The sequence below is a fragment of the Macrobrachium rosenbergii genome, chromosome 33, assembly GCF_040412425.1.
Source record: "Macrobrachium rosenbergii isolate ZJJX-2024 chromosome 33, ASM4041242v1, whole genome shotgun sequence".
NCBI classification, from domain to species: Eukaryota; Metazoa; Arthropoda; class Malacostraca; order Decapoda; family Palaemonidae; genus Macrobrachium; species Macrobrachium rosenbergii.
Genome location: NC_089773.1, coordinates 4,550,001 through 4,690,000, shown reverse-complemented (window position 1 = coordinate 4,690,000; position 140,000 = coordinate 4,550,001). Strand labels below are relative to the sequence as shown.

Below are 140,000 nucleotides of genomic sequence, written 5' to 3'. Positions count from 1 at the left end.
CCACTCCCCGAATAGGCCTACATGCCTTCGCGGGCATCATGGGCTTCTTTGCCCAAATGTTCTATGTTATCTTTGTCGCATCCCAGTTCTCATCAGGGTCCCATATTCCCAAGTTGTTGCCCCATATATATATATATATATATATATATATATATATATATATATATATATATATATATATATATATATTATATATGTATATATATATATATATATATATATACGTATATATATATATATATATATATATATGATTCAATATATATATATATATTTGTATATATATATATACATATATCATGAATACTGAAAATATATATATATATATATATATATATATATATATATATATATAAATATATATATATATATATATATATATATATATATATATATACGAGATAGATTCAACTACCATGAAAGATGAGAGAAGAGAGAGAGAGAGAGAGAGAGAGACCCCACTAATATATTAGAGGACCACACGAGCGCGTGCACGCGCGCGTCGGTAATGAATTAACCCCCCCCTCCCTAATATTTACTAAGGCGGGTCACGTGACCCGTACGAGTCCAGTACGCGTCCTGAGGCCATGGCGCGTGTCCTTCTCATTACGTTTTGCAAATGATGCTCTTTTATTTTCACTTTCTCCTCCTTTTCGTCATTCATCCTTTTCCTGCAAAGTCTTCCGACGCTTGCTGCTTCAACTCTTAACTATTTTAAGCTATTTTAATCGTTTATTGATGGCTTTTATCATTTGGGGTTGCCACAGTTACGCAAGAATGAGTTATAGGCCTAATACTGTGTTCCAGCATGCCACTGCGTCTAGTCTTTGCGATCTCTGGATATCTCGATGTTCCCTCTTCGGTACGAGGCGCGTAGATTACTCTTGGCTAAATGCGTAATCGCGTATTTAGCGGTGGGCAGATTACGTTTCATCATTCGGGCTGATTATCGAAACCCGATGCCTTTTTGGCGGGTGCAATCACCCGGTTAAGGCGCGCTTTTGATGATACGGCCGGCCATTTCGACGAGAACGCGTCCAAGAAAAATTTAAAACACGCGTTTTGAAAGATTAATATTTTGCTGCAACTCGATTGCAGAATGAATTAGGAGTTTAAAATGATCAGAAAAATATAACTTGAGGCATTTGAAATTTAAGATAGATATATATATATATATATATATATATATATATATATATATATATATATATATATATATATATATATACTATATCGGTTAGGGTATAGAAAGCGTCCACTCGGTGAAATGCCTTTTGCCTTGATGACGTTAGAAGCCTTTTCGACGATCCTCAACACATAAATCACCCAAGAAAAATATTGATAACCGTATTGCAAGTAAATGTTAGCATTGTATGTAGAACTAAAACTACAAAAAAACAGAACGATAACATTTATGATTTATTCCTCATATATTCAGCAAGGATTTAGTTTTTCCCGACCCTGCGCGATCGGCGAAATGGCCAATGTGGGACTTCGATGTACTTATTCACTCAAAAGAGATTTGAAAGACTTATGTCCTTGTTGCCCGGGAGAGACGGTAATGAAAAATATAAATATGAAAAAACTGGAAGAAGATGGGAAGAATTAATAATAATAATAATAATAATAATAATAATAATAATAATAATAATAATAATAATAATCAATACAATAAATCACGTTAATAACAAAATAAATTTCTAATAATAATTAATAATAATAATAATAATAATAATAATAATAATAATAATAATAATAATCTTACTTTTTTTTAAGTTCAAATTCCACAAACGTTGATGATATTATTATTATTATTAAATTATTATTATTATTATTAATATTATTATTATTATTATTATTCATTTTCTCCTTTAATTACCATCCTGAAACTCGCATCCTGGAAATATCCTCCTTACATACTAACCGCAAACATCCTCTCTCTCTCTCTCTCTCTCTCTCTCTCTCAACTTCCTCCCCCTATTTACATGCAAAGCGGGGGAGGAGGGAGAGGCTGAGAAGGTAACCTCCCGCCACCAGCCCTCTCTCTCTCTCTCTCTCTCTCTCTCTCTCTCTCTCTCTCTCTCTCTCTCTCCCCTCCCAAATTGATCTCAGGTAAGCCGGGAACCTGAAACTAATAAACTTGGGAGAAAATCAACTTTCATTTTCCAGCGCCACACCTGGGCAGATACAGAGGCTAGGTACCTGCAGGACCGTCCTACCCTCCCCCCACCCCATGGCCGTGGGCCAAAAAGTGGCCCGTTTGATTTTGAAAGTGGCCCGTGAGAGAAAAAGAAGTCAAAGTATATTTCTCTTTTTTTTATATACTTACATACACACAGGTGACCCGCGTGAATTTTTCAATTTTTCGAGAGTGGTACAAGTGGCCTGCTTGAACTTTTCATTTTTTCGAGAGTGGTACAAGTGGCCCGCTTGAACTTTTCATTTTTTCGAGAGTGGTACAAGTGGCCCACTTGAATTTTTCATTTTTTCGAAAGTGGTACAAGTGGCCAGCTTGAATTTTTCATTTTTTCGAGGGTGGTACAAGTGGCCCACTTGAATTTTTTAGTTTTTCGAGAGTGGTACAAGTGGCCCGCTTGAATTTTTCATTTTTTCGAGAGTGGTACAAGTGGCCCGCTTGAATTTTTCAATTTTTCGGGAGTGGCCCCTCAGACTAAAGGTTGGGCGGCCCTGCATCGGATAGAGGAATAGAATAATAGATTCAGCCGGGCAGTCCAATCCCCCATGCCCGTGGGTCAAAAATTTCCCATTTGATTTTGACAGTGGCCCTGGACGGCCCTGATCTGAGGCAAAACTCCACAAAGAAGCTACTGAAGAGAAAGTCCCATACAGTTGCGGCAGACATTACCAAACGCACTCCTAAGGTCTCCTAAGGTACCTGCTGAGGATGAGAAGCAACTCTTTTTGACAAGGATTTATTTTGCATTATTTTGCCCTCAGAGTTTTGGTTAATTCATTTATTTGTAGAGATAATAAATCTCCATTCTTTTTTTAACTTCAGAAGTTCAGGCGGAGGTACAATGCGTCACTGCCCTAAGACGATTCTCCTTGCATTTTAATACATTTTTATCTATTTTTGTAATTTGTTATTTTATTTTCTTCTTTAATAAGTGGGATGCCTTCTTTCTGTATTTTCCTTTACTTCCTCTTACTTCTTCTTAATGAACACCTTAATATTCTTTGGTAAGCTTCAAGAATTTCAAGTCAGTGGCCCCTTTGGTGGGCTTGTTCCATATGAATAGGTTTCATCTACTGAATATTATAATAATAATAATAATAATAATAATAATAATAATAATAATAATAATAATAATAATAATAATAATAATAATAATAATAATAATAATAATTAATAATAATGTTCTTTGGAAGCTTGTTCCATGTGAATAGGTTTCATCTGCTAAATAATAATAATAATAACATTGAAGATCATAATAATAATTCCCCTCTAACCCACCCCCTAATAATCTCTAATAATAATAATTATTGTGAGTTTCATTGTCTTAAAAGAACTAATAATAATAATAATAATACACGGATATCAATTAGAAAATGTTGAAACAGGTTACCATGAAAAAATACATCTCTCTCTCTCTCTCTCTCTCTCTCTCTCTCTCTCTCTCTCTCTCTCCACGAACTACAAAAGTCTGCAATACAGAATTTTCCCAAAAAGGTTGTGTGGGACTAATGAACGTGAAAAAGCGAGCGTATATGTGAATCAATAAATATTAGAGAAAGGAATGATTATAAATTGTGTATGCATATGCATAATACGTATGTATATATATATATATATATATATATATATTTATATATATAGATAATATATGTTTGTATGTATATATATGTATATATATATATATATATATATATATATATATATATATATATATATATATATATATATATATATATAAAAAAAACAAAATAACAGAGAGAAAGGGAAGAGAAGAGAGAATCAAAGCAAAAAGACATGAGAGGAAAAAGAAGGGTTTTGGAATACGATGTAACATCAAACTCCATTTTCAGAGCACAATGATTCCACAGATAAAAAAAAAATGTATAGAAAATTCTATAAGGCGCCGCGGAAAAATGAAAACGAAAGCCTTTATAGTGCTAAAGTCAAATGCAAAACTTAAAAATTGCGCCGAAGTTTCTTCGGCGCAATCGAGTTTTCTGTACAGCGTATGATCAAAGCCAACGAAAATAGATCTATCGTTTGGTGGTCTCGGTGTAATTCTGTATGAGTCACGGCCCATTTAACTTTAACCACGGGCCGTAGGTGGTCTGTCCTATATCGTTGCCAGACGCACGATTATGGCCAACTTTAAGTTTAAATAAAATAAAAAATATTGAGGAGGCTAGAGGGCTGCAATTTGGTATGTTTGATGATTGGAGGGTGGATGATCGACACACCAATTTGCAGCCCTCTAGCCTCAGTAGTTTTTAAGGTCTGAGGGCGGACAGAAAAAAGTGCGCACGGACGGACAAATAGCAGCCATCTCAATAGCGTATTTTTGCAGCCAATTAAAAAATACAAAGCTTTATTATAAGTCATATCAGATAATATAAAAAAAAAATTTTTAAATGATATCCAAAAAAAAAAAAAATTCGCCCAATTTTGGGTAACCCGATCGAGGAGGAACCACCGTCGATAAAGATCGCGGGACATTATCATCATTTTATATTTTGTGAACTTCAGTTTAGGCCGGCCCGCCCGCCGCCCGAAAAATTCGGAGGACGCGGGCGTTGGGGAGGAAGACATCTGTTGGGCGGGGAGCGAGATCACCTTACACCCATCACTTCCCTTTATTGGGGTGGGGGCGGGGGGAGGCGGCGGGGCGTAGTCTGCTGCTGCTGTTGCTTCTTCAGGGACTGTCCGGTGACCCCCACCCCACTTGCCTTACTCCCCTACCTTCGTCTTCGTGTATGTATGCCTGTGTGTATCCATGCACACACATACACACACACATACTCACACGCGTACACATACACACATAAACATACTGTATATATATATATATATATGTATGTATGTATGTATGTATACACCCATAAACATACTGTATATATATGCATATATGTATGTATGTATGTATGTATAATACATTTAACGTGTTCAATATATTTGTGAATCAGTAATACATATATGTATGAAGGTATATACAAATATATATATATATATATATATATATATATATATATATATATAGATATACATATATATTATATATATATATATATATATATATATATATATATATATATATATATATATTTATATATATATATATATATGTATATATACAATATATATATATATATATATATATATATATATTTCTATATATATACTCGTAAATATATATACATATTATACATATATATACAACAGTTACTGCACAAACCCCGTGCAGCATTGCAAAAGCTGAAACGGGTCGAAATGCTGTTAGCAAAATAGAACAGAATATAGAAATTAATCCAAAGACCAAGCGCTGAGACCAATAAGGTCATTCAGCGCTGAAAGGGCAATTGACAATAATAGGGTTTGAGAGGTGTAACAGGAGGAAAACCTTTTGCAGTTGCACTATGAAACAATTGTTAGAGAGGATGGAAAGTCAGAAGAAAGAATATAAACGGAGGTACAGTAAAAGGAATGAAAGAGGCTGCGGCTATGGGCCTAAGGAACGAACGTTGCAAAGACCTTTAAGTAATGCCTACAGTGCGCCTCATGCACTACCCCCTACCTTAACAACGGGCCGTATGCGGCCTGTCCTGTATCGTTGCCAGACGCATGATCTTGGCTAAATTTAACCTGAAATAAAATAAAAACTACTGAGGAGGCTAGAGGGCTGCAATTTGGTATGTTTGATGACTGGAGGGTGGATGATCAACATACCAACTTGCAGCCCTCTAGCCTCACTAGTTTTTAAGATCTGAGGGCGGACAGACAAATAGCCATTTCAGTAGTGTTCTTTTACAGAAAACTAAAAAATAACCTGTTCAGGCGCTTTCTAACAACACTCAGTTCTCTTTCGATTATGTACCTGTGAGGGCAGTCAACTGCGGTGGGGCGCAGGCACGGGTTGGAGAAGAGCAAGGAGTATAAGGTGCTGTTTTAATAATATAATAATAATAATAATAATAATAATAATAATAATAATAATAATAAATAATAATAATAATAATAATACTGTCTTCGCCTGAATGGCATTTCGTAGCGCATATCCTGCGTCAGCCTGCGAGCGTAGGGAGAGAGAGAGAGAGAGAGAGAGAGAGAGAGAGAGAGAGAGAGAGAGAGAGAGATCGGGTTACCGCCCTCCGAAAGACTTTCCGGGCATGTCCGGTTGAGGGGTTCCGGTCTGGCGTTATCCGGACACTTGAGCTGATCTCCGTCGCTTCCTTTTTCCCAGCGCTCTGCGAGAGAGAGAGAGAGAGAGAGAGAGAGAGAAGGTTGTCTACAGAAGGGGCTATCCTTCTTGTACCAAGCGAATATTTTTGGGATGAGGTTGCTGGCCACATGCCCCCTCCCCGCAGATCATGCGGGAGTTCATGCGCCAACAGTCAGGAACCTCTCGGTAGTCACCCATCCAACCACTGACCATTCCCAGCGGTATAGCTAACTGGAGACAGTGATTTAGAAGAAAACACAGTATTTTCCAATGCAAAGGCCGATGGGACGGGAAATGCAATAACCTTCAACAAGCCAAGACCAGAAGGAGTCAGGAAAGTGAATCAGGGAGGAAACAACGAGGTAAGAATTAAATTCCAAAACTTTCAAGTACGTGGAAATAAAAAAAATATTTATCACGTCCTATCATCTTAAGTCTCTCTTATATAAAGCACGACGTTTAGCCATATTTTGTGTGTGTGTGTGTGTAACATTGCAATATATATGTGTATATGTATATGTATATATATATATATATATATATATATATATATATATATATATATATATATATATATATATATATACACATATATATAATATATATACATATAATGTATATATATGTATATAATATATATATACATACATACATACATCTGAATATCGCTTATTAATATAATTTGTCGACCTTGCAATATAGAAATGTGTGTATATAACACTTTGAGCCCCAATGGGCTAGTACTAAACATGGCAGAAGTTCAATGGGACGCCATGTTTAGCACTAGCCCCTCGGGGTTCGAAGACATCGTCTATTAACGTATATAAAAATATATAGAAATTGGTTCTATATAATACTTTGTATTGTTGCAACTACTGCAGTCTTGCATTTAAGGGCAGTATGGAGACCGGGCTAATAATACCCACCAGGTGATCTCTGAGTCCAGGCGAATGTAAATAAACCACCGCCCTCGCCCGGGGGGGCTGTGGCCCGGGGGGAGGCGGCAGGGGAATTAACTCTGTTATTTATCAGGTGAGAAATCGAACAGGCAAATGGGCGTCAGGTGATTAATTCGGATTATGGCGAGAAATGGATGATTGGTGACCAGCCTCTCTCTCTCTCTCTCTCTCTCTCTCTCTCTCTCTCTCTCTCTCTCTCTCTCTCCCCAGCGAGTGGGGACTCAAACAGCGGCCAGGTGGCATGGCCAAGTTGGGGTGGTGGGATGAGAGAGTGGGTGGGAGGAGGTTGGGTTTGGGAGTGAGGCGGTTAATGCTAATGCAGGGAGAGAGAGAGAGAGAGAGTGTGTGTGACTGAAAATCACGTAAGAAAATTAACTTTGCTATCGTTGCTTAATAATAATAATAATAATAATAATAATAATAATAATAATAATAATAATAATAATAATAATAATAAAAAAGGAGCAAATCTCTAAATCAATGTAAATAACAATATTCAATATTTGGGCAAAGTGAGAAAATAGAATTGGCAAAGATTTCCCCGTCAAAAAATTGGCTCTCTCTCTCTCTCTCTCTCTCTCTCTCTCTCTCTCTCTCTCTCTCTCTCTCTCTCTCTCTCTTGGTTTTCGGATCTCACCGTGACCGCAGCAATAGTTAGTTACTTCATGCCCCTAATCAGGATGCCCATTTTATGGGCACATTCTCTGTGCACTCCTGTAATAATAATAATAATAATAATAATAATAATAATAATAATAATAATAATAATAATAATAATAATAATATTATTATTATTATTATTATTATTATTATTATTATTATTATTATTATTATTATTATTATTATTATTACTATTTTATTTTATTTTCCAGAAAAAACATGCTTATATATAGATATATTTTGCTTTAATTATTCATAGGCATCTCCGCACCCCTTAGAATCGGCTTCGCACCCCGTGGGGGTGCGAGCACCCCTGGGTCAAGAACCACCGGCCTAAAGCTTCTATTGAAGTTGGAGTTAATGGCGAATAACCAGTACCATCTTTTTAGTAAAAATATGACTTAACTGACCTCAACATGGCGGCTTAACTTCATTGGGATTCTGGTTGACAGAATCAGTCCCTTTGAGAAGAATCTCTTTCAGTGTGAAAACTTCATATAGACCAGCTCAGAGTTCTGTTACATTCAAGAAGGTTTTTTTTCCAGCCTTGAATGATGTCATTCATTCCTCCCTAAAACTAGAGAGAATCTAAAAAAAAAAACACTTTCGGTAATCCTACTGTTTAGGGGTCCAAATTCAGGTGATCCTACAGTTCAGGGGTCCAAATTCAGGTAATCATACGGTTTAAGGGTCCAAATTCAGGTGATCCTACAGTTTAGGGGTCCAAATTCAGGTAATCATACGGTTTAAGGGTCCAAATTCAGGTGATCCTACAGTTTAGGGGTCCAAATTCAGGTAATCATACGGTTTAAGGGTCCAAATTCAGGTGATCCTACAGTTTAGGGGTCCAAATTCAGGTAATCATACGGTTTAAGGGTCCAAATTCAGGTGATCCTACAGTTTAGGGGTCCAAATTCAGGTAATCATACGGTTTAAGGGTCCAAATTCAGGTGATCCTACAGTTTAGGGGTCCAAATTCAGGTAATCATACGGTTTCAGGGTCCAAATTCAGGTGATCCTACAGTTTAGGGGTCCAAATTCAGATAATCATACGGTTTAAGGGTCCAAATTCAGGTGATCCTACAGTTTAGGGGTCCAAATTCAGGTAATCATACGGTTTAAGGGTCCAAATTGGTGATCCTACAGTTTAGGGGTCCAAATTCACTGCTGTCTTGTGTGTATTTTGTTTAAATTTTCTTTCCTTTTTTCAGTTTCTTCTTTCTATACATCTGCAAGCAGAAGTATATTTGCTAAAAAATAAATAATAAATGAACAGTTTATCTGCTTGTAGAAGCAGAGATTTACGATCTTCTCAAAATTCTGTGGGTCAGTATCCCCTAAGACATGTTTTTGTTTGTTTACCTTCCCCCTTTATTCCCCCCTTTTTTCACAATCCCTGCTTCTGCAATGAGATAAATAAACCGCTTATATTTTCATTGTCTTCCACTGTTCAACAAATCTTTGATAAAATCTGTATGCTGATCTTGACTTTACTTAATGCAGTGAGTTTGAACCCCTAAACTGTAGGATTACAGATTGAAAGATCCACGTTCATCACGAATCACATCTTTCATGTGCATCTGAATGGAAGATATCTCATCCACATCACACACACACACTTTCTCCCTGAATCCAGTCATCAATACTTGCTCCACCACTTAATAGCATTAACGCAAATCAATCAGTCTGGGATCTACTACACCACACCTGTACGACGCCAGGGGAGTGGTTTGGGGCCAGGTCAATCAAGCGCATGATTGGATATCACTTGTACAACGCAGGTGCACAAACAAATCGCTGATTGGTTGATTGCTTTCGCCGCAAAATAAGCTGTAGGGTCCGATGTCCCCTTGTGACCAAATACGATCATCCGGAAATTTCAACTTCGATAAATTAAATAAAAAAGGGACTTGCCTCTGTTGTATATATGCATAATATGTTCCTTTAGCTGAACAAAGTATTATTATTATTATTATTATTATTATTATTATTATTATTATTATTATTATTATTATTATTATTATTATTCAATCTCTCATATTGCTTGGAATCAGGGGTAAGGAAAGATGGATGATGACCTTCTGTGATACCAGTCCTCTCAGGGAGTTCTGAAAGAAGTAGTCTACTCTCAAGTTCTTAGTTTTGCTTTGAACCCTTTGTTCTCCTAACATCTTTTTGTCTTAGCGCTGGGACCTATGAGATCCTAAACTGTAGGATTACATGAATTTGGACTCCTGAACTGTAGGATCACCTGACTTTGGACACCTGAACCGTAGGATCACCTGAATTTGGACCCCTAAACCGTAAGATCACCTGAATTTGGACCCATAAACTGTAGGATCACCTGAATTTAGACCCATAAACTGTAGAATCACTTGAATTTGGACCCCTAAACTGTAGGATCACCTGAATTTGGACCCCTGAAATGTAGAATCACCTGAATTTGGACCCCTAAACTGTAGGATCTCCTGAATTTGGACCCCCAAACTGTATGATCACCTGAATTTGGACCCATAAACTATATGATCACCTGAATTTGGACCCCTAAACAATATGATCACCTGAATTTGGACCCCTAAACAATATGATCACCTGAATTTGGACCCATAAACTGTAGGATCACATGAATTTGGACCCCCACACTGTAGGATCATCTGAATTTGGACCCCTAAACTGTAGGATCACCTGAATTTGGACTCATGAACTGTAAGATCACCTGAATTTTGACCCATAAACTGTAGGATCACTTGAATTTGGACCCCTAAACTGTAGGATCACCTGAATTTTGACCCATAAACTGTAGGATTACCTGAATTTGGACTCATGAACTGTAAGATCACCTGAATTTTGACCCCTAAACTGTAGGATTACCTGAATTTGGACTCATGAACTGTAAGATCACCTGAAGTTTGACCCCTAAACTGTAGGATTACCTGAATTTGGACTCATGAACTGTAAGATCACCTGAATTTTGACCCATAAACTGTAGGAACACTTGAATTTGGACCCCTAAACTGTAGGATCACCTGAATTTGGACCCCTAAACTGTAGGATTACCTGAATTTGGACCCCTAAACTGTATGATCACCTGAATTTTGACCCCTAAAATGTAGGATTACCTGAATTTTGACCCCTAAACTGTAGGATCACCTGAATTTGAACCCATAAACTGTAGGATCATCTGAATTTGTACTCCTAAACTGTAGGATCACCTGAATTTTGACCCCTAAACTGTAGGATTACCTGAATTTTGACCCATAAACTGTAGGATCACCTGGATTTGGACCCGTAAACCGGATTACCACCTGAATTTTGACCCCTAAACTGTAGGATTACCTGAATTTTGACCACTAAACTGTAGGATTACCTGAATTTTAATCCATAAACTGTAGGATCACCTGAATTTGGACCCCTAAACCGGATTACCACCTGAATTTTGACCCCTAAACTGTAGGATTACCTGAATTTGGACCCCTAAACTTTAGGATTACCTGAATTTTGACCAATAAACTGTAGGATCACCTGAATTTGGACCCCTAGCCGGATTACCACCTGAATTTTGACCCATAAACTGTAGGATTACCTGAATTTGGACCCCATAAACCGTAGGATTACCTGAATTTAGACCCATAAACTGCAAGATTACCTGAATTCGGACCCCATAAACTGTAGGATTACCTGAATTTGGACCCCATAAACTGTAGGATTACCTGAATTTGGACTCCATAAACTGTAGGATTACCTGAATTTTGACCCCATAAACTGTAGGATTACCTGAATTTGGACTCCATAAACTGTAGGATTACCTGAATTTGGACCCCACAAACTGTAGGATTACCTGTTCGCACACCGATCGACCTGACGGTAGATTGCTGCAGTTTCCCACTTCAAAAAAAACAAAGGAAACGATACGAATTATTTGAAAAGAAAATGAAAATATCGATCCATGGTAAACTATAACATATAGATACTCGCTTCTAACCGTTCAGAAATTGAACTCTGATTCATTTTTGGATTTTTATTTTTATTTTACTTGCACCCAGCCAAATTTTTATTATCATTTTAGTAATTATTTTCTTTGGAGAATTCTGCTGCTGTTGATTAAAGGCATAGATAAAAAGAAAACTGCCCTTAATTTCAGGAACAATGCTATAGGCCTAGAGTTTAATGGTGTTCGCGTTATATAAAGAAATACAATGGATATTTTAACGTGAAAATTATACTATTGAGATATATATATATATATATATATATATATATATATATATATATATATATATATATATATATACATATATATATATATATACATATATACATATATATATATATACATATATACATATATATATATATATATACATATATATATATATATATATATATATATATATATATATATATATATATATATATATATATATATATATATATATATATATATATATATATATATATATATATATATATATATATATATATATATATATATATATATATATATATATATATATATATATATATATATATATATATATATATATATATATATATATATATATATATATATATATATATATATATATATATATATATATATATATACATATATATATATATATATATATATATATATATATATATATATATATATATATATATATATATATATATATATATATATATATATATATATATATGAAGACTGGGAGTATTCCTGGGAATCGTGATGAAATTGTAAATGAAAAAACACCTTTATGAAAAAAAGCTCAGCTCGGAGAATGTGTAGAGCTTATTAGAAATGACGTGAACAAAAACCCAAATCTTACCATTTCGGGACGGATGAGTGAGTTGAACTGAATATAGAATTTAGGCCAAAGGCCAAGCACTGGGACCCACGAGGTCATTCAGCGCTGAAACGGAAATTTTGGGGGAATACTGACACATTCAAGAATTAGATCTGACTCTGAATATTTGAATGAAAAAGCAAGAGATTTTTATTTTCTGACGCAAAACAACCGTTTCTTCTTTCAAATATAAAATTCTGGAAATATTAATTACATAGTTAGGTTTTTTAAACTGGCCACTTCGTGCTGCTCTGAAATGTAGAAGACTGCAGTTTCTGCAAAAATACAGAACTGAGAAAAATGGTAGATAGTACTCCCTACTCCCTTGCCTTACTAATGATTTTGCAGATACTGCAAATGGGACCCCCTAAATCCTCGTGGAAAGCATTGAAGAAGAATCATTCTGAAACTGCAGTAACTTGTGTATTAGTGTTTCACGAGCCCAGTAGGTGGCATGTCTCAATTTCGAAAATTTTGCAGATACTGAATAGATTTCATACGGTGAAATGTGAACTTAATGAGAATTTAGAGGCTGAAAGTTAACCTTTATTATGCCAGTATCTTGTAATGCAATAAATTTAATATTGAGTACAAAAGGCGCCGAAGTTTTTTCGGCGCAATCGAGTTTTCTGTACAGCGTATAATCAAGGCTGCCGGAAATAGATCTACTTTTCGGTGGTCTCGGTATAATGCTGTATGACCCGTGGTCCATGAAACTTTAACCACGGCCCAGTAGTGGCCTATCCTATATCGTTGCCAGAAGCAACGATATAGGATAGGCACGATTTCGGCTAACTTAAAAAATGATGGAACTGAAATTGGCTACTACGAAATTACCCAAATAACTATAGCTTGTTTTAGCATTGTATCAGATCCCATAAAGTGAAGCTTTCATTCGAAATATATTTCCAAAATTATAATAATTCGTTTTTTTTTTTGTTATTCCCATCACTTCAGCTCATTTCCTGACAAAACTTTTGGAACAATAGATATTACCACATATTTCCACCATCTGTCAATGCCCTCCGGAGCTGTGTAGGTTTGGCTAATCCCCTCACCGATCGGGTATCTGATAACACTGGGACCTGTGTTGTCATTCAGCGCTGAACAGGAAATTGACAGTAAAAAGTCTGAAAGGTGTAACAGGAGGAAAACTGTCTCAGTTGCACTATGAATCAATTGTTAGGAGAGGGTTGAGCGAAGTAAGATGGAAGAAAGAGAATATGAAAGGAGGTACAGTAAAAGGAACGAAAGGGGTTATAGCAGCTAGAGGCCCTAGGAAGGGACGCTGCAAAGAACCTTAAGTAATGTCTACAGTGCATTGCATGAGGTGCACTGGCGGCACTACCCACCTAAGGAGTCAAGAGCATGAAGGCTTTGATATTTAGGTAATAAGTTAATAACACGTTGTCATATATCAAATGGGATCTATTTACCAAAACCTCGATTTAGAATCTTCTCTTCTTAACCCAGTACAAAACCATATTACTAAGGAAATGTTAGTGCATATTCCTACAGTGTTAAAAATCAAGGAATGAGGAGGACTGTTCAGTCTTAACTAGACAATATTACTGTTCTTATATTCTTATAATATCCAAGTTAAGCGAAGGCTGTAAGCTTATCTATTTTGATGCACATGTTATCTACAGAAATCATTAATCTTTACAACTGTAAACATCACCCAGGCGTAGATGAAAAAAGGCAAAAGATAACCTATCTCGTTTGACAGGAAACATTTACCTTGTACTCAAAAACCAACACATTTCTGATTATCAAAATATTGGAGAAAAATCCACAGTTGTGTATTCGTACATAAATATTTAAAGGTGTAGCTATACAATTTTCGGGAAACTGTTAGATTTCCCTTTGCAATCTGAGATCGAAAAGGGGGAATCTAGCAGTTTCCCCGAAAGCTTTCTGTACAGATTTATATCTTTAAATATGTACATATGCATAACTGTGGATTGGTTTCTCAATTTCAAGACTCGTGCTACTATGAGCATTTTTTAATCAGAATATTTTCATTTTTACTATCTCAAAAAAAAAAAAAATCATTTATACAAGATATATTCACCATCAGTCATGGCAGCATTATCGGTTCAAGAAACTGTACTTCTGAAAATACTGAACTTTACATCTTTTCGTAATCCAAGATCATTCTATAATGACATTTCTTAGAAGTTCGAAGGCCTATATAAATTTCTAGAGTGAAGAAAGCTCCTTATTAAACATTTAAGAGAAATCTTCTCCAATGTTCATTCAGTTTCAATCTACCAATCTCACGTACTTCTGAATCAAACCTTAGCGTAGGTCTAGTGTATTTGTGTCAGATCGCCACGCATAGAATTAGGAAACCAGGGAATGTAAATCAATATTTCAAGATATATAATGCCCTAGGAGAGGTGAAGCCTTCCTTTTGTATAGTGTGGTACTCAAAACGAGAATAGTGAGGACTACAAACCTTGTATTTCACTATATAGTTGCTTAAAAAAAAAAAAACTAATTTACAAATGAGCTGGACATCGTACCCGCGATCAAAGTTAACAGACAACTGCTCAGTATAAAAACCATCTCTTTAAAAGCTAGATTCACAGAATTCTCCTCCGTATGGAAATGCATTGCCACAGATTGTCTACTCTAGGTCTAGAGTGTGGATGAAGTCTCCTTAAGTTATGGTTAGCCTGTTTGATATGAAGGCTTCTGGAGTGCCTTGTTTTGACTGCCATTTATGGGCCCCTCAGGATTTCATTCAGCAACTTTTAATCCACCACAGGGATACTCGAAGATCATTTGCTTGGTTGATTTAAGTTTTGCCCCACAAAGCATTTGTAAGCTCCCATTTACTGGCTTTCTGAAAATCATTCAGGAAGTCTTAATCCATCAGACAGATTCTCGAAGATTCTAGTTATTTGCTTAGGTGATTTTCCATGAGTTTTATAAGACAAAACTCTCATTATAAAAACTTTAGGTATTCAAAAGCAAAAATTATTTCCTTAGATAATATTACCAACTGATGGAAGATAAGCCTAGACCTATGGGCTAGGTTAGGCCTACATGAAGCCACTTTATATCTAAAACCCTGTGGATTTTAAGACTCCACCCGGTCAAGGTAAACTACTTCTAAGTTCTGTACATAATTCACTTTGGAACTGACGGCAAGAAAACCTGAGTGTGCAATTTCTATCAGTGTAGGGAAGAAGTTCATATTTCAATGTGAAATTTATTGAAAAATAAAGTTTAACTATTTACACCTTTTAATCAGCAAGACAACTTTTGGCGTCAAGTGCAGCATATCAGTGACACCAGGCTCCCCCTGTCTCACCTCATTAAAATATATTTTGTAAAAGCAACGAACGCTGGAGTTCTTGAACAACAGCTCCCAAATATTCCAGTCCACAGCCTGCCAAAAAAAAAAACCTACGTCAGAAATCTTTGTACTTGATACAAAAAAATTACATCCAAGTCTCGTCAGTAAAATTTAAATTACAAAGAAGGTTCTTTGGCCCAGAAATTAAAAGAAGGTTCTTTGGCCCAGAAATTAAAAGAAGGTTCTTTGGCCCAGAAATTAAAAGAAGGTTCTTTGGCCCAGAAATTAAAAGAAGGTTCTTTGGCCCAGAAATTAAAAGAAGGTTCTTTGGCCCAGAAATTAAAAGAAGGTTCTTTGGCCCAGAAATTAAAAGAAGGTTCTTTGGCCCAGAAATTAAAAAAGAAGGTTCTTTGGCCCAGAAATTAAAAGAAGGTTCTTTGGCCCAGAAATTAAAAGAAGGTTCTTTGGCCCAGAAATTAAAAGAAGGTTCTTTTGCCCAGAAATTAAAAGAAGGTTCTTTTGCCCAGAAATTAAAAGAAGGTTCTTTTGCCCAGAAATTAAAAGCCTTTTGCCCAGAAATTAAAAGAAGGTTCTTTTGCCCAGAAATTAAAAGAAGGTTCTTTTGCCCAGAAATTAAAAGAAGGTTCTTTTGCCCAGAAATTAAAAGAAGGTTCTTTTGCCCAGAAATTAAAAGAAGGTTCTTTTGCCCAGAAATTAAAAGGTTCTTTTGGACAGAAATTAAAATAAGGTTCTTTTGGACAGAAATTAAAATAAGGTTCTTTTGGACAAATTAAAATAAATAAGGTTCTTTTGGACAAATGAAAAAGGTTTTGGACAAATTAAAATTACAAATAAGGTTCTTTTGGACAAATTAAAATTACAAATACGGTTCATTTGGACAGAATTAAAATTACACAAGGTTCTTTTGGACAGGTTCTTTTGGACAAATTAAAATTACAAATAAGGCTCTTCTGGACAGAAATTAAAATTACAAATAAGGTTCTTTCGTACAAATTGAAATTAAATACCGGTAAGTTTCCTTTGGTCAGTAAAATCTAAATTACAAAAGGTTTTTTTGGTCAGTAAAACAGGTTAAACTTGAAATGAACTGAAGCCTTCACCATAGATTCACTTCTGTACAGGCAAACCAACCACTCAAAAAATGCCTTTGTCCAAAGCAAAAAGATTAAAAAAAAAAAAGTAAAAAACCAAGAACTGGAGGCAACAAAGCACTAACGATTGAATGACCAACTACAGAAACTGCTTCATCAACCTTCACGCCATTTAGAGCCGCCTGGCAAACTGAGCTTTAGTCATTTGCCATGTGTCAAGAATTGAACTGATTATAGAATTTAGGCCAAAGGCCAATTACTGGGACCTATGAGGTCATTCAGCGCTGAAACCTTATCTGACAGTTACTGTCTACTGTACTCAAGTGAAGAAGGCCTGTCTATTGTATGATTAGTGAGTTTCGCTTAAAAGAACTACAGTATTACCAGCAGCTATAACGGAATTTTTTAATTAAAATAGGCCTACGTTACTAAAAACGAATTTTTTGCTGAAAACAGCAAAACTGAACACCTTACGTACAGATGCAAAAGTAAAATGAACGCTTGCCGAGTTTGGAAATTGTGATCTTAAAAGGACAAATATATGAACTAAAATCTTAAAATATTCATTAGGTTACGTTAACTATTGCAATATTATAAAACTGCATTGCAAAACATACTATAGGTCTTCACTGATAACAGCAAAATTCTATGATTCTTACGTTACTTTAAATCCCTTAAATCCCTAAAAAGCAAAAAATTTAAGTCAGATTCGTTACACTAAAATAGACTGGTGGATTTCATACCTGAAAAGGAAAAACTAGTACCACCCATGCACCTGCCGACTACCGATAGGTCTAACGACCTATCAGACAGGGCATGAGAGCCTCCACCCCTACAGGGGCACCGCCCCTGCAGGGGTGGAGGTAAAAAAAAAATAATTCACTTTGAAAACTTTTGTGTACACTATACTTCACCTGGTTCTGACGAGGCCAAACCTGGCGAGAGTGTCTGAGTAGTTTGAGAAACTTCCTGGCTGGAGAATTTTGAAATCTACCACACAATAGTTTTCATGAAAAGTTGTAGAAGTCACGAATCTGGAAGTATTTTAAAATTAGGATTGTAGCAGGATATGGATTTGTTTTGACTAGATACCAGGTAGGTATAAAGCTTTAAAAAAAGGGAGGGGGGAGGCTTTGCATGAAAGTCAAGACTTACAAGCTTCAAAGAAAAAAAAAGGCGGGGTGAAGGATTTGCACTAAAGCCACAAGAATTTAAGCTTTACAAAAACGGAAGGCTTTACACGAAACTAAGATTAAGAGGCACTTACTTACAAGTACGTTGTAAACTGCTAGACTTCGCCAACCATCGATCTCGAGGCCCAAAAGGCTGTATCTGTACTGCAGAAGTAAAATGCAACCCACTACAGGTTCAGTCTATTGTCTAGAAGCAAAAAATAAAGTAACACTATATAAGGAGCTTCAAGATAAACTAAAATTCCTGACCAAATTGCAGTAATATTTAATCTTCTGTACAGCAACATTTCAAGTTAAAAACATGGAATTTAAGAAGCTTTCTTCAATAACTGGCTTATTGTTGCAACAAGCTAAAACATCAAGTAACTAAACTAAATTCATCAAGTCACGAAAATCTTAAAAAATGTTAAAAGTATTACAACACGGAAGTAATGAAACCTACCCTTTGCAGAGTCTTGGAGAGTCGACACATCTAAAATTAGACCCATCTATCAAGCGACCAAACTCCGATAGCAAGAACAACCGATACGGAACTGCTATAATACTTCCGGCTGCACGGGTAGAGAGGAACCGACCGAAGGGACGAATAGGATAACACTAAAATATATTTAACTAAACGAGAGTTGACGGTTAAGCAACTAGAGCCTACAGGATTTGCCTGCCGTCACCCCATCAAGGACCATGGATTCTCCCGTCTCGAAACTTGGACGATTTTTTGCGGAAGAGTACTACACCGTCCTTGATTTAGTTTTCCGGGAAACTTAAAATAAAAGAATTCGTTGATGCTTTCTCGCTAATGGACTGATTCTTCGTTCTATGATTTCTGGGCTCTTGATCAAATCAGCCTCTGTGCATCGTGACAAAAGCTTTTACAGATAATTGACCGAACGAGAGAACGAACATGCTTCGGTGTGTCACGTATTGCGGCAGATTTCAAGTTTCTAAAGCCTATACTCTCGAATTGCATTTTGGCTCAAATTACTTGGGTCCATCTGGACTTATTCTTGTGTTGACTTCATGCATTGTTTGTATTATGTATGCAGCAAGTCATTCAGATATTTTGGACACCCTGCAGTCATGACAACTTGATGAATCATTTCACGTATTTTACAAATTATTCTAACTTTGATGGGGAACCAGTGCAGCTCAAACAATGCAGGCTGAGTCCTGCCCAGCGGTGCAACACCTTTATTGGTCTTGGCGCTCAATTTAGTATTTAGTTGAACCGAATTGAATTTATTATATAATTTATCCCAAAGGCCAAGCACTGGGACTTAGGAAGTCATTCAGCGTTGAAACGGAAATTGACAGTAAAAGGTTTGAAAGGTGTAACAGGAGGAAAATCGTTTGCAGTTGCACTACGAATCAATTGCTATAGGAGAGGGTTGAGGAAAGTAAGGTGGCAGAAAGAGAATATGAAAAGAGGTACAGTGAAAGGAAGGAAATGGGTTGCAGCTAGGGGCCGAAGGCACGCCACAAAGAACCTTAAGCAATGCCTAATTCTCTGCAGTTGTTTTAGCTTGTTGCAACAGTAAGCCAGTTTACTGAAGAAAGTTTCTTAAATTTTGATTAGACTAAATTGACATTGTAAAGTATTCGAACATTCTCCAGTATATATATTTTTTTAACAAAGGAAATATTTCTAAGATGATGTGCAGTAACCCTGACACCATTTTTGGTTTGAGCCATAAGGGACAAACAACAGCCTAGTGATACTCCAGAGTCACGTAGGCCTACTTTGTCAGCGATAGAAACCAGATTTCTATTTATATTAAGCCGAAAACTTCTTACTTCATTTTTTCCTTCCTAACAACATAAACACGGTTTTAGTTTCATTTAATTTCATCAGCTTAAATGTTGAACTGAACTGAACTGAATATAGAAGTGCACTGACTCCGCTGAGGTCGAGCAGCGCCAAAATACCACACTTGCTCTGTTTATCGTTCGAATAAATCTTTTTCAGCAGAACTTACAGAGGTTTCTATATGACGTAAGCGTCTATAAGCCGGCTGACTATATCCAGTAGGGCAGAGTTGGCCTTTCCAGATAACTCAGGAAATAATTCTTCAAACATTCTGGGCACAGATGAATTCGAAAGAGGCCTGTACGAAGTTCAGCTTAGATGATCGAGTTGTCTTTCTCAGCTGTAGGGAAGACATTTATTATAACATTCACTGGTATATTGGGCTTGTAAATTGTTTAACCCCAATCAGTTCAGATTTGGCCTCGGAGCAGTTGTGCAATTTATTTTCTTTGTCGTGTTAATAATAATAATAACACCATCCTTAAAAAAAAAACTCACAGTAGCATGAGTCTTGAAAAGGAGAAACAAATCCACAGTTATGTATAGGCCTATGTACATATATTTAAAGATAAATCGAACAGTTTCCCGAAAGCTTTCTGTATAGATTTATCTTTAAATATATTGACTGAGTTGAATATAGAATTTAGGCCAAAGGCCAAGCGCTGGGACCTCTGATAAGGTCATTCAGCGCTGAAACGGAAATTGACAGTCAAAGGTTTGAAAGGTGTAACAGGAGGAAAACCTTTTGCAGTTACACTCTGAATCAATTGTTAGGAGAGGGTTGAGGAAAGTAAGATGGAAGAGGGAATATGAAAGTAAAAGGAACGAAAGGGTACAGTAAAAAGATTAAAAAAAGTTGATAAAACAGGAAACGAATACAAAAACCAATACGCATATATATATATATATATATATATATATATATATATATATATATATATATATATATATATATATATATATATATATATATATATTATTATATATATTTTAAATTGGTTTAAAGCTCTTGCTAGATCAATGGGGTATATTAGGATAATACGCAACTTACCTTAACTACCACAAAAACCTGGACTCTGGCCCTGATGTCAGCTAAAACTACAAAACACAAAACACGGCTGAAGGCCCACTTCAAGAGTGGAGCGATTAGGTAAACTCTGGGTTTAACTTAATTATATTTACGAAAGAAAACACATCATGTATTTCTACACCTCACCAGGGCTCAGGTGTACAAGCGCCAAGGAGTCATGACAAGACTTCGCGGCAAGAGGAACAATTTCCTTTGATTCTGTCCAATGAATACTATGATTACTATTATTCATGTGCATATACTGTAGATAGACTTATAGATTTAGGCATACATGCCAAGCACTGGGGCAACTAAGGCCATTCAGCGCTGAAACGGAAATTGACAGCGAAAATGTCTGAAAAGCGTAACAGGAGGAAAATCTCAAAGCAGTTGCACTATGAATCAATAATGTTTGGAGAGGGTGGACAGTAAGATGGAAGAAAGATAATATGAACGGAGGTACAGTAAAAGGAATGAAAGCAGTTGCAGCTACGGGCCCGAAGAGAAGCCGCAAAGAACCTTGAGTATTGCCTACATTGCACCGCATGAGGTGCACTGGCGGCACTACCCCCCTACGGTGTCATGTGTATACACAAATAACGCATTTGACATGTTGCCAGTTCTTCCCACTTTGTCCCACGTAAGTTTTATAACATTGTTCACACGGAGTCTTTTAAATACATCCTGTTCCATTTCCCAGTGAATTTCTAATCAGCAAGTTCCTAATCGTTTCTAGAGTTTTAAGCTCAACACTGATACCCAGTGGCTTGATTTGTCTGTAGCCCTTTGTTGGCTGAGTCGGTAGAGCTTTGGACTGTCACTCGATGGGCCGGAGTTCAATTCCCCCGGCTGGCTGATGAAGAGTTAGAGGAATTTATTTCTGATGATAGAAATTCATTTCTCGCTATAATGTGGTTCGGATTCCACAATAAGCTGTAGGTTCTGTTGCTAAGTAACCAATTGGTTCTTAACCACGTAAAATAAGTCTAATCCTTCGGGCCATGTTATTAAGAAAAGTGTAAAAAGGAAGCACAAAAACATTTTTGTTTTCGAACTTTTTAGTTTTCATCAATTCATAAAACGTTTTTCGAGCTTTATATATATATATATGTATATAAACAAAATCCACAAAGGAAAGAGAAACAATGGAGTGCTGCTAGGCCTTTCGACTTATAGCCCTTTACTTAGCTAAATAAAGGACTATAAGTCGAAAATCCTTGCGGCACTCCATTGTTTCTCTTCCTTGTGGGTTTTGTATTTATATATATTTTCATCGTTCAATATTTTTGTGATTCAGTTATATCTATGCACACACACACACACACATATATATATATATATATATATATATATATATATATATATATATATATATATATATATATATATATATATATATATATATATATATATATATATATATATATATATATATATATATATATATATATGTGTGTGTGTGTATATTATTATCATGAAGTGTTCCAAGTACCTGGTTATTACACTTAGCCTACCAATCATAGAATTCATAGCTTACCTCACCTACAGCCAGGTACCTGAACTCTCATAACAAAAAAACAAAAACGAAAAAATACGACCGAATACTCTAAAGGTACCAGTGATCCCTAAAAGGCTTTATCAACAAAGTGAGGTGTCAATGTTTAAACATAAATTATACTAAAGTATATTAAAGGGCATCACTCTATGAAAGATTTATATCTTAACTTTCCCTCAGAATGTGTGGTATATGTAATGTAAAGGAGAAAGCTAGGGAAGCTCGTCTGGGACACTATGGCCATGTAATAAGAAGAGAGGAGGTGGAAACAATCAAGAGAACTAAGAACACACCAGTGATCGGGAGGCGGAGGAGGAGTGTGGGGTGTCAGTGGATCAGATGTGGTGGGGAGGGATATGGGTGAGGTGGAACTGGGGGAAGAAGATGCAAGGAGAAAGTCGACTTCTTCGAAGGAAGACGACGACTCCTCGATTGGAGTCAGTCCAACACGTAAATGAAGGAACAAATATATCTCTTTGATTCACTTACAATAAAGATCATTAATCCTACCACTGGTGGTCAATAAATGAAACGCTACTGTAAAAATTTTAAACACAAAAATTTATTCTTAATAATTCACAATTACTCAGAAAGTAAATTACTATAATCTGGAAACACAATCATAATTAATTCTTGAACTTTGATATGAAACAAAATTAAATCACTAAGATGAGAAAGAATGATGCTATGAACATATAAACTAAAAAAAAATTTAAAAGTAAATGTATTAAATTCTCTAAAGCATTTTATCGTAAGCTTTTACTTTTAACTGATTGGTCTATCAATCTCAAATTCCTTACAAAAGATAAATTGGTTTCAATAAGTCACAAAATTAATAAATCAATTTAATTAAACCATGGATTTTTGATAAAGACAAATACCTTATTAGCCGCAGCTGTCATACAAAAAAAAATACCTTACATACTTGTAGAGGTGCCTTTTCACAATCTTACACAAATGTAATGCCTACTAGATTTCACACTCTAAACGCTTAAGAGTGACCAAGGACAACAATTATATTACTTTAAAATTTCACGAAGAGAGAGAGAGAGAGATAGACGAATTACTAATAATGCAACAGCCACGGCGCCCCGTCTCTGAATGAAAAATCTCTTTCTTGGTCTTGCTAAATTAAAAATCAATAGAACGTTCTGGACTTTTGCTCATACGTAACGCGTTCATGGATGATGTAATTATCACGTAACTCAACGCAGTCATTTCTCCCAGCAAATCACCTATGAAATCCTTGGAACGGCGTACGTGACTTGAGATGATCAATACATGTTCAAGACGATGCAAGACTACCCTACCTGTCTCGTATGAGGTCGTGTGATAAACGCCCCGAACAAAGTTAATCAAATCCGTACGTGTTTAATACAAACGACGGCATGATTGCCCAGAATCTCTATGAATTGTGAGATCTAACAGACACTTACAAACTAATATTAATGATTTCTACATTATTACTATTACACAGAATATTCCTTCATTATTATTACATGCATTATTTCTTGTATATAGAAAAATCATACTACAATCAGAAATGCAAAAAAACACTGAAAAAATACTTTACACTTGAAACAGAGGGGAACTTCGTGAGTATATAAATCATTTTTCCCCAATGGATGTTGTTACAGATGGTACTAGCCGTCCAGTTCTCAACCAAAAATTCTGGGATGAGGTTGCTGGCTAACCCCATCCTTTTCACCCTTGCTGTAACCGACCACAGTCAATAACTGATAGACATCTACTTTGCTGCTTTAGTTAACAGAGGCAAATGGGATAAAACAAAAAAAAGCTTCAGCACTTTGCATCACCCAGGAGTCAATCCCTGGCCCTTTCACTAGTAAATATGTTAAAGAAGTACATGTTAATCATCATATCAAAGTTGATTATGATGTGGAATTTTTCCTTTTTTCCCCTCTATTTTTTCAGTTTTTCTAAAGCTTTCTTTAGTTCCAAAACCCAGTCAGCCAGCATGTTATTCCCCTTATGAGGAACCAGTGCCCTGAGCATAGACTGAACTTGCCTTCTGACTTTCTCGAAAAGATCACGGTTTCCTCCTTTCTTAAGCCAAATACGAAGGGCATTTTCATCAACAAAATAGTCTCCTGCAATGAATTCCTCTACTACCTCACTCATGTATATTTCCATCTCTGTCAGGCCTGGAGGATCTGGGAGGATGTATAGCCTTTCCATGTAAGCAACAGCAGCATTTCTTAATCTCTCAACCATCCGTCCAAAGGCTTCCGCATTGTTATCGAAAAACGAGTGTTCTGCATGGACAACCAGTATATTACCAATCAGTTCCCTAATTGGGGGAGGAACTGGATCTCTTATATTTCGAAGAACACTAGAATCTTCACTTAGCTCATTTTCCAGCTCTTGCCAGTCTTTGTGAAGAACTTCCCCAACAAACCTTCTTGCAATGTCCCTGTAAATATTCAGGACACTGTTGTTGATGATGTGCTCCCCTCGTCTGGAGGGACTCTTCTCCCTGCCAGGTTTCTCAGGTTTTTTCCTCTCATACCTCTGTCGATAAATTTCTTGCCAAGATATTTCAGTCCTGTACGTATCTCTGGAGTCCTCGTTATCTTCAGATGTTTTCCTTGATCGTTGATACGATTGGCGTGGAGCCTGTCCTCGTCCTAAACAGCCACGACCTAAGACATTCACTGCTACTACTCCTGTGACCAGATGAGCAGCTGCTTCTTTTGCAGCCAGCTTACCTGTCTCCTTTGCAACGCCTTTTAAAGTAGCTTTTGCGATCGTGCCGCCGACACCAACTGTGACAACATCAAGAACTCCTCCAACCAGTGCTTGGGCTCCATTACACAATGCACCTTCCACATCCCCGTCAGCAGCGCACGCAATGCATTCAGCTGTTTTCTTAATTGTCCCAACGACTGGTATGAAATCAACAATATCCCAAAGACCCATCTTTCTCTCTGAAAAAGAAAACACATGAGGCTTTTTTCATCTGGGAGATATTTAGAGAAAACAGGTTAGCTTAGATTAGGTTAGGTTAGGTCATTAGTTTCAACAGTATATCGCAGACATAAAATCACTCTTTACCCCTTATCGGTATGCACAAAAGAACCCAAACTGATTTGCTATTCCATTTTGCAATAAAGAAAAGAAAGTGCCGGCCAGTTGCAGAACTTTTACATACAGTGAACCAATGGAAATGTGAATGCGTGGCTAAAACAGCTTTGAGGAATAGTGAAGAAATGTCTTGCAGTTCCTGTTTCATGGTTCTTAACCAAACCAGAAGACGTTTGACAATTTCTTGTGAAAATAAAAGTAAAACCTATCCCTGTAAAAGGGATAGCTCTTGCATTTTTTTAATTATTTATTTCTTTTTAGATTTTCTGACATTTTTAATTGAAATAGGACACTAAACCCAACTATAATCACCTTCAGGGCCCCGAGTTCTAGTCCACCTCATGGCTTAATATATTTCACTTGCAGCAGCAACTTACCATCACTGTGAACTCAGGATGGGGAGGTCAGGGGAAAAGCTACGGATGTCCCCCACAGGTTACCTGGTGGGCTTCCAGGGAGCAGAGTAACCCTCTAGGACATGGTCAGACAGCATGAACTTGCCTTTGCTACTCCTAAGTGCCCTTCAAACCATTTAATTTAACAAGGCAGTGCTCAGTTCAAATCGTTCAAGAATAAATTCAAGGCAATTGCCAAAGTTGAAGTGTCTACATTCAAGAGAAGTATATAAGACCTTTCTTTCTATTTGATTTAGTCTATGATTGTTATCAACACTCCATGGAACAGTTACAGTATTACTGTGCATCAAAAAAAATTACAAAGGGTATAACTATAAAAGTACCGAGTTCTAACATATTCTTATAAGTCTGTGTGTGTGTGTGTGTGTGTGTGTGTGTGTGTGAAGGGAAAGGGGCCTGGGTCTTAATATTTACGCCTACTTGGAAATAAATTTTTCTTAAATTGAATTATTGGAATAGCAAGACGCTACAATGCCAGTAAATAGATACAATCCTGCATTGCACAACTTCATATGCTTGTATGGCAACAATTAATAATTACATTTTGATGAAGAATAGTTTTTTAAAGCCCTCCTTTTCAAAATCAAGCCCTTGGCCCTGGCTGCATATTCTCAAATAAATTTTCACACACCTCAGTCGTCGGTGACTGTCTATGACCTACCGCTCAGTTAAAAAGACAAAATAAGGATATGGGTATCTACTTGAAAATATGGTGCAAAGGTCAATTCATGTGCAGGATGCCCTCAGTACAATTATTTATCGTTGAGATCTGATCCATTTTGATAAAGCATGCTGATAGAAAAGTTGGCGCTACTTTGGCTCGTTACCTACGTGTCACCTACTCCGAGGTGCTAGTACTACACACCACATGGTAAATGTATAGTAGACGGCCGCACGAAAATATCATTTATTAATATAATTTGTCGATCACATAATATAGAAATGGGTGTACATAATACTTTGATCCCCAAGGGGTTAGTACTAAACATGGCGTCCCAAGGAGTTTCTGCTATGTTTGGTACTAGCACATCAAAGTAGGTGACATGTAGATGACATGCCAAAGTAGCAATGAAAAGTGCTTACATTGACAGTACTCTGGGTGACCCAGACCACGTGGTTCAGGTGAAGTCAGGACTCACGACCAACAGCAGCAGCGAGGGTGCTTGGTGATGGCTGCCAACCTTGATGGCTAAACTGAGGAGCAGCAATGGAGCGTGGGCTGCAATAACAAAAGACAAAGAAAAAAATTAAAAATGGATTACTGTACATGTGTGTTATGACACGTGTCTCTACAGCATAATGAAATGTATCAGAATATGTAGGATATACATAATAATAACAGTGATAATCATACATATGTAAATGTTCCATATTTTTTTTAGATGGATATCGGTATAATTAACAGAAGTGCTAAGTCATAAAACGGATAAAAGAAGAAATCTGTGTTGTTTTGACAACGTGCAACAATTCCACACCGTTACAGCGTTCTTGGTGCAGATTACGGTCAAGGTCATGAGAGACGATAGCAAAACCAAAGGATGTCTATATACCCTGAAAAAAGGCTGAAAAGATAGCTGCAAGAGCACTTCTTCCTTTTCCCCGGAGAATTCTTGTTCGCCTTCAGCCCTACAGGATCAGTCAGGGGTAGGATGGCAGACATCAGAGCACCTGCAGAATCGGCTCCCTACAATAGGCAAAGCAGCCAAGGGAAATGCAGAAACATGAGCAACTAGTTTGTCCTTCTCCCTTCTTCACCAGGGAGTCAAGAAAGGAGGCCGGCAATGTACTGACTGGAATGTTAGTGGTAGGCTAAATTTTATGCCGATATTCATAAGAAGTCATCTCCTTTGTCCAAAGGAAAGTGATGAACAGCTTTGTGAACACTTCTTGTCCTTTCACCTCCTACCATTCTTCTCTCAGTGAGGAGAGGGTAAAGACACTGGGCAAGGATAGAATGCGATCCCCGACCCTAAAGTGAAAACAAAATTTGTGGGTCCACCAACAGGGAGACATGAAACGAACACGTGCTGGTCATGCTTTTTTGCCATCGAAGAGAAAGGCAAATCAAGGGGCAAAAAACCTACAGAAATAAAGTCCGAGTGGATCTAGTTTGTCCGCCCCAGGTGGGGACGGGGTAGGTAGGGATCGGGAGGGTAGGGGGGACATGACCCATCCACCCTCCTCCTGCAAGCCTGTTTTATCTGTCCCAGGTGGGGGCAGGGTAGGTAGGGGATCAGAAGGGTAGGGGAGACATGATACATCCACCCTCTTCCTGCAAACCTGTTTGTCTGCCCCAGGTGGGGGCAGGGTAGGAAGGGGATCAGGAGGGAAGGGGAGACATGAGGGGCAAGTTCCGGGTTCCAGTGCAGCGTAGCGCACGCAATCAAGCTCATAAAAATACAGGGAAAGGACACACAAATCTATAGTAAAATAATCTGCAGCAAGCTACCAATCCCGAATGTGCACACAAGGTAGAGGCAGTGGAAGAATCCACCCCAGTCTGACAGGCATTACTAAAGGTTGTTCGTAGCGTTCCTTCCACTCCTTGCTGCACCAACTCTTCGTCCTTTAACTTTACCTCCGTTCCTACACCCTTTCTTCCACCATACTGCCCAACCACTCCAATTCTATCATTTCCCCTTAAGCAATGAATGGCTGAAAGTTCCCCAGTGCTTAGCCTTTTAGCCAAATTTTCAAGAATCAATGAAGATTCAACAATGGGAAAGGTCTTTTTCTCTGCATCTTTTCCCACTTCAGGGTGGGTCGATGTTTCTGACAGCTTTCCTCCTCCACCTGATTCGGTCAAACACATCGTCCTCTGACAATTCTTTGTCTCTCAGATCTTCTTTAACTTCGCTTCGGTCTTCCTCTTGCTCTCCCACCAGGCACCTCCATCTGCACCACTCTCCTCCCTACATATTAAGTCTCATCCCTTTTCATCACATGGCCATACCACTGCGGTCTTCTTTCCTGGCCCTTCTTTTATATTTCTACCATCTTATTCTTTCGTTTTTTTCCAGTCCATTTTTGTTACTCCACACATCCACCTGAGCATTTTCATTTCTGCCACATCCAATTTCTTCTCTTGCACTCTCTTTACCGGCCATGTTTCTGCTCCATACATCAAAGCTGGTCTCACTACTGTCTTATACACTCATCCTTTAACCTTATGTTGATCCTGCGGTCTCACAAGACGCCTGACATCTTTTTCCCATCCAGCCTGTAGTCTGTGTGTTATTTCTACATCCAAATTTCCATCATTAGCTACTGTTCAACCAAGATACCTAAATTTTCCTACTCGGTTCAACCTTGTCCCTTCCATACTAATATCGGAGTCTTGATCTTCATTAAAACTTGGGTACTCAGTCTTCTTTCTACTGATCTTTAATCCTCTGTCTTCCAGTACCTTCCGCCGTTGCTCTAGTTTTGACTCCACTGCCCCTCTGTTGGTGGAGTGGTGCTGCATAACACGATGTCATCAGCAAACAACGAGCACCAGGGCGATTGATCTCTTATTCCTTGAGATTGCACACCCACAATCAGGTCAAATATCGAGAAAAGGTTTTACGGTAAAATGATGCCAAAATTTTCCTCGAGTTCTTCTCTTAGCAAACTACTTTGTTCCCACTCCCCGAGTATTAGGCGTGGTACTGTAAAGATTCTAATTCCTCCTGAATATTCCCCCGATTCTTGGCTTTCCAACTTAGCCTTGGCTAACGCGAATTTTTCCTCGTTACTTCTCGTTTTGATCAATATCAGCCCTGGTCCTCATCTATCGATTTTGTTCGTTTGGGTTAGGCTTCGGGGTCCTTCTGGTTCCCCTGACCTACTGGTTTCTAATTCAGTACCTGTTACAAAAAGGTTTTCTTTAGAAAACCATTTACACACAGTCCTTTCCCTCCTAACACTTCTCTGATATCTTCTGCTTCACCGAAAATGTTACGATCTTTGATAGTCTTTCGCGCCGTCATTTCTTTCCTCAATTCAAGTTCGCCTTGTTCTAGCCGAATTTTACCTTCGTATTTTTTGTATGTACCCTTGCATCGTCTGTTCTGCAACACTTTGTAATTCTGGGCTTAATTTTGGCACCTTCAGTACGATGCTAGGACTCGCAGTAATTACAAGTAAATGAAATGATTCTGCGCAGTATGACGCGTGCGATTCCTATCCAAACTTTGTACCTATTTCCTTATTTTCTAATTATTTCCTCGTACCTACCTTTTCTCTGTTGCCCATTTCCAATTCTTATAGATAAGTTATGCTAAAAAATGTGCGTTAGAATCTACTTTTCTTATTTGCTCACCAAAACTCTCACCTTGTGACTACCAACTGTTTCGTTGCCGGTCGACTGCGAACTGCGCAGCCGCAGTGTATAAATACTATAAGCGCCGAACGTTCTGCCGGTTCCATCCTGTTCCGATCTTAATCATTCTTCTATATTATCAAAAAATTTTGAGCTTTTGGTTGTGTGCCTACTTATTCTATGTTTTTTTTTTATTTCCTATTCAATACTTATGCAAAAAAAATATGCACGTTACATATTTTACACCACAACAATCGGTGACTCAACTGGTTGACTGCTTGGTGGGGTAGGGGGTGACCGCCGTTTTCTAAGATCGTCAGTTCATGCTCTGTGAGACGTCGACTTCATGTCAGATTACAATCTTAAAAAAGATACGTTTTAACCTTACATTATATTAAAAAACCACTACGTATTAATTTTATTCAGTATGAATTACCAAAAAGAGAAGAAAAACTCCCAATGATTCGGCATATTACAGGGCATTAGACAGGCTATTGCATCACCATCGAACGTCCCAGAACGTCCTGTAACAGGATTTTGAGCGAGCCGGTTCGTTCGTTCAGGTAGGCTATTATTTACCTGCACGTATTCATTTTGTTCAGTAAGAATAACCAAAAAAAAAAGAGGAAAAACTCCCGATGATTCTCCATATTACAGGACACTGCATCATTGAACGTCGTAGAAACAGGATTATATTATACTAAAAAACCAGTACGTATTTATTTTATTCAGCACCAAACTAAAAAAAAGAAAAAACTCCCAATGATTCGGCATATTACAGGATATTTTACAGGGTATTGCATCATCATCGAACGTCCCTGAGCGTCCTGGAAAAGGATTATATTTTATATAAAAACCAGCACGTATTTATTTTATTCATTATGAATAACTAAAAAGAGAAGAAAAACTCCCGATGATTCGTCATTTTACAGGGCATTGCATCGTCATCGAACCTCCCAGAACCTCCTGGAACAGGAAATTGAATTACACAATCTTCTCTAGGTATTATTCATCTCTATGGCGTGACGTCACTATATAAACAGCTGACAGTGACAGTGACTAAACACTCGGGTTTCCGACGCAGAGTCTAAAGGAAGGTGGACGTTGTTTGCAGCTCGTTTCAAGTGTTTTTTTTAAGTGTTTTTCGCCGCACTTTTGGTCGTGAAAAGTGTAAAAAAGTAAACTTAACCTCTCAATAATGGAGCTGCCGCATTTAGGGAAGCATTGCGCAGAGCCGACGTGTTGCCAGTTGGGTGAGTTTTGTCAAGGACACTGTCACAGAGTGTGAAGTCCTACAAGGAAGTGTCCTGACGACGAGACAATTTTGGTCGATTTTCTGCCCAATTTGTATGTTATCGGTTATACCGAGTCTTCAAATGCGTGTATATTTGTATGTTCTCAGTTCTGCAACGTTTAAGCTAGGCTGGCCAACCGAAAGGCTGTACTAACCTAGCACCTACTAGATAGGGCTGAAATCGTAGTCATTATTATATATAAAACAACTTTGCACAGAATTAAACTAGCCTGAAGAACAGACTTAGTTGTCAGTGGGTTAAACATGAGTCCTAAATAGCCTCTGTAAAATAGGCTGGTAATGCTACAGTTTTGGGATCCCAATTCACTGCATTACGTAAATTCAAGATCGGCACACACATTTATCAAATATTTATTGAATTATGGAAAACAATGAAAAAAATGAGCAGTTTCTTTGCTTACAGGAGCAGAGATTGTAATAAAAAAAGTGGGGGTGGAGTAAAGGGGGAAGGTAAATAAACAAAAACATGTCTACGGGGATACAGACACATGGGATTTTGATTAGAGCGTAAATCTCTGCTTCTATAAGCAGATGAACTGCTCATTGTTAAGCAAATATACTACTGCTTGCAGATCTGTCGAAAGAGGAAATTGAAAATAGAAGAGAAAACTTAAATAAATGCACACACAAGGGAGCAGTGAATTTGGACCCCTAAACTGGAGGATTACCCAACTTGCACAAACTTCAACTAGCCTGGAAAACAGACTTAATTGTCAATGGTTTAAACATGAATGAGTCATAAATAGCCCATGTAAAATAGGCTGTTAGTTATTGGGCATCCCCCAAAAATGGCTGTACTCAATATGCTTTTGATGGGCATTCATTCTGTCCTGCTTGCCATAGCCAGTTGGGCAACACTTGACAACTTAGTAGTCTAGCCTAAATGTTTTGAAGACTGCAAAAAGCCCTTTCTTTTAATTTAATGGAATTTATTTTTACGTTACATCCACAGAGTTCTGCTATAGCTAAACCATTCCTAACAAATTTGGCCACAGATTATTGCCATTCCCTCTATACAATTAGCTAATGTGCTTTTATTGTTTTGTAGTTGGAGGAGAAAAAGTGCATTTTGTAAAAAAGAAATTTGTATCTGAAAATTGGAAAAGTACAAAAAAAGGGTGGTACAGAAGTAAACGATGTAGCAATATTCAGCTCATTTGTTTTCCAATTTCTTTGGTACTAGTTTGTTTTATTAATTTCAGGCTTTCTTTTATTATTATGCAACTCATTAAAGTCTTAAGGTTATATATTGTTAATTTAATCAATTTTTCAGTAAGAGTGAGATAATGCATTTTAAATTTACAAATGCATGTTTTTATATATTTTTTTTAAGTAAAAAAGAAATGGCATCTATTACCAAAACAGATCACCCAATATTGTCAGCCTGGGCTTATTACACGCATAAAAGAAAATATGGGCTCCAATATGAAACACTTTACCTCAAAAGTTCATAAAAATTGTTCATTTCTGTAACTGAGTGAAATCACTGGCTTCAGTTTTGCTATTAGTATTGACATTTTCAGCAAAATTTACTGATGAAGATGGTAAGGGTCCAAGGAAGTATACGTGTTTTAACTCCTTGATTACTTGTATTCCTGTCTAACAGTTAATGTTCCTCTGACAGATGAAAAGTTTGTTTTTTTAAGTGATTGTTAATACGTTAATGAAAAGTAACGGCTTAAAATTCTCCGTGTTTATAGAACACTTCTCTTACTGTACTGAATTACCATAATTTATAGAATGTGATTATACTCATTTGAAGTGAACTGAAACCAGGTATTAACTCAGTATGTGTCCACCCATGGCGTAAGCTCCTTGGGACGCTGTGTTTAGTACTAGCCCCCAGGGGATCAAAGTATCATATACACCGATTTCTATAGTATGTGGCTGACAAATTTTATTAATAAAAGAAATGGGTGTATATCCCCAAGGGGCTAGTACTAAACTTGGCACCTCATGGAGCTTCTGCCATGGGTGGATATAGTTATAATACCCTGAAATCATTGCATTTTAAACCGTAGCAGCTTTTGAGAACAAAATGCCTTAAACGTAGCCTAACTGCAGTATAAAAAGTAGTACAGTATACACTTTATTGTGTAGATAATCACAATTTTTTTTTATTTTGTATTGTGAGACTCCAACATTTTGACCATCACTCTCACATTATTTTACTTTGAGAACTCAACAGATGGTAGTAAAGGGTGGTTTTGTCAGTGGTCCTATAGAATCATTCCAAAGGTTCTTTGTAACTGGATTTTACACAGAAAGTAAGAGTACACAGTATACAAGTCACTGTCACTGTCACTGAACAACGGTAGTGATGTTTTCTGTTTTGTTTTTATAGCCGTGCAGTTTAGGAGTCATTAAAGAATGTGGTAATATAATTTCTACAAACAAAGCCTGTCTTCTATATTATAGTTTTTTTGTGTACAATTTAATGAACGCGCTTCATTATCATACTAATCAGCCAGAAGGTTAAGGCATACATTATGTAAATGGTACTGGTATGATACAAGGTTAATGCTTCCACACTGTGTAGCTTAAATGAAACCACGTGACAGTACAGGCAGTCCCCGACCTACGGTGGGGTTCTGTTCCAGCGGCACGTAAGTTGGTGCGTATTAATAAATAGGCGCCGTAACTAGATACCTGTTCTTGTTGTAAGCACTAGGGTGCCATTGACTGGCCTTTGATGGTGCTTTAATGGCACTTATGGTGCCATAACTACAGTAGATACCTATTCTTGATAAATGTATTTGAAAAAGCTCTGTAAGATCAGAATGCCGTAAATTGCTGCCGCCGTAACTTGGGGACACCCTGTATAGGTACTGTACTGTAGTTTCAAAATGAGTCAAAGTCCATACTCAACATGGTGGGATAAACCCAATATTTGTTTCTCTAGAGGAAATTTTAACTCAGTTGGGAACTGTTTTACTAATTCTGTAATTCAATTCTCTTCCAGATTTCTTGCCGTTCACATGTAACCTCTGCAAAAAGGAATTTTGGTAAGGCTTGGCTGTATTTTCAACCTTTAACTGACAAAATCTTGTGTCAGTATTCACTTATTGCTTAAGTACAGGCAGTCCCCGGTTTACGGCGTGGGTTCCATTCCCGGCGGCGCGCCGTAACCAGAAACCACCATAAAACAGAACACTATAAAAATAATACGAATAAATGGTGCTTACTACGCTGTGAGCCAAGCACTGTAAAGTCAGAACCCCATAACCCAGGGATTGCCTGTATAAAGTCTATATGTAGCATGGGTTAATGTGAAAACATTAGTTGGACACTAATTACAAAATCAGTGTCATAAATCTGTATACAGTATGTGGGACACATCAAATGAAAATACTGTATTGCAATTTTCATTCCAGTGTTGATCATCACACGTATACTGCCCACGGCTGCACAGAAAGTTACCGTGCAGATGTACAAGTTCCTATCTGCCCTCTCTGTAATCAGCCAGTGCCAAGTAAAAGAGACCAACCACCAGATTTAGCAGTCAACGATCATATGGAAAACAACTGCAAAAATAAAGCCAAGAAGAAGGTAAGTTTATATAGTTTAGATTTTTAATCACACTGGTTGATGTTAAATATCAAGGGTCTTTCATAGATAGTGACCCCCCACCGGTTTTAACCCGGTATGTATCCATCTTTGCAGCGTGTTTAGTACAAGACTGTAACTGTCATAAAGGTGATGACCCCAAGAAATATTAGTCTTACATAACGACCCCCGAAAACCCTTGGGGTCACTGTCTAGGAAAGATTCAATATAAATTACTTCCGGTATTAAAAATAACCTCACTCAAAAAGCTTCAGACTTTGCTCTCTGCATTTGTCTATCTTGAATGCTCATATTCATAAGTTAGTTTGACTGTGAAACTTATGTTCTGGTAAAAAGTCCTAGAAAAACCTTCCTTTTAATATAATGGAATTTATTTTTACGTTACATCACACAGATTTGGAATTCAGTCCCAAGAGATACAAGTATAGCTAAACCATTCCTAACAGCATTTGGCCACAGGTTATTGCCACTCCCTCTAGACGATTAGCTGATGTGCTTTTGTTTGTTTGATAGTTGAAGAAAAGAAGTGCATTTGGTAAAGAAGAAATTTATATCCCAAAGACAGAAAGTACCAAATAAAGAGTGGTACAGAAGTCAACAATACATCAATATTCAGCTCATTTGTTTTCCAATTTCTTTGTTGCTAGTTTTAGGAGACCACATTAGTTATTTCCACACGGAACTGACGCTTCCTTTTTAAAATGGGTCTAAGAAACTCGGTGTCTGAAGAGCTTTGTCCCTGTAGGAGGGTAGTGCCATCAGCACACCTCATGCGGTGCACTGTAGGCATTACCAAAGGTTCTTTGCAGCGTCCCTTCGGCCCCGAGCTGCAACCCCTTTCATTCCATCTCGCCATCCACCTTCTCTTAATAAATATTTCATAGTGCAACTGCAAGGTTTTCCTCCTGTTACACCTCTCAGACCTATCTACTCTCAATTTCCTTTCCAGCACTGAATGACCTCATAGGTCCCAGTGCTTGGCCTTTGGCCTAAACTGTATATTCAATGCAGTTCAAATCTGATGAGTTTTGAGACTTCATATTTGAATTTGTGAGGGCACATGTAGTTAGGCTATGATCTCACTGAATTGACTCATTATTCATATAAAAATTTTACCAACTTAAGATATGCAAATTCAACTCTTCTTTATCTTTCAGATTTACACAAACAAGTGTTCTGCACCAGGTTGTAAGGGTAAAGAGATGGTAAAAGTATCGTGCGACTCCTGTGGCCAGGACTTTTGTCTGCGACACAGACATACTTTGGACCACGACTGCAAAGGACCAGTAAATCCTCGCGATCGAGCAGTGTAAGATTTTTATATTATGGAGTTTTTACAAGTACAATACTGATCATTCCAACAGTGACTGCTCAAGAAATCATTTTATTATGATCATGCAATGTAAGATTTTTTAACTATGCTATAAGAGGCTACTACACGCTAGTTATTTTAAACTCTACTCCAGCGCACTCACACATACAGACTCTCAGTTTTCTGGTGTGATACTGTGCTAAATCACCGTTCTGGTGTGTAATGCACCACCTAACTTTTATATAGAGTTTCCCAAGTTAGTTCAGTTAGATCGCATACATATTAATTCCAAGAGAAGTCAGTTCATTTTTATAACTACAGTGTGCTGTATTGATAAAAATGGCTTTGGTTGTGAATGACTACTTTGCCAGTACACCTTTGTAGTGTAGACAGCTGCAAAAGTGGTGATTTTGTGTTAGGGTTACAGACGTTTTTCTGATGGCTTGTAAACGATGCACGGTATTGTCATTTTCTCAGTTTATTGTAATGAATATACAGTCAGTCAGTTCACGTAGCATCCAAGGGGATGCATAGGGCCTCAGTGAATTTATGCTTTAGAAATGTGACTTAGGGCCATACCTAGCAGCAACTCTGTGAGGCATAATGTTTTCCATCGCTGCTTTGGAGCCTCATGTTATGCTCTGAAAATGTGTTGTTTTGGGTTAGGAAAATAGAACAACATAAGGTTTAATTAGGTGTAAGGTAATGGAAGAAACCAGAGGGAATAAGTAAAAGTAAATTTATTGTGGAGAAATGTCTTGAAATGCCTAAGAAGTTAATCTTCTACAAAGGGTTAACAGGGATCGTTGGAGCAATCTGGCAGGGGCCCTATTGTGTCTCATGGCATTTGAGGCACTGTATTAGTTTGGGGCACACTGGCTCAACCAGTTTCTCCAAGTTTTGAATAAGTAAGGCTATATATGTAATTTGAGGGTCTCATTAAGCTATAATAAAAGTACGCTGGAGCATTTTCTCAAGTTATCAGGTGCAGTGGAATCCAGCCTTTTGGTAGGTAAGAAAGACCCTCAGTATAGCTTATACTCGAATGCAGTGTTCACAACAGCCCACAGCCAACTAAAATCTATTTTACATTCATTATTTGTTTTAAGAGATTTATCACCAAAATGCCAAACAAAAGCTGCCAAAATGACGAAGCTTTAAAGCGGAGGGGTTATAGTCCGAAAATAAATGCTTCCAGGATAAATGTTAAAACAAGAAATGTTGGTAAGCTTTATATGATGCAGAGACCCTCCATGATTTTTGTCAGAAGGAGAAAAAACTCATTACACGTACGTTTTCATTATGTGAAATAATAACGTAAACAGTATAACTGCATTGGACGTGAACCCATTTAAACTTGCACTTTTTTTTTTCATCTTTTTTTCTTTGCCCTTTGAGGCCAGAACTAGAGAACGGTGTCCGGTTGTCATCTGGTCAATCTCTGCATAAAAAGAAAGTACAAGCACTTACAGCATCAGAAAGCCATTTGAGCACCCAAATACTATTCAGGGCAAATTTTAAAACTGAGTAATAACCAATCTAATATGCCACTATAAAAGAAATCCTTTACAATGTGGATTGTTTGCTAAACTGCATAATATACTGAGAAGGTAAGGAATGTAGATATTAAGGTAGATTTCATCTTCAGTCCTGTGCATTCATACCCTTTAACAAGTTAAAAAGTTAATAGATTAGGTTGACAATAATACTGAACCATATAGTGCACCTCAAAGTTCCGTTTGGCTACCATAGTGTGAATTAGTTGTTGTTATTTTGTCTTGGTTAGTTATCTTTGTTCTTGAAATTAATTGCAACAGAATCCTTACTTACTTGTCCTCTCTTACAGGGCAGCTGCAACATCCAGAATGTCGGATAAGAACAAAAGCAAAAAACAAGCAAGCAGTGGCAGCAATGGTATTTTAAAGTACCTGAACCATCCTCCAGGGGGTCCAAGACCTACGGGGCACACGCCACCTAGCAGGGGTGCCAGCGTGTCTTCGTTTCAGGGTGGTTTGGTGAGTATATTTTCTTAGATTTTCTGTTCTTCTAAACATCACATATTTTCTTTGCAAGTTTTTCAGGTATATCAACAGAGTATAAGGCAGTCGGTATTCTGTTTCTTGTTACTGCGTAGCTGCTTTTTTATGGTGTACTGTTATATTGTGATATACAGTAATATGATATCAATATTTGCACTAGGTTTTGAATGATGCATTGTTCCGACACCTTGATTTTTAATAGTTTATATTTCTCTTGTAATTTTCAAGGTGGCTTGTAATTATCATAGACATCATGGTCAATAGTAAGAATTTCTTGAAACTTTTAAGTCTTTGTAGAAAAAAAAATAATGAAAATAATGCCTGTTACGACATTTATTTTTGTGTGTGTTATTCAGTGTAAGATCTTGAATACAACAAGAGGTTTTTAAGTGCTCTATCAGTACCTTATGTTGTGTAATTCATTTGGAATATAATTTTGTATTCATAATGTGTTGGGTCACACATTCGCTTGATTTTTCGTCTTACTGTACATCTTTTTGAGATATGTTCATTTTCTCTTGTAGTCTGAGGACGAGGCCTTAGCCCGTGCTTTAGCAGCTTCGATGCAGGACTCAAACGGGTCCACTAGTCAGCAGCAACAGTCCCAGCCTTCCAGTGCTGATAACGAAGATGAACTCCTTGCCCAAGCTATTGCTGCCAGTCTTGAACAGCGTCAGGAGCATAACAGTGCTAGTCGAAACAGCTGTAACGTCTGCTAACAGTCTTATGGCACTTAGTCAGTGACTTCAAGAATAGATGTATTGTTTACCTACATCCATAAAGTTTTTTGAGCTTGCGGTATCTGTATCCGATATACGTTAACTGTGATTGGCCACTGGTTACAGTGACATAGGCTGCAGATATTGACTGTCGGCTCAAAAACATGTACAATACATTTATGTAAATGATGCATTTGAGGATGTTATTGTTATATATATCACTATTTTTGCACCTAAAAAGTACGAGATTTTAATATATAAACATTATACCATAATTTATGAATATTTCTATTTTCATAATGTACCACAGGTTTTCTCAGGTCTAGTATGTTTTATTTAATGAACTGATGTTTTACGGAAAGCGTAACATTATTTTTAGGGGCTCTGTGACATTAATTTCACCACAGATATTAATGAAAATTCGTGCCCTATTTTTGTAGTGTCTCCAGAATTCACTTGTGAAGAAGTGTCAAGGAGCTATTTTTTCAATTGATGGTAAAGATTGTCACTTACTGATTGTAGATGTCACCCTAGAAGTAATCATTCTCATATTACACCTTGTGTTTTATTTTTGCGGAATTTGATGAAATGTGATTTGTGATTTTACTGTCATTGTGTACTTAGTGGTTCAATATAGTTGCTGTGAGGTCATATTGACTTGATATTTATCTTTGTGAAGCAAATTGCAGTGATTTTGGTGTAGCAAAATCTGCAGTTGATTATAGGGTATTGTTTATATGTCAGCTTAGACATTCTATAAGGTTGCAGACAAGTATTCAGTTCCTTGTAAATGGTAACCATTTTTCTTAAAGGCCTTGCTGTCAGTAGAGGGATCAGTATTAAGAAGCCGAACCTTCATGACTCCACACTGCCAAGGATAAAAGTCAGGCCATCAATTTAATGTTCGTGAATACAGGAAGTAAACGCTTTGAATTCTTCCCGTGTTGTAACTGGTTGAAGAGTCAGTCTTACAACCTTTATTTTTTGGAAAAATTAATCGTTAATAAAAGAATTAAGAAGAGGCTAGTTTTATTTATAAAATAGTCAAGGAAATTTATGAAACTCATTTTCAGCATTGTATGAAATTGTTGTTCGTCATACTACATATAGTTTAACCAGACTCTACTGTGTACATTCAGACTTCCATGAAGAAACTGTTTAAATTAGATAAGTATAAAGCAAAACAAGGTAAAGTTGAAGCTATTGTACAAGTAAGTAAAGTAAGATCAGTGGAGATGGATGAGAAATTAGAAAAGGAGTGTGTTTGGATGATGAAAGTAGCCTATGCTACCATCTATGCTGTGCCAATGAGAGAGAGCAGCCATGAGCCATTGCATTTGTGACTTGCTAAGGCTGACATCCAAAAAAATACAGAGATGCTCATCCATTTTGTTGTTGCAATGTCACGTTTTTCTTGGGTACCTTATTTCTCACAGAAATCTTTGCAGTTACAGCTTTTTTTTTTTTAACCTGTTACCAAGAATGCGGAAGTAGGGAATCCAGTCGTCACTGTGAAATCTATGCGGACATTTTTGATGTGCGATCCTAAGATAGAATATATCAGAATGTTCTCTCCAGATGTTCATGCCATTCACAAATATTCAAAATTGTTCTTTGATATTTTGTCTTTATATATATGACAACAAAATGAAGGTTGCTTGAAATGAATTCTTTGCAAGTTTTGCAACTTCCCAACTTATTTCGAGTGCTAGGGAAGGTACTGGGAGTGTCAGGATATTTATAGAAGCGACAAGATTCCATACTGTATTTATGTTTCCAGATTCCTCGTAGATATGCTCACCGATTTTGATTTTTTTTTTTTTACCACTTTTTACTCAGAATAATGTTCTCCCTATCTTTTTTTCCCAGTCTATCTTTCCTTCTTTGGGATGCCTCTTGCCAATAGTTCATCTCTGCCGCCCTTTGAACCTCACCTCTCAACTGCCCCGTATCTACTTTCATTCTTTTGAGTGAAATTTAAAGTTTAGTTCTTTACTGACAAAAGCCTTCAGGCCAGCCTTGTAAGAGTTAAGTATTACTGTATAATTGGTGCTTGGGTTAAACTACCTATTTATGATAACAGTCTTCCATCAGTAATTATCTTGGGAAGAGAAACAAAAAATGTAAAACTTAAGTGTGTCTAATGTACCTTTTTACCTTCATGCCATTCAGTTGAGATAATGAGATATGGCTTCTTCTTTTAAGTGTTCTTGGTTGATGAGATCATTCTGTAATATCATGTAGGCTTGAAGAAAATCAGAATTGTTTTGATGTCAGTTCTTTTTAGTTTTCTGTAAAAGAAAACTATGGTGCTGGCTCTGTCTGTCCGTCTGCACCTTTTTCTGTCTGCCCTCAGATCTTAAAAACTACTGAGGCTAGAGGGCAGCAAATTGGTATGTTGATCATCCACCCTCCAATCATCAAACAAACCAAATTGTAGCCCTCTAGCCTCAGAAGTTTTTATTATATTTAGGGTTAAAGTTAGCCATAATCGTGCTTCTGGCAACGACATAGGATAGGCCACCACCAGGCCATGGTTAAAGTTTAATGGGCCACGGCTCATACAGCATTATACCAAACCACCGAAAGATAGACCTATTTTTGGTGACTGATTATGTACTGTAGTGGCTGTGCAGAAAACTCGATTGTGCCGAAGTTACATTTTTTACTTGACACATGGCCGGTTTTAAGCCTATTTAACCGGCTTGATCAAATTGGGCCCAGAGTTACCGTTTGAACCCTCATCTGTATTCTAAGAGGAATAAACCGCTACCGAAAACATGAAATGAAAAATGAGGAAGTATTATTCCTCGCATTGTTATGAATACTATATTAACAGAAAATGTTCACTTGGAAAATCATTTTTATATTGGATGTTGAAAAATTCTCTAACTGGGCCCCACAATTCCTAGCGCCGGTCCTAAACACACACACTGAAAATTTCCTCGATCTTAAGCATAGTCATATTCTACAAGTATATTAAGCTCTTCCTCTCAAGTAAGTTGTACATGCCTACTTCCGAATTACGTACACTCCAATCATACTACATTCTGTCCAAATGACAACCATCTCAAAACTGTCTTATTCATCCTTTCATCTACGTTAATCTTTTGACTACTTCGGTGTATATCCATCATACGTCATACGTTAATTCCTCATCTTGATTTAAGTTAACCTCGTAATCTTACAGATTCTGAGTTCTCCCACAACATTCAAACAATTTCAAACTCATAAATCATTGCAGTTTCTCGCGGGATCCCCATTCTGTACTGTGACGTCTGTAAACATCAGCCATCTACCATCGCGGTGCGCTTCTGCTTCGACGAGTCCCCACCCTGCACTTCCTTCTCCATAGCATTCCTTCCAATATGGTCTTCCTCCCTTCTCAGTAGGTGTCCTCGCCATCTCAGTCTCCTCTCCCCCGCCCCTCTGCACTTTCTTTGATATTTCAACCACCTTTGTGGACCCTCTGATATACTCATTCCTAATCCTACCCTCCCTCGTTACACCAGACATCCATTTTAACATTCTCATCTCTGCTACGTCCATTTTCTTCTCTTTCTTTGTCCTAATTGCTGATTCTGTACAATATAGTAACACACACACACATATATATATATATATATATATATATATATATATATATATATATATATATATATATATATATATATATATAAAGATAGATATAATGTATATATATACATATATATGTGTGCGTGTGTATAACTGAACCACTAGAATATGGAACATAATAAATATAGCCTACAAATAAAGACAAAATCCACGAAGGAAAGAGAAACAATGGAGTGCTGCCAGGCCTTTCGACTGTCGTCCTTTACTTAGCGGACTGAAGAAATATAAAAATAAGTTTACAAAGAAAGCTCATATAAATGGGGATTACGAAGGGATTCCAGGTGCATATTTTTTTCTTTTGTAATCCCCATCTGTCATTTAAATGAGCTTTCTTTGTAAACTTATCTTTATATTTCTTCAGTCTGTTAAGTAAAGACGACAGTCGAAAGGCCTCCATTGTTTCTCTTTCCTTCGTGGGTTTTATTTATTTATATATATATATATATATATATATATATATATATATAGAGAGAGAGAGAGAGAGAGAGAGAGAGAGAGAGAGAGAGAGAGAGAGAGAGAGAGAGAGAGAGAGAGAGATATTATGACACCACAGATGAAATTGACATAGTTCTTGTTAAATGTGATGAGGATCCCATCGAAAACTAAAGCAAAAAGACCCAGGTTGGTAGCAGACGAAAAGTACAAGTCAGAAAGCAATGGACTGGTTCACCCTGTCAAGGAAAATGCAAATGTTTGACGTTAGAACTGCTGACTTCCAAGAAGTAAATAAACACAAATATGTTGGCTTTTACTGCTGCGGTTCTTAAAATATAGAATCCAGTTATTCTTGCAGTGTTAATTAAACTGTAAGTATTCGTGATGCTCTTTTCGTATTTCTCCGGGGAACCTATTTGCTTGCGTAGGCCTACTGTTACATACTTGCATTTACTCTGCCTCAAAAAACAAGCTTTGTAGTTTTACAAAGAGTTTTTTTTCTCTCTGGTCTAAAAAACTAATAAAAAACATTCTTCTTAATCTATGCGTAGTGAATTTATTTATGTGGTTTATATGATACCTTTAACATGAACCAAGCATTCTTACGTAAACTAGATATATGTGTATCTAATATGATATATATACTAATAATAGTTTAGAATTTACGTAAGAAAGTTTTCCCAGTCTATGGGTGGGACATTTATTTATGTTATCTCTAAGATACCTTTATCACCAACCAAGCTTTCTTACGTAAACTAGATATGTGTATCTAATAATAAATAATATATATAATAATGATTATTTAGAATTTACATAAGAGAGTTTTCCCAGTCTATGCGCGGTACATTTATTTGTATCATCTCTATGGTGCCTTTAACACCAACCAAGCTTTCTTACGTAAACTAGATATAAGTGTATCTAATAATAACAATAACAATAATTTAGACTTTATCTAAATTTCAAGTTTCGATAAATGAAAACAATTTACCAATTACAATTTTTCGGAAAAACTCTAAAAAAGAACCAACGAGACATCGGCTGCTGGAGTAGACGGAGGAAAGGTTTACATGTGAGATCAACACTGTTCCGAGTTGATACCCAAACATTACCATGGCTGACAAAGTAAATGACCTTTTTGGACGTTTTGGGAAGGGCCCGCGGGGTCTGGGGACCGGCATGAAGCTGCTGGCAGTCGCTGGTGCCGCTGCCTATGGAATTTCACAGTCTATGTACACAGGTTGGTCCTCCTTCGTTCGAAATGTTCGTCGATTCTGAACGGTCACTTTCAGTACCAATGATGCTTTTATTTTACGTTATTTTGCTTTCTGCCGAGTTACGAATGCCTGGGATTTCGGTATAATATAGGTGTTTGAGATTAGAGTGACGTAAAATACAATTCTTACGTTTGTTTTGCGTTGTCATTTTCCATTTTAACTGAGTCATGGATGCTTGTGATTGCAGTGTATTGTATATTATGTAGATGGTTCAGATAAGAGTGACGTAAACGGTAATTCTACACGGTATCATTTTCCCTTTTAACAAACAAATTCTTAAGTTTATTTTATGGTATATCATTCCTTTTAACGTAAACTAATTCGTACGTTTATTTTACGGTGTCATTTTACCTTCAACCGAGTCATGGATACTTGTGATTTCAGTGTATTATATAGATGGTTCAGATTAGATTGACGCAAACTATAATTGTTACGTTTAATTTACGGTATATCCTTTTCCTTTTAACGTAAATTAGCCCAATTCTTACGTTTATTTTAGGATATTTCATCTTACTCTTGACCGAGTCGTGGTTGCTTGTGATTTCAGTGTATTATGTAGAAGTTTCAGATTAGAGTGACGTGAACTAATCCTGTTTCAAAGGCTAATCCAAAATTTAAAAAAGCTTAGGCAATGACAGGCGGTGTAGCCTGTACTCCTCAGGGCCTGCAGGTAATGAGACCTGCATAGCGAGGATGCCAACCATTGCCTTCAGATTTGGAAGGGCGTGGGCATCGGATTTCAACCAGTCACCAAACTAGATAGCAGAATTATTGACAGCTCGGCTGTTGCCAGATTAATTTCCAGAGCCACTTAGTATCCTGTGTCACAGTTGGGGCTCTTCCTAAATTATTATTATTATTATTATTATTATTATTATTATTATTATTATTATTCAGTAGATGAATCTTATTTATATGGAACAGGCCCACCAAAGGGGCCGTTGACTTGAAATTCAAGCTTCCAAAGAATATTAAGGAGTTTATTAGGAAGAAGCAAAAGGAAGTAAAGGGAGAAACAGAAAGAAGAGGTCCCACTTATTAAAAAAAAAAAATAAGTAGATAAAAATGTATATTAGAATGCAAGAAGAATAGTATTAGGGTAGTGATGCATTGCATTTTCAGTTGAACTGCTGAGGTCCCAACTGCATAACATCCTCTGGAAAATGGGATAGTGTTGAGCTAAGCACTGATTAAAGACAGATCGTGGCAAGTGCAGAACGACGAGACAAGTTCCGCAGACGTAAACAAATGTAACCTTTTCTAAAATTCCAGGTCTTGACCTAACCAGAACTTACCTAACCTCACTTACGGCACTGTGCCCTGACCTGGCCAGGTGGCGGTTTTGCTCCCCCTGGACCCCCCCCAAAGTAACACTAATTATCGGAGACAATAGACTTAGCTTCCGTTTGGAGGTTGTCCCGTTGCTCTGCAAACTACCTTGGTTAGTTTGCAGAACGATGTGACTACCTCCGAACGGAAGCTAAGTCCATTGTCTCCGATGTTTAGTGTTACTTGGGAGGGTTCAGGGAGAGCAAAGCCCCTCCCCCTGGCCAGGTCAGGGCACGGCACCCCAAGTGAGGTTAGGTAGGTAAGTTCTGGTTAGGTCAGGACCTGGCATTCTAGAAAAGGATAGGTTTATATACGTCTGTGGAACCTGTCCCATCAAGATCTCCCCAACACTCACCTCCTGCTTCCCACCTCATTCTCCTCAACCACATCTCGTATGGCCTACCTCTACCTCTTCTATCAAGGACAACCCACCCTGGTGTATCTCACACTATTCCCTGTCTTATATACAGGTTTTAATATCTGGGAAAAATGCAAATTACTTTGAACTTGCAGTATTCGTGATGTGAGTTTAGGCAGAATGAGCACAAGAGAGAACTATTCTAACGCCATAAAGGGAAAAGCCAACATAAATACATTGATGGTGATGGTTGCAGAAAAGAAAAAAAACCTTGTATTGAATGTCCTTCACATATTCCCCTGTGACTGTCGATATCTGGGTTTAAGAGGAATGTAAAAATAATGGCTGGCAGAACTTGGAATGGAATATAAAATTTAGGCTAAAGGCCAGGCTTTACGACCGATGAGGCCATTGAGAACTTGACGCTGTGTTTTACTGCCTATGACCAGACAATAGAATTAGTAAAAATGTAAAGGTTTTTTTATCAGCAAGCAATATATCTGTCAACTGTGTGTGTAACTCCAAATGGCATGTCATGATTTTTGTAATTCCCTACTTAACAGTTGATGGTGGTCACCGAGCAATCATCTTCAGCCGCATTGGGGGCATACAAAATGAAGTATATAGTGAAGGCCTACACTTCAGAATCCCTTGGTTCCATTATCCAATCATCTATGACATCAGGTTAGTTTTACTTTTTCTCATAGTTGTAGCAGTAGTAGTGGTAGAAGTGAGTGATCTTTTGCAAATTTACCAAGGCTTCAACGTTAATAATGCATATACTGTACTTATATTTCTATTCTTATTGTGTTCTTGCCATATTTCAGAGCTCGCCCAAGGAAAATCAGTTCTCCTACTGGTAGCAAAGACCTTCAGATGGTGAATATATCCTTACGAGTTTTATCAAGACCTATAGGAGATGCTATCCCTTATATACATCAGACCTTGGGACCTGATTTTGATGAAAAGGTTAGGAATATACGAGTGCAGTATTATGTTTCTTTTTTCATTGTCGTGGTTTTACTTTCTTGGGCACTAATGCTGATTATGTCGAGAGGGACCAGCAGTCCAGTACAGCAATTTTTCGGGGAGCAAATCACACAGTTGTTATGCGACCTAAATTTATTATCTAATTGTCTTATATGCACAGGTTTCCTCTTAATTCCTGTGAAAAGTACTTTATTGGATACCCTGCCTAACAGTTCTCACTACCTACAATCAATCGAGAGGACAAATCATAAACATATACACATGATGATAGTCAGTACACCAACATTTTTCCCCTTACCCAGAAACCATTCCACAAAGAGAGTAGAAAAAAAAAAAAACACACCAACAAATTTCCAGTATATGTATGCAGTAAAACTGTTTTAATTATTTCTAATTAAAATTTGATTACCGACAGGTGAGTCAAGGCACAGTGGTTGAATAATGCACTTGACTCACTGGTGATACAAAACACAGAGTGTGTGTTAAGGTATTAATGATTTAGTATACTTCTAAGGAGTTATGCACAAAAGGCTAGATGGAGAAATAATTATTGAGGTCAAGTCTTTCAGATATTAAGGAAAGACCAAGGGTTTGTGTATGTACAGGAACAAATGACAAACTTTTAAAGTAGTTTGTATTTTTCCTAACATACAAAAATGGCCGACCTCTAGGTACCCCTCATTCTGCTACCAGGGCCATGGCTTAGTTTCCTCCCCTACTGTCAGTAGCCAACTACAACCAATAATCACCTTTTACTTCTTTTAATGTGCTTGTTTTCCAATTTGTATGGGGTAAGCATCATGTTTTTAGTTGAACAGCCGGTGCCAGCTTGTGCTGAAAGCAAATCCCATATTAAAGACGGAGGGTTTGCATGTTAGGAAAAATACAAATTACCTAAGAAAAAATTTGCCATATTTTGTAGTCTTGATTGCTGCATAAACAGTAACCATAGTATGACAAGGAAAATGTATCAAATAGATTTTGTGGATTTGAGAAGTAAACTTTAGGAAGAATGATAGGAGTCATATGGCAGGGCAGTGAGAATTGATACTACAAGAGAAATGATAGATACATGTAGAAGAGATATTGAAAGAAAAATGAAGATGGCTTGTATGCTGGTCTTTTGAGGGCACCCAAAGAGACAACGACTTTGAGACAGGAGGCTGGAGACTTGTGGAAGGGAAAGCATAGGAAGATGTGAATTGTGAAATTTCAAAGAGGCTCTTTAAGTCATGCGGCATTGGAAGCGATGATGGTTATATATAACTTGTAAATTTCTTAGTAAAAAGTGAATATTAGAGTTTTGAGCTGAAAATATTGTTCATGCAGTTGTTATAGGTGAATTTTTAAAATTTAGCTTATTAATTAAAATTTTTGGGTATTTAATATTGTTATTTTTTCAGGTTCTTCCCTCTATTTGCAATGAAGTCCTGAAATCGGTTGTAGCCAAATTCAATGCAGCACAGTTAATCACAATGAGACAACAGGTAAGTTGATGTTTACTCGTATTAAGGATGTAAAGAGTAGTTCATTTGAGTGTTGAAAGTGAAACTTCTAGAAACCTATCAAAGATGTTCTTGATTTCATGTAAAACCGATAATTTGATGAGACCTAATTTTAAAACTGTCCTTTCCAACTGTGTCCAATATCAGTGCATACTATAGTTATTATCTGAACCAGCTGTTAGTATAGCAGTTGTTCCACAAGGGCAAATCACAGGCTCAGTTCTTATTATCGTAAGTGACATACATTAGTGCTGTTAATTTCTTGTATCAGTGGCATCAGTCTCCGAAAAAGCATGGGCAAGCAATTTAGGTGAATATTGTTATTGCTGGCCATAACAAGAATGCCTGTGCAGACATTTTCAGAGCCATACACTTGGTTAGGAAGTCATGAAATATGTTCTGTGCGGTATCATGTCATTGATGGAAATAGGATTGCAGAAGAGACTCGAAGGCAAAGATATAAGGGCTGTTATCTCTTGAGATTTACTGTGGCCAGCTCATAAGCAGTCATATCATACTGTTGCAGCCCATTGGCTGGATACTAAGGTTATTCTTGAAAATACCTGAATGGCATACACAATTTGTTGTCATTGGTCTGATTAATTATTCATAGACTGTTGCTTGCAAGTATGGTCTTATCATCCTGAAGGCAACTCAAGGGAGTTTTCTTTACTGTATATGACAGACTTTAATCCATTAAACTGTAGTTTGTTGGACATGAATTGCTGTAAGATATGACAAAATCAAGGAAGACAGCATAACATAGTACCAAAGCTTCTAAGAGAGTTTTACCCGTAGCACAATCAGAATTATTTTTTATGGCAAAAATGTATACATTTCAGATTCAAGATGGCATAACCAAAGAACTACAGTTATCTGTGGGTTGCAACTACAGTTGCCCTTGAACACTGAATGAGTAATTAGAACAAAATGCTGATACATTCCAGATCTGTTTCCTTATTTGTAAACAGTATAAATCCATCTTATCAATAAGGGGGAATTGTTGAATTTACATCCTCTCAGATCACATCTAGAAGGACACCAATAAATTAATTATCATGCTCCAAATTCTTAGACATATTTAGGATGCTTTCTGCACTTACGCTTAAATTCTGCAGAGGCTTCTTATGCTTCATCTGCCTCCAAACAGAACATTTTCTTCTTTGATATAGTGTATATCAACCATCACAAATTAGCCAGTACACATACCCTCTATTTGGAGTAGTGCAACTTCATAGATCTCTTTAAAGGTTAAGTGAGATTTTAAGGTACAGTATTGGCTATTTTTGGCATTTTAAGTCTTTACAGCTTCAGACTGCGGCCTATTCTCAATTCAGATGTCAAAGCGGACAGAACTTTCAGTGACTAATTAAAACACCCAAGGCAATCCATCAGAGAGATGAGGTCGGGAGTCTCCAGTGGGTGATCCTCTTGGATTTCTCCAGAGTGTTTCTTTTCGTGAAGGAAGAGCACCAGTCTTGCTCCTCTTACTACTATTTTTCCAGCCCACAAAGAGCCCTAAAAGAGTTCAGAGGTCTGGTTAAACAAATCATTTATAACTGACTAACTTACTATTATTATTCAGAAGATGAACCCTATTCATATGGAACAAGCCCACAGGGGGCCATTGACTTGGAATTCAAGCTTCCAAAGAATGTGGTGTTCATTAGAAAGAAGTAACTGAAGGTAATGGGAAATATAGAAAGAAGAGTGAACTCATTAAAAAAGAATGAACTAACAAATTCATTAGTGAATAGATAAAAATGCAAGTAAATTATTAAAATACTAGGAGAATTGCGTTAAGGTAGTAATGCATAGCATCTTCGCTTGAAATTTGAAGCTCCAGTTGCATTCTCAGGGAGACTGTTCCATAGGCCAATGGTGTGAGAAGTAAAATACCTCTGGAACCGAGAAGTTCGACAGCTAGGCATATTTACTGCATTTTAGTGCTGCTGTTCAGCAAATATGGTTGCCTTTGGCAGGCAAGGGGGATCAGGGATCAATTGTGAATGTGGAAGCTCTCTGTTAAAATATGTTAAAATACAACCTATGAAAAATTGACAGACGAGACCATCTGTCGATGATCCAAGTCATATAACTGGTAATATTAGGAAACAAACCTACCACCACAAACCACTCTGTCTAAATAGATAAATCTCTGGTAGAAGCAGACATCCACACCAGAGAATAGCATTCTAGCAAAGGAAGGACAATGACCTAAAACAGGTTACATTGATTTTATCACGTTTAAAAATATGAGGCCTTAAGTACAATACCAAACTTTCGTGCACTGTTTGCTGATACTTTCATTACATGTTTCTTAAAAGTAAGGTGCGAGTCAGAAGTTACACCAACAATATTTAAAGCTTGAGACTCATTCATCTACACCATTCACTAATCCACTTCATGTCACAACTGAGACAAAGGGCAACTTCATTTGTGAATTCCATTATGGTTTCGTAGGGGACCGAATGGTAACACAATAAGATGGAATAGGAAATATTGTTTCTACCTTATCCCTTCCTCCTGTCCTCTGGCTCTTCCCTCTGTTTTATCTATTGCCTTCTGTCTCAGTCCACAGATCCCTATAAAAGGGATGCTGGGGAGTCTCTCCCCCTGCAGTCCTCCAGAATTTTGTGGAATGACCCTTCTGTAGGAGTAACACTTGCCTTCTTGCCTTTGGAAGTTAGCTCTAGGAGATTTGGTCAGATTAGTCATGATTCCCTCTGTATGTCAGTCTCCAAGGCTCCTTTCCCAAAGGTTATATCTGTGATGGATTTCACCAATGATTTCTGCTATGAGTCCAGACCCCACGCACGTTGTTGATTGTATGTTAATTAATTGCTAGTATGCTTTCTTTCAACACTTCTGGCATCACAGCAATGCCAGTCAGCCTTTGAGATGATCATCCCACCATAGGAATAAGTCACCTAGGAAAAGAAGTTTGTATTCTCACATGAACCGATGCAAATTCAAGATAATAATTTTCATAGATATCTGAATGGGCATTTTATATTAATCCTGCTCTAGCCACCCAATGACAGCTTCCAACCTCCACTGAATAGAGCTCAGGTTTGTATATCTGTGAAATATGAACTTATAAATCATTTTCAGTATTTAGTGTCTGAATTTTTGGTTATCTATAAATTTCAATTTTTCCAGGTGTCTCTTATGATACGCAGAGATCTCACTCAAAGAGCAGAAGATTTCCAAATCATATTAGATGATGTATCAATCACAGAATTGAGTTTCGGGAAAGAGTACACATCTGCTGTAGAAGCTAAACAGGTAACAGTTTAACACTGTTTGTGTTTTTATTGTTTATATTTAATCAACTGTTCAACATATTTACCTGTTTGATAATATAAGTTGGTTGGCGATAAAGCTCGGGCGATTGTCAGTTGGTGTCTTCTGTATTTCAGAATACTTGTTTGTGATTTAGTAAAGTTGGATTTTGTCCCTAGGTAGCACAACAAGAAGCCCAGCGAGCCTCGTTCGTAGTCGAAAGAGCCAAGATGGAGAGACAGCAAAAGATTGTCCAGGCTGAGGGTGAAGCAGAAGCGGCAAAACTGATATCCTTTTATGCAGAGCGGTATAAAGTGTCTTGAGTCTCCGCAAAGATTTCATAATGCCTCTGAAAAAGTTGTAAGGTCATGGCTTGCCTTGGAATTCTTGTCATTAATGGTTGAACATTGCATGTGCAAACCGTCCCTACTACCTTGAATTAATACATTTTTGAAAGGCATATATGTAGCGTGAATATTCTAATACATTTTTGAAAGGCATATACGTAGCGTGAATATTCTAATCATTATCGATCTTTTTAAAGAAAAGATGAGAATATCACCTTTTTTTTAAAGTATTTGTGAAAAAGCTGTCTCTTTCATATTATTGAGCATTCAGTTGCTGTATTAATATGCTAGCTTAATGACAGCTAAGCCTTCTTCATCATTGTCGTTAAGCACTGAGTACAATAGCCATTGCAGTGTCGGGTTACGTTCATTCAGTCTTATTTTCATCCCAAAACCGTTACTACTAGTCTTCTCATAAGTCATTTCTTCATGATTATCAGGGTGTTCTTATTGGTCTTTGTCCTACTACAGTACTTCCGCACTTGTTGTGTTTCTGACTCGCAGCTCCTAATTAACCCTTTTATATCATGAAAAATCCATCCGTTGAGTTCTGATGACAGTAAATTCCATCCCTTGAGATTCTAATGACACTCATAACAAAAATCAAAGAAAATTTAATAACAGTAAATATTTGTCCATTAAGTACAGTGATACCTCAGTACTCCTCGTCAGTTGGTGCCAAAGGCAACAAATTTTTCTCGTGAAAAATAATGTAGTGAATTCATTCTTACTAGACTACCCCGGACAATGTCATTTGAAAAAGTATTTATGTGATGCTGGGCTTATATTTTACTTTTATACAACTTGGTTAAATACATTAAAAAAAAATTAGATTTAACACACATTAATACTGTATAAAGTAACTTCATTTTGTAACTTCATTTTACCTTTTGCATTTTCACAAATCATGGCCTCTGTAACTCTACCACCCGCCTTATTCCATGTAACCAGATCACAACACTTTTCCTATTTTCTCGAGGTTTTAAGACTTGTTTTGTCACTGTTTTGATTCCTTTAACAACATTCACAGGTTTGTTTCTTTATTTTTCACAATTGCGACCATATCCATGGCTCGTGGTACTCCACAGAAAGATCAGCTCTCATATTTAGCTTTAGTGTGTGTGTGTGTGTGTGTGTGCGTGCGCACTCTCTTCTAGCTAAATTCCTTTTGTGTTCGCTATTATCACTACAGATTTACTACAGTCCCTTAAGTCATTTCTGGTCCCACTTAATGTGAAGATTCATGTTTACCCTATGTGCAGTACTCCATATTGTGTGATTTTCATATTATTGTAGTATAAAACATGAACAGTGCAATCATGCACCATTTTTGTTCTGATGATGATTTCATTCTCAAAAACATCGGCTGCTTGCTTTTTACCGACGTCGACATTGCCTTTTTGAATAAAACTTAATTCGGAGATACATTTTTTTGTAAATTATCAAAGCCGGGTTAAAAATACATCTTACTTTATTTATAATTGCAGTAAATTTTAAAATCAAGTAAAGCCGTGATTTCATCAGTACCAGATGTTGCTTTCGCCTATTTAAAACGTTTTGCACATCATTTTTTTTCAGCCAGAGCTTAAATTCAGTGCCATACTATCTTAAGACCTCCATTGTGTGAAATATTAATAAAAATCACTTTATTCTTAGTAATGGAACTCACTACTGACAATTGGCAAATTTTTAATAAGTCAGTGTGACTCATCGTAATAAACGTACATACGATAGTAATAAACGTATGTACGGTAGTAATAAACGTACGTACGATAGTAATAAACGTACGCACTATAGTAACAGTAACTGACATGACGTACTATAGTAACAGTAACTGACATCGGCAAACTGCTGTTTCTTGATTCGGTTACATCAGTGCTTGCTGCTGTTTATGAACGTTGTGTGCGGCATAGTAAGTGGCTTTTAAGTACAAAAAACAGTGATTAATCACTAGACAGGCCATAAGTTTGATAAACCTGGTTAAATGTATGACTGCTGTTTGCACTTAGTCTACCGAACATCGAACACTAACTTAGATGTAATGTGCATTATCAGTGGAATTTGCTGAAAATGTGACAGGCGTAGAGAACCTAGCCTAGTATATTCTATTGAAAATAAAACTCACCCTTGAACCATGTTGTGCTGTATGCACACAATTTCAAAAAACCCACAAAAAAATGGTTAGAATGGACTGTGATGGATTCTGCACTGATTGAGAGCTACTCATTGTCCGGTGTGAAAGAGGTAATGTGTCACAGCGTCTTGAGGCAAACATGTAGGTCCTCGACTTACATGGGGGGTATCTGTTCCAGCACTGTGTTTAAAATTTATCGTCGCTGTAACTTGATGCCTATTCTTGCTGTTAGTGCCGTGGACGGCACTGAAAAAATGCCATAAGATCAAATCCGCTGTAGGTCGGTGACGCACTGCATAAGTTTGCACGTCAGGTGCCAAGCAAATGACAAGTACCAAGATGCCTTTTTCACATCAAAATGTGTCGAGTACCAAATTCAACGAGTTCCGGAGCCGGCGAGTAGCAAGGCATCACTGTAATAGGATTATGTCTCAAATTTGTTGGGGATGGCTTAACACACACTTACGCAAGTAGGAGCTGTTTAAAGAGATGACTTTTAAACCATGTAAGAATTGAAAGCCACACTGTTTTGACTGTATTTCAGTATGTTATTAAATGCAATAACTGACATAAGTAGCAGTAATATACTGTATACACAAAGGCACCTCACCTTGATGGACAGTTGGGGATTCTGTATCGATAAGTAACTAAATCTGTTAGTTAACAAAAACCTGGAGCCAATTCACATAGCTTATAGTGTACAGCTAAGCCATATAAGGTAATTAATCGCCATTTTAATTGTTAATGTGTAATTGTCATGCAGCTTGGAGTATTGGTATACCTGTACTTATTTAATTCCAGAGATATATCTACAAAATTAATTGCTTCTAAAAATCTGTACAATACAGTACTGTACAGTACAGCTTAACAAAAACACAGCTAGTTGCAAAAGTTCTACCTACTTTGCTTTTGTAATGTGTAAAATCCAATGAACTCATACAATATATAGAAAAAGATTGTGAACATCTCTCTCTCTCTCTCTCTCTCTCTCTCTCTCTCTCTCTCTCTCTCTCTCTCTCTCTCTCTCTCTCTCTCTCTCTCTCTCTCTCTCTCTCTCTCTCTCTCTCTCTCTCTCTCTCTCTCTCTCTCTCTCTCTCTCTCTCTCTCGTGCAGTATTTGTATTGACATTTATTTAATGCTTTATAGTAATGTAATGCAGTGTTACATATGTAAATTGTTCTGTTTTTGTGTGTGCATGTGTGTTAGAGTAAACTGTGCACTTCCTGTGCATTGCTTGCCATTCTCTTTCAGCTTTTTATTTAAAAAGAATTTGACATTTGTTCTTCATGGTCACTCTGTGGGTTAACAAGTTTGCTCATTGTTTCTCGTGAAAGTACTTAATGATAATGTTATTAAGGGATATTAACGTCATCAAAACTTGAAGTACAATAAGGATACACATTGAAAATGGGGTAGGGGAGAGAGAGTCATACATTGGTCATGGAAGTGCAATTTGCTTGGTACTGATAAATGAGCTTGATGGCGCGCTACGCTGCGCTGGAACCCAGAACTGCCCATCAGTCTCCCCTACGCTCCCGAACCCCTACCTTCCCGCCCCCACCGAGGGTGGACAAACAGGTTTGCAGGAGGAGGGTGGATGTGTCATATCTCCCCTACCCTCCCGATCCCTTACCTTCCCCACCCCCACCCAGGGTGGACAAACAGGCTTGCAGGAGGAAGGTGGATGTGTCATGTCTCTCCTGCCCTCCTGATTCCCTGCCTACCCTGCCCCCACCCTGGCAGGCAAACAAGAAAGATTGACCCTGATTTTATTATTGTAGATGAACTAAGATTCTCTGCTTGTTAATTTAATTATTTTTACTGTACTTTAGTGAAAATTCGTGAAATTGAATATATTATTTTATTTGTTGGTTACATGTAATTTGTACTAACATGAGGCAGTTCATATGAATGTCTCTCTCTCTCTCTCTCTCTCTCTCTCTCTCTCTCTCTCTCTCTCTCTCTCTCTCTCTCTCAGTACATTTATGAATTACTTTTGGGGTATTGTGTATTGTCTTATCTCCCTTGAAACTGCCAGTGAATAATACTCATGTCATTTGGTCCCATATGAAATGAAATGCATGTCATCCCACTTGCTCAGTAGTTCTTCTTTGCATTTTTTCTTAGTTTACTGTTCCACTTGATATTTTTGGTAGTTTTCCAGTTTCACTTGATATTTTTGTTAGTTTCCCAGCTTTTCCTGGTGGAAAATTGTCCTAACTTTGCAAACACTGTGTCCTAAATAAGATGTATTTTTGTTACTGTGTTTATTTCCTTAACTTCGTCTCACATAGGTAATGCAATTAATAAGAATCCTGGCTACTTGAAGCTGAGAAAGATCAAAGCTGCTGCAAGCATCGGTAAAACGGTAAGTTTTCTTGAATTCTTTTAACGGCTGCACTGCACCCTCTGCTAACTCTCACTCGCTTTTCATTGGCAAAGTGGAGGGGTCACCTTATACCCTTTTACCTATCATAACTTTATATGTTGTTTGACTGTTCTTCAGGTAAGATGGCATACTGAACCTTCATGGAATCTTGTTCTACTCAGTCCTTTGCCACATTAAAAGTATTAGAAAAAGAAATTGTTTGTTGCATTTTTATCTTTTAATAATGGCCCTCTTTTGGTTAAATTTTCTTTAAAAACTTCAAGAAAATTGGTTTTCTGCCAGTTGTCTCTCCCATTGAAAGCATGCATGCTTTGGCCCTTTTTTTCCCCTCTAAATTTTCCTTAAATGATTCCATTGCAGCTGATCTTGTCATTGGGCCTCTTGCCTATATTAATGCTACACCCACCATTCTTTATGCATTGTCTATGCAGTTCAGACAGTGCCTGAAGATGGGGAAAACTAGTAGATAATAAATATGGAATGACCATATTACTGGTTTGGCTAAGTTTGTTTCTAAGGAGGGTATGTATGTATGTACTGTTGGTCTCCTTTTGATTGACGAAGGACTTATCCTTTTGTATTGGTTATAATTCACATATCTGCAGACATCATTCTCTGTTTTCAGCAGAGCTGAAACAAAGTGATGCAGCACTGTACTTCAGCGAGGACTTTATTGAACTTCATTGTTTGGTCACCGAGGATACCACTTTCAGAGTGCCCTAAGGCCATTGCTTTATGCTTTTTTCTTCCTATTTGTTCTCTCTGTCTCTCCCAGTGTAGCTATCCAGGTTCTTGAATGTTACCCAGCTCCAATTATCACCTGTCATTTACAAAAAGATTATCAGATGGGCTCTTAGTGATTTGGTCTCATCAAATTGTATAAATACTGGTAGTTGTACAGATATCAATTAGGCCATTGCTCTAGGTTTCTTCGTTATTGTATGCTTCTTCCTCTCTTCATTAGTGTTCAGGTCTCAGATCCCGGAGAAAAATTATATTAGGTGATAACTTGCAGAATTTGAATTTTTCTGTTTTGCTGAGTTTCCTTCGTCACTTATTTTTTGAGAGGTGGTGTGTCACTAGGACCGAGTTTCCTTATCTTGGATAGTTCACTTGAAAGAAAATTAAACAGTGCTTGCTTGAAATAAGATAGAAACAATAAGGTGTTCCACATTTTTGGGGGGGACAATTTAATAAAAACTGTTAGAAGTTACTAGGCACTCAAGTACATGTTGCTTTTGAATATTGCCTTTAGGTAAAATTCAGAGCTCAAAATAAAACCTCAAGCTAGTGGTGGAAGGTGAAAGTTTGCATCAGACCGGAAAGGCCAAAGGTTGAGTGATATTTGTAACAAGGTGCTTTCCAAAATTTGCTTTGTGTTCCTGACTTGCAGAATCTTTGGCCTTTGGACAGATGTATGCTTTTCTTATTCTGTGCGGAGGCAATTCTTTGGTGTTTTTGCAGTAGTTAGACACTCCAAAAAGGTGTGTGTGATCTGTTCAAGCACAATTCAGGTCTAAAGTTTATGTAATTATATATGAAGTTAAATTTGGCTCCTTGTAATGGAAAGTTTTAAATGGGAGTATTTTGGACTGAAAATCTTACCAGTTCATGAAAGCCTTTAATTCACAACAAAGTTCTAATAGTTTTTCCTTAATGAGTTAAATATTTGAGTAATGTCCGTCTTCTAACCAAAAAGTGAAATTGCTGGGTTAGTTTATAGTCAGTCCTTAGTTTGCTACCCAGCACACAGCTATACTGAATTAGCTAGAATTTATTGCTTAGCTTTTATGAGAATACCGAGTCTCAAAAACTGACAGAATATATAATGTACAATAGTGTTGTGGTGCCCGTGTGAGGACCATGTTATGTAGTTATTGTGCTGATTTCAGTTGTAACATCATTCTGATTTTGTTTCATCATTGTTTCGTTTCCTTTTTCAGATTTCACAGTCCCAAAACAGAGTCTATTTAGGAGCTGACACCTTAATGCTCAACCTCAATGAGAAGGAATTTGACGACAATGTTATGCGAGTTTCCAAATAGTGAGAGACACTCTGGTTCTTGTAACTGTTACTAGTTATGTTCATTATGTAGGAATTAATTAATTTTTTCTTTGTTTTGTCATGGTAAATATATAATTTCCTTAGTACATTGTTTTTTATTTAATTCAGCTGCATTACAAGAGTTTGTTTGCTGTATATTCAGTTAGTGGACAAGTATTGAAATATTAACAAATATGTACATTCTCTTGTTTGTATTTACAAGTTGAGTTTTAGTTGCTTATCAGTCAGTCACGTCTTCGTTCACAGGAATTATATTTTTTTGACTAGTGTATCTACTGTATACAGTTTTACTAACTGCAATTCCAAGTGATTGTGGGTTACATGTACATAAACTTTTGGGCACTTTAGTTTGATAAATAAACTGTAAATATAGGAATATGCCAGAGTATTATTTTTCCAATTTCACTGTGAATTTGAAAGTGGTGTGTTGTTGTTGGAGATACATTTACACTCGGTGAAACAGTCAGATAGTACAGGTATGTTCCCAGAGGGGGGTAAACTGTTTAGTGGCCTGCTTTTCATAACTTTTTGGATTTCTTCCCCTTTCGTCAGTAGCCAGGTACCAGCATCCACTTTGTTTTAAGTTAAACAGCCGGCTCCAGCTTGCACTGAAATTAAATTCCACATGTTAAGACCTCAGGTATGTACATTAGGAAAAATACAGATTACTTTGAAAATTTGTCATGTTTTTACTCTTCATCTGTTTCTTTTATCTAACCATGAGGAGGTCACCCAACTTCTGCAGCTTGACAGTGCTCAAATTTTCTCTTTGCATTGAAACAAATCCTTCAGGGTAATGATGTGCAAGTAAAGAAATGTGATGTGGTGATATTAAACCACTATGCAGTACAATGATAATACAACTATCTTAGCCAACAATCTTTTTCCCTTGTCATTCAAAATATATCTGTAACAAGTGGCAGATTTTATGGAGTAATGGATTAAAACAGGTCAGACCCATCGTTAGGTTATGGCATTCTTCAGCATAAGTATGTTTTGTCAAGGTAGTTCTGCTCTGTCTCTTAATTGGTCGCACCTATATTGACCCATGGACATTGGTCACACCTATATTGACCCATGAGTAACCTACAAGATCCATTCTCTGTAAGTGGATGAGACTAGTCAACACTAGCAGTTGAATATATTTCATGCGAATGTCCAAACTTCATTGCATTGAATGTCAAATCTTTAGTGGGTGATGTTAGTCGAGGAATTTTTGTTAGAATATTCAACAATTTTTACTTCTGCAGTTTTCAGATTTTTGTGTAACTATAATTTATTAAACGGAAGGTGAATATTAGTATTCTGCAGTTTTCAGATTTTTGTGTAACTATAATTTATTAAACTGAAGGTGAATATTAGTATTCTGCAGTTTTCAGATTTGTGTGTAACTATAATTTATTAAAGGGAAGGTGAATATTAGTATTAAATTAATTCAGATCAGCCCTATGAAAGCAAAAGTTTTTTGACATGCCGATCTTTGTAAACTACCTAAATTGTGAGCAGATCATCCCTGATTTGCATCTATTGACAGCTACTGTACAACCTGAGTATGAGAGAAATGCACAAGCAATATTCTAATGGAACCAGAATTGCAAAATTTAGTTTAAGTTCAGGAATAAATTATAAATTATATTAATATGTAAGTGTAAATTATAAATTATGTTAATATGTAACATGTACTGTAAGTGAATGTTACGAAGAAAAGTTTTGATTCTTTAATACAGGATATTAGTTGTACGTAGGTAAACATACCAATAGTATTGCAGTTACCTGAATAAGGACCTTTCAATTCAAGCTTAGTTGTTAGGGAATATTTGTACTTTGGTCTGGAAACATCATTCAGCCTACAGTGAACCATAAGCAACACTTAAGTATTTGCAGCCAGGGACGTCATTTGAGGGGGGGGCCGGCAAGTAACTGATGGCCCCCCCAAGACTTTGTTTGTCCCCCTAGCCTTTGAAATAATAATAATAACAACAGTAAAATTCACTCCAAGGTGGTTGGGTGTAACACATGTTTGCTGCTTTATTAACTCGATACAGCTCTTACATGGCTTCTGTATGCTCCAAAATGTGCACAAATTTCCAAAAAATTTTGGGGGTGCTTACAGCGCACTTCCCCTACCCCAAGCTGATAGGGCTAGCTTTGCTCGCCACCCCACCCATACCATTAGTTCTAAACTTTTGCCCCCCAACCCCTGCAAGAAAAATCTGAAATGATGCCACTGTTTACAGCATCACTTCTGTTAGAAGTTGCGTATATTTTCATCCCTTTTTTATTTTGGTGTCTTTCCACAGTTTCCCCCCGTTTAACAACAGGTTTCGGGCCACTGTATGATAGAATTGTGATGACCCTTTCAAATTTCATTGTATTAATAATGGGGAGGATGATATTACGTATGAAATATTAAAGCATCCGCCAGAGACCAATAGGGTCATCCCCTTGGATACCCTTAATGATCTTATGAAATTCCATAACTTTTGGAAGATATCAGTTGTAGTGCCTGTCTTCAGCCTGGCAAGAACCCAGAACTAACTCAAGAGTTGCAGGCCTATAGCTATTTGAAAGGGTGACTGATTGGTCTGGCATTTAGAAACAAAAAATTAGAAGTACTTTAGACCCACTGTTAATGTTATCAAGGAAGTTCCAAAATGCTTTTGCCATCCAGAGTCAAGTCTTTGAGATCGTCTTTGATATATTGTAAGATACCACTTGGAGGGATAGTATTCTGAAGCAGTTTGTTTCTTGGAGTATTGAAGACCATATGTATTTCTTGAATTTTTTTTCTATCAGATTGCTACCTACAAGTTGACATGTGATCATCATTTTCTTCTTCCTTTACAGTAACCTTCAGTTATCTGGATTAATAAGAACCAAGGGTCCATTGGATTATGGGGTACTCAGTACCCTTGTTCACCCTACCACATAACTACAAATACTCTGTATGCCTATAAACAACAACCATCACACTTTAAACTGAAAACTGTGCAAAAGGCAATTATCTACTTTTTCCCCCATATTTGTAACAAAATATACTGCACAAATACACTAAAGAAAAAATCCATCCTTTCTTTTTCTCTCTTGTAAACGACGCAGTTCAGTAGGCAGGTACGTACCAGCCTACCCGCGTTTACCCACAGCCTACCGTGGTTTTGTGACCGTTAATGTATTTATATACAGAAACTCTCTATCACTTGTTACCATACACGAGATGCAAAATGTGTGTGAACTATTGACCTTGGCTAACCTAGATGTTTCACAGTATCCATTTGCTAAAGTTAAATAATCCACTACAGCTATATTTAACTCAGTTCAGAGCGATTTTCTTAGTTCTGGTTAATGTAAATGAATCTCTGGATCCTCTGCTTAAATGGGACAAGGTTATTTTTCGTTATGTGAAGTGTTTTAAGTCGAAATGTGAACTAAGTTTAGTTATTTTATCTTTCATGTATGGCGTAGGGGCCATGTTTTTGTGTAAAAAAATCAACAAATCCGTTCTTAATTTTCACTTGATTTCACCATAATAAGAGCTTTACGTATTTATCTTTTATCGTTGTGAAAGCAACTGTTGATTGTGTTCTTTCATGCTCAGTAGTTTTGATTAAAACACTTTTCTCTCCAATTTTGTAAACGGTTGAGTTTAATGCCATATCGAAGTTTAGGGTTGTTTCATCCATATTGCTGATACACAATAATTTATAGTCCTTAGCAGCTTGAACATTGTTTTCTCAGCTTCAGCTACAAATTGCAGCTTACATTTAGCAGTATATTTCCTTGCCGATCTTTTCTCCATAGCAAAGAAGAGTATATCAGTCTTATTCTACTTTACGCAATTTGTAATATAAGTACGTTAATTGTTTACTATCGTACGATGGTTGAAATGGCAAAGCAGCTGTTACTCCTGTTGTTTATGGCCGTACGCGTTTACGCAACGATTATAGCCTCATAACGATACTTTTATCATTCTCTTTTACTTTTTAACTTAACTAGAAGATGGGATAAAAAGATGGAGGAAAATTGGTCAGTCCATCGTAATTTGGTCTTTCAGAAAAGGCAGTCGCATAATACACGAGTTACTGCTATTTTATAAAGAAGAAAACGGAATTAAAACAATAAAGAAAACGTACATTAATGATATAAAAATAGGGATGGCTAATTTAAACCTCCACGTATTTGAAAGCGCATTTTTCTCGTATTTCGTACTTAAACTGCTGTATTCCAAGGGAATTATTCTTCCCATACCAACGCGATTGTTTAATGTATTACTGTACAACCCATATTCTCCAAAAGGCAGTCTGTGTGATAGGGTTTGTAATTTACTGTGCAACTTATGTGGCTTTGGGCTGAAATAAAGAATATCATTATTATTGTCTCAAGCCGTATTACGGACAGGGAAACACAATGGCGGGTTTTGAACAATTGTACCCTCTAGTTAAATTATCAACTGGCATTTAAATTAATGGATTACTATGCTTTTAAACCATATTTTTGCGTATGAAAGTACCGAGATACACCCAGTTATAATCCATTTCAAGAATTACGCGACTTTGTTTATTGTTATGTTTTCATTACGCCATTCCAGTGCCTCAGTTTAGAGGCTGATTCAACTACCTATGGTAAATAAAAAAAAACTAAATTAAGAAAAAGAATAAGCTTGAATTCTGTAACCAACTGCTCTTATTAATGAAAGCGGATTGGAAGCATGGAGGAAGACTGTTGAACTGCAGTATTCCTAAAAGTAGAGCAGAGAAAATAGGAACAAATCAGCTTCTTTCCTCTCACTGAAAGATCAAGTCGGCAAGGTTCCTGGACACGCACACACACACAAACACAAACGAGTCAAAATCACGAGAAAGCCTATTTCGTGTAGAAAGAGAATTTCGCAGTTCCTGGTTCCTAAGCACAAACACGGTTGCGGGCACAGTACTACATAGCTTTATTCCATTTTCTTTTTTTCTTACAATTTTAATCGTCTTTAGTTTTACTTTATAGTTCTTCAAAATGTTTATTTTAATTCTTGTCCATTACCCTTTTCCGCAAAAGGCAAAGCTAGCAGATTATGGATCAAAATAGCGATTTTTTTTTAATATGGTTTAGGCAACACTGTAATTGGCGACTGTAAACATTGAACACGGCAAGTGTAATATCTAATTTAGAAACATCTCTAACTTTTTGGGGTTCTTGTTGCAGAAAAGGGTAATGGTCAAGGATTAAAATAAACATTTTGAAGTACAGCAAAATAAAGCTAAAGACTTTTAAAACAAGGGAATAAAGCTCTGCACCTCACTCTCGAATAGTGTAGTGTGCCCGCAACTGTGTTTGTGGCATGAGCGCTTAGGAACCAGGAACCACACACACATACACACACACAAGCGGGTCAAAATCACGAGAAAGCCTATTTCGTATACAGTACCTAAAGAAAATTTCACATAAACAAAAGGCAAAAAAGCTAGCAGATCATGGTTCAAAATAGCGGTTTTTCGACATGTGGTTTTGGCAACACTGGCTAATGTAAACACTGAACACCACGGCAACTAAGTCGGCTGCGGCCTGCAATAAACAGATGAGGACGACCATATATTGCTGACCCGAGAACGACCTGTTGACCCAAGAGCGAAATATGGCCTCCTGTTTGGTGGCGGCGCTCAGAAAGTCGTCTTTCGACATTTTGACAGGAATCGCAAAGTTTGAAAGTCTCGCTATAACGGGCCACAGAGTGTTACTGTCCAGAGCTGCTGTGGGTAGGATCGGAGGTGCCCTCGGGAATCCTTTTAGGTAGGTCGTTATTTTAATAGGTCACTCTCAGAACTATCATATCCAGAAAGGTTCCCCCGTAGTGGGCTAGTGCCGTCAGTGCACCACATTATGTGCACTGTAAGCGTTACTTATAGTTCTTTGCAGCGTGCCTTCGGCCCCTAGCTGCAACCCCCTTTCGTTTCTTTTACTGTACCTCCTTTCATATCTTGCTATCCACCCTCTCCCAACGATTGATTCATAGTGCAACTGCCAAAGGTTTTCCTCCTTTTACACCTTTCAAACCTTTCTATTCTTAATTTCCCTTCCAGCGCTGAATGACCTCACAGGCCCCAGCGCTTGGCCTCTGGCTTAATACTATATTCAGTTCAATTGAGCTCGGGTAGGAAGCCGTGCAGACCGTGATAGGTATATTGAATAAGGTTACACCTAAGCAATTTTATTATATCTTGGGGTGGGGGGTTTATAGTTCACTTTTGGGGGAGAGTCGGGAAGAAAGGGGCCCACCCTCCGTGGCCAGGTAAGGGCGTATAGCATCTGAGGTAAGGTTAGGTCAAGGTAGGTCTGGAGAGGTCATAATAATTTTTTCTCTTCTGTCCCTTATTTACTCATTGAGTTTAGATGTCTCTGCTTTGTGTTCAGTTGTTGTTGGCTGAGTTGTGAAACTTGAAGTGATAATATCAATTTGTTCACACACAAATAAAAAACCTTTGGTTTTTACACGGGGATTTTGCTTGTGAACGCGAGTTGGAACGGCCGTTAACTTTTAAACAAGGTCGTTAGCTACCAACAGGGGGGGGAACCCCCGCCACTCATCGGTCGGCACTCCACTTTGCTTCTGGCAGCCATCGTGTGCTCTGACCAACTGACATTCACTTTCCTTTTGTTGTTTTTCTGTGCTTATATGTTTGTGTGTGATTGTTTGCTAATATTTCATTATGCAAACCCCTAACTTACAACAGTCTTGGGAGAGGAAATGTTTAATTGTTAGGCATTGTCCAGGTAAGAGCAAGCCTTGCAGTCAGTTCCCCTCCTCCCTGTAAATACCTGTAGATCCGTACTCATTGTGTGTATCATGTAGGAAGCATGATTGCAACCAATCTATCTCTTGTACAGTCTGACCTATATAAACCAGCTCCTTGGGACCAGGCCATAGCCAGACAACAGAAAATCCCGGACCACAGAAATCACCCCTAAAAATATCCTATATAAACAAAGTTTTGCCAGCTCGTTCCATATATATATATATATATATATATATGTCTGTTACCAAAAGTAGAAAAAAGCTTATGAGTAATCAGTCGTTCATTAGGTTTAGTTCCATATGAAAGTTCTGGCCTACTCCATTAAGTATCCCCCTGAAAATGCTAATACCTTCAGTTTGCCAGAGCTTAAACCACTTTAAATGTGCCCTGTAGAGTTCTGATCTCCTGGCACCATTCAGTGTTTTCTGGCACTTCAAATATTTCTGGCTTTTTATTTTTTCATCAAAAACTTAAAAATCTGCTCCTATTATTTCTTTAAACCTGCACATGAGAGAGAGAGAGAGAGAGAGAGAGAGAGAGAGAGAGAGAGAGAGAGAGAGAGACTCGACCCTGCAAAGGTTGTTACACCAAAAGATATCCATTTGCAAAATTCAAATAACAGATGTATTGAGAATGATAATTTTAATTTAATAAAACTTGTTTTACATACTGTATGCAGTTATATTTTATGCATTATTGTCATATTATTATTGTATTATAATGTATGACCATAGCATCAGGTAGCACTTCCATTCTGATAAAGTTTACATTCTTAAAATCATCAGCTGACACCAGATTTGAGTCCTCTCCGATCCCCTCCTTATAGGATTTTGTTGGTGGCGATCAAGATGAGATGCTACTGTGTCCAGTTAGAGTGCTTCGGTACTACCTTAAGAGGACTCGGCATCTCAGGCCTGATTGTTGATGACACATTGTTAGTACTGGCTCGACCAAGAAGGAAGTGTCCAAGAACACAATCTCTTTCTGGTTTTGTAAGATGATCAAGCAGGCGTACTCTCCATCTGATGAGGTAGACAGGAGTACGATCTGGGTGAGAGCTCACGAGGTTAGGTGCATCAGCCCGTCCCTCTCATTCCAGAAGAACCTGTCAGTTGTACAGGTATTACGAGCGGAGGTATGGTCCCACCAGACTACATTCACGTCATTTTACCTTCAGGACGTTTCCTACAGGTCCTTGGTTATATGTTTTCCTTGGGTCCTGTGGTGGCTGCTCAAGAATTGTGTAGCTCACCCAGCTCCCTTAAGGGACAGGCAGCATCTTGCCTAAGGTGAATGGTAAGCGAGAGAGAATATGTGCAAGTGACTGGTCTCCTCCTTTTTCTCTTTTACCTTTCTCTTTTGTAGGGCAGAGAGGCAAGTAGTGAGCCATCACATGATGGATGGGCATGTCATGCAGGTGAGTCTAGATAAGTGAGTATCCTGTCTTCCAGCTTTTGTAGATTGTTAGATGCAAGTCCCCCTCCCCCTCTAGCAAGGGGCGAGATGGGTTGACAATAAAATAAACTTGTTGGTTTTATTAGCACTTTTATTGTCTCCAATACTATGGGTTCATCAAGCCTTTTTTTTTTTTTTTTTTTTTTCCCAAGTAATGACACAAACTCAATAATTCACACCCAAAAGTGTGGCAGTTGAACATGCCATATGTTCAACAGACTAGAGGTATGGGATTCCTTCCTCAGCTCTTTGTGACCAGGAAGGGATTCCCGGGTGGGTAGAACTTCCAGTCCGTTTAGAGATTTACCCAGAATGCACTCTCCAACCGGTAAGTCTCCTATGTAAAGATCAAAGATTTGTATTTGTGTAGGAACTGTAGCAAATTTTAAAGTAATTTCTATTTTTCCTAACATACAAACCTGAAGGTCTTTACATTTACAGCCCACCTCATCCACCTCATTCTGGTACCTGGGCCAAAGGGCAAAGTGGAGTGCAGACTGACGAGTGGGCCGAGCTTCCCCCATACTGTCAGTAGTTAACGACCTTGTTTGAAAGTTAAACGACCGTTCCAGCTTGCATTTGTAAGCTAAATCCTATATACAGACTTCAGGTTTGTATGTTAGGAAAAATAAAAATTACTCTAAAATTTCCATTTTTTTAGTAGATACTTTTAATCTGCTGCCCCAGATATGAACAAAATTTGAATTTGTATGAGTTTCTATTTGCTGCATATATGGAAGTACAGTACAGTAGTTTAAAAGTAATACATCATGTAAAATATTTGCTGATATGAACAAACTCAGTACTGCATTGTTGTATTGTAATCATTATTTCTTCTCTTGTAGGAACACATCTGTTCAGCAGGCAGCTTGTATCCATACTTCCATAAATCGTAGAAGCTTATCTGAATTTTTTGATGACAAAAAGAACTGGGGTGAAATAGAGGTTAAAGTTGGCCGATCCTGGAAGGTTGAAGAGCTTAGAATTAAAAGCAATGAGGAACTTCACAAGTTATGGTAAGTTGTTGAAGTTACAAAAGCATTATGAGCCAAAGCAAGGAAAAATAAGAAGATATAAACCTTTTACAAGTATTATTAGACATGCAATGTTTTGATTAAAAAGATAAGTGTGAAATGCATTTTAGTTTAGGTTCAAAATTCATGTGACTTTTGCAGATAAATATTTTGATTTAAAAGATAAGGGTGAAATACAGTTTGGTTTAGGCTCAAAATTTATGTGACATGTAGATAAGTACAGCACTATATATTGACTTAAAAGATGAGTCTGAAATACGGTTTAATTTAGGCTCAAAATTTATTTAACATTACAGTATACTACAGTATTAACCATATCTTGAATGTTCAAGTGGGCTATACCTTACTATACTAAATTGAATTGTCTGGTAAATTAACCCTTAAATGCCTACTGGACGTATCATACGTCGACTAAAATTGTCTGTTGGGTGCCAAGTGGACGTACCGTACGTCGACTACAAAAAATTTCAAGCTTTGGTCAACTTTGACTCGACCGAAATGGTCGAAAAACGCAATTGTAAGCTAAAACTCTTACATTCTAGTAATATTCAATCATGTACCTTCATTTTGCAACAAATTGGAAGTCTCTAGCACAATATTTCGATTTATGGTGAATTTCTGAAAAAAAATTTTTCTTACGCCCACATGATAACTCTGCGAAAATTTCAGAAATTCTTTCGTCATTTTGTCGTAATTTTTGCACTGTTCTATATTAGCCGTTACATAAAGTTTTATATATGAAAATGTGTGCAATTTCATGTACAATACAACAGAAAATAACTAATGGTTGTAGCTTTTATCAGTTTTGAAATATTTTCATATAAATCACAATAACTGCCAAAATTTCAACCTTCAGTCAACTTTGACTCGACCGAAATGGTAAAAAAACGCAATTGTAAGCTAAAACTCTTACATTCTAGTAATATTCAATCATTTACCTTCATTTTGCAACCAATTGGAAGTCTCTAGCCCAATATTTCGATTTATGGTGAATTTTTGAAAATAACTTTTTCTTACGTCCACGCCAGAAATTCTTTCGTCACATTGTCGTAATGTTTGCACTGTTTTATATTAGTCGTTACATAAAGTTTTATATATGGAAATGTGCGCAATTTCATGTAGAATACAACAGAAAATAACTCATGGTTGTAGCTTTTATCAGTTTTGAAATATTTTCATATAAATCACGATAACTGCCAAAATTTCAAGCTTTGGTCAACTTTAACTCGACCGAAATGGTAAAAACGCAATTATAAGCTAAAACTCTTACATTCTAGTAATATTCAATCATGTACCTTCATTTTGCAACAAATTGGAAGTCTCTAGCACAATATTTCGATTTATGGTGAATTTCTGAAAAAAAAACATTTTCCTTACGTCTGCGCGCGTAACTTCGGCGAACATCTCAGAAATTCTTTCGTCATGTTGTCGTAATGTTTGCATTGTTTTACATTAGTCGTTACGTAAACTTTTATATATGAAAATGTGCGCAATTTCATGTAGAATACAACAGAAGATAGCTCATGGTTGTAGCTTTTATCAGTTTTGAAATATTTTCACGTAAATCACGATAACTGCCAAAATTTCAACCTTTGGTCAACTTTAACTCGACCGAAATAGTAAAAAAACGCAATTGTAAGCTAAAAATCTTACATTCTAGTAATATTCAATCGTTTACCTTCATTTGCAATAAATTGGAAGTCTCTAGCACAATATTTCGATTTATGGTGAATTTTTGAAAAAACATTTTCCTTACGTCTGCTGCTGTAACTCGGCGAACATCTCAGAAATTCTTTCGTCTCGTTGTCGTAATATTTGCACCGTTTTATATTAGTCTTTACATAAACTTTTATATATGAAAATGTGTGCAATTTCATGTACAATACAACAGAAAATAACTCATGGTTGTAGCTTTTATCAGGTTTTAAATATTTTCATATAAATCACGATAAATAGAAAAAATTCGACTTTCGGTCAACTTTAACTCAACCGAAATGGTCGAAAACTGCAATTGTAAGCTAAAACACTTACAGTCTAGTAATATTCAATCAATTAGCTTCATTTTTCAACAAATGGGAAGTCTCTAGCACAATATTTCGATTTATGGTGAATTTTTGAAAAAAAATTTTTTTTTACGTCCGCTCGTTACGAATTCATGCATCATTTTGTGATAATATTTTCTCTGTGTTGCTTTGATCGTTTTAAAATTTGTTATATACCAAAATCATCGCAATTTAGTGTACAATACAACTAAAAAAAATGAACTCATTAGCTTTAACCGTTGTGCTTACAGCGCGATTTGTATACAATTATATAAGATTTTTTTTTTTGCTGTCGTATACTCCAATATTTATATATGATAATGATATTTTTTTTCATTTCTGATGGTTGCATACTATACTTCAGGCAATGACAAAATAAAGGAGCCAAAAATGAACTCTTAATCTTAAAAACTAAGCGTGCTGTGATTTTTTGAAAAAAAACTTTTTTCCGCTTCGGCGCTAACTCACCGAACGCCGCCAGCATACGGGAGACGTTTTTGTAAATAGAGGCTCGGCGTTTAAGGGTTAAGGGGTTGCTGTATGTTTTGATGTAATATTGGCTCGACAATTAAGGACTGGAACATTATTCTCTTACAAATCTCAACAGTAAAATATCTTGTCAGTTTTATTTATTATTGTTATTCAGAAGATGAACCCTATTCATATGGAACAAGCCCACTAAAGGGGCTATTGATGTGAAATTCAAGCTCCCAAAGAATATGGTGTTCATTAGGAAGAAGTAAGAGGAGGTAAGGGGAAATACAGAAAGAAGAGTTCTTGCTTATTAAAAAAGAAAAAAGAAAATAATAAATAGATAAAAATGGATTAAAATGCTAGGAGAATAGTATTAGGGTAGTAATGCAGTGCATCTGTGCTTGAACTTTTGAAGTTCCAATTTCATGACATCCTCAGGGAGACTGTTCCACAGTCCAACAGTGTGAGGAATAAAGGACCTCTGGAACTGAGAAGTTCTACAGCGAAGCAGATTTACTGCTTATTGGTGCTGCTGTTCAGCAAGTTTGGTTGCTTTTGGCAGGAAAAGGAGGTCAGGGATCAACTGAGAATGTGACAGATCTCTGTTAAAATACAACTTATGAAAAATTGACAAAGAAGAGACCATCCACCAATGGTCCAAGTCAGAACTGCTAGTATTAGGAGACAGAAACTTACCACCATGAACAACTCTGTCTAAAAGAGATAAATCTCGTTTATTGTTGAAAAGGTAGAATTTATTTTTTACTGTAATTTTGCTCCGTCTTAAAAATCATATTCAAGATGTAGATGTTCAGAGGTGTTACAGCCGTGTATTAGTTTTTGCTTACTCAGCATTAAATTTATTGCAGTGTAATGTTTTCTTTCCATATTTGCTTAAAAAGGCTGCAAAAACTTAAGCAGAATTGAAGAGTAGTAATCACATGCTTCATGAGTGGTGTAGTTTTTCTGAACTTTGGAAAAATGTCGGACCTTCAGTAAACTACGTCTGTAATTGTTTCTGTTCCTTTGTAAGACTTTTAGCTTTTGTGGTGCTCAGCCTTTCAGAAAATTATTTGAATCAAAAAGATTATTTAATGATTCTTGAGAGTGGAATTTTTCTTACTGCGCATGTTTCTCTCAGTTTTTCTGACTTATTTCTCAGTTGTTGACATGTTTGTTGAATAAAGTATAATTTATTGGTAATGTCACCAGGTTGTACTCTACTTGCATTTAGATTTACTTTTCATAGCATTTTGTTGGGGGGGGTTTTTCATTGCATGGAATAATGTTTTTTCCATGTTCCTTATGACTTTGTGCATGTTATGAATATTAAATTAATATATCTCTGTTTACCCTCTAGGTATGTACTCTTGAAAGAAAAGAACATGCTTTTAACCATGGAGCATGCATGCAAGGAAGAATACAGATTGTTTCCAAACCCCGAGAGAATAGACAAGGTAAGATATAGGTGTTGTTTTCTCCTGTTCATGTAATTTATAGTTGTTCTTGCACAAATACAAACTCGTTCTTTGCATACGATTTGGCTTGTGAATGCAAGCTGGAACTGCCATTTTAACTTTCATACAAAGTCGTTAACTACCAACGGTAGGGGAGGAAGCCCCACCCACTCGTTGGTCTTCACACCACTTTGCTTTTGGCCACCATCAAGTGAAGACATCTGTGCTTTCTGCCCAACTGTCATTTGCTCTCATGCTTTTTCCCTGTTTGCTTGCCTGTTATACAGACGGTCCCCACTTACCGGTGGCATCAGTTAACAGCAATCCAGTTTTACAGTGCTTGCCTAGCGACGACGTTAACTGGATTTCTGGCGCCGATCTCTGCTTAACGGTGCTGCCGATCTGGGTTAGCAGTGTCGATATCCGGTTAACGGCGGCGTTAAGCAGGTCATTGGTGCTATTATTGCTGATTTTTGGTTAGTGGCGCTTGGCCAGGAACGGAACCCCCACTGTTAACTAGGGACTGCCTGTTTGATAATAAAGTATGCAAACTCCTAATTTACAACTGCCTTTTGCATAGAGGAAACTGATAACCTTTAAGCACTACCCAGGAAAGAACAGACCATTTAATCGGGTCCTCTCTTCTATTGAGGTTGATCCTCAATACTTGTGCGTCAGGCTGTAGTCATGGCTGCAATCAATCAAGTCCCCGTTCAGAGTCCCGGGTCTGGCCTTCTGAACAAGGGGTGAAGTTTGCCAGGAAAAAGAAGAGAGAGAAGAAAGTTTCTCCAGTGTCATCAGATTGCAATACTCCACCGGTGACACAGAAGATTCTCTCTGGTTCCCTCTTGCCCCTGGCCAAACTACCGTTGCTGTTACCACTCCTAAGGGAGTGGTTTCCCTTTTGCCGACTCTTGTTTCGTTGTCAGTAGAGAGCCGCCAAACGGGGAAAGATGACCAGTCCGACTCCTCTCTAGCAGTTTTGCTTCGCTCAGAGAAGGACTTGTCCTCGGGAATAAGTTCCTTCTCAGGGCAGGGGGAGACTGTCTCACCTAACTCGACCTTTGTTGCAGGTGTTGTGGAGCCTGAGGGGCTTAGGGAGCTGTGGCTCTCCCTAGGCCTCCCAGGAGAGCCAAGTGTATCTGGTCTTATTCACCACTTGAAGGCTGCTCAGGGCCTTCCTGTTACAGTTGACCCCCGACTATACACAGTTCAGGATTCACGGATTCACTATTTGCAGACATTTCTGTGGAACATAACTCCAAATTCATTGTGTACTCAGGTTCAGATAAATGCATACAGTTAGCATGTATTCCAGCTTTGTCAAAGAATACATTACAAAGGAAAAGTAATACCAGAAATTAAATAATTTTATCATGAAAAAGCAGATTATGAGACAAAAGTAAATGCACCACAGTAAACAGGAATACTTTACAAGAGTACAAATACAGATTGGAACTATTCCAATTGACACATAAGCTGAAAAAAAAGAGGCTGGTTTTGTTAACTCAAATACAAAACTTGCATCATTTTTATAATATAAAAATGATTTACTAATTTTCAAATAATATTAATGTAATTCTTGAAAAACACTTGCCAAACAATGTACCAATGTTACCCCTATCTGTGTTGAAAGAAAACAGTACAGCAATGCTCGAATACTGTATGAAAGAAAACGTGCGTTCCTGAATATAGGGATAACTTAATTAGTTTTCGCCTTGGTAAGAGTACAGTAACAATTATAGGAGTGTTCACGCATAGCTTTAAGCCATATATTTTTAAGGGTAATGTTGTAAGATGACTTTGAGATGATATTGAAGTGTTTTAGGATGATAGTTTAAGGTACTGTATATGTGGTGTTTAAACTATAAGAATAGACAGTTATAAGCATTTTTGGAGGGTGTCTCAAATATTCGTGAATTTTAGCAATTCGCGGGCTTTTATGGTCCCTAAACCCCACAAATACCGGAGGTCTAGTGTACAGTGTAAATGGATTCTGTAAGAAAAATAACAGTTTCATTATCAATAACTTATCTTAAATACAGCTGTAGTAGCCTTTCGACTTGTGCTAATTGATACTGTGAGTGTAACACCTAGGCTAGCCTAGGTCAGCAGCTCACACACACTGTACACATTTTGTATCACGTGTATGGTAATACGATATGGTAACACCTGATAAGGAAGCTGCTGTATAAAAATACATTGATGGTCATTAAACCATGGTAGGCTGTGGGTAAACACATGTAGGCTACTTGCTTACTGAACTGTCATTTACTAGAGAGAGAAAAATAAGAGTTTTTTCCCCAAGTTTATTTGAGCAGTATATTTTGTTACAAATATAGGGGAATAAGGTAGAAATTGTCTTTTGCATAAAGTTTTCAGTTTAAAGTGTGATGGTTGTTGTATATAAGCATACTGAGTGTTTACAGTTACTGTATGTGGTATTAACAAGGTTAGGTGAGGAAAGGCACGAAGTTGCCTTTGAACACCCATAGATTTTTTTTACTCGCCATTATCAGATGACTCTATTAATCCGGATAATTGAAGGATTACTAATAATATAATAATAATAATAATATGGGAGGAGTCCCTCTTTTAGAGCAGTGTTATTGAAAGCAGTTGCTGTTTCAGTGGCATATGACTTTTAGTCTTCTTGGTTCTTGTTATATTCTATTCATCGGCAGGTAGATGGAATATTAAATTCCCAAAGGACATGGAAAGATATTTTGCTTTTGCTGTTTATTTTACTCCTACATTTCAACACTCACACAGCCAGTCATCTTCAGAGAGAAAGTTTGAAATTAAAAAGGTGGGCAGGTATGTATAACAAGATGGCTGGATTGATGTCTTGGCAGGTCGATTGTTTTCTTTTTTCCTATGTTGTTGTTTGGTGTTGGCAAATTTCCTGCATTTCTTTTCACGCTGCTGTCTGCTGTTGTACCAGGAATGGGGTCTGCTCTGGTGTTGGGATGGCAGTAAGTTGTCTTTCTCTATCTCTCCACCTCGATGGTATTTGGCACCTACTGGTTTCTGACATTTCTCCTAATGATCATCGGGAGAAATTGTGTTTCTTTTATAGTACGTGTATTTATGCCAGGCTTTTTTCCCCAAGGCATATGGCACTTCGAGAATCCGGAGACATTTGCAGTCTATAATTTTTACAGCATTAATTAATTCATCCCTTTCTGGTCTTCTCTGGTGTTCCTGGTTGTAATGGTTGAACATGGCACATCCTTGTAGATGACGTGAGAGGCAAGCAAACTCGTAGATGACACTACTTTTTTCAAATTGTTTCTAGGGGTGCTGGGTTGAGGTCGCTTGTTCTCGTGTTTTTAACAAATTATCACCTGGACTCACTCACCTTATATTGCAGGAGTGACATTTTCTCTTATGATATTTTTTTATGATGATCTTTTTCATGGCCATTCGATTCTCCAGGTGTTTCTGGTGTATATGGCTCCAGAAACAGAAATCAACTTATAGCATCATTTTCGTCTTCTATATTGGTGGGGTTTGCATTGCTGTGCCACTTGTTTATTGTGATTCTTGTTTGTTGCTTGACCATTTTGTTGGAGAACCCAATATATGAGAGGTGGAATCCATCCACCGGGCACTCCTAGAGACGGATTTGAAAAAAAAAATAGTGTCATCTATGAGTTCACATGCCAGGATGACACCTGGCCGCAGTTCAGCACAACAGGTAGCTTTCCATGCTTGCTTTGGTGTAAGCATGGAGAAAGGCAGCCTCAAATCTTATGTCTTTCTCTCCATTTTTCCTTTCAGTATGTAAGCAATAACAGGTTGATGTCTTCTTTTCTCAAGCGAAATCTAGGACTGCCCATGTATCCATGCCAAGTACTGTAATACTCAGACCTGCTACCTCTGTGGTTTGAGGTCCCAAGAGATATTCCCCACTGGTTAAACTTCGGATGCAGCTATTTTTAGTTTGGTATCTCCAGACATTGAGAATTCTGACACTTCACACCTGGATATTTTCAAGCCTCCCCTGACAATAGGGTGCTCTGTCTTGCCCTCCATAGGAGTTCATGGATATTTCGTTTCTTGAGCAGCTGTCTACAAGACTAGAATTGTCGCAGTTTTTGGTGTTGGAGACGAGATATCTCTCTGGTCGAAGCTGTTTGTCAGCAGGTCACTGTGTTTTTCTTGCCTACCTTTGCCGTGAAAGCTTCTTTCTGCCCCTGCTATTAAAATGCAGGGTCAGCCTTCAACCAGGGTTTGATTCTAGGAGTAGTTCACTCCTCTCTGAGGGAGATCTTTTGTACTCTTGAGAAGTTATAACAGTCTTTCACTCATGGGGATTCAAACCCCTGGAAGTCATGACTCTCTTACCTTTAGAAATTAACTTTTAGCCCATATAAGTCTTTTTGAGGGTTGTCAGATGTAGGTCTGAACCCAGAGACTGTCGTGTAGCCCTGACATCGGCATAGGTGTAGGCAAGTCATCTGGGCTCATGTATGTTTGGCACCAAAGAGGATGGAGTTTTGTCAGTCACGTCTGTTTTAATATTTCTTGTTATCCTCACCAAAGGACTTTTCAGTTGTGGCTCTTGTGAGATACTGCTGAGCTCTGTTTGAGTGCGGCAGTACTATCTTGAAGGAACTCAACACCTGAGGATTGTATGTTGACAACTCATCAGTTAGTAATAATGGAGTTAGGAAAGGAGTTTTAAGAGTATGCTATATCTCCTGGCTCTGTCAGTTGATCTGCAGGCGTCGTCTCTTCCAGTGTGGAAGGAGTATTGCAGCCCAGACAAGCGCTCATGATAGTAAGGGCATCACCCTATACTTCACACTTACTAGGAACCCGGTGATTTTTAGGTATTCCATGTGGAGAGTTGATCGGGTATGATCACCTGCACAATGCTTTACCCACAGAATGTTGCCCACTGACCGTGGACACACCAGCTATCTGACCCGGCACCAGTCTTTTCTTTGGCAATTAGTGATGCGAGGGGAGAGGAGAACAGACAATAAAGCAAACTCCTTCATCATATTTACCAGTTTTTATTGTCCCTGACACTAGAGTGTGGGTTCTTACAGCCTGATTGAGTAGTGGTTTATAAACCCTTTACCTAATGGTCCAAAAGTCTAGGAACTGCTACGTCCCATATGTGCAGTATGCTAGAGGTGTGGGGTCCCTTCCTCTTCTCCTAAATGGACCAGGAAGGTAACACCCCCCGTTGGACAAACGTACCTGTCTGTTCAGAGAATACCCAGATTCCTCCCACCAATGGGTAAGCCTCCTATGTAAAGAACAAAAGTTTGGATTTGTGTAGGAACAAATAGCAAATTTTAAAAGTGATTTGTATTTTTCCCAACTCACAAACCTGTTCTTGTCATGAGTGGCCCACCTCAGTCACCCCTCACTCTGGCACCTTGGCCAGAAGGCAAAGTGACGTGCAGACTGACAGGTGGGTGGGGCTTCCCCTGCCTATCTGTAGTGTACTACCTTGTCAGTAAGTTTGATTGGCCATTCCAGCTCCTGTGAGCTCCTGTTCACAAGCAAAATCTAATGTAGAGAATGGAGGTTTTTATTTGGAGAACTGAACTTTTATTTAGTTTATTGCACGTGGGTCATGCTCATCTGATCTATTGAGCTTGAGTTGCATGTTTTTCTGCAATATGGTATGTGTATGCTTTGTTGAAATTTAGGCTATAATATTGAATTCTCATATCATGAATTGTTTTGCATTAATTTATAAAAGTATTGAAAATTGAGTTTTAAGAATGTTGATCATTTTTATTGCCTATTTGTCCCAAGGTGGAGGAGAGTATGAACAACCTAGAAAGGGTTGTCCGCGAGAGAAACAGAGCGTACTGGCTTCTTGAGACAGGAGAAACAGGCGAGCGTCCTTGTGGGCCAGTGAGGGATCCCTTGGGTAATGTTTCTCATTAAATTTTTTTATGAAACTATTTTTCTACAATATTCATATAGGGATAATATTAGTTTTGGAATGAAAAACATAGTACACTAACAACTTGGAATAATTTTGACTTAGAACATACATAATTCAAAGGTGATTAGTAATCTAACCTGAGGATAGATGAGAACATTTAACAAAATGGCCAAGTTCAACGATTCATTCATATCGTAAGTGTTAACAAATGTAGTCTCATAAGGTTTAATTAAATATTTGGCTAAGAACATTAATCTTGCTTTATGGTTATTTTCTTTGGTTGATCTTGGTCTGTAGACAGCTCTTTAGTCTTGTTCTGGGGTTGTCTATAAGACGGATGATGACTTCTTTATGGTAATTTGATGATAAAATGAGTGACATTTTATACAAAACTTAGTTTTTTTAACTGCAATACATATTCCGACCCATTTTACTCAGATCTACCAATAATATGTACTGAACAAATAACCAACTTTAATATTCACTATAAGGAAAGAAGTAACAGAAAATTGAGAAATTAGAGCATATTCTAAAGTGCCTGTCGTGGATGAGCATTTTGCATTTGATGCTAGACAATGCACAATATTCACTGATAAAACAGTCGTCAAAATGATCACGGTAAATAAGTGATCGCTGCTGGTGATGTTTCTGTAATGTAAACACTGAAGAGTTTGAGCCAACAACAAGCATGTCACCCTGAACGGCATCAGTACTAGTATGTATGCAGTCGACCCTCACCTGTTTGTAGTTCCGGATTCGCCGACTCACCAATTCGCAGATTTCCCTATGAAACATATACTGTACAGCTGTATACACATTATTCATGGAAAATTGCCATATTTGCAGTATTTTTCACTGAGAAATATTCACTAATTACTGTATTTTCATATCATTTCCATGACTAAATGCACTTTTTGTGATGAAACTTAAAAAACTTGGGTATAAGCATTTCTAGAGGTTTTTTTTTGGTTTGAAATATCAAAATAGGCAGTTCCAAGCATTTTTAGGGGGCTTTAAGTATTTGCGGATTCTAGCTATTCGTAAGGGGTAGTGATACACATCCCCCGCGAATACTGTACAGTGAAATCCAACTGGGGTTAAATAGTTCACCAGCAAAATTTTGGGTATCGTAATCAGTTTCACCAATTTTGAGTTGCTTAGAAATATCCTTCTAGTTTAGTGTTGGGTAAACACTGAATACAGTACTTTAATGGTAATGCATAAGACATCTTCAGTATTACGATGTTTTTTGTTAAGAATTAAAGCAAAAAATAAAAATGGACTTGCAATCGGTTTATGCATCTTAATTCAGCAACAAATGTTAAAATGGCAGCAAAAACAGAATTATATCGAAGTGCCGAGATGGATAAAAGCAATGTTGAAATTGTGAAATAACCCTTAAACGCCTGTTGGACGTAGCAAATGTTGACTAAAATTGTCTGTTGAATGCCGAGTGGACGTAGAGCAAACGTCGACTACAAAAAATTTCAACCTTCGGTCAACTTTGACTCGACCGAAATGGTCGAAAAACGCAATTGTAAGCTAAAACTCTTACATTCTAGTAATATTCAATCATGTACCTTCATTTTGCAACAAATTGGAAGTCTCTAGCACAATATTTCGATTTATGGTGAATTTTTAAAAAACTTTTTTTCTTACGCCATCCACTTGTAACTCGGCCGAAAATTTCAGAAATTCTTTCGTCATTTTGTCGCAATTTTTGCACTGTTCTATATTAGCCGTTACATAAAGTTTTATATATGAAAATGTGCGCAATTTCATGTACAATACAACAGAAAATAACTCATGGTTGTAGCTTTTATCAGTTTTGAAATATTTTCATATAAATCACGATAAGCCAAAATTTCAACCTTCGGTCAACTTTGACTCGACCGAAATGGTAAAAAAATGCAATTGTAAGCTAAAACTCTTACATTCTAGTAATATTCAATCGTTTACCTTCATTTTGCAACCAATTGGAAGTCTGTAACACAATATTTCGATTTATGGTGAATTTTTGAAAAAAACTTTTTCCTTACGTCCGCGCCAGAAATTCTTTCGTCACGTTGTTGTAATGTTTGCACCGTTTTATATTAGTCGTTACATAAAGTTTTATATATGGAAATGTGCGCAATTTCATGTAGAATACAACGTAAAATAACTCATGGTTGTAGCTTTTATCAGTTTTGAAATATTTTCATATAAATCACGATAACTGCCAAAATTTCAAGCTTCAGTCAACTTTGACTCGACCAAAATGGTCAAAAAACGCAATTGTAAGCTAAAACTCTTACATTCTAGTAATATTCAATCGTTTACCTTCATTTTGCAATAAATTGGAAGTCTCTAGCACAATATTTCGATTTATGGTGAATTTTTGAAAAAACATTTTCCTTACGTCTGCTTGCTGGTAACTTCGGCCAACATCTCAGAAATTCTTTCGTCTTGTTGTCGTAATATTTGCACCGTTTTATATTAGTCGTTACATAAAGTTTTATATATGAAAATGTGCGCAATTTCATGTACAATACAACAAAAATAACTCATGGTTGTAGCTTTTATCAGTTTTGAAATATTTTCATATAAATCACGATAAATAGAAAAATTCGACTTTCGGTCAACTTTAACTCAACCGAAATGGTCGAAAACTGCAATTGTAAGCTAAAACACTTACAGTCTAGTAATATTCAATCAATTAGCTTCATTTTTCAACAAATGGGAAGTCTCTAGCACAATATTTCGATTTATGGTGAATTTTGAAAAAAAAATTTTTACGTCCGCTCGTTACGAATTCATGCATCATTTTGTGATAATATTTTCTCTGTGTTGCTTTGATCGTTTTAAAATTTGTTATATACCAAAATCATCGCAATTTAGTGTACAATACAACTAAAAAAAAATTAAGTCATTAGCTTTAACCGTTTTGCTTACAGCGCGATTTGTATACAATTATATACGAGTTTTTTTTTTCGTTGTCATATATTCCAATGTTTATACAGGCGGTCCCCGGTTTACGACGGGGGTTCCGTTCTTGCGCCGCGTCGTAACCCCAAAATCGTCGTAAACCGGAAAATCGTCAAAAATCGTCAAAAATCATAAGAAAACCTCACTTTTAATGCTCTGGGTGCATTGAAAACGATGTAAACTGCATTATTATTGAGTTTTACATCAAAAAAACCTTCAAATTATGATTATTCTGCCGTTTTGGGGCCAAATTTCTTCCGTCGGATCGGCGTACGACGTGTCGTAACCCCGGAACATGCGTCGTAAGCCGGGAAATAATTTCTGATGAATATATTTGAAAAGCGTCGTAACCTCGGAACGTCGTAAGCCGGAACCGTCGTAAACCGGGGACTGCCTGTATATGATAATGATATTTTTTTTCATTTCTGATGGTTGCATACTAAACTTCAGGCAATGACAAAAAAAAATGAGCCAAAAATGAACTCTTAATCTTAAAAACTAAGCGTGCTGTGATTTTTTGAAAAAGCTTTTTTTCCGCTTCGGCGCTAACTCACCGAACGCCGCCGGCATACGGGAGACGTTTTTGTAAATAGGGCTTCGGCGTTAAAGGGATAATGTATGCTAATGAGATGTATAGCACAAAATCATTTACAAGCTTAAAAATGTAAAATTAAAATGTCATAGTTTCAAGCCATTCAGCTACATCATGCAAATTGACATCAAGTAGACACTACTGTACAATTTTCTTTTGTACATTCTTTATAATTGATATGCGTAAATTTCATGTCGTATTTAAAAGGCAGCAAAATGTTTAACTATCAAATGACTTATTGTATAATGTACATGTATTAGCGACATTGTGGAGTTGCTTATAAGTGTTTATAGGGAGTTTAGGTCATTTTTAAAGGGCTTATTCAACCTGGGTCATTTTTCAACTTGAATTGTCTGTCTTGGAATGAATTAATCAGTCGTGTAAGGTATTACTGTATGTTGATCATGGTGCAAAAGAAGTGAACTAAGGTTAAACAGGTCACCAGGAATTTGTCAGATAGAGGCATTTTTTTTAATTTGTGAAATCAGTGCTGTTGATGGGAAACTACCTTTATATCATGTTTTAAGCTTTGACATGATGATTGGATGATTGTGTCTGCATTTGTGAAAAGATGATTATCAAGCAGGCTCAGAAAACCTTGTTTGAAAGAATTAATGGTTGGATTGTGTCCTGTTTGCTTGTTTTATACTTTGAGAACACAACGGTATACGGTATACTGTATGTCAAATAAGTCTATGGTTACATAGGGGTTCCCGAGGGGGCTTGAGAATCAGTTTCTGTAGCCTGTTGATGGCAAGGTTCTAAGATTGCCAGACTAAAGAGTAATTACTACTTTGCCTTTTGACAGTTTGTTGACAGTGATCAAAATGTAATAAAATCTTCATACTTTATTGTGATAGAAAATGTTCATAAAATTTAGTAAACAAAATTAAGAAATCCTCCAACTGATGTGGCTTCAAGAACATTGTGTCATTTTCCCCCCTTTTTTTTCAGGTCAGAAATTCACCACACAGTATGCCGAGTATTACGTTCCAATATTTATGAACAATGCAGCCAATAAGAAAATGCCTCATTTTGGATCAGCTGTGAATAGATTTCGTAGGCTGATGAGGGAGAAGGCATACCTTGAAAAGAAAAAATATTATAAGTAAGTAATTTAGGATTTTTTTTTAGGAAAAAGTTTGTTACTATCAGAAAGCCCTAAATGAATATTTTGTAACTTTCATACCCAGGTTTGTAGATTTAAAAAGACAGTTTAGCTTTACAGTGTTTAAAACATATATTTGATGGAATAATATAGAGGTGGTATTTGTTTAAATGTCTGAGTAAGGCCAGTTTCTTATAGCTTACATAACCAAGGTCTGTATATTTTACTATTGCAAGATGTATTGGCATATACTGTTGGATATTTTTTACATATCAGTGTTACAGTTTGTAATACAGTACTAGAATGGTGAAAATAAATATAAAAGGGAAATAGGAAACTGCACTGTATTTAGATGTACTTGTTCTAATACTTGTTCCTGTGAGAATACAAACCATTACCGTTTACATAGGAGTATTTTCAGCAACAAGCTGGAATCATTTTTAGAAACTTAGTAACTGTGTTTGGGACACTTTAACTCAGTTGCCATCATCAAGAACTTTTTCTTTGGCCACAATTGATTAAGGACATATTGCTGCACTCCTACCAACTGCTAAGTTGAAATTTTTCCATGCTTTCTTATTGTGAATACAGTGAATTCCTTTGTTTACAACGCGGAGGTGTGAAGGACATGAGCAAGTTTTTGGCCTCTTAATGTCCTGTTTTTAGTGGATGCCCACTGACTTTGTTCCCATGCAGTGCTGACCTTCCTTGTGAGGTGTTTGAGTCAGTCATATTTGCAGTGGAAAGGGCTTGGAAAGAAGGGGTGTTGTTGGGAGGGAAGCTTCCCCTTTGACACCAACAAATAATTTGGGTTTCTTCCTCCGAATCCCCTCTCTTAGCCCCAGGAAGGAGGGTACACGCACTGTCACCTGATGACGACTCTGGTGTGTTCTGGCTTCTCCCTGTCATGTGTGCGTTTTGCCACCTCCTACCCTTGCTACATCTGCTGTTCATGGTATGATGGCATTGCTCAAGTATAGGCAGTCCTCTGCATACAAACTTCCATGAAGATTAAAGATTTTTGTTCAATATACACTTTATGTTTAAAGGCCAAATTGCCTTTATAGAAAGTTTTATTACCACAGTAGTATATGACATTAGCTTAATACAGTGCTGGATGCCTGGACTAACTTTGATGGACTAGAGAAAAAATTCAACTTACAAACAAGCTCTCAGAATGAAACTCATTTGTACTGGATGTGGGGCTGCCTGTACTTGCATAAGATTTGGCCTTCCTTAGGATTTCAGGACACCCATCTTTTGCCTCCTTTAGACAACTAGCTATCCTGTGCACTGGAGATGCCCACATGATATTAACCACAGCTTGTACTTCATCGATGTCTGCATTCCTTGCCTTGACCATTTCTCATCATCAGGAAAATAAGGCAAATAAGCACAGGCATGCTTCTTCTTCCTTGTGTTCTCTTGCAAGTGAGTTCAAGCACTGCAGAGCAGTAATGTGTGCGCTCAAGGACACCCAAAGAAAAACTGTTTTGCTGTGCGAGTGGCTGGGACTCCCCTCCACCCAAACTTGCTAGACATACCTGTACCATGTTGTTAATAAGTTTCAGCAACCAAACCAGCTTTTCCTTTTCATTAAAGACAAAGGTGTTGTACATCGTGTCATAATTTCTTAAGTCACTGGGCTTACAGCATTACTAAATGTGGTAAATATTTTTAAGAGATATGAGGCATATCATTATTACTTAGTAGTTGTTCAGACTTATTCATGTAAATTGAATGTTCAGATGGTTAGGAAATTAAGTAAATTAACTTATTCAGCCTCTGAACAATATTCTTTTATATATGTAGCTTGTTGTTTATGCATATGTGTAGTCATTAGATTGAATTTTGTGGAGATTTCTGCTTTTCCAAGTCACATGATGTAAGTGCAGTATACAGTATTCATATTTAGCTTGAATTCTCCCTTTTCTCATGTAATTTACATCTTGGACAACTGTACTGATGTATGTTGCTATTTTCAGCCGTCTTCGAAACCATGTTTGCCATCTGCTTCGCCGATTCCCACACTTGAGTGAAGAATTACTGCAGCAGCAGTTTCCCGAAATCAATGTTGCAACTCTCAGGAGGTTGAAGAGAAGTCTAGGTCATCATCAGTACAATGAAGCTTAGTTTACTACAGATTCCAGTGTTCTCTGGTTTGTAATAAGAAAAATAATAAAGGGCAAGTGTACTGTACTATTTTGTGTTACAAGTCATTGAATTTTTTTCATACTGAACACCCTTGTATTGCAGTTTCATAAATGTATATATTTGAATAAACCATCAAATCAAGACAAACAATATTCTCATTCAGCTTAGGATAAACAAGCAATCAAAGATTTTAAGTTTATTAACAGCAGAATTACATAGCACTGTAATGGTGATGTCTTGTTTTGTTGGACAGAGGTGAATTTTAGGAATGATTAAAGTTCTCCAGCATCTATAGAGAGTTGGCTTCAAGTTTTGATATTAATTCACTGTGCAACTTTCCCTGACACTTACATTTGTCTACTACTTCGTGGAATACTGAAAGGAAAGAGAAACAATGTACATTGAAAAGTACTGTTGGTGCATGCCCCATCCACATTAAACTGAAACACAGCATTTGTTCCTAAGGGGTTAAACACCACACCTTTCACATATGAGTATCTTCCTGTGTATGTGCTGGACCGGTCACGTACTGATTAAACAAGGGTGGTACACACGGAGACTGAGATGAGATGAAATGCCCATTTCCACCCAACTGACACTACACACTCGGTGTGCATTTCTCGAGGGGGGGTGAAGTATTTTCTCATGATTCCCCCTGCCATGAATGTGCTGAATGGCTTCTCCACAATGGAAGCATTATAGGTAGAGGAGAAGCTTAAGAAGGACACTTTGTCTAGCAGAGGCCCCACAACGAGTCCTACCACAACTTTAACTCTCCCTACATCCATACCCCTTGCCCCACCTCTCCCAGCACTTCTACTGAGAAGCCTAAACTGCAGTTTTTGAAACCAACTGCACCTATACCAGACAAGGAAAAAGTAAAACAAGTGGACTATTCACAATCATTTATGATGCTCTGGCCTTATTTAAACAATCTTGGCTCACCTCCCTTGCAACATTTTTACAGCCCTTGGCTGAGCGGAGAGGTAAACATCAGTACAATCTCCCCTTCCCTAACGTGTCTACTTCTCACGAGGTATGACTGGTGGCCAAGAATGTAGAGGTTCTCCCCCCACAACCTTCCTCGGTCCCCCTCACAGACCCCCGCCACCCCTCAGTCAGCAAGGAGGTGATCGCCAAGAATCCTTTACCATCATCTTTGTCCTCCTTTTCCTCATCAGACTATCAAAGAACTAAGACTAAGAGGAGCAAGCACTCTCATTAGAGAACTTACTCCCCATATCTCTGCTCCTTTCCCAGGAGACGGAGCAGATCCAGCCAGTTTCCGCTCCAATGACCAACTTGCCCAGAAGAGGCAATCTCTTCTCCCCTCTGCTCCAACAAGTTCTTCAGGATTAACCCACGACAGGTTTGTTACATGCGGACCTGGGTTGGGGGGAAGTAATACCCTGCTCTCCACGGCAGTGCCGGCAGACCAGCACCTGGCACCACCCTGCCCTCAGAATAGTGTCAGCAGAGTAGCACAACCCACCCTCCAAGTTATTTCCCTTCTGTTTTTTTCATTTTAAATAGGGAAAAGAAGAATAATGGGTAGCATCAGTTGGGTGGAATGGGCATTCCCTCTCCCCATCTCCATCTGGGTACCACCTTTGTTATTTACTATACGGCTGGTCCAGTGCAAGCTTAGGAAGATATACATATATATATGTATACTTAGGAAAAATAAAAATTATTTTTAAAAATTTGGCATTCAACTGAGCTGAAAGAGAGAAATGGTAGGCTGTATCACAAAGTCCCTATTCCAAAAGTCAGAACACCAATTACATTAAGCTGCTAAAAGGTATGCTTCACCATGTACAGGTTGACCATCACTAATCCGGCAATTAGTAGTCCGGAACAATCAGTAATCCAGCACAAATTTCGGCTAGAGTAATTTCCAATGTTTCCGCACTAATTTTCAAATTTCCGGTCGCTCACGCTAACTCGCCAGCCGCTTCGATTTGGTGGCGCAGTGTGCTGCATCAACAAACTGGTAGCCTAGCCTACATTATACTGAACTCTATTCACATATTAACAGTATTATACAAACATCAACATAACGAATGTGCATCTTTTCATGGATCTTTTAAAAGTTATGCTTTACTACATTGTTTCCAATTGCGTATATTCTCATATTGCTTTTGTATTATAAATTGCGATCAATGTTTTGTTTTGGGAATCGATATCCCGGTGTTTATTTACCTCATATTGCTTTTGTATTATAAATTGCGATCAATGTTTTGTTTTGGGAATCGATATCCCGGTGTTTATTTCGCCTCATATTGCTTTTGTATTATAAATTGCGATCAATGTTTTGTTTTGGGAATCAATATCCCAGTGTTTATTTCGCCGCATTTAACTAAGTTCAAAGCGCTTTTCTTGCTTCTAGTTAGCGTAAATGAATATGGATACTTTATTTATTTGGGACACGGATATTTTTCGTTATACGAAGTGTTTTTAAGTCGAAATATAACTTAAATACGTTTCGTTGTGAAATTAATTTAGCTATTTTTTTCGTTAATATATGACGTTCATGGGAATCGCGGCTGGCCGTTTTGGGGGCATGTATGTTTTGTGTAAAAAAATCAAGATTCCGTTTGCTATTTTCTCTTGATTTCAACATAATACGAGCTTTACGTACCGTATTTGACGGTGTATAAGACGCACATTTTTAATAAAAAAAAATGGCCTAAAAAATCCCCCTGCATCCTATTTACATAATGTAGGCTCAAAATTTAAGATTTTTGGCCGAAATTCTACATGAAACGTCACGTAGATGTTGTAGCCTAGCCTAACATTCGGTGTTATCCTAATAACCTAATAAAAACCAAAGTTTATTATAATTATTTATCATTATCACACTTACCATCACCGCAATTACTACTGCTAGTATTATAATCAATATCTACGTTGTTATTATCGATATTTTCATTAAAATGTGTTAATATCGTTATTGTCGTCTACAGCGCATCGCCGCATTCCACATTTACAGACTTACAGTACGTGTGCTGCCACCTATTGGTGATTATCTCAAGAGCTTTACGGATAACAAGGCTTCGTTCAGTTGGTGGTTGGCAATTCCTGCTAACATTCTCTTTACGCATAACAACATGGCTTGATCAATTGGTGGTTGACAGTTCCTGCTACCATTCTCTTTAGGCATAATAAAAGGCTTCGTTGAGTTGATACTTAAGTAACTCGTGCTAGCATTCTCTTTTAAGAATAATAACATGGCTTTGTTCAGTTGCTCACGAGACTCGAGCCGTTACATAGGAAACATTTTTATTTATTGGATTTTACCCTGCAAATATGGATACGGGAAGCAAGAGGCAAAAGTTAAACTATTAAGCTACAAACTTCAAGTTACAGAATATGCTAAAGAACACGGCAACAGAGCAGCAGCAAGATATTTTGGTCCTCCTCCTACTGAAAAAATGGTACGTTCTTGGAGGCTGCAAGAAAATAAACTACGGGGAGTGAAGAAAGGAAACCATAACCTTCGTATTTATCTTTTATTGACGTGAAAACAGTAGTAATTTGTATTCTTTCATGCCCAGTAGTTTTGATTAAAATACATTCTCTCGAGTTTTATTTACTGTCGAGTTTCATCCATGTTGCCGATGCACAATAATTTATGGTCATTAGCAGCTTGAACATTGTTTTCTCAGCTTCAGCTACAACTTACAGCTTTAAGTTACTGTAGCAGTATATTTCCCTGCGCGAATTCTAAAAATATTTCCTAAATATTTTCGTACCGGTATTAATTGCTAACCCCATCGTAATCGTAAACTCGAAATATCGTAACTCGAATTATCGTAACTCGATCACTACCTGTATTTGATAATTGTCTTTTCTTTATTATTCAACTTGTACTGATTTATGGGATATTTTAATTCTAAGATGAGGTGCTTAGCTACTGGGTTTCGTGTCGTCTTCTTCGTTTTAACGTGCTTTTATACCCATTTTTATATGGGGGTAAGCACGATGCCTTCTTTGAAGGACTTTGATTTGGCGGTGGGGTAGGCCGTAACCTCGACCGGCTGCCCTGCCTGACATCGCTTAGACCCCGTACGAACGTGTACATGTATTACGAAACCCCGCTCCCTTTCTCCCAGCAGCACGAGGAGAACTGGGCGGGTAGTCCGACAGTTCGAGACGTGTGAGGTGTCTGTTATGTTTTTAGAAGATGTTGGAGTGGCTTTGTTTATGTGTATTAGTCTGTAACATCCATTTGCTTTCAGCAAACCTATCCGTTGATTACATACGTAATCCCGGGATGTCTACACGGATAGCAAAGTTTCCGCCTCTGACTGGTCGGCTGCGGGGATTGTACCCTCGCCACAGGCCTCTATGAAGTCTGTGGTTGCCACTCTACCAACCAAGCCATCGAGGCTCTACTGGGTTTCGTGTATTCTAGCCTAATAAATGGCTAATCCGGCACCATCCAGGTCCCAATGATGCCGGATTAGTGATGGTCAACCTGTACTAAATTTCAGCAATAAAAAAAAAAATTGAAATTTATTTTGAATGATATTGGACAGTGTTACAAACAACTGGCCTAAGCAAAGAAAAATATCAAAATTATACCACTCCTTTCACAAGTGGGTAATCATGGGAAAAAAAATTCTTAACCTTAAATTGAAATATGCTCTAACAGGGGAAACTCTTCAAATTGTAGTACTGTACTACTTGCAAATTATTTCATCAATATAAATTTCATAATCATAATGTAAGGTATAATGAAGAAAATGGTCTCACCTTTCTTCTGTTTATCATCAAGAAACATTAGGTTCACACCAAACCCATCTGACCTGGCCAAGGCACTGAGGTACAACACCACGTCCTCAGGACCGAACTCGTTCCATCTCAGTGCCGACACAAAATCGACAAACACTTCCATTTCTAAGTCTATGTTGTGGAAAAACGAAGGCTGGATTGCCTGTAATTTAAAGATGGAAATATTAGTTTCAAATGGAACACGTCTTGATAAGCAAGATTCCAAAGACAAAAATGTAAATGTGTGATCATCACTTCTCTAGTTTTTCCCTTTACCAGATTTGTAATGAAACTATTTCTTTCCACTGTCTTCTACACTTCCTGCTAGGAACCTCACCAGCCAAGGTCTTCATCAAAGCCTTCTACCTACAATTATCAGACCTTCCCAAATGTCTTCATCTTGCTACTTCTGGACTACCATTTTTCTTGCTAACTTGTTCCCAAGGCTTTTTCATATCCAAATCTTTCAATCTTTAAGATCTCATGAATATTTCTCAGCCACTGAACACCTTATCTCTAAGCAACTTCCTGATCAGTAATATGACCTTCCCACACTGCAGCTATGAATCTTAGCAATCTGCAGTCAGACCTCATCAAAATCTCCACCTTTTTCTTTGTTTTTCTTTCTGTCAATGCAAATTTAGGGCACGTAAGTAGGTCTCAAATACTTGTTTTCTGTGGGCATATTTTTATGCATCAGATCAGTGATCTACTAATTATTTTTCAACATCTCCCTGTTCCAACTCTTTCTTATAGATTTTAGCATAAAAATTCTTACTCTATCATTCCTTTTACTGTACCTCCTTTCATATTCTCTTTCTTCCATCTTACTTTCCACCCTCTCCTAACAATTGGTTCACAGTGCAACTGCAAGGTTTTCCTCCTGTTACACTTTTCAAACCTTTTGCAGCACTGTCAATTTCCATTTCAGCACTGAGTGACCTCATAGGTCCCAGTGCTTGGCCTTTAGCCTAAAGTCTATATTCAATTCAATTCTATTTCTATTTTGCAATCCTGAGTGTCTCATCACATTATCTGTCACAATCAATACACAATACCAAGTTCACTCCCTCCCTCCTCCACATGACCACTTTCATGACTGTTTTTTCCTTTGCCTCCTTTAAAGTCACCGTGAACTTTGTTTTCCTCACGCTGATTTTCACTCTTTCATCTCCTGAATATTTCTACGACTTCCTCCTATAAGCAGCACCTCCCTTTTTTGCAATCTTTGGAGCTTCCTCCACTACTATGCTAAAGAGCAATGGACTCATGGCTGATCCTTGATGGATACCAATATTTATCTCAAATTCTTCTATTCTATCTGCTGCCACTTTCTCACTCTAGATCCAGTGTTATGGTACAGCAACATCACTAGCTCTATGTAAAGTATATTAGGCCACAGCTGAAAACGATGACAAATAAAAAGATAGATAAATACTGTATATTACTGCACAAGCCTGTGCAGCTGACGTATTGATCTGATTAAATATTTTAATAACACTGTAAAATGAACAAACATTCATTAGGCATTACAAAAATTACTGCTGCTCTGAAATACAGGGAATTTATGCCATTCATAAATTATTTTTTTGCAAGTAACAGGAATTAATTAAAATTAAAACTAGCAATCACAGAAGAGCACATGGCAGACAACTTAAAAAGAAAATTTGCAGCTTTATGCTATACAAGCAGTCCCCAGGTTAAGAAGGGCTCAGCTTACGACACTCTTCCATGTCCCAGGTTTACAACGCCAAACTGATGGAAGAAATATGGCTCCCAAAAGACAAAATGGTCAAAATTTGGATGTTTTTTATGAAAAACTCAATAAAAATGCAGTTTACGTCATTTATAAGATGCCCAAATGATTAAAAGTAAGGTTTTCTTAGGATTTTCTATGTTATTTTGGGTTTCGATGATTTTCGGCTTACGACGCAGCATCGTAACAGAACCCCCATCGTAAACCAGGGACTGCTTGTAGTGTATAATATCTATTTGGATTTACCAGGGTCAACTGAACTTCCGGGTAGCTTAAAACTCACTAACACATAAAACACATTAACACTTGCAGGGGTGCCTAGTGTTGTTTACAGTTATCACTGATGTGCTGTTATCATTTTTCGTGACACAAACCTAAGAATTTTGATACCTCATTAAGAGAAACACTTCACTTTCAGACATACATGAAATTACCAACCTTTACATATTCGACAGCATGAGACTGATGCCTACTTATCCTTTGCCAATCTTGTGAAAACTGGTATGACGTTCGAGGAACCGGTGGCACTGACGAAGGAACTACCGCTTGAGTTTCTAGTTTGTTTTGTGCATTCTGGAAATATGGAAGAGAGTCTAGTTAACTACTAAATGTAACATTACTGAACTCCATTCAATTTTTTAGTTTGCACTGTGTTTCACTCTATTCACAGTTGAAAGGACCATAAAGATATCGGCTTCAATTTTCTGTGACAGCGCATGGTAATGAAAGTATATTCTTTACACTATCTCTTCAGCCCAAGTTGCATTATACATTCTTACTTACAATATTACCTCAACTGACACTCGGAGTAAGGTACATTTGGACTGATCAAAATAAAAGGTTTTGTCAAATAAAAATAAAAGCTTTAAGAAGAAATATGAGTCAGATGGCAGGGTAGAGTGAAAAATTAAACCATAAGGGAAACCATCCAAGTTCCATTCGGGAAGAAGATGATGATGAAGGGGAGAAGGAGAGGGCATGGAATTGTTCTTTGCACCAGCCATCTGAGGAGAGTATAGTGACAGTGCCAGCTAAGCTCCTGTGAGCACCAGCAGAGTTGGATGATGCTGACCTACTTGAGAATGAGCTACAATATGTGAGGCTGGAGAGAAGTGGAAATATATGAGAAATGAAAGCAATGGAAAAACATAGTGGCAGAATTTCACAGATGTTCATTGTGTGTGTATACCACACATACCCTAAAATTTCTAATACAAAACAAAAATTTGAGTCCTCCTTAAGCTTAGCCCTAAAAGAGAAAGCAAACAGCAATCATAATAAAGTCGTTTAACCAGACTAATACCTCTTGGCCCCAATAGGTCTGGCCCAGAATATCAACATGATTTGTGGCTTTCCATACGTCACATTAAAAAACTACTGAACACTAAAACCAACAGAACAAACAAAGCTAGTTATGGAAGAATTGCACATTTTTTTCTGTACCAAATAATATATATAATACCTACAACCTGAAATCCAAAAACCTAATCATATTCAACAAAATCAACCAACACAGACTTTCAAAAATTCAGATTACAGGGTAGTTTAACTATTCACATAGTCATTTTAAGATTCAAAATCTGGACGTCAATTACACAAGCATTTAACTTAAAAAACATGGTTACTGAGGTTACTCTTGCCTTGGCAGCAATGACGTCTTGTTCTCGAGAATTCACCGAATTCTCTACAGCTCGGACTTTGCTGGTAACGGAATTTGAGATATCCTCAACTCGGCTTTCCTTGGGAACTGAGCATGATGGCAATTCCTTAGGGAGAGATTCTGGAGATGGCACATCCACAACTCTAATTTTTTGGAGAGGTTTCTGCAATAAAAATAATGTAAGTTATTATTTCTGGATCGGGGTCCCGTGTCAGCCGGTGAAATAATCCATTCAGTGTGCATGGGCTTGTATCGGCACCTCTCTCGTTGGGACTTTTGACATTTTTTATAGGGCAGGGTCCGTGATTGTGACAATCTCACCCTTTACCATATCGACTCCATTTCTTGGAGCTCAAAAATAATGTAACCCCAGCTTATTTAGCTTTTCTCTGGTATCTAAAAATTACCTAGAAATAAGTGCTGAATGGATTATTTCACCGGGTGACACGGGCCCCTCCCAGAAATAGATTTTTCCTTTGTCAAAATCCTTTTATTATTAAAATATTTTAACCAGACCACTGAGCTGAATAATGGCTATCACAGGTCTGGCCTGAAGGATTAAAATGAAATGGAGTACCAGGTCTGGGCCATAAGCAAAGCACTGGGACTAAATGATGAATGGAAAATGAAATTTTAAAAATAAACATGCAAAAAGGCATATATATCCTTCTACACTAGAACACATGCACACAGTAAATACATTCACACATGTTTCCATCTGCACTATATAAAAAACAAAAACAAAATACACTAAGTAATAATAAAAATCAGAATTTTTTTGAGAAGTTTCTGCAATAAAAATAAAATAATGTAAAATATGCTAAGATTCCATTGTACTGTACTTTAATTTAGACTTTAATTTATAAGGAAAAAAAAAAGGCCCGTGCTGTAGCTTGACCAGCACACTCAAAACCATAATGAGAACACCCATGTGTGAGAAATTAAAACTCATGTAAATTAGGACCAAATATAAAATTTATGACAAACATATCATCACTATTAGTGTTTTATATCAGCTTTCCTTTCATGGGATTTAACATGAAATGAATTCACACCAATCTCTTCCGTCTTATGGACATTTTACCAGATTTCCCAACAAGTCTAGGTCTTTGTCTGTGCCCCTTTCCCAAGATTTCCAGGGCTTTCCTACAAGCCTTCCTCTTCCCCCTTCCACATCTACATTTTTTACTTAAAATGTCCCCAATTTTTCTCATCACATGTCCAAATCATTTCTTTCTTCCAAATCTTCATGCTACTGCAAATAACGTCTCCATCCCTTCCTCAATCCTAACAAGATCATCCCACTGCACTTTGGCAATCTTTTTTTCTTCATCTGGGCTGTTAATAAAACTTTTCTTACTTTCATCTTAATACTGATTCACAGTCAGGTATGTTCCCAAGGCAGCAGGAATGTTGTATATCTTCTAATATATGTTCATCTAAAGCAATCTCTTACCCCATGATACCTTGCAATCCTGAACAACTCTTGTGACATCCTCTGTTAGTTTTCATTGTGGCATTTCAGTAGGATTCATTAACTCCCACATGGGTCCGGAGTTCAAGCACTGTTTATGATAGATTTATGATAGATTTCCATTGGCATAAAACTTTTGGTTCCAGTGAACTAGGGACAAAAGATTTATCAATGTGTATAAGGGAGCTGTTGAGTACATAGGCAAACTCACAAACTCTCAAAAGTAGGGATGTTGGAACATAATTCATCACTGCATGACATTGATAAGGAGGGTTCTGGAAGATGGAGGTGCAGATCACGGACAGGCGGCCCCAGGAGGGAACGAGTCATTGAAACAGAAGGAACCTGGGCTTCCACCAACAAAGATGAAAGTCACCCTGGAGGAATGAGTTCAGATACCACTGAAGCATCAGACACATCTAAACAAGAAGATGAAGGAAGAAGTAAATCCCTGCTAGGTGTGATCAGTAAATCTTCTAGCAGAGGAGAATACTAGAACAAGATGTCTTCCTGATAGCAGATAGTAGGATTGGAGATTGGAGGTAGCATGGAGGAAGAGGAGATCTTTTCTGAAGATGCATGCAAAGATCCTTCAGTTGCTGCGATACAAGCCAAGACCTCCTCCACCTCATCAGACTAAGAGGAGGGGTATCTCTAGTTCATGCATCTCTCTGACTAAAACAGAAGCAGAGCTGTTTGGACCAATCTGCTTAATTTCCAAGGCAGTGCAGGAGAAAGCACTTGGCCTCTACAGGATGGGCATACCAAAAAAAGGGGTCCCAAATAATGAAAAACATGAACATGCTGCAGGCATGCTTCCCCTGCCAGCGCAACTATGCTGAGGCATGAGGCAAATAGGAATGAAAATACCAAATAACAAAATTTAATCACACAAAACTCAATTAAAAGCTGAGCAGATGTGGATTACAAGAGGTACCCATTTGTATTATGTACACGTGCTTTGCGCGATGACATACTTCACAATTCTGAGCCTACCTTGCATATTAGAAAATTGTATTACTGTATATTTCTCTTGATCTTGTTATAGCTAGACATTTCTATGAATATATATACTGTCCATCAAAGACTTTGCTTGAAAAAAAAGGTTAAACATATATGAAAGTGAGGTCAAGAAGAATGCAGCTTATATATCAGTCTAACCCTTTCATACAAGCCTCAGAACTTAACAATAGTCAGGCTTACCTGAGATCTCTGATGTGGTGGTTTGACAATGGGCATAACTGCTCCTGAACCCTCTGACAATGATATACTGGGCGCATCAGAACTATAGCCTACTTCTGTAATTCTTAACTTCTTCCCAAACTTCTGTTTCGTTTCAGGAGGTTCACTTGATGCCATCGTTTCCCTTGAACCTTTCTCAACTCTTTGTGACGTAGTGTTTGCAGATGTTTCTGCTATCAACTTTTTTCCACTCTGTGGCGACTTCTTTTCTTGATCTGATTTTTCTTTGTTCAAACTTACATCTTTTTGTTTCTCTATGTTTTCCAACTCTTTCTTTGCATCTTTATTCCATGGCTCCAACTCAAGCACCTGCAAAGGAAGAAAGTATTATAGTGTAAACAATACATAACAAATAAAGTCCCCGTCAATTAAAAATTTCACTTGCTATAATAATCAATAAACAGAGATATCACTACATCGTCTTTGAAAACCTACAATGGATATTTACATCCCACCTCTTCAAATACGGAATAATGTCAACAAATCCTCAACAGCCTAAATATTCATCTTTATTGTGACCATAAAACTGATATGAGCAAGAGGAAACCTTATTCCCTAAAGTGAAATGTATCAAAATGCACAAATTAATGTATACTCTTTAGGCCACATATTATGACTTTTCACAACCTCAATTCACCAACTTCATTGGTAATGAGAGTTTATCATTTTTTTAAAAGTCAAAATTCCAAACAAACTCATTATAATCTTTAAAGACCTATCAGTCATTTTACTTACCCTATATCCAACTTGATTACTAGCATAAGCCATCTTGAATTTCATTATTAAGTTTACTTTTAAAGCATTCACCACCTAAAAGCTCATATTTATACACATACAGTATATTAAAATGAACATTACAATTGTACTGAATTATGGAACTAATATTGCTACTCATTAGGGTCAAACGAGCGACAACACATAATGACTTCAGTCAATTACAGAAAATTATAAATTACCAGATTCGTTTAGAGAATTCAAGACCCTTTCTCTACTTAAAGAATGCACTGCGTTGTGTTATAAAGATTTCCATAAAAGGACATACCATATTATATTATGTTTTACTCATAAATTATTACTTACTAATTTTATATGATGTTAATGACGCAATTGCCGGGTTTGGATTATGATAGGCACGGGTAAACCACGATACCACTAATATATATATTCAATTTACTCAGTCATGGAATCCCACGCGATATGCATATCCCAAGCGACGATTTCGATCAAGGCAAATCAAATATATGATACTTATCCAAACTTCGGCTGATTCATCCACCTACTTCATTAAACGCTGGGAAGGAACGACATGTTTAATCCAATCGAAGCGAAATTCTGTTCACTAAATCCTCCGGCTACCTAACCACATTACAAAGTTGAGGAACGAACTGACTGTGGTCCGCGTGTCCACCTCTCACTATGAAAATAATTCATTCGCTCTCTCACCCATACCCACGACTTTGGCCTCGTCCGCTCACGATAAGAGTCAACAACAAGACGAACTAAGCCACCAAAACAACACGAACCGAACGAAACTATCAAACAATTTACATCGCATTGTTAACCAATTATACAAACTATTCGCAAGACAATATTCTTTGGTAACAACGCTTATTACAACCAAATATAAATTAAACATTCATTTGTACACAAACCTGCACATCTCCACTTGACACCACGCGATATAAAAGAACATTTTCCATATACAACATAAACATATTCAATAACAATTGATTTTCCATGTCGTTATTGTAAGTAACGACATATTCCCCACCACGAAAAAATTATAATACACTATTTACAACAGTCCCTTTTGAATCAAATCCTTTCTAGTTTCTGCAGCCACCCGAGCAGCCCTCCTGGATGGTCGTGTACTCACTTCAGGAATTTTGGCAGGATCAGGAGTCTCAACTTCTTGCCACAACTTTAACGGATACAATTTCACAATAGGACGCATGATCTGGCCATGGGAGGTTTTGAGGGTAGCTACTCTAACTACATTGTCAGACCCCACATGCACCTGAATCACCTGACCCAACTTCCATTTGTTTCTTGGCCCTTCATCATGTACAAGGATGACATCTCCTATTTTGGGCCAAGAATTATGTTGGACTCAATTCGATGAGTTTCTCTTAAAGAAACCAAATATTCATGTTCCCATCTTTTCCATAATTGATCACACAATTTGGATATGTAAAGGAATCTCTTTTCGACAATTTCAGTTTTACTATACAATGGATCTTCAGATACCTCCTCCCAATTAATTGTTTCCTTGGGAAAGGATCTTAATTTTCTACCCAAGATCAGATGATTAGGTGTTAAAATCTCCTTCTGATCAAGGTCCCCCGATGTGTAGCTTAGTGGCCTGTCATTTATGATAGATTCCAATTCCACCAAAATGCAGGATAATTCCTCATAACTGAGAAGAGCTCGACCGACCACCTTCTTCATACAGGTCTTCAATAGTCCGATCAGTCTCTCCCAGATTGCACCAAACCAAGGTGCTCTTGCTGGTATAAATTTCCACTTACACTCGATGTTCTCCAGATGTTTTTGAAAAAGGGGGCTATCTGCCATTGTTTTCAGATATTCAGATGCTGCTACGAAAGTAGTGGCATTGTCACTTAACATTAGTGAAGGAAAGCCTTTACGGCTGCTAAACTTCCGGAAGGCCATGAGGAATGAGTCAGCGGACTGATTTCTGACTACTTCCAGATGTATACCCCTGGTGATCGGGCATGTGAATAGTATGACATACACCTTTTCCGGAATCTGCTTCCCTTCTTTTATCCATAACGCCCCGGTGTAATCTACGCCCGTAACACTAAAAGGTTGTTTCCGTTGTACACGGAATTCCGGCAATGGGGGTATTATATTAGTTCTATATGGTTTTCCTTGAACTTTCTTACAGATCACACAATGATGTAACACGCTCTTGACCAGTTGTCGCAGCTGTGGAATCCAGAACTCCTGTCTTACACTAGCTACAGTAGCGTTCACCCCCATGTGTGCTTGCATCACATGATGTCGTCTTATTATTAACTTACTCAGAACACAACCCTTTGGCAGTAAGGTAGGAAATTTGACTTCTTCAGGCAGTGTTGCGTGTTCCAACCTGCCTCTACATCTCATTACATTATTATCCAAAAACAAATTCAACTGGCGAATTAATGTCAAATTTTGGTTTGTTACCTCCCTCTTCAGGGCTTTATACTCTTCTGGAAAGTACTCTCTCTGCACGAGAACAATTGTTTTAACCTTTGCTTCTTGTAACTCTTCCAGAGTCAAACCACCAGTTTTTCTGTCATTGGTTGATAGTTTGCAATTCTTTATAAATCGCATTATCCAAGCTACGGTCTTAAAGACCTTATCAGCTCTGCTGAATCTTTCCCAATCCAGTAGACGTGTTTCATCTATGTCCCCTACAACGTTGACTACAATGTCCTGTTCACCCTGCATATGTGTACTCCCCACCCATGACCTATCGATTGGCAGAGTGTGATTTTTTAACCAAGGGGGTCCCTCCCACCAATAGGAGTTTTTTGCTAACACTTCAGCCCTCATTCCCCGTGTCAACCAATCACTGGGATTTTCAGATGAGGGTACGTAAGATAGGATTGACCCGGAATCAAAGAGTTAATCTCAATTACTCTGTTTCTCACAAACACAGGCAGAACATTACTGGATACAATCCAGCTAAGGGCGACTTTACTGTCTGACCAGACATATAATTGTTTAAACTCCTTTTCATCAAAGGAGTTAATAATAAATTTGGCTATTCTTGCTCCTAGCAACAATGCCATTAATTCCAATTTCGGAATTGTTAATTCCTTAACACTAGGATGCCCAGATTTAGCAACGTGTCTGAATGCCCAAAGGGAGTCATTTTGACTCCTTTGTTTTTTATAGTTATTTCCCGAAATATTTTGCGTTTTATTATTATTTCTAACGTTCTTTGCAGTTAGTTACACAGATAATGTAATATTATTGCATATAATGTTCTCCTGTTATAATTAAGAATGCTTAATTATAGTAGTGTATTTTAATTTCTATTTAGTCATTTTGATCTGTTTAAATTTTTCAATATTTTTTTTAAATATCTTATGAGCATGATAATTTTTAACAATCGTTATTATCAAGTATACAGTGTAATTTTATTGCATAATAATTCTTGTCAATGGTACCAGGTAAAAATCATATGCTGTTGATTATTTTCTTGTATAACTTTTATTTTTGTTATAAATTTGGGAATGTACTTTGTATTCCAATTTTTGCAGACATGAAGAAACTAAAAGGTCTTAGAAATAAAGACAAATAGGTATCCCAACAATCATATAATGTCCAACTAAAATGAATTACAATTTGAGTCTATGCCAGAATATCACATCTTTTACACATCAGATGACTTTTGCAGTGCAAGTACCGATAAGGATTTTTTACATTTTTTCCACAACTACCAATAGAGCGATTCTTCTTACAATGAGTCTTCATTTGGCAGTACATCTTTAGGTCTCCTCTTTGGTCATTGTTTTCTTCATTTCCTTGATTATTATCATTCTCATCAAATTTCTTCCTTTACTGTATATTTATCTCTGCCAATTCCTCTGACAATTGCTCAAAAAACTCTTTCCTGGTAATTTTTCCTTTGTCACTTCCTTATAGATCCCCATGCATTTATTGCTGCCAAGTCTAAGGTGTTTTGAAAAAATGTACAGGCCACCTCCTTGTGCTTGTTCTCACTGAATACTTTCCAGCCATTTGGTCCAAAATGTCAACTCCATATTTAGTATCGTTGTAACATTTGATTGTTTCTAACTTCTTTCGCATTATTAGCTTGAGCAACTTCTTGATGGAGAGTGCTAAGAACAACAACATTCTTTTTAGCTTTTCCTTGATATACTGTTAGAGTCATATCATCAGACTTGTAAATCTTAGTAGAGTACAACTTATTTTTCATGGTTTTTACTGTGACAGGGACTTCTCTTCTGTTTTTATTCATAGTCCCTATTATACTGGTTCCCCCTTTTCTTTAGTTGCTTGGCTTTGTTGACAGATGTAAAATAGTTATCTGTTGTGACATTTCTCCCTTTGTTCAAATAGGGCTCCATTAGTTGCATGACCACATAATCAGCAACCCTCTCTCCTTGTAGGAACGATGCTCTTCTTTCCCCTACGTAAGGAAAACCATTCACCAGATATTTGCTCTCCTTATCTACAGCTAACCAATACTTCTGACCGTATTTATCAGGTTTTGATGCCATAAATTGGGTAAAAGGGCACCTTGCCTTACTGGGGAAGAGCTGTTCATCAATAGTTATAAAAGGACCAGGTTTGTAGCAAGCAATACTATTATCTATAAATCTGTTCCACACACTGTTGAGAATAATGCAAATTTATCAGTTTTGAGTCTCACAGAACGTGTGGATTTATCAGTCAAATCGCAAGAACCGAAGAACTTCACAGAATCTATTCCTTGACATAGCTTGCTTGCATAGTGGGATACCCCATCTGTCATTCCAAATGCTATGCACAGGTCGGTCATTCTTACCAGCTACACCTCGTGCATACATAACAGCAATAAAGGCTTCAAGTTCCTCGTCTTTTTCATGAATGTCTGACTTTTGGTCTGGCTGTGAGCTTCAGCTATTGTACATTTCTTGGTATGCTGTAATATGAATTTGTCAATCAGCAGTCGCCATGCACTTGCTGGGCTACCAACAACGATATACCTTTTAGCATGACCTGTAGGTCGGATGATTCCCGTGCGACCTGTTCTTGCACCTCGCTGTCTGATGAGCTAGATCCATTTTCGTTGGGAATATAATCATCATCCGAATCTAGTTGTCATCCTCTTCAAACTCAGAAACATCTTCAGGAATATCAGTTAGAATAGCAAGAATTTGCTCCTGTGAAAGACGGCCTCTTTGGCCATGCTTCCACGAAAATGACTTGGTGAATGTTCTTTTCTATGAGTGACAATAACAAATTACTGTTGCCAGACTTATGAATATTGTTTTTGCATACAAGGATATTGGAATGTCAAGTATGATGTTACTTGAGTGTCCCACGTAGGAAATTTTCTTGAATCATGAGGAAAATTACTTGAAAAAAATTAGGAAATCTGGAAGGAAGAAATCTATAGGCCTATAATGAAAAAACCATTATATTAGCGACTTGGATATGTATTGTAAAAATGATTAGAAAACAAAACTTACATTTTTTACTTGAGTCCCATCGAAAGGTCAAAATGACTCCCTTGGGCATCCATTAAAAAAACTAAAAAATTAATGTCTAAAGTAATCCAACCCATTTTTCTTCAGTTGCATGGTGTAATATACTCAAAATCATTAAAAGTCATAGAAGGGTTCAGTGAAATATGTGAAGATACTGAGTCGGGAGAACTTTGAATGGCAATTCCAGGAGTCAAAATGACTCCATCGGGCATTCTAGTGTTAATGGGCGCCACTCTACCCTTTGCCATAATTATATTAGAGTTTTCACCATTTGCTCTATAGGCCACACAACCATATGAAGTTTTGCTAGCATCGCAGAATATGTGCAAGTTATCAACAGTTCCCAGGCTAGCACTCCTAGGAAAAGATATTTCAAGACACTTCTCTAAGTCCTTGCGAATTCAGTCCATTCCTCTTGTAGCGGGTTCATGAGTTGTTCGTCCCAATCCAGATGTTCCTTCCACAATTTCTGTAAAAATATCCTCGCTTTCATAGTAACAGGGAGAAGCAATCCCAATGGATCGTGTATTTGGGCAATGGTACTGAGAATTTCTCTCTTTGTTTGACTTGTTTTATTAATATGAGTTGGATTGATAGTTAAGACGTCTTTAATTTTATCCCAATTTAATCCCAATACTTTATGAATTGGTTTTTGTTTGGCTTCAATATGATAAGGAGCAGCAATAGTTTGTATAGACTCGCTATTGCTAAACCACTCCTTCAAATATAAGTGAGCTTGAGCAAAAATTTTGTTGGCATTAAAGTATAAATCCATCAACTCAGATTCACTATTAACCGTAAATTGCAAATTATCTACATACAGACCTCTCTTCATTTTTTCCACTACATCCACTGTATTGGACCGGGGTAACCACGAGACCACAGTGGTTAAGTGATGCTTGATGGTTGCATTTAGAAGAAAAGGTGAACATGTAGCTCCAAATAATACTACTCTAAATCTGTATACTATTAGTTTACTATTGGGATCTGTCGGATTTTCCAACCATAAAAACGCGTATAATTGCGATCTTCTTCACGCAACTGAATCATTAAAAATGCCTTCTCAATGTCGCTTATACAAGCAAAGGTTTTAGTTCTAAATTGCAGCAGGACTCTGAGCAGATCAGCCGTTACGTGTGGTCCAGTCCATAGACAATCATTCAGGCTTAATCCATTTTTACCTTGTTTTGATGAGCAATCAAACACTATTCTTATTGGAGTAGTGGCACTATCTCTAAGCACTCCATGATGTGCCAAGTAATGACAATCCACATCAGATTTATTATAGATCACCCTCTCAATGAATCCTCTATCTTCTTGCTCTTGCAAGATTTTCTGATAATGTTCCAAGTAATCCACATCCTTCTGAAACTTGATGCTCTGCTGTCGAAGTCTGCTCATGGCTAATCCAAAATTTGTCATCAATCTGAATCTATTGGTTTTCCATGGCAACGCAGTATACTGTTTATCAATTTCAGAATAGGTAATAGTGCTCTCAAAGTCCTTTAAGACCCTCTGGTCTTGTTCTAACAACTCACTGCAATCTATTCCCAATCTGTCCAAACTCCACAACGCGTCCAGATCAGTCTTGGGATTTTCATTATTAGTAGCTTCAATTTCTTCAGTTTGTACAGCTAGCTTCAAAACAGTCACATGAGTCTCCCTAGTGGGGGAGCACTAAATGTGCCGGTCACCACATAACCGAATATGGTCGGCAGCAATATTAAATTTCTAACCCTTTTGAACCCTGGATGCAAAATATTGTAAACATTATCAACCCTATTAACAATTCAATAGTTGATTGATTTTCAACAGGCAAATCGAAATCTTTATCAGCCAAGCTGATCTTAGTTTTACATAACGACCTCAAACTTCTCTTAACGTCGAATTTCTTAATATTCTGGCAGCTCATCCACCACTATGCAGTCCATTATTATCAATTCACCTTTATGCGGTATGGCGACCCTTATCATCTCGTATTCATGAACAGGTTTACTAGTTAGATAACCTCTCAAGGCTATCTTTTCAACTCCTTTGGACCTATATTGCAATCTCTCTAGAGCTGATCTTTTAATGAACGTTCTCTCGGCGCATAGTATCCAACAGCCCTCTTAGTCGCACCATGCGACCTTTCTTCCCTTTCAAGGGAATTGTTGCTGTTGGTAATATGGATCGCTTACCCAACTTATTTGTTTTGTCCTGTTCATTTACTGATAGCGTTCCCACTCGTACACCACTTGGTTTATTCTTGCTTTGTTTTTCTGTTTGGTCCCTATCACACAAGATGCGATGATGTCTCATCTTACAACCCTTATTGCAACTTGGTTTGTCACAGTCCACACTAAAATGCTTCTTAGAAGCGCACACAAAACACAACTGCAAAGCTCTGATGCGATTCAACCTTTCATTTCTTGTTGCGTAAGTTTTGCACTGTGTCCACCAATGTTCATTATCACAAAGAGCACATCTTCTGGATTGCTGATGACTGGACTTATTCACATTTCCTTTGTTTTTTGGTCTAACAGCTTGGGATTGATTTACTGTGAAGGTAGATATTGACGACAGAGTTTCAGATTTATTCACATCAGTTGAAACAAAAGTTCTTAAATTGCTAATTTCCTCTTCTAGGTATTTCTTAAAGGTGTCTAATACCAACCAATCGTCTCACACCTAAACGCTTTCACAGTCTCACTGGCGCTTTTAGGCAATTTGGTATAGAGCAAAATAGTATAAAGCTCATTTAATTCCAGCTTTTCACTTTCAAGCGATCTTATTGAGCATTCAAAATTAGCTCTGAAAGTTTGCAGTGATTCAGAATTGGCAGCAGGAGACTCCATTTCCAGCAATCTTCTCACCAGAACATGCTTAATCTCATCTCTCTTCCCATAAGTAGATAGGAGAAGAGCTACAGCTTAGGATAACTGGCAGCCTCAAATTTAAATCCTGAGATTAATTTCGAAGCTTCTCCTGTGAGCAAACTTCTTAGATATGAAAACTTCTGAATTGGTTCCAAGTCTTTCTGCTGGTGTATTGACACATTGTATAGTTCCCAGAAGGAATTCCATTCTAATATATCTCCAGAGAAATGCGGAAGATCCAGTTTGGGCAATCTAATACTGGCTTTAGGTAGTGGTGGTGGTTGCATTAGCGGATCGAATGGAGAAGTTATTAATTTCAAAATGCTAGTAATGGAGCTATTGAGTTTGCTGATACGTTACGAACGTCTCTTTGCATATTCAGCTTGATTTACCATTTCATCAGACATTTCTTCTACTGTAACTGAATCCAAAATTTGTTCATCCAAAGCAAGAACTTTCTTCAAATTATCTTCAATAGAATCCCTAAGGGAAGTTATAGCATCAATGTCTCCCGAATCGATCACTCCAGTCATCTTCCCAAGAAAACGTGTGATAACGGATTTATAACCGCCACGTCTACGCATCAATGACTCCATTGTGACAAGACTAAACTCAGAAAATACAAATACAATATAATATATTCACAATTTCAATAATTAATAAATATGCATCCAACTATAATAACTGGTTCAAAAGTTAAATTCGCAAAATTTCTCAAAGGTGACTCATCACCCAATAATTTTCTCCCAAATTAAACAATCAATGAAAAGGAGAAATTTTATTATACGTGTGTAGTGGGATGTGCAGGCCCTGTACCATACTTAACCCAGCTCCTAATCTGAAGGGGAAGGACGGGGTAACCACGATCCTACTCACCTTCTACTGCCCTTTACTTTTCACATATTTACTTGACTCAACGCAAATACGTTGAGCCAAGGCCCTATAACTTTATGCTGAAAATGAATCCCATCTCTTGCTAAATCACATTCTGTTAATAGAGTAGGGATCACCCTAACTCTTGTATCTCACTTTAATTTTTTGTTTAAACAGTTTTTTCTCTTTTGATAGTTTTCGGCAGAGGTTCTAGATGGTGTTTTACGTATTTCTATTAACATAACAAAAACCTCTGAGTTATTAACTGTACGTAGACCTTCTACCAAACCTAGGATATTTGTGTGAATACTATTCACCAGGTTAGGATTATCTCCGGGTACATCTAAGTCATTGCTACCTATGAACAAGATAGTGATACTAGGCCCATAGGTGGTAAGTTCGGTTATCAGGCAGGTGTCAAAAGGTTGGTAGTAACCGCCCTGGTCTACCAAATGTCTTATATTCTAAGGGTTCCAATAATGCTGATCTACCACTATGAAAACAATTCTCCATATGGGTGACATGAGAATGTCCCACAATAGCTACTTTACGATTCATTATTAAATTGATGGAGAAATAATAATATACTAACAAAAGAGAAAATTTACATTAATTCAAAGTAAGGGAAAATAACAAAACCAAAATTAGGGCTTAAGGCAAGCAGGACCAGGCCTTACTAATTTAATTAAACATCATATTCAAAAAAAACTGTTTTAATTAAGCCTGAATACTCCCCTACCTACAAGTTGCACGAAAAAGGTAAATTTAATGTTTCTTGGGCACCTCACTAAGAAAAAAAAAAGAGTTAACCACGTCTGTTTATGTAGGCAAGATACACGCAAACTAATTTTAAGGAAAACGCGCTATAAGTGATACAACAAGGTTAGGAAGGCAGGCATAATTCAACAAAACATCAACATAACATAGTTAATAGCAAGAAAAACCAGCGAAATGTCCTATAGAATCACCAACGGTGCTAATCATTGACATGTGACTAAACCAAAGAATTACCACATGATCAATTTCAAAAATTAAGAAATACCGAAAATTATCACAAATTATTAATGATCCTGGTCACGGCACCATATATTGCTACTCATTAGGTCAAACGAGCGACAACACATAATGACTTCAGTCAATTACAGAAAATTATAAATTACCAGATTCGTTTAGAGAATTCAAGACCATTCTTCTCTACTTAAAGAATGCACTGCGTTGTGTTATAAAGATTTCCATAAAAGGACATACCATATTATATTATGTTTTACTCATAAATTATTACTTACTAATTTTATATGATGTTATTGACGCAATTGCCGGGTTTGGATTATGATAGGCACTGGTAAACCACGATACCACTAATATATATATTCAATTTACTCAGTCAAACAGGAATCCCACGCGTGAATATGCATATCCCCAGCGGCGTATCCCGATCAAGGCAAATCAAATATATGATACTTATCCAAACTTCGGCTGATTCATCCATCTACTTCATTAAACGCTGGGAAGGAACGACATGTTTAATCCAATCGAGCGAAATTCTGTTCACTAAATCCTCCAGCTACCTAACCACACATTACAAAGTTGAGGAACGAACTGACTGTGGTCCGCGTGTCCACCTCTCACTATGAAAATAATTCGTTCGCTCTCCCACCCATACCCACGACTTTGGCCTCGTCCGCTCACGATAAGAGTCAACAACAAGACGAACTAAGCCACCAAAACAACACGAACCGAACGAAACTATCAAACAATTTACATCGCATTGTTAACCAATTATACAAACTATTCGCAAGACAATATTCTTTGGTAACAACGCTTATTACAACAAAATAAATATAAATTAAACATTCATTTGTACACAAACCTGCACATCTCCACTTGACACCACGCGATATAAAAGAACACTTTCCATATACAACATAAACATATTCAATAACAATTGATTTTCCATGTCGTTATTGTAAGTAACGACAACTAATCTATTTACCTCACAGAGCATACAGTGTTTATACTGCATGCAGAATTTATTACATTTAACATGATTAAATTAATGATGCATTTTGGGTTACCATAAGAAAAATATAATAATTTGCTTTCCCTTACCAAGATTTTGAGTACTATCTCATGATTTTTATTTTGTGATTCAAGATTTATCAGAGTGAGGTCACTGGAAACACCTTCACTGGATATTTTTGGGTGGGATCTCTGCAGATGATAAGGATCAGCTGCATAGCAACTTTACATGTGATTTGAAATTGTTGAAAGAATTTGCAGTTACGTTATCAATTCAACACCTTGTTTCCATCTCCAATAAAGTCCATTAATCATGAGCACCTTATGCTCGTTGTCACAGTATCCCAGTTGCCTCTGAGCAGAAGCTGCAAGGATGAGAGATTGGGAAGGTGCTCTCAGTGAAATACTGCCAGTTTTATCTTTCCCAGCCTGAGAAGAACCCTAAAAGGGTTCAGAGGTCTGGTTAAACAAATCATTTTTAACTAACTAACTTGTTTGAACGAACGACTGAATGGCTCCGTGGGCATTGTTACTCGCAGTGCACAGAATGTCATAGTCATTCAACTGAGGTGAACAACAAGTACAGTACCGCCTTTTCTTTCAAAATTTGTACTGTCTACGACATACTGACACAAGCAGCTTTCTGACCTGCTCACAAGACTATTCCTGTATCACTAAAATTGTGGCACAATAGTGGGGACCATACTGATACAAAAACCATCATAATTATTAAAGCAATTTTGAATGCTCCAAAGGCAACTGGGTAGGTATTTACCTTACGGAAGTCTTCAGTTGCACGCTGTATCTTTCCTAGCTTTAGACGCGATGTACCCCGTCTCAAGTATGCTTTTATGTAGCTGGGATCTAGTTTAAGACACCGGCTACAATCCACTTCTGCTGCCTCATACCTGGAATCAAAAAAACTATACATGAAACCTACTCAGAAAAGAAAGAGTATATAATGACAGTGCTAAACTTGCAACAGGTTATGATCTCAACAACCAGTCCTGTCAAAAAAACCAATGTTAGGTCTGGGTGCTGCATCAGCAGAATTTATCGCCATGGGTTTTATAATTTATTACATTTATAAAAGTGATTATTTACACATTCTGTCAGAAATAATAAGCGTCACCCACTTACTTTTCTAGTTTTATGTACGCCATGGCTCGGTTCGCTGGCAAAATGGGATTTGTTGGGTCTAGCGCCATCCCCTGGGTATATTTAGCAACGGCATCTTCCAGGCGGCTGTCACTATAATGTTTATTACCCTACAGGAGACGGGAAAAGAAAATGACAGTACAGGCAGTTATCAGTGGGGTCGGTTATCGGCAATCTGGTTTTATGGGGCTTGTCTAGCAGCGAAAATTGGAAATTTTCAGCTGCGAAAATTGCAGATTTCAGGTTATCGGCAGCAATAATTGGGTACTGGCGCCGATACATAAGTAACAGAGGCGTCGATAACCAATCATCACAGCATCATAACGGAACCCCCACCGATAACCTGTACTGCATTCATAAAATTTAAATTAAACATAAAAATAGCTATGAGTAAAAAGCCACAACAATGTAAATGAGAAACTGTATTTTTCCAAATTACAAAAAGGGGTTAAAAAACAGGTGGAGTTTTCGACTGTTTGCACAAGGGTCCTCTTGAGTTGGCTGAAGAGGACCGCTGTGCAAACAGTCGAAAGCTCCCCATTTTTTTAGTCCCTTTTTGTACTTTGAAAAATACAGTCTCTCATTTACATTATTGTGCCTTTTAACTCATTATTTCTGGTCACAATATAGTGATGTACCATACATAAAAATAGCTACAGACAGTTCCCGGTTATTGGCGTGATGACAACTGAAAATCCCGATAACCGAAAATCAAAAATAACAGAGCTTATCAGCGCTGATAACCAGTTATCGACACCGATAACCAGAGATCGGTGCCGATAAGCCGAGATCAACGCATATTGGTGCAGAAAATCCAGTTGTCGTCGTCAATAGACAAGCGCCGTAAAACTGGATCGCCGGTATCCAAGGCCACCGATAAACTGGGACTGTCCATACAGCATTCCATTATGGTGCCTGCTTTTAATTATTTATTTTTTGTACAATACGGACCATCGACCACTAGTATATATGGTTAAAAAGGAGAGTGCGAATGCAAGAATTGCGAGAACGATAGAGGATTTGAATGAGTTTGGTTTTAAGGTAGAGTATGTACAAGGCAGACAGAATGTTGTTGCAGATGCTATGTTGCGTATGTGGACTGAACGAGATGATAGGGTTAGGAGCGACTGGGACCCGGACCAAGTACCTGTAGGATTTGTGGTAAAACAACAGTATGTAGGGGAGAATCGTGTGTGGGAATGTCTGTTTGGGGGGTTGAGTAATTTGGAAACAAATGGGTTGATTGACGGAGTACCTGCAAGCATGAATGAGTTACGTGAAAAGGTGATGAATGAAATGCCGGAAGGAGGAGTGCGTGAGGAAGGAAGGGAATTAGATGAGGAGGAAAAGTTAGTGAAAGTGTTGTTGGTAGTGGCTGAAATATTTAAAATTACAGTACGATTGTTCTTTGGATGGAATAGGCCGGTGGAGTATAAAGGAGGGGTGAATGAAAATGGTACGAATGTAATTTTAAATGTTCAATGTGGAAAAGATAATTGTAGCTGGCTGGTTAAGAAAGGTGATTGTGAGGAAAATGAGGGAATAAGGGGTACAGTTGAGAATATCGTTGAAGATGAATGCGATGAGGATGGTTGTGAGGAAGCTAAGAAGGTGAATGTAGCCGTGAGAGCGTGTATGCATGAAGCGAAAGGTAAATTAGTAACGAATGTAGCAGTGAATCAGAGTGAATATTGCAGTTTGGTAGATACGGGAGCACAAGTGTCGTTAGTGAGTAGTACAGTAGTTAGTGAATTGGAAAGGTGCGATTAGGATATAAAAAGAAAATCAACGAGTGTAAGGATACATGGTTTGTGACAAGGGAGTGTGTTAGTATGGGAGGAGGTGCAATTAAAAATTCAGTTAGGGGGATTTGAAATAATACATAATTTTGTAGTCATGGATGAGAATGATATGCCAACCTGTTTTTTATTAGGAATTGATTTTATGAGAATGCATGATATAAGTGTGGATGTTGGGAGGGGAATTTTAGGAAAGGGCGGCAGGGAAATAACGAAGGTTAAAGGAGGGGATGTGTCTAAAACTAGTTTTGTAGGTATGGTAGATATTGCAAGGAGTGAAAATGATTTGTTGAGTGAAGAGGAAATTAAGCAGATGCAAAATCAGTGCATGAGAATAAGTATGTTAAGAGAGTGTGTGTTAGAGGGTGTAAGGGTAGGAAGTTGGTCGTCTGAGTTAGAAGTCTATAAGCGAAGTGCTAAGAGATTTGTTTTATGTAAAGGTATAGTTTATTTTTTGCATCAGGAAGGAATATGGGATGGGGAAGTGTATGTGCCAGTGTTTTCGGAAGACGCAGCCGTGGGTATGTGTTTATTAGTGCATGATAGGTTTGGGCATCTGGGGAAAAATAAATTATGGGAATGTATGAGAGAGAGATTGTATGTGCCTGGATTGAATAAAATTTGTGCGGATGTAGCGATTACGTGTGCGGACTGTCAGAAGGGTAAGTATCAAAGTGTGCATGCGAATCCACCTGTGTTGCGATTGCAGATGAAAGAGTTATTTGAGATGGTTGTGATTGATTGTGTGTCGTTGCCTGTGACTGCTAGAGGACATGTGGGAATGGTTGTAATGGTAGATCATTTGAGTAAGTTTGCATATGCAGTAGCGAGGAACAAAAAGAGTGAGACCGGAGCGAGAATGGTGGGTCAAGTGATGTTGCCAATGTGTGTGTGCAAGCCGACGCGAATGTTGAGTGACAATGGGCCTGAATTTGTTGGATGGGAGTTTGAGCAAATGTTGCGTGATTGGGGCATAGAGCATGTGTACTCTACGCCGTATATGCCCAGTGCGAATGGATTGGCGGAGCGAACGGTGAGAACGTTGACGGAGATATTACGTATGATGAGTGAATGTGATAATGATTGGGATGTAAATGTTGTGCGAGCATTGTGGGTATACAACACCACCGTGCATAAGGGTATCGGTATGTCTCTGTGTAAATATGTATTAAATTTTGAAAAGCTAGTGAGACCGAGATTGGGTATATCTGAGAATGATAGGGAGGTATGGAAGAAGGCACATGAGAGGTTCGAAAGTTACAAGGTGGGCGAGAAAGTGTTGAAGGAAGTAATCGAGAAAGGGCGGTTGAATGTAAATAAAGTGCGTGAAAAATTTGAGGGTCCATATGAAGTGTTGGAAGTTGGTCCCAGCGGGCTTTGTTATGTTGTAGGGGAAGTATGTGTAGATGGTAGTGTGAGAGAAATACGAGCGCATCATAACCAATTGCGTAGATGGAAGGATGTACCGGAATATGTGAGAGAGAATGGGGTGTATAAATGGTTGAAATCGAATGTGGGTGAACCAAGTATGCATGAGAGCTTGTGCATGGAGGATCAGCAATTTGTTTTGATAGAGTATGGTAGAAAACGTAAGAAAGGGAAGAACGTAAGTGAACGGAATGATCATAAGTTGTGTGATAGGGGTGTGAGTGCCAAAGTGAAAATGAGTGATAAAGCGTGTAATACGGATGAATGGGATGGTATGAATAGGACGTATAGCATATGCGGGTTTGATATAACTGAGTTGACTGAACGTGTAGGGGTGAGTGAACGGTTGGAGGTGAGCGAAAGTGTAAGAGTAAGAGAGCGTAGCAGTAATATGCGAGTGATTGAAAGCATGAATGAATCGTTGCAAGAATTCGAAAGGTCAATGAGCGAATGGGATGGGTTAGTTGAAGAATTGGGGGAGGTATTTGGGAACGAGTTAGAGGGTATAGATGAGATTGTGGATGAAATTGAGTGGTAGTAGTGAAGAAGATAGTGTGAATCTGAGAGAGAATGGAGGAGAAAATGTGAATCTGAATGTTGCTGGAAGAGAAAGTGATTCTGAGAGAATGATTGCGTGCCCGCGAACGCGATCTAGAGGACCTGCTAGTGAGCATCCGTGGGTGTTGCGTAAGGCAATTTGAATGCAGTGTGAAAGGTGTTAGTTGGGAAATGCTAAAAAGGGGGAAGAATTATAGAGGGATGAATGAATTTGTTTGTATTTACCATTTCCCAATGTTTTGTGTGTGAGAGAGAGAGAGAGAGAGAGAGAGAGAGAGAGAGAGAGAGAGAGAGAGAGAGAGAGAGAGAGAGAAGAGAGAGAGAGAGAGAGAGAGAGAGAGAGAGAGAGAGAGAGAGAGAGTGTAATTGGTGGTTCGGTTGTTGGAGTCGTTTACGGCGCTGTCTGTCTGTGGAAATGTTAGGTAGATTTTGGTTTTGGGAGAGTCTTAGTAGTTGAGGTCCAACCTTGAAAGTGGACGGGGAGTTCGTCTGGTTTTTTTGTACTAACATTAATGGTTCATGTGTCTCTTCTTTTTTTTTGTTCGTTGTTGGTGGAGGGTCGGTTTTAAGTTTTGTTTTGTGGTTTTGTGTGCTGTGATTGGCGACCGTGGACCTTTGGTCCGTCTCCAGCAACCGAGGATCAGGGTGAGTGTTGTGTGTTGTTTTGCTTGTGGGTTGAAATTCTGCCACAATGCACTCTCAATTTTTGCCTATTTTTAGTTTAGAATAAATTATAAGCTTTGTACAGTATGTGGTCGATCCAACCTTAATGATGGAAATACAAACCTCAACAATATTGACAGTGGACTTACTTCATCTTTAAGTTTGACAGCTCTTTCCTTCTTACTAAGGCTGGGTGTTTTGTATGAACTCTGTGAGTTTGTTTCAGTAGTTTGGGATTCAGAGGTTTCTGATGACAATTCTTTGTCATCATCAGACGATGACGACTCAAGGGCTTTATCCTGCAAAAACCAATTTATAATGATAGCATCAGCAAAACTAACTAAAAATGCTGCACTGCAGTGCCTCCTAATTTCTATGTGACCGAAGGAGGATGATTTCACAACTGAGCAATTTCCTGACTTATTTATTACATTTTCTGAAGAAAAGCTTGTCAATTAATGCACTACACCAGGAACACTCAGGTCCCAAATGAAAACAGTAATTCACTTACATCAAATTAAAGAAAACAGAAAACTCAAATCTAAAGTATGCATCCCAAGGTACAGTTTCTGGCTCAAGGTATCATAAAGGAAATAATAACCAAAATCATGGTCTTTCCTGGTAGTTTCTTCTCGTGTGCATGACATTTCAGGGGAAATTCAAGTGTTTGCTGAATGTGTAATACAATATTCTACTTCCTTCCTCCCCAAGCATGAATCAGTGAGTGACCACACTCCTCCTAAAAATGGTCTAAAAATACTAAATCAATGATGGAGTCTGGATTGTTATTAAATAATGACGGTCCATTAGCTGAGCATAGTAAAGGGCAGTCAAATATTCTAGGTCACACAATGTACTTTATAAAGACTAGCCTGCAAACCCTTTACCTGGATCACAAACTGTTTTACACGACTGTTTAAGGTTTTAGGAACAGTAGTCGTGCATTCCAATTTATAACTAAATCTTTTATACTGGTGCTTTATATCTGACCTAAATACAAGATCCTGACCAAATTCTACCGCAATTAACTTCATTAAAAACATACGTCAGTCTTCAAAATTCTTATGAACCAGACACATCATTTTCATGCTCATAATAATACCTGTTCTTATTCTTGGATCCAGTTGTACCTCTGCCATTAATAATTTTATACAATCTTTTTCTTCATTCAGAATTGAACAGTCCAGTACATTTCCCTAGATCCTTTCAACACCTATTCAACTGGCAGTAACAGACAATTTAACTTAAACAATATAGAAGAAAACACAATCTCCTAATTTACCTTGATCTTTCCTTTTTTTGGCATTTAAAGAAAAATTGTGCTACTCCATAATTGCGCACGTCACTCACTCTCTGACTTTCCTCTCAGATCCAGGTCTACTGTCCTTTTAACAAGTAAACTCTTGGCCATCCTTTCTGTCACAGGACCATTTCACATTTCTTTAAAATAAAAACTGACATATCCTTACTTCCTTTCTACCGAGGCAATGAAGGACAATGATACTTTCCTAAAAGTTTTGATGTTTCAGAACACCTAGAATATTCTTTAAAAAAAAAAATTTTAAGTGCTGATTATATGTAACTAATTCTGCAAGGTAGAAGATAAATGGTAACCAGTTTTTTTTTGGATTTCATTCCATACACACTTAATGCAATGTAAAACAATGTGGTTGGAGAGATTCTTAACATATATATCAAATTAAAAAGGTATAAAATACTATGACTATATTCCAGATGTTCATATACACAAGAAAATTATCATCTTGCATAAACCCAAGGCAGGATCTAGCTGACCTACTGTGGCAGCAACAGGAGAAATGCTTCCACTGTGTTAATTACCATTCTTAGATTTACTGCACGCAATCTTTGAACTCTCTCTGCCTTTTCAGTATTGCTCACTTGACCAAACTGTTCCAAAGAGTGCGCTAACCTTACTCAAAACAGCGTACATCAACACCACCACAACTTAATAGCAATGTAGCCCCTTATGGGAGCTATAAGGGAGTGACTCTTCAGACGTCAAGCACCACGGGCTGACGTACTGGACTTTGCTATCAAATCAAAACATAGTTTTGTGTAACTTCAAGGAATTATCTGTGAATGTTATTATACCATACCACATCAAATCTGTCCCAGGCAGCGTAATCATAGGATGAGATCCTTTCTTTCTTTTTCATGTCGGGCTCTCTTTCCTCTTTCCTTTTCCTATTGTCAGTTACTATATTCCTGGTCGAGCCATCTGGTTTTCTGCAACGGACAGGAGGGAAGTCCTGAAAGGAAGGAAACATTATAAGCACAACACGCATGACTTTTTAGACCCCAGTTTAATGTAAGTACCCTTTTGGATATAACTGCATTCAACTGTGCAAGAGGTTGGGAACAAATTACCCAGTAGCAATCTCATCAAAACACAGTCACGCAGCACAGCCACAAGGTGATGTGATACTACTACCACAAGAGACACAATGAAACATTGTAATGCTCGCCACAAATTGCGAAAAATTCCACTTTGTTCCCTTTGTCCATGTAAAAGGTGCAATATTCTTTTCATTTACAACTACAGTTCTACCAATACTGTATTTCTCTAAAGGATCCCTAAATAACTTACCAAATACTTCAAATAAATTAAAGTCTATCATATAATATGGCTATAATTTTTCACCATTGTATTACAGTAAAGCTCCCGTTTTCGCTGGGGATGCGTACCACACCCCCCAGTGCATAGCTAAAATCCACAGATACTTAAAACCCCTCTAAAAACACTTATAACTGCCTACTTTGATAGTTCAAAACACAAAAAAACTCTAAAAATGCTTATACCTGAGTATTTTAACAATTTTATCACAAAAAGTGCATTTAGTCAAGAAAATCATATCAAAATACAGTAATTAGTGAATATTTCTCAGTGAAAAATACTGCGAATGGGGGGGAATTTTCTGTGAATAATGCATATATATGTTCCATACAGAAATCCGCGAATAGGCAAGTCCGCAAATCATGACACCGCGAATACGGGGGGTTTACTGCATTATTATTTCAGCAGATGAAACCTATTCACATGGAACAAACACACAGGGACCATTGACTTGAAATTCAAGCTCCCAAAGAATGTTGGTTTCAACCTGCCACCACAGACCCAACACCACAGCAGTAACTGATCATGATACAGGGCCAGTGATTTTTCATCACCGTGCGGAGACGCGAACCCGTGACATCTGAGTGGCATGCAATGACACTAACCACTATACCAGCTGTATGGTCCCCATCTGCAAGATTAATTACAGTATCACTAGTTCCCAAGTGCCCCTATTTGCTACCGAACTCCATGACCATGGTATAATACCACAAGTTAAAATTACTCTTTCAACTATCTAACTGCATGTTGCAATAGTAATTTATTTAATTCCCTTAGTGAAAACTGATGTATAGAGCGTTCCTAGCTGAAAAATACATGTTTCCCACATCAGTATTAAATAACATCTTTAAAAATAGCTGAAGTTTACTAGTACACAATGAATCCCATATTATAAACTACTACTAATCCCTTGTTTGTTTTTGAAGTCAAGGAATATACTTGTTTTGTAAATATTTTGTCAACACCCTAGCTAAAAAGTCATTTAAAATGGCAAATTTTTAAAATAATTTGTATTTTCCCTAACATACAAACTTGAAGTTCTTTACATAGGGATTTAGCTTGTGAATGCGAGCTGGAACGGCCATTTAACTTTGAGAGAAGGTCATTTACTATCGCCAGGTAGGGAGAAGCCCCACCACCTGCCGGTATGCACTCTATTTTGCCTTCCAGCCCAGGTGCCAGAGTGAAGGGTGGCTGAGGCGGGCCTTCAAAGTAAAGAAACTCAGGTTTGTATTTTAAGAAAAATACAAATTACTGTATTTTACAAAACTGCTATTCGTTTCTACGCAAATACAAACCACCTTTCTTTATGTAGGAGACTTACCCACTGGTGGGAGGAATCTAGGTACAGTACTCTCTCAACCAACTGGTTGATTCTACTCACCTGGGACCGCCTTCCTGGTCTGGAAGAGCAAAGGAGGGTATCACGTGCCTCTAGTGTGTTGAACATATGGGATGTTGCGACTGCCAGAATTCTGGGCATAAAGTAAGGATTTTGTCTTTATTACCTGGTGAAGGCTGAAAGAAACAGTATGTCTGATCCAATAAAACATGCTATTAAAACCAACAGGTTCGTTTCATTACCTCTCCCTCTCTCCCTTTGTCTGGAGAAATGAGGAACTTGCATCTGACCAACTAGAACTAAAAGATGATGGACATGCCCTGTTGAGTAACTCACCTGCAAAACTCTTCCGTCCAGCACATACCGCTTTGCAAACTGACTCTCTGCCCTAGACGACAAACAGAAGAGAAAAGGGAGGAGACCAGTTTCTCGCACACTCTCGCTTACCGAATACCTTAGATGAGATGCAACCTGCACCCTTAGGGGGCTGGGTGAACTATTTACAAAACTTGCTGGGCAACCACCACAGGACCCAAGGAAAATGCATACAAGGACTGGTGGACATTGTCCCGAAGGTAGAATGAGATGAATGTGGTCTGGCTTGTCTGCTACTATGTTCCGAGTACTCGGAATGCACCTGGCAGACAACTCTACTGAGTGAGCTGCCGCCCACTTGTGCACCTGCTTCGCCAACCAGTGTAGCAGGAGGGACATCGGTTCTCCTTGCTAGCTGACTTATGCCACTACTGTGGTGCTGTTGCTCATCAACACCAGAGAGTGCTGTCAGCAAGTGACTTGGCTGTTGCTCAGACAACCCAAAAGAGAATACTTAGAATTAGAAGCCCAACCAGCGCCCATAGTAGAATACACTCTTGCTCTCGTGCAACAGAGAAAAAACAAAATACCGAACTCAAAAGAGAACAATCCCAACTCGTACGGCATTAAACACCAACAAACCAAGGCAATAAATAACCTAAACACAGGAGACAAATAATAAGGAATAAAATTACTCATGGTAGGAAAAGTTTGCTCTTTAGTAAATAACTTAACAGCATCAGCAAAAGGCTGTAATAAACCAGCATATCCTACTTTATTAGGGCCCTTACGAATCTGAATATAATGGAGAAGGCTGGCCGTCACAAGCCCTAAGGGACTTCTCACGGACGGGTGAGCCAACCTTCTCTCTCTGCTTGCTAGCTTTGGAAGTAGAAGGGGAGGAGGTGACAGCACTTGAAGATGAAGATGAAGAAGATGAAGATGAAGACGACGATGATGACGAAGACTTCCTACACCACTTCTTCAACTTCTTCCAGCCAAGGCCGGCCTTGGACAGCAGGGTGTGGAGGAGGATGTCACCAAGAGAAGATGAAGTAGAGGGTAACACCTGTGGCCACACTACTGGAGGAGGCAAGTGCAGCGTTATCAGCAATGTAGCGGTGGCCCTTGAGCCGGTAGACACTGTAACCATGGAAGTTGTCGTGGTCACGGAGGAAGTGGTTACTAGAAGGCCCTTGGAGACCTTCAAGTGGGAGATCAATCCTCAAATACTTGGCTCCCCCAGGAGGCCTAGGGATGGCCATAACTCCCTAAGCCCCTCGGGCTCCACAGCACCTATAAGACAGGTCGGGTTAGGAGAAGCCCTCTCCCTTCGCCCCAGAGAGGAGTGTCCTTCCAAGTACATCTCCCCTCCGAGCAAAAGGAGACTGCTGGACATTAGTCAAACTTGTCATCCTTTCCCCTCCAATGGCTCTCTACTGACAAAGCAGTAGGAGACAGCGAAGGGGAAACCACTCCCTTAGGAGTGGCAACAGCAGGTGGAAGCTTGGCCGGGGGCAAGAAGGAACCAGAGGTAATCTTTGGTGTCAGTGGCGGAGTACTGCACTCTGATGGCACTGGAGAATGAAATACTGTACCAGGTCTAGGCCAGAGGCCACGCACTGGGACTAAATAGGTCATCTGGTGTGGTGATGAATGAATGAAAATCACCCACTGTTCATAAGGCCAGACTCGACACTCACTACAATGATACGCACAATGATTGTGGATCTATTTCAAGAGAGGAGAGGTGCCGATTGCAAAGCTTATCCTTACCTGGGCAATGCTTAATTATTAAAGGTTTCCTCTTCCCAGGCTGTTGCAAGTTAGGGGTTTGCATAATAAATTATTAGCACACAATCACAGACAAATATATATCAGAGAAAAAACAAAAGGCAAGCGAACGGCAGTCGGGCAGAGAAACGCAGAGACGCCTTTACACGACAGCAGCCAAAGCAAAGTGGAGTGCAGACTGACGTGTGGGTGGGGCTTCCCCCCCACCGTTGGTAGCTAACAACCTTGTTTGAGAGGTGTTTGAAAGTTAATGGCCATTCCAGCTCGAACTTGCATGCAAAATCCTATGTAAAGCCTACGTAAAGACTGAAGGTTTGTACTTGTTTAGGAACAAAGCCTAAATTAGTTGGGAATTACAAGAATATATTACCAAAACGACTGAAAAGTACTGGCCATTATTTTTTTCAGTTTCTTGTCAAAAAGGTTTTGGTAAAACTGAAGGTAATCCTACAGTTTTAGGAGTCCAAATTTGCTGCATTACCTAAAGTCAAGATGAGCACACAGATTTATCAAAAATATTTATTGAATCACGGAAAACAATGAAAAAATTAGCACTTTACCTGCTTACAGAAGCAGAGACTGTAAAAAAAAAAAAAAGGGAATGAAGGGCGAATGTAAATAAACAAAAACATGTCTTAGGGGATACGAACTCACAGGATTTTGAGACAATCGTAAATCTCTGCATCTGTTAGCAAATAAACTGGTAATTTTTTAGCAAATATATTTCTGCAGTAAAACTACGGAACAGCTCCAAACAGACTATTACCTTGGAAATTGATTTTTCCTATGCTTTCAGTGTTGCTGATGAAAGAGATGGTGTTGTTTATTGTAAGTCAATTATTATTAACCTCATATTTGTATCCAACATGGTTGGGGACCCTTTAGGAACACATCCGCGCATGTGCAAGTCATTAGGGAGCCATATGTTCAAGAAGGGATTGGCTAAGGATACCTATTATAGAAGGAATTATACTAACCTAACCTACCTAACCTAACCTAACCTAACCTAGTAGGCCGTGTAACTTAGGCCTCCCGGTGAAGTTAACTCCATTTTTTACCGAAAGTTCCCATATAACTGAGCATGTGCGACAGTATTCCAGGATGCCCAATATACAACATATCAGCTTTGATGTTAATTACAGGTTAATTACAGCTGACCAAGAAAAAATAACAGTAAATTCTTGATAAGCAACCAAAATACTATAGAGAAATAGATTTCCACAGTATACCCCAGGCTAAGTAACACGGCCGGCTAGGTCAGGTTAGGGTATGTTAGGTTAGTATAGTTCCTTTTATAATAGATTTCCTTATCCACTCCCTTCTTGAACATATGGCTCCCTAATGACTTTCATATTTGCGAACTGTTCCATATAGTCTGAGTGGAGCTATTACTTAGAAATACCGATTTACCAAAAATATATATCGAATCATGAAAGAGAGAGAAAAAATGAGCAGTTTATCTGCTTACAGAAGCAGAGATTGTAAAAAAAACAAATGAAGGGAATGAAGGGGGAATGTAAATAAACAAAAACATGTCTTAGGGGATACGCATCCATAGAATTTTTATTAGATCGTAAGTCTCCGTTTCTGTAAGCAGATAAACGGCTCGTTTTTCAGCAGATATACTTCTGCTTGCAGATGTCGAAAGAAGACTTAAACAAAAAAAACAAACACACAAAGGGAGCAGTGAATCTTGACCCCCTAAACCACAGAATTACCCTTCTGTTTCCGATTTAAAATAAGATACGTCGATCTCTTTTGTTTATGCTCGTGATATTTACCATCATTTGTTTACGTTTTACGTTCTCTCTCTCTCTCTCTCTCTCTCTTTACGTTCTCTCTCTCTCTCTTTTTACGTTCTCTCTCTCTCTCTCTTTACGTTCTCTCTCTCTCTCTTTTTACGTTCTCTCTCTTTCGCTCACACACACACAAAGGCCACAGGGGCTACGCTGTTGCCTAACCTGCGCCACCTCATTTCGGCCTTGGCCCTCCCGACACTCCTCCTTCTCCTTCACGTCCTTCTCCCACTTCCGAAGGTCGGCAATGAAATCTTGCACTTCTAACGAGTTCTCCTTTATCTCCTTCTGCAGCCTGATGGACGGTGCTAAGTTTTCGGACATATCTAACGGCGAAATACGACAAAGGTACCATACAAAATACGATTTTGGTACGGGTAGTGGTCGTGGTAATAGTAGTAGTAGTAGTAGTATCACCACCATGGAACGGCACTCCCTCCCATTCGTTCTAGATTGCTGCTGATTAATTGTCCTTTTTCGAGCTTATTTTGTGCATTCGGATTATTTCCTTCATTTATTATTTAAATTCATTCTTTGCTAACGTTTTCGTGTTAGGAAAATAATGCAAGCATAACTACGTACATAAGCAGGTGTGCTTGATTGGGGTTCCTGCGTGCGAAACGAACATTAGAGGATCCAGAAAAATATCGGGGGCGGGGGAGCACCAATTTACATATTATACATAACATATATATTTGTATATGTATATGGACACACATATATGTATTTATATATAATATATATGAGTATATGTGTATCTATGTATATATATACATATACGTATATAAATTTTTTTTTCATTTTTCCCCACATTTATATCTCTCACTTATTATCTAAATCTTCAATATTACTATTTTGTCATTATTTTTCATGGGGGCACGTACCAAGTGCATCCCCGCCCCTTCCGCTAGTGGAAATGAACCAATTCTGTCGTTTCCTCTTTTTAGTCCTGGAGCTGGGAGGCTCGTGTGTGACAAAAAGGTCCAGAAAGTTACTATCCATATTTTGATAGAGGGTCATGAGATACATCAATTGAGCAAGGGTAGACATTCTGGATCATGGCAGCAAGTGAGAAAATTAGGATTAAATGTGAAAGTCGGCACTTTGCAAAACCCGAATATTTGGGGTGGGGAAACTTAATTTGGCCTATCTTCCTTAGTTCTGCGTCTTTTCTATAAAATGACCACTCAAAATCAAGCTCGTGGAACAGGCTTTAAAATAAAACTAATTTTAGTTTCATTGGTTAGGTTTCAAGGTCATGAGGGGTCAAATTATGACGTCACAAGGGCGTAGCCCAAAATCCGGGACCCTGAAAACTAAAAACAACCTCAAATGATAATGAAAGGATATATATATAATTTATTCATATATTCTAAGACTGCAGTAGGTGGGTCAGTTTTTAGAACAACAAGTATCATGATATCCCCCCTATTAACCCCTTAGTAGCTATTTGAATTTCGGTCAAAATTTCAAATTTCACAAAAAAATCAATTTTTTTACAGAAGTTTACTAAACACATATGATCATGAATTTCGAAATATATGATAATTTCTTTCTTTTTTATGATCTTTTAGAAATTAGAAGACATATTTAAAGCTGCTGCTACCATTTTCTGAAGTAGGCCACACCCAAAACCTGATTAAAGAGTGAATGATCCGTTATTGCTCAATCCTCAGAAAATTTGCCTGGGAGATGTTTCTTTTCCAGATTCGCTCTGCTTTAGAAGATTATACCGCCATCTTTTGTTTGATTTTTAAACAAATTGAAAAGAAGTTGAACAAGAAACCACTTTTTCAATGTATTATCCTTCTTGCTGCATCAAAGAGTTGAAATATCATGTAAAGTTACTTGTTTCATATAATAGCATCGTATCCAGCATCTCACGGGTAAGACATTTTTTGCTTATTTTACATGTTCGACCTATAGTAGGCTATAAGGGGATTCATGTTTAAACATTTTTATTGCATCGCTATGTCAATGAATCTATGGAACACCTGCTGTGAACTTATTACACTGAGCTGCATCTCAACTCTGAATTTCGAGCCCCTGTCACCAAGGCATTGAATGGTATGGTGAATGATATAATCACTTACATCAAGGAAAATGAAAATCCTGTCACTAGTGCTCCCAACCAGAAGCTGCACAATATTTTGACACAGGAAGTGGCTACAGAAGACATTAAAAATGATCTGCTGCAGTTCCAGAACAACAGTGCAGAGCTCTACAGAACGTTTCGAACGGAAAGGTTCGTTTTAAAGTGTCGGTCTCTTTTTGACACCATTCACAGAAATAACTTGAAAACATTCAAAACTCTTCGCTTGAAAGACAAAACTGCTGAAATAAAGGCAAAAAATCAAAAGAAACAACTTGCTCAGGCTCAAAAGATTTTTGATATTGCAAGAGTAAGAGGCTATGATGTGGGGCATCTCTTGAAATATGACTTGATTGAAACCTCCTACCTTTTAATGATGATGGTCTCATGGTGAAACCAAACAAAAGTGAGCTCTGCACTGATCTGGAGACTAAACTAAAAGACAATGACTACCTCAGTTCTCCAAGGTGGACAGAAAATGGATCTGTCTATATTGTTGATGTAATGGCATGGCTTCGTCACTTGCGCACATCCTCACTTACTACATTTGCTGAACTCTGCATTTCATTTGTGGACATGGTGCATCGCATGGCTGTGAATGCTAAGAGGATTGACTATGTATTCGATACATACTTAGAAGATTCAGTAAAGGGGGGTGAAAGAGCCAGAAGAAGTGTCTGTGCCCCGATTGAAATCAACATCTTGAAGAAAGACACACCAATTCCTGTCTCCATGGATTCATTCTGAGCTTCCTCTAGCAACAAAATTAAGCTTCAACAGCTATTGAAAGACTTAATCTAAACAACCCTAAGTCTGGAGTAGACATTGTAGTTAGTGGCACGGGCATTGCAGGAAAATCCGACGTAGAGCCATGCATGGCCATCATTGACAACGCATTGCAAGCGGTGCGAGACTTAGACATCAACATTGAGGAAGCAGATGTGAGAATGATACCTCATCTGCTGCATGCTGTAGTTGATGGAGCCACCACGGCAGTAGTTCTTTCCAATGACACTGATGTGCTCGTTCTCTTACTGCATTATTGGAAAATGGTACATGGCCATGGATTACGAGAACTATGGATGCGAGTCGGCACAGGAAAATCAACAAGATACCTCCTGTCCATATTCTTGCAACAGAAATAGGAGAGCCCCTATGTAAAATTCTTCCTGCTCTTCATTGTCTGACCGGATGCGATGCAACCAGTAAATTCGGTACTAAATCAGCAGCACTGAAGGCAAACCCAGAGAACTATCTTAGTGACTTTGGCAAGGACATAACAAACATCAATATTCAACTAGCGGAGGAATATCTAGTACAGGTGATCAAACCAGGGTCATCGCTGAAGTCATTAGATGAACTAAGGTACCACCTCTACCATTTCAGCAAGAAAACTATCATTGACTTGCCTCCTACTAGTCAGGCCACTGAAGGACACATTCTTAGAGCTTTCTACAATACTTATCTTCAGTTGCATTGCCTTGATGGCCCAAACTTGGATGCTACACAGTTCGGTTACATTCAGGATGATGAACTGACGAAACCAAATCAGTATCAACAACTGCTCCCTGAAGACTTCCCAATGCCATGCAAATGCAAAATTTGTGCAACTAAGAGTTGTTCTTGTAGAAAAGACAATTATCCATGTTACCCTTACTGTAATTGCCAGGTTTCAGGCGTTTGTAGAAACACATCTCACTAGGTGCCCTTAGAAGGGTGTTTCTCGTCTTGACCTACACCAAGTCACAGCAACAGTCAATCAGATTGTTGGTTACAGTAAAAGCAGCTTTACATTTGTCCTCAAATTTCTAAGATAGGAAAAAAGAACGGAATTGCCAGATATTTTTAAATTTATGATCATATGGTGATGTTAACAAACTTCTGTAAAAAATCAGCTTTTTTGTGAATTGAAATTTTTACCAAATTTCAAATCGCTACTAAGGGGTTAATAAGAGGGATATATTGATACAATTTGTTTTAAAAACTGACCCTGCTACTGCAGTCTTAGAATATATGAATAAATCATATCCATGTCCTTTCGTTATTTTTTGAGGTTGTTTTTAGTTTTCAGGGTCCCGGATTTTGGGCTACGCCCTTGTGACGTCATAATTTGACCCCTCATGACCTTGAAACTTAACCAATGAAACTAAAATTAGTTTTATTTTAAAGCCTGTTCCATGAGCTTGATTTTGAGTGGTCATTTTATAGAAAAGACGCAGAACTAAGGAAGATAGGCCAAATTAAGTTTCCCCACCCCCAAATATTCGGGTTTTTGCAAAGTGCCGACTTTCACATTTAACCCTAATTTTTCTCACTTGCTGCCATGATCTAGAATGTCTACCCTTGCTCAACTGATGTATCTCATGACCCTCTATCAAAATATGGATAGTAACTTTCTGGACCTTTTTGTCACGCACAAGCCTCCCAGCTCCTGTACTATTTGCTAAAATTGGTTATGTCGTACATGAAAAAAACCAATTGTAGCAAATACGCCATTTATATATATAAATATATGCCATTTACAACTCAAGTCCCTGACCAAAGGGAAATTATACAGTTCATTCAAAATGCAGAAGCACAATGCAAGTCCATTGCTCTGATTTCTTATAAACGGGACTGATAGAATTGCTTGAAGGTAAAAGGATCAGAAAAAGTGTATTACCTTAGAGTCACATTCAACATTGTGGAATTTACCACGCAAAATAGGCCTACATACAGAGTTATAAGGATTATTAAGAATTGTATTTTACTTAAAAATTATTTATTATGAATTATTATTCAATTTTTATCTGAAATTACAATGCAGCAAAAAGAAATTTGCATATACCTCTTTTTAGTCACTGGAAATGATTTTTGTCACTAAATTTCTTTGATATGAAAAAGGGAAATAGGCCTATACTTTTACTTATTTTTCTCTAGCGGGCCACTTTCAAAATCAAATGGGCCACTTTTGGCCCATTTGCATGGGGTTGGACGGCCCTGGTGTAGAGCATAGTGATTGCGGGCTGCTTCCGGAGCAAGAGCCCGTGACATCACAAGGCTGCAGTCTTAATCTTAAACATCAAAGTGAGTTTATAAATTGAACCATTTCTCGTGAAGGGAACAAAGAGAACCCTTCTCTTGGTGGAATTTTAGATTATAAAACGAAGACTTTTATATCTAAAAATGCTGATGCATAAAAGGAAATAGTTTTATATAAAAAAAACGTCATCATAGAAATATTCAAACATTGATGCAGGATTACCATATCAGTATCTCTCTTCAATAGTATATTTAGGACAGAAGTTATATTTTCTGAAATATACCTTTTATCTATAATGAAAAATTTGGAAGAAATCTTTTCCATGTTGAGTACATTATGATTATACAGCAGAGTCGGTTCAAGGCATAAGTGAACTAAGCGGCTGCTTCCTGGGGACCCAGGCCAATAGGTCTCCGCTCCCCCCCCCCTCCCCCCACCACAAGAGCGCTTGAAAAATATTAGATTAAAATTACTTAAAATCAGAAAATCAAAAATAATTAAATGAAATACAAATTAAGTACAGAATAAAGAAAAAACGTTCAATTATTGGGTAAATGTATCGGATTCCATTACATTGAGACACGAGCCGAGGCCCGCCACTGTATAGACAGTCTCGCCTTGACTTATGGACGTCATGGATCAACAGCAAATTCATTTAATTAACGTGTCAATTCTAGATTAATTCGGCAAGGGGGGAACCACCGACTGTCATGTCTCTAAAAAGGGATTCCTTTCCCCGGACCGACGAAGAGGAAAAAATAAGAGGCTCACGGAGGAAGAGAGAGAGAAAAAAAGCAAAATAAAAGGTAGGTGTCAGGTACTTTATATAAAGGGTAGTTAGGAACGTCACTCATCAGTACCGTTGGAACTTTAGTAGAATGGTGATCGTCTTCTCCGGTCCAAACATCCCTACTCGGTTTATTTTATTATATCTTAATCTTTATTAAAAAATATTTATATATACATTTCGGTAGATCTGTGGGGTTGCTCCGTATCGGGTATTACTTTGGAAATTGACCTTTCCTATCCTTATTAAGAATTTGCCGTTATTTTTTCTTTTTTTGTCGGCCGATTATAATTAACCTCAGAAGTTGTACGTTGGCCATCCGGGAATGCTATCGCGTGCGTAATAGGGGAGCTTTTGGTAGTTTCCTTCTCGAGGACGGAATCCCCAGACTAAACAACACGGCCCGCTAGGTTAGGTTTGGTTAGGGTACGGTAGGTTAGTATGGTTCCTTTTATAATAGATTTTCTAATCCCTTCTTGAACATGGCTCCTAATGACGTCACGCGCATGCGCGGAATTGTTCCATAACAACATGTCGGTCCGATCTTCCTTCCCCGGTTCCCCCAACTTCTTCTTCTTCTTCTTTTAACGTGCTTTTATTCCCATTTTAGTATGGGGTAAGCACGATGCCTTCTTTTGAAGGACTTTTTGATTTGGCTTTGGGGTAGACCTGTGGTCTCGATCGGCTGCCCTGCCTGACATCGCTTAGACCCCGGTACGTATGTTTCATGTATCATACCCGACCCAACGCCCTTTCTTCCCAGCAGCGAGAAGTTATTGCGCGGGTATGGCAAGAGTTCGAGACGTGTGAGATGTTTGTTATGTCTTTTAGAAGGTGTTGTAGTGGCTTTGTTTTGTGTGTGTATTTAGTCTGTAACATCCATTTGCTTTTTAAGCAAACCTATCCATTGATTACATATATAATCCCGGGATGTCTACACGGATAGCAAAGTGTCTGCCTCTGTGATCAGCCGGCTGCGGGTTTGAACCCGCGCCACAGACCTCTACGAAGTCCGAAGCTGCTGCTGTAACCGACTGAGCCATCGAGGCTCTCCCGGTTCCCCCAGCCATGTTGGGTAAATATGAGGTTGTTGATAGACAAAAATATCAGTTAATCTAAGCCTGACCTAAACTTGAATGGTAAAATTTTATTAGTTGCCAGTAAGACTCCAGGCAGCCATTTTTTGCGTGAAAAGGCATTTTGGGTTTTTCATGCAAAAATGGCTAGGAAATGAAAAGGCACTAAAAGAACCCAAAAATACCAACCTGGCGTACCTTCGTCCCCTAGCTGCAACCCCTTTCATTCTTTTTACTGTACCTCCTTTCATATTCTCTTCCATCTTACTTTCCTCAACCCTCTCCTAACAGTTGATTCATAGTGCAACTGCAAAAGGTTTTCCTCCTGGTACGCCTTTCAAACCCTTTTTATCAGTTTCCATTTCAGTGCTGTATGACCTCATAGGTCCCAGCGCTTGCACGTCGCCTAAGTTAGGTTAGGTAGGTAAGATCTGGTTAGGTCGGGAACTGGCATTATAGGAAAGGTTATGTCTATCTGTTTATGAGGAACCCGCCTCGTTTGACGACTGGCGGGAATCAGGCCGCACAACCAAAGTTTCACCATTTTTTTATGTTTTACCCAAGAACAATTTTAAAAATTATCAGGAAAAATATAAAAAATATATTGCGGGAGGTGGCTGGAGCCTTCCGAAAAATAACATTACTATTTAAATTAAGCTAGCCTAGCTTGCTCTGACTGTCGATAGACAAAAATGTAAGTTAACCTAAGCCTGGCCTAACCTTGAATTAGGTCACATTTTTAAAGTGTGACTTCTGGTCACCAGATAGGTGTACAACTGCTCTCTCTTGAGTTTGATTGGTACAACTATGGGGTTGCTCTGTATTGGGTATTACCTTGGAAGTTGACTTTTCCTGTAGTATTTTGGTTGCTTGTTAACAATTTACTGTTATTTTTGTGGGGTCGACTGGAATTAACTTGTAATTAACATCAGAACTGATATGTTTCTGTATGCTGGCCATCCTGGAATGCTATCATGCTTGTGTAGTGTTATAGGGGAGGTTTTGGTAAAAAGTGGAGTTTCCTTGGCTGGGAGGTCTGGGGGGCGGAGCCTCCCAACTAGATAACACGCCTGCCAGGTTAGGTTAGGTTAGGGTATGTTAGGTTTTAGTATAGTTTCTTTTATAGCAGGTTTCCTTAGCCAGTCCCTTCTTGAACATATGGCTCCCTAATGACTTGCGCATGTGCGGAACCATTCCATAATGGCAAAATGGCAGTCTGTGCAGAGTTACCCTATAGTTTTACCAATATTGTAAATTAAATTCATTCTGCAAAATCAATTAGCTTATGTAGCCTACTTGTGTGTTTTGCAGGAGCACTGTAGAAGTATTTTGGAGCGCAATCCACTTCGCCCCCCTAATCAAGTGTCTGTGCCTTCCCTGTTGATGACAGTACGGCAAGTGAGTTTTTAAGCAGAGGGTACTTTCAGATCATGAATTAACCATGATCCATATATGACTTTTGTGATATTGGTTGTTGACAGACAGTTGCATTGCTTTCGATTATGACATGACACATTATTATCTACTTTAATAACATCAACACTTGTTTTATGGTCAGAGTAGAGTCTTGGCTGCTGATTTGTTCTGTTACTTACAAATACAAGTTCAGTATGCCGCACAATACGCCTCTCTGAAATTTATGAAGTGCAAATAATACTGGACCATATTGTGAATTTGCTACCCCTATATGGTTAGTGATGAATTTATAGTGCATCAAATGATCAAGTAGTGCATTCAGTTACAAGTAACAGTTAAGCACCAATGGTGGTGTTGGTGATTGGGTCCCATGCAATCCAATCCTGCTTAGGGCTTGGGCTGGCCCTGGGTGGTGGTGGTGATCAGGGGGGCGGGCGCCCCAAATCCAATCCTGCTTAGGGCCAAATAAAGGCTTGGGCTGGCGCTGGGTGGTGATGGTGATCAGGGGGGCCCCAAATCCAATCCTGCTTAGGGCCAAATAAAGGCTTGGGCTGGCGCTGGGTGGTGATGGTGATCAGGGGTCCCCAAATCCAATCCTGCTTAGGGCCCCATAAAGGCTTGGGCTGGCCGTGGGTGGTGGTGGTGGTGATCAGGGACACCCCCCAAATCCAATCTTGCTTAGGGCCCCATAAAGGCTTGGGTTGGCCCTGGGTGGTGATGGTGATCAGGGGTGGCCCTGAAATCCAATCCTGCTCAGGGCCCCATAAAGGCTTGTCATTCCAGTTCGCACTCAGGAAAGGAGTTTCCTTGGATGGGGGGTGAGGGAGAAATGCAATGTGAAATGGGCGTTTGACTTCGTTAGAGCATTTTTGTGAATGTTATTGTTTGATGAATGTTTATTGTGTAAGTATTCATTGAGTGTTTAGAGTTTAGTGAATGTTAGTGTTTAGTTAATGTTTAATGTGTAAGTATTCAGTGAATGTTTAGTGTGTAAGTATTCATTGAGTGTTTAGAGTTTAGTGAATGTTAGTGTTTAGTGAATATTTAGTAAGTATTGAATGAGTGATTAGTGAATGTTCAGTGACTGTTTAGTGTTTAATGAGTGTTTAGGGGTTTAATGACCATTCGGGGTATGGTGAGTATTTAGTGTCTAATGAGTGTTTAGTATATAGTGAGTGCTTAGTGAATGTTTAGTGTATAGTGAGTGCTTCTTGAATGTTTAGTGTATAGTGAGTGCTTAGTGTATGGTGAGTACTTAGTGAATGTTTAGTGTATAGTGAGTGCTTAGTGTATGGTGAGTACTTAGTGAATGTTTAGTGTATAGTGAGTACTTAGTGAATGTTTAGTGAGTGTTTAGTGTTTAATGAATGTTTAAGATTAAGTGAGTGTGTAGGGTACAGTGAGTATTTAGTGAGTGTTTAGTGTATAGTGAGTGCCTAGTGAGTGTCGAGTATTCAGTGAGTGTTTAGTGTTATTGAGTATAAGTATATATTATGTGTGAGTGTTTAGTGAGTGTAAGTGAATAGTGAGTGTAAATGGATAGTGAGTGTTTAGTGATTGTACATTACTGTTTAGTTAGTGTTTAGTGACTGTATGCAAAGAAAGTCCCAAAATTTACAGGAACCATTTATTCTAGACATTGCTTAGATCCAAGAGCAGATGCTTAGGCATTGACCGCAACGGCTGGAGTGCTTAGGCCAACCTGTGAAAATGGGTCAAGTAATAATAATAATTATATTAATAAGTATAGCACTACATAGGCCAGACCGCTTTCTTTTGCAGAAAACTAAAAAAAGCTGATTCTCATTTAGATTCTGACGGACATTAATGCCAGCATCGAACGTTTTAATAGATCATATATTTTTTCCGTCATATCTTTTGAGAGATATCGATGACCCAGCTAAGGATTAATTGCATCTCATTATCTGAAATGATGGCTTAAATGTTTCATCGGATTATCAGCTTTATGCAATTAATGACAGAGTTCAGCAGCAAATCTATATATCTGTCGTCAAGCTGTCTGTCTATCAGATATAGTATATGTATACATACACAAAGACATCTTGTATATATATGTGTGCATGTATGTGCATACATATACAGTTGATGTATATATATATATATATATATATATATATATATATATATATATATATATATATATATATATATACATACATACATACTGTGAAATATTTTCTGTTGAAACAGAATTCCATCAAATATATGGAACCCATAAAAATGCCAAAATGTGGAAAATAAAGGCTATATTTCAGAGCCCAAACTGTCTCTCTCCTCAGGCAAATAGTGAACCTACTTTTATGAGGAGAGAGACAGTGTAGTCTCTGAAATATAGCCTTTATTTTCCACATTTTGGCATTTTTATGGGCTCCTTATATTTGATAGATATATCTCTTTATACTTTCGTTCACACAGACTTATGACAATTTCAGTCAGAGCGTTTAAAAAACGCAGCTTATTCATCAAACCTTCGTACTTTTTTCTGTCCGCCCTCAGATCTTAAAAACTACTGAGGCTAGAGGGCTGCAAATTGGTATGTTGATCATCCACCCTCCAATAATCAAGCATACCAAATTGCAGCCCTCTAGCTTCCTCAGTAGTTTTGATTTTATTTAAGGTTAAAGTTAGCCATAATCGTGCTTCTGACAACGATATAGAATAGACCACCACCGGGCCGTGCTTAAAGTTTCATGGGCCATGGCTCATACAGCATTATACCGAGATCCATTTTCGGTGGCCTTGATTATACACTGTAGCGGCTGTGCAGAAAACTCGATTGTTACTTGTTTTTTTGAACACACCATGCCTATATAAATTCCATCCAGGAAACTGCACAACCCGAGGCATATAGTCCAGACGGAGAGTGCCACAGCGTTGGCATAAATCAATCAATACTTCTCATTTGTGGAATGGAATGGAGTATAGAGTTTAGGCCAGAGGCCAAGCAATGGGACCTATGAGGTCATTCAGAGCTGTAAAGGAAATTGACAATAGAAAGGTTTGAAAGGTGTAACAGGAGGAGAACCTTTTGCAGTTGCACCTTGAAATAATTGTTAGGAGAGGGTTAAGGATAGCGAGATGGAAGAGAGAAATGAAAGGAGGTACAGCCAAAGGAATGAAAGGGGTTAAAGCAGCTAGGGGCCTAAGGAAGAAGGAACCTTTAGTAATGCCTACAGTACACCCTGGCCTGGTCATTGGGTGGATATCACTGATCATGGAAGCTGTTTTGGGTTGATTAAGAAAGCATCACCGTCTTGGGATCACAGGACAAGCTCCGGCAAAGCAATATCAGCAATACAATAAATCTGGTGGCTGTCTTGAGACGAATGGCTTCTTATCGCGTCTGCTATTGAGTTCGAAAGCTAGATGATCTCTGTAACCTAACCATTTGAGAATGAGATGCATTGCACAGAGCTAACAATAAAAGAAAAAAAGTCTGTCACTCTTGCACTGATTAATTTCTATATCCAAACAAGGTCAGCCCCTTAGGGGAGTAGTGCCATCAATGTGTCCCTTTGGCTCCTAGCTGCAACTCCTTCAATTCCTTTTACTGTACCTCCATTCATATCATCTTTCTTCCATCTTGCTGTCTACCCTCTCCTAACAATGATTTCATGGTGCAATTGCGAGGTTTTCCTCCTGCCACACCTTTAAACCTACTTACTCTCAGTTTCCTTTCCAGCATAGACTGACCTCATAGGTCCCCCAGTGCTTGACCTTTGGCCTAAACTCTATATTCCATAAAGAAGGTCAGTGTCCCAGTCACGTTTCTGTAATATCCGCTGTGGGAACCTGATCGGATTTCATTTGCTGGTTGGAGGAATTGAATTGATTATAGAAATTAGGCCAAAGCCTCTGAGGCCATTCAGCGCTGAAACGGAAATTGACAGTCAAAGGTTTGAAAGGTGTAACAGGAGGAAAACCTTTTGCAGTTGTACTGCGAATCATTGTTAGGAGAGGGTTGAGGAAAGTAAGATGGAAGAAAGAGAATATGAAAGGAGGTACAGTAAAGGAACGAAAGGGATTGCAGCTAGGGGCCTAAGGAAGGCGCGCTGCAAAGATCCTTAAGTAATGCCTACAGTGCACCGCATGAGGTGCACAGATAGCACTACCCCCCACGAGAGTAAACCGGTTTGAGGAAGAATGGATCTTCTCTCGCAGATGACTTTCTCCCAGATCGCTCCGCTTGTTTAGCTGTACTTGAATCAGACAGTGAGTGCCTGGAATAGTAGGGGGTCGTTTCACGAGGCAGGTTTTGGTAAATTCTGTCGCTGTTAGTGTGAAATGAGTAATCAATTCGCATAGACTACATTAAACCCGCTTTTTGTAATAAACAAAAGCCAACTTAATAATTATGCACTAATCAGCGAGAGAGGGAGAGAGGAAATCCCATTTCATATAAGTCGTAACACAGAGACAGAGAGAATGAGTGAGGAAATCAGCCTTCATACAATGTACTGTAATACACTGACAGAGGTAAAAGAGGAGACTACTGTCCTACTGTCCGTTTCAGGGACCGTGAGTCATTGTTTTCCTCAGATATCTTCCAAACTGATTACTTTATCGAATTGGTGCTTTGACACAGTGTACAAGGCACCTTCCGCTAATTTTTGGTAATATATTCAGTCAAATGGTTTTGGCTAAGGTGTTTTCTCTTGACTTACAGTACATGGTGTTGCCAGGCATCGCCAAACTATGCATTCGAACGTCCTTTATCCCCATCCCGTCCCTCCCTCTCCCTTCCCCTCATCGTCCCTCCCTCAACCCACTTTCCTGGCCTCCCCATCTCCGCCCCCCCTTTCCTGTGTATGGGGGATAGCGGACGTTCGATTGCGTAGTTTAGTCTTGCTGACTCATGCGACTTTCCCTTTCAAAGTCAAGAGTAAACGCCTTAACTAACACCATTTGACAATGCACTATATTACCAAAATTTAGCGGGAGGTGTCTTGTACACTGTGTCAAAGCACCATTTCGATCAAATGATCAGTTTGGAAGATATTTGAGAAAAACGATGACTCGGGGTCCCTTAAATGGATAGTAACTGCCACAGAGCCATACATTCAGAGGATTGTTGATGCCCAGGGATTATGGTGTGTGTGAATGAGCACTGTTCCAGTATCAAAGGAATCTCTCTGCTGATGCAGTCACTGACTGGAATTTTCCATAATCGCATAATGAATCGTAATATTCAGTTGAATGGGCTGTAGTTTCACGCCCGTTACGAAGCAACTTTGATTGATTACGCGGGTAATAATCCCCTGGGATCCAGGATATTATGAATGAGTTTCTGTGCTGTGGAACAGAAACTGTTTTCCTTTTCCATTAATTTCTTTCTGTACCGTCTTAAAATAAAGTTGAAGTTATGAGAAGTATCTCAGTATCCAAATTAATACCATTACTTAAGGATCTTTGCAGCGTCCCTTCGACCCCTACCTGCAACCCCATTTGTTCCTTTTACTGTACCTCCACTGTGTCAAAGTACCATTTTGATCAAATGATCAGTTTGAAAGGTATTTGAGAAAAACGATGACACCAATCAGCATGCTAGGAAAAACGTAGGTTTTTTGGGGTGGGGTTGCTGGCCACATACCTCAGACTTATGATGAAGCATTGTAACTAAAAGAGGGGTTTATTATCGAGAGAGAGAGAGAGAGAGAGAGGACTCCTTCATTTGCGGTTGGATCAGTCCAGATAATAAAGACTGGGACTAAGGATTTCTTATATCCTTCTGCTTTGGAGGGAGGGAGTCCTTCCAGATACTATCAGACTTGACCTCTCTCTCTCTCTCTCTCTCTCTCTCTCTCTCTCTCTCTCTCTCTCTCTCTCTCAGGTTGCAATAAAAGGACACATACACAAAGGCACCATTTTTCGCAAACAGTACAGGATTCCACGATAACCAGTGGGTCTCATCCAGCTGGAAGAGCGGCGGTCCTGCGATAAATCTTGTCTGGTTCAAAGTCCTGAGGGACAGTCAACTTTTTTGGGTCGTCAGTCATCAGTGAGAGATGATGATTTGTGTCGCTTTTTCAGTTTACTGTAAGAGAAAACTATTATAGGGGTGGTCATTTGTCTGTCTGCCCGCACTTTTTTCTGTTCGCACTTTTTTCTGTCTGCACTTTTTCTGTTCGCACTTTTTTCTGTCTGCACTTTTTCTGTTCGCACTTTTTTCTGTCCGCACTTTTTCTGTCCGCACTTTTTTCTGTGCACTTTTTTCTGTCCGCACTTTTTCTGTCTGCACTTTTTCTGTCCGCACTTTTTTCTGTCTGCACTTTTTCTGTTCGCACTTTTTTGTCTGCACTTTTTCTGTTCGCACTTTTTTCTGTCTGCACTTTTTCTGTCCGCAATTTTTTCTGTCCGCACTTTTTCTGTCCGCACTTTTTTCTGTCCGTACTTTTTTCTGTGCACTTTTTCTGTCCGCACTTTTTCTGTGCACTTTTTCTGTCCGCACTTTTTTCTGTGCACTTTTTTCTGTTCGCACTTTTTTCTGCCTGCACTTTTTTCTGTTCGCACTTTTTTCTGTCTAACCTTTTTCTGTCTAACCTTTTTCTGTCCACACTTTTTTCTGTCCGCACTATTTCTGTCCACCCTAAGATCTTAAAAATTCCTGAGGCTAGAGGTCTGCAAATTGGTATGTTGATCATCCACCCTCCAATCATCAAACATACCAAATTGCAGCCCTCTAGCCTCCTCAGTAGCTTTGATTTCGTTTAAGGTTAAAGTTAGCCATGATCGTGCATCTGGCAACGATATAGGCGCCAACAACACAGGCCACTACCGTGCCGTGGGTAAGAGTTTCATACGTCATTATACGCTGTACAGAAAACATAAAAATACCATTACACTTGACATAAGTGTGCATCACATTTGAGCATTTGGAAAGATTGTGAATCTAACAAATTTTGAAAATGAAATATTGCAAAGGACTTGAAGATTTATGATAAAAAAAACCAGGCTGCTTCTCATTTCGATTCTAACAGACATAAATGCCAGTTCGATTGTTTTTTTTTTAATATAAATCATATTTCATCATTTATAGCCTATCCTTCGACAGAAATCGATGGAGCAATTAAGATTTAATTGCATCTCATTATCAGAAATGATGGCTTAGATAATTCATCGGACTAGCAGTGTTAAGCGATTAAAGGAAGTGTTCAGTGGCGTGTTTGCTATATTTCTCTTATTCCTAATATTATTATATATATATATATATATATATATATATATATATATATATATATATATATATATATATATATATATATATATATATATATATATATATATATATATATATATATATATATGACTGAAATATCTCCTGTTAAAACAGAATTCCATCAAATATAAGGAATCCATAAAAACGCCAAAATGTGGCAAATAAAGGCTACATTTCAGAGACCAAACTGTCTCTCTCCTCAGGCAAATAGTGAACCTACTTGCCTGAGGAGAGAGACAGTTTGGCCTCTGAAATATAGCCTTTATTTTCCACATTTTGGCTTTTTTATGGGCTCCTTATATTAGATATATAAATATATATATAAGGGTTCTGGAAAGTTAAGAGCCATGTTTCCTGAAGCAATGATACATAAGTGTGACGGCAGCTGACAGCATAAACTAACTACAACAGACTTCCTGTTGGTAGATATTCAAAACTGCAATAAAGGTGCTCTGGGAATAACTTTCTGTTATACCCAGAGATTCGCAGTCAGAGGATGTTTTAGACGGTCACATCGTTTGCGTGAATTTAATGTTGATGAGAACTTTTGTTGTGAGTAATTTTTAAAATCACACCAGATTGAATTGCCCATAACATGATAGGTTTATGTTTTAAATTGATGAAAGTATTTTATGAACAGAAAGAACAAAATCTGGATATTTCATATATTAGAAGAAATTTCTGGGTAAAACAGCATTGTAATACAAGTCGACCCCCGGTATTCGCGGGGGATGTGTACCACTACCCCTCCCCCCACAAATAGCTCAAATCCACGAATACTTAAAACCCATGTAAAAACACTTATAACTGCATACTTTGATAATTCAGAACACCAAAAAAACCCTCTAAAAATGCTTATGCCTGAATATTTAATAGTTTCATCACAGAAAGTGCATTTAGTCACGAAAATGATATGAAAATACAGTAATTTGTGAATATTAATGAAAAATGCCGCGAATAGGTGAATTTTCCGCGAATAATGTGGATAAACGTGCCACAGAGAAATCCGCAAACAGGCGAAGCCGCGAATCCAGAACCGCGAATAGGCGGGAGTCCGCCCTACCTTGCAATGAGGATAAATAAAGGGAATATTTCATCAGTGCTTTCAAACACCCGTGAATTTTAAAAACAAAAGGAATATCTGAAGGAAATATGTTCCCACGAGGAGCTGTCAGCGATAAGGAGATAATATGCTCAGGGTAGTGTCAAGTGTTTTGTGATATTTTCCCCCGTAGGGAGTTAGTGCCGTCAGTGCACCTCGTGCGGGGCACTGTAGGCATCGCTAAAGGCTCTTTGCAGCGTGCCTTCCTTAGGAACCTAGCTGCTGCAACCCCTTTTGTTCCTTTTACTGTACCTCCTTTCATATTCTCTTTCTTCCATCTTACTTTCCCCAACCCTCTCTTAACAGCTGATTCACAGTGCAACTGCGAAAGGTTTTCCTCCTGTTACGCCTTTCAGGCCTTTTACTGTCAGTTTCCGTTTCAGTGCTGAGTGACCTCGTTGGTCCCAGTGCTTGGCCTTTGGCCTAAATTCCGTATTCAATTCTATATTCAATTTATGTTATTTTCCAAGGTTTTGTGATTTTAGCTATGGCTGGAATCTTGTTATCGAAGAAAGTTCATTCATTTGCATTAGACTTGTACAGTATGTATATACACGTCTATACATACATATGTGTATATGTATATATACATATACATGTGTGTGTATGTATGGACGCTTGTGTGTACGCATGTATGTTTGTATGTATGTATGTATGCTACCATGTACTGTGTGCAGAAGAGAACTCTCCCACAAACAATGGCAAATAGCCCTCTCCATTTCCAGACATACGTCAAATGAATCCAGTCCACTTTGCTGCCATTCCCAGCGCCATTAATAGATTCAGGAGGTCATAAAATGTGCAAGGAACTGGAACGTTGCAGTGAACATTGCAACAGTCATTAAACAGAGGCGGAACAAAGCTCTTGCAACAGCGAGTACCTCCGGCGACCTCTGACATTTGGCTGAGTCAGTGGCTGGAGGGGTCGGGGGTTTCTCTCTCTCTCTGCTGTGGGTCAGGCTGTCGGGTTCTAACGAGGTGACACTTGAGCGGAATATTTAAATATGACTTTCATGTATATTAAGAATTTGCAGATTCTTCTGTACTCCTTTTAGTTTTCTGTGAAAGAAAACTACTATATAGATGGCTATTTGTATGTCCGTCCGCACTCTTTCTGCCCGCCCTCAGATCTTAAAAACTACTGAGGAGGCTAGAAGGGTGCAAATTGGTATGTTGAACATCCACCCTCCAATCATCAAGCATGCCAAATTGCAGCCCTCTAGCCTCCTCAGTAGTTTTGATTTTATTTGAGGTTAAAGTTAGCCATAATCGTGCTTCTGGCACCGCAACAACACAGGCCACCAATGTCCACTGGGAGTTTCATGGACCGTGGCTGAGAGGTTCATATAGCATTATACGCTGTACAGAAAACTCGATTGAGCCGAAGTTAGAATTCCAGTCTTGTGGCTCAGTGAGTAATATCTGGGAATCTTGGGAATCTTTGCATTGGATGTTTCTAGATTTTCCTCTCTTA

At 38.0% G+C, this 140,000-nt stretch overlaps 5 protein-coding genes and 1 long non-coding RNA gene across 9 annotated transcripts; 3 read left to right on the top strand and 3 right to left on the bottom strand.

The window, feature by feature from the left end:
• Nucleotides 1-16,082: 16,082 nt before the first annotated feature.
• LOC136855740 (uncharacterized) lies at nt 16,083-19,135 on the bottom strand. Its single transcript, XR_010858117.1, has 4 exons — nt 18,931-19,135; nt 18,563-18,675; nt 18,210-18,329; nt 16,083-16,276 (listed from the first exon to the last, which is right to left on the bottom strand). It is a non-coding gene; the product is annotated as an uncharacterized lncRNA (long non-coding RNA).
• A 4,321-nt stretch (nt 19,136-23,456) lies between these two features.
• Nucleotides 23,457-30,869, bottom strand: LOC136855816 (uncharacterized). 3 transcript variants are annotated; one of them, XM_067133173.1, is made up of 3 exons: nt 30,753-30,869; nt 27,521-27,656; nt 23,457-25,864 (listed from the first exon to the last, which is right to left on the bottom strand). In XM_067133173.1, the coding sequence occupies exon 3, from the start codon at nt 25,854-25,856 to the stop codon at nt 24,840-24,842; it is 1,017 nt and encodes a 338-aa protein (XP_066989274.1). In that variant the 5' UTR covers nt 25,857-25,864; nt 27,521-27,656; nt 30,753-30,869; the 3' UTR covers nt 23,457-24,839. The 3 variants fall into 3 exon arrangements, with proteins under 3 accessions (XP_066989274.1, XP_066989276.1, XP_066989275.1); XM_067133175.1 differs by having other exon boundaries at nt 30,741-30,797; XM_067133174.1 differs by having other exon boundaries at nt 30,656-30,777.
• An 882-nt stretch (nt 30,870-31,751) lies between these two features.
• LOC136855818 (AN1-type zinc finger protein 2A-like) lies at nt 31,752-40,713 on the top strand. Its single transcript, XM_067133176.1, has 6 exons — nt 31,752-31,993; nt 35,018-35,060; nt 35,430-35,604; nt 36,780-36,931; nt 38,781-38,949; nt 39,498-40,713. The coding sequence occupies exons 1-6, from the start codon at nt 31,939-31,941 to the stop codon at nt 39,690-39,692; spliced, it is 789 nt and encodes a 262-aa protein (XP_066989277.1). The 5' UTR covers nt 31,752-31,938; the 3' UTR covers nt 39,693-40,713.
• A 4,079-nt stretch (nt 40,714-44,792) lies between these two features.
• On the top strand, nt 44,793-59,817 carry Phb2 (prohibitin 2). The gene is made up of 8 exons (XM_067133172.1): nt 44,793-45,000; nt 47,288-47,408; nt 47,552-47,693; nt 49,118-49,201; nt 52,382-52,507; nt 52,684-52,794; nt 57,279-57,353; nt 59,318-59,817. The coding sequence occupies exons 1-8, from the start codon at nt 44,874-44,876 to the stop codon at nt 59,417-59,419; spliced, it is 888 nt and encodes a 295-aa protein (XP_066989273.1). The 5' UTR covers nt 44,793-44,873; the 3' UTR covers nt 59,420-59,817.
• Nucleotides 59,818-64,936: 5,119 nt separating this feature from the next.
• Nucleotides 64,937-85,463, top strand: mRpL47 (mitochondrial ribosomal protein L47). The gene is made up of 6 exons (XM_067133171.1): nt 64,937-65,217; nt 68,522-68,692; nt 72,587-72,683; nt 78,465-78,582; nt 83,111-83,264; nt 85,250-85,463. The coding sequence occupies exons 1-6, from the start codon at nt 65,063-65,065 to the stop codon at nt 85,395-85,397; spliced, it is 843 nt and encodes a 280-aa protein (XP_066989272.1). The 5' UTR covers nt 64,937-65,062; the 3' UTR covers nt 85,398-85,463.
• A 138-nt stretch (nt 85,464-85,601) lies between these two features.
• Nucleotides 85,602-122,203, bottom strand: LOC136855813 (RNA polymerase II-associated protein 3-like). Of its 2 annotated transcripts, none has more exons than XM_067133169.1 (10): nt 121,960-122,203; nt 116,030-116,182; nt 114,062-114,211; nt 109,447-109,574; nt 109,082-109,214; nt 96,288-96,635; nt 93,591-93,773; nt 92,389-92,523; nt 90,177-90,357; nt 85,602-85,793 (listed from the first exon to the last, which is right to left on the bottom strand). In XM_067133169.1, exons 1-10 carry the CDS (start codon nt 122,116-122,118, stop codon nt 85,708-85,710), a joined length of 1,656 nt encoding a protein of 551 aa, XP_066989270.1. In that variant the 5' UTR covers nt 122,119-122,203; the 3' UTR covers nt 85,602-85,707. The 2 variants fall into 2 exon arrangements, with proteins under 2 accessions (XP_066989270.1, XP_066989271.1); XM_067133170.1 differs by having other exon boundaries at nt 121,969-122,203.
• Nucleotides 122,204-140,000: the final 17,797 nt, after the last annotated feature.

Coding starts and splice junctions, on each gene's coding strand:
- LOC136855816 (XM_067133173.1), bottom strand. CDS start 25,856: ATGGGTCTTTGGGATATTGTTGATTTCATACCAGTCGTTGGGACAATT.
- LOC136855818 (XM_067133176.1), top strand. CDS start 31,939: ATGGAGCTGCCGCATTTAGGGAAGCATTGCGCAGAGCCGACGTGTTGC. Junction 35,061..35,429: donor CTCTGCAAAAAGGAATTTTG/GTAAGGCTTGGC, acceptor TTTTCATTCCAG/TGTTGATCATCACACGTATA. Junction 36,932..38,780: donor AATCCTCGCGATCGAGCAGT/GTAAGATTTTTA, acceptor CCTCTCTTACAG/GGCAGCTGCAACATCCAGAA.
- Phb2 (XM_067133172.1), top strand. CDS start 44,874: ATGGCTGACAAAGTAAATGACCTTTTTGGACGTTTTGGGAAGGGCCCG. Junction 49,202..52,381: donor TAATCACAATGAGACAACAG/GTAAGTTGATGT, acceptor CAATTTTTCCAG/GTGTCTCTTATGATACGCAG. Junction 57,354..59,317: donor CTGCAAGCATCGGTAAAACG/GTAAGTTTTCTT, acceptor TTCCTTTTTCAG/ATTTCACAGTCCCAAAACAG.
- mRpL47 (XM_067133171.1), top strand. CDS start 65,063: ATGGCCTCCTGTTTGGTGGCGGCGCTCAGAAAGTCGTCTTTCGACATT. Junction 68,693..72,586: donor GAGGAACTTCACAAGTTATG/GTAAGTTGTTGA, acceptor TTTACCCTCTAG/GTATGTACTCTTGAAAGAAA. Junction 78,583..83,110: donor GCCAGTGAGGGATCCCTTGG/GTAATGTTTCTC, acceptor CTTTTTTTTCAG/GTCAGAAATTCACCACACAG.
- LOC136855813 (XM_067133169.1), bottom strand. CDS start 122,118: ATGTCCGAAAACTTAGCACCGTCCATCAGGCTGCAGAAGGAGATAAAG. Junction 116,183..121,959: donor GCCGAAATGAGGTGGCGCAG/GTTAGGCAACAG, acceptor CCTTCCTTTCAG/GACTTCCCTCCTGTCCGTTG. Junction 109,575..114,061: donor CTGTCAAACTTAAAGATGAA/GTAAGTCCACTG, acceptor CGTCTCCTGTAG/GGTAATAAACATTATAGTGA.